The 110,904-nt window shown below is 40.1% G+C and overlaps 12 protein-coding genes, 2 long non-coding RNA genes and 1 other non-coding gene across 24 annotated transcripts; 8 read left to right on the top strand and 7 right to left on the bottom strand.

Moving 5' to 3' along the window:
* The first annotated feature begins 21,698 nt into the window (after positions 1–21,698).
* On the top strand, positions 21,699–23,515 carry LOC115736313 (NEP1-interacting protein-like 1). The gene is made up of 5 exons (XM_030667947.1): positions 21,699–21,954; positions 22,310–22,488; positions 22,684–22,767; positions 22,872–23,036; positions 23,163–23,515. The coding sequence occupies exons 1-5, from the start codon at positions 21,801–21,803 to the stop codon at positions 23,283–23,285; spliced, it is 705 nt and encodes a 234-aa protein (XP_030523807.1). The 5' UTR covers positions 21,699–21,800; the 3' UTR covers positions 23,286–23,515.
* A 6,033-nt stretch (positions 23,516–29,548) lies between these two features.
* On the top strand, positions 29,549–32,654 carry LOC115736455 (probable serine/threonine-protein kinase PBL11). The gene is made up of 7 exons (XM_030668172.2): positions 29,549–29,805; positions 30,331–30,540; positions 30,670–30,738; positions 30,911–30,979; positions 31,227–31,289; positions 31,388–31,710; positions 32,139–32,654. The coding sequence occupies exons 1-7, from the start codon at positions 29,607–29,609 to the stop codon at positions 32,547–32,549; spliced, it is 1,344 nt and encodes a 447-aa protein (XP_030524032.1). The 5' UTR covers positions 29,549–29,606; the 3' UTR covers positions 32,550–32,654.
* Positions 32,655–33,359: 705 nt separating this feature from the next.
* On the bottom strand, positions 33,360–37,318 carry LOC115736312 (probable protein phosphatase 2C 60). 3 transcript variants are annotated; one of them, XM_030667945.2, is made up of 5 exons: positions 37,006–37,318; positions 36,078–36,498; positions 35,529–35,896; positions 34,271–34,507; positions 33,360–33,853 (listed from the first exon to the last, which is right to left on the bottom strand). In XM_030667945.2, exons 2-5 carry the CDS (start codon positions 36,394–36,396, stop codon positions 33,599–33,601), a joined length of 1,179 nt encoding a protein of 392 aa, XP_030523805.1. In that variant the 5' UTR covers positions 36,397–36,498; positions 37,006–37,318; the 3' UTR covers positions 33,360–33,598. The 3 variants fall into 3 exon arrangements, with proteins under 3 accessions (XP_030523805.1, XP_030523806.1, XP_048128587.1); XM_030667946.2 differs by having other exon boundaries at positions 36,078–36,491; XM_048272630.1 differs by having other exon boundaries at positions 33,740–33,917.
* An 8,419-nt stretch (positions 37,319–45,737) lies between these two features.
* On the top strand, positions 45,738–48,573 carry LOC115736495 (CSC1-like protein At4g35870). The gene has a single exon (XM_030668223.2). The coding sequence runs from the start codon at positions 46,071–46,073 to the stop codon at positions 48,486–48,488; it is 2,418 nt and encodes an 805-aa protein (XP_030524083.1). The 5' UTR covers positions 45,738–46,070; the 3' UTR covers positions 48,489–48,573.
* Positions 48,574–49,436: 863 nt separating this feature from the next.
* LOC125312872 lies at positions 49,437–50,367 on the top strand. The gene is made up of 2 exons (XM_048272666.1): positions 49,437–49,865; positions 49,976–50,367. The coding sequence occupies exons 1-2, from the start codon at positions 49,708–49,710 to the stop codon at positions 50,232–50,234; spliced, it is 417 nt and encodes a 138-aa protein (XP_048128623.1). The 5' UTR covers positions 49,437–49,707; the 3' UTR covers positions 50,235–50,367.
* A 3,040-nt stretch (positions 50,368–53,407) lies between these two features.
* On the top strand, positions 53,408–57,516 carry LOC115736497 (aspartyl protease family protein 1-like). Its single transcript, XM_030668225.2, has 10 exons — positions 53,408–53,817; positions 53,997–54,132; positions 54,530–54,765; positions 55,091–55,315; positions 55,437–55,572; positions 55,650–55,723; positions 55,896–55,995; positions 56,062–56,119; positions 56,951–57,022; positions 57,106–57,516. The coding sequence occupies exons 1-10, from the start codon at positions 53,492–53,494 to the stop codon at positions 57,339–57,341; spliced, it is 1,599 nt and encodes a 532-aa protein (XP_030524085.1). The 5' UTR covers positions 53,408–53,491; the 3' UTR covers positions 57,342–57,516.
* Positions 57,517–58,785: 1,269 nt separating this feature from the next.
* Positions 58,786–65,424, bottom strand: LOC115736496 (ESF1 homolog). The gene is made up of 7 exons (XM_030668224.2): positions 64,709–65,424; positions 63,931–64,005; positions 63,149–63,369; positions 61,695–61,857; positions 61,348–61,476; positions 59,915–60,618; positions 58,786–59,605 (listed from the first exon to the last, which is right to left on the bottom strand). The coding sequence occupies exons 1-7, from the start codon at positions 65,258–65,260 to the stop codon at positions 59,299–59,301; spliced, it is 2,151 nt and encodes a 716-aa protein (XP_030524084.2). The 5' UTR covers positions 65,261–65,424; the 3' UTR covers positions 58,786–59,298.
* Positions 65,425–66,698: 1,274 nt separating this feature from the next.
* Positions 66,699–68,655, bottom strand: LOC125312874. Its single transcript, XR_007196936.1, has 2 exons — positions 68,479–68,655; positions 66,699–67,101 (listed from the first exon to the last, which is right to left on the bottom strand). It is a non-coding gene; the product is annotated as an uncharacterized LOC125312874 (long non-coding RNA).
* Positions 68,656–68,716: 61 nt separating this feature from the next.
* LOC115736498 (probable methyltransferase-like protein 23) lies at positions 68,717–72,003 on the bottom strand. The gene is made up of 7 exons (XM_030668226.2): positions 71,805–72,003; positions 71,592–71,696; positions 71,338–71,424; positions 70,333–70,383; positions 70,046–70,139; positions 69,829–69,913; positions 68,717–69,729 (listed from the first exon to the last, which is right to left on the bottom strand). Exons 1-7 carry the CDS (start codon positions 71,934–71,936, stop codon positions 69,576–69,578), a joined length of 708 nt encoding a protein of 235 aa, XP_030524086.1. The 5' UTR covers positions 71,937–72,003; the 3' UTR covers positions 68,717–69,575.
* A 1,245-nt stretch (positions 72,004–73,248) lies between these two features.
* Positions 73,249–76,000, top strand: LOC115736437. The gene is made up of 5 exons (XM_030668157.2): positions 73,249–73,593; positions 74,403–74,521; positions 74,912–74,969; positions 75,079–75,156; positions 75,704–76,000. Exons 1-5 carry the CDS (start codon positions 73,395–73,397, stop codon positions 75,895–75,897), a joined length of 648 nt encoding a protein of 215 aa, XP_030524017.1. The 5' UTR covers positions 73,249–73,394; the 3' UTR covers positions 75,898–76,000.
* A 2,844-nt stretch (positions 76,001–78,844) lies between these two features.
* On the top strand, positions 78,845–87,134 carry LOC115736435 (la-related protein 1C-like). Its single transcript, XM_030668153.2, has 6 exons — positions 78,845–79,999; positions 81,332–81,872; positions 81,947–82,094; positions 82,204–82,294; positions 85,898–85,969; positions 86,117–87,134. The coding sequence occupies exons 1-6, from the start codon at positions 79,532–79,534 to the stop codon at positions 86,393–86,395; spliced, it is 1,599 nt and encodes a 532-aa protein (XP_030524013.1). The 5' UTR covers positions 78,845–79,531; the 3' UTR covers positions 86,396–87,134.
* On the bottom strand, positions 84,366–84,939 carry LOC125312873. Its single transcript, XR_007196935.1, has 2 exons — positions 84,790–84,939; positions 84,366–84,754 (listed from the first exon to the last, which is right to left on the bottom strand). It is a non-coding gene; the product is annotated as an uncharacterized LOC125312873 (long non-coding RNA).
* A 1,909-nt stretch (positions 87,135–89,043) lies between the features above and the next one.
* TRNAE-UUC lies at positions 89,044–89,115 on the top strand. The gene has a single exon. It is a non-coding gene; the product is annotated as a tRNA-Glu (tRNA).
* A 622-nt stretch (positions 89,116–89,737) lies between these two features.
* On the bottom strand, positions 89,738–92,682 carry LOC115736438 (SKP1-like protein 1A). 3 transcript variants are annotated; one of them, XM_048272662.1, is made up of 3 exons: positions 92,557–92,682; positions 92,213–92,521; positions 90,417–90,659 (listed from the first exon to the last, which is right to left on the bottom strand). In XM_048272662.1, the coding sequence occupies exons 2-3, from the start codon at positions 92,513–92,515 to the stop codon at positions 90,471–90,473; spliced, it is 492 nt and encodes a 163-aa protein (XP_048128619.1). In that variant the 5' UTR covers positions 92,516–92,521; positions 92,557–92,682; the 3' UTR covers positions 90,417–90,470. The 3 variants fall into 3 exon arrangements, with proteins under 3 accessions (XP_048128620.1, XP_048128619.1, XP_048128618.1); XM_048272663.1 differs by lacking the exon at positions 90,417–90,659 and adding an exon at positions 89,738–90,167 and having other exon boundaries at positions 92,213–92,660; XM_048272661.1 differs by having other exon boundaries at positions 90,428–90,659; positions 92,213–92,661.
* Positions 92,683–93,055: 373 nt separating this feature from the next.
* Positions 93,056–99,573, bottom strand: LOC115736436 (protein MID1-COMPLEMENTING ACTIVITY 1-like). 6 transcript variants are annotated; one of them, XM_048272620.1, is made up of 9 exons: positions 99,358–99,573; positions 98,922–98,997; positions 97,936–98,748; positions 96,837–97,255; positions 96,368–96,477; positions 95,740–95,811; positions 94,112–94,224; positions 93,683–93,767; positions 93,056–93,429 (listed from the first exon to the last, which is right to left on the bottom strand). In XM_048272620.1, the coding sequence occupies exons 3-9, from the start codon at positions 98,341–98,343 to the stop codon at positions 93,377–93,379; spliced, it is 1,260 nt and encodes a 419-aa protein (XP_048128577.1). In that variant the 5' UTR covers positions 98,344–98,748; positions 98,922–98,997; positions 99,358–99,573; the 3' UTR covers positions 93,056–93,376. The 6 variants fall into 6 exon arrangements, with proteins under 6 accessions (XP_048128577.1, XP_048128576.1, XP_048128575.1 ...); XM_048272619.1 differs by having other exon boundaries at positions 93,674–93,767; positions 99,285–99,572; XM_048272618.1 differs by having other exon boundaries at positions 93,674–93,767; positions 99,337–99,572.
* Positions 99,574–110,904: the final 11,331 nt, after the last annotated feature.

Here is a 110,904-nt window from a genome sequence, read left to right as displayed (position 1 = left end):
ACTTTTTTCAGTAATGTTTACAAGCATGTGGCAAGTAGGATGCATTTTTCAAAGATTATGCAATCTCACATAAGAAGCTCTCTGTTCGCCCCAAGTTGCTCTAGCGGGAAGGGAGTAGCGAATGGTGCCGTATGGGTACAAGGGGCTGTTGGGAGTGACAGTGGGCGTGGCCGTGGTGATCTTGAGCTCCTTCTATGAGGCACGCAAGAGAGTGAAGTGAATGTTGTTTTTCGCGTTTCCTTTGTGTACCTTCCATATGTTTTAGCAGCTTAATGATGCATGCTCCATAACTCTTTGTCCACAATAATGGTCGAGGTATTACCTTTTCCAATTGGTTGGTAAATAAATATGCTGCTTTGAGTGCGGAGTTACCAATACAAATATAACCTCGGGTGTATGCGTTTTATGTGGTGCTCGCATACATAAGGGAGATCCTTAACGTTTCTTTCTCTTAGATTCTTTAATCATGATCATCCTCTTCCTCGAGTTGTTATAAATATACTTACAAGAAAGTCATGCTAAATAGTATTTTTATCTCGAGTGCTTAGTCCAATTGAAGTACATATAAAGCTTGGGCCATCCATAGGGTCCTTCTCCACCTATAACAATTTTTCGTAGGATGCAATCAGCATCGTCAATCCTTAAAGCAATATGTGAGGAGCGGTCACGAACTATAAGCGCCGTAAAGGATTCTTTTCTTTGATATGATCACGAAATATCGGATATAATAATGACGAAGAACAAGGTCGAAAAACAAGCTGAACCTCTCATAGTACATATGCAAATTCAATATCTAATAATGAATTTTGAAAAGAAGCCATTATCCATATGTCGAAGAGCTTATGAACACAAAAACTAGATATTAGGCCCTAAGAGAAAGCAAGGGATCATAATAGAGTAAGATATTTAAGTCAATTACAGCTATGTAGTTCGTCACAAATTTTACACATGAAGAGACCTAGAGTTCAGTATTTAACCGACCGTTGCAAATGAGTATAGATTTGACGACATCTTCGAACTCTGATGGAGAACGAAAAACTCGATCGAATCCTCTATCCTTCACTTTTGGATGCACTTTATGGAACTCCTTCACGTTCCGCTCGTCCCTTTTCGGTAACCTTAACATCGGAGTCACTTGTTCCCGCAACAATTCACATCTAGTATGTATTTCGCTCGCGTGCAAAGAGAAAAAGAGTACAAAAATCGCTTGATGGTCTTGGCGGGGGAGGCATTGTGCGCGATGAATTAGGAGGAGCAACAATCTGATACCGAGACCGGGAGGCTATGAGATAGACACTTCAACGAAGGACGACAGATCCGCAAGATGGAGAGGCCGCCGCAACGTCTTGGTGGAAGAAAACCACTGGTTAAGAGCCAACATGAAGAATTCATATTTGCACACTGCCTTCTCTAGATTGAACGTGGAAGAGCTTCCGTCTAAGCGCAACCGGAGATCGCGGCAATCTTCCATGTCCGACATCAATAGAAGGAAAAAGATACATAAAAATGAGGGAGATCCTTAACGCATCTTTCAAATGGAATTTGTTACTCTGCTTCTTTGCTCTTTGTTTTCTTTTGCAATAATCACTTTTTTCCGTAATGTTTTCAACCATGTGGCAAGTAGGATGCATTTTTCAGAGATTATGCAATCTCATATAAGAAGCTCTCTATTCGCCCCCAAGTTGTTTTTGTAGCAAGAGAGTAGCGAATGGTGCCATATGGGCACAAGGGGCTGTTGGGAGTAGCAATAGCTATGGGCGTGATGATCTTAAGCTCCTTCTATGAGGTGCGCAAGAAAGTGAAGCGAATGCTATTTTTCGATTTTCCTTTGTGTACCTTTCATATGTTTTAGTAGCTTAACGATGCGAGCTCCTTAACTCTTAATCCACAATAATCGTTGGGGTATTACCTTTTCTAGTTAGTTGGTAAATAAACATGCTAATTTGAGTGACGAGTTACAAATACAAGTATAACCATGGGATATGCATTTTATGTGGTGCTCGCATACATGAGGGAGATCCTTAATGTTTCTTTCTCTTAGAGCCTTTAATCATGATTATCTTCTTCCTCCAGTCGTCCTAAATATATTTACAAGAAAGTCATGCTAAATAGTATTTTTACCTCGAGTGCTTAGTCCGGTTAAAGTTCGTATAAAGTTTGGGCCATCCCTAGGGTCCTTCTCCACCTATGACGATTTTAGGTAGGACGCAATCAATATCGTCAATCCTTAAAGCGATATGTGAGGAGAGGTCACGAACTGTAAGCGTGCCAAAGGATGATTTTCTTTGATATGATCATGAAATATCGGATATAATAATGACGAAGAACAAGGTCAGAAAACAAGGTGAACCTCTCACAGTAGCATATGTGAATTCAATATCTAATGATGAATTTCGAAAGGAAACTATTATCCATATGTCGAAGAGCTTATGAACACATAAACTAGATATTAAGCCTGAAGAGAAAGCAAGGGATCATAATAGAGTAAGATATTTTAGTCAATTACAACTATGTAGCTTGTCACAAATTTTACCCATGAAGAGAGCTAGAGTTCAGCACTTAACTCATAGCTGCAAAGGAGTATAGATTTGACGGCATCTTCGAAGAGTGAAAGAGAACGAAAAACTCAATCGAATCCTCTATCCTTCTCTTTTGGATGCACTTTATGGAACTCCTTCACATTCCGCTCGTCCCTCTTTGACAATCGTAACATCAGAGTCACTTGTTCCTGCAACAATTCACATCTAGTATGTATTTCGCTTGCGTACGCAAAAAGAAAGAGTACAAAAATCGCTTGTTGGTCTTGGTAGGAGAGGCATCGTGCTCGAGGAACTCGGACGAGCAACAAACTGATGCTGGGACCGGGAGGCTGGGAGATAGACTCTTCAACGGAGGACGACAGATCCACAGGACAAAGAGGCCGCCGCAACGTCTTGGTGGAAGAAATCCACCGGTTTGAAGCATCATGAAGAATTGATACTTGCATACCGCCTTCTCTAGATTAAACGGGGAAGAGCTTCTGTCTAAGCGCAACTGGAGATCACAACAATCTTCCATGTCCGACATCAACAGAAGGAAAAAGATACATAAAAATGAGGGAGATCCTTAACGCATCCTTAAAATGCTATTTGTTACTCTGCGTTTTTGCTCCTTTGTTTTCTTTTGCAATAATCACTTTTTTCAAGAGTGTTTTCAAGCATGCGGCAGGTATGATGCATTTTTCAGAGATTATGCAATCTCATATAACAAGCTCTCTGTTCGTCCCAAGTTGTTCTTGCAGCAAGGGAGTAGCGAATGGCGCCGTGTGGGCACAAAGGGCTGTTGGGAGTAGCAGTAGCCGTGGGCGTAGTGATCTTCAGCTCCTTCTATGAGGCGCGCAAGAAAATGAAGTGAATGCTATTTTTCGATTTTCCTTTGTGTACCTTTCATATGTTTTAGCAGCTTAACGATGCATGCTCCTTAACTCTTAGTCCACAATAATCGTTGGGGTATTACCTTTTCCAGTTAGTTGGTAAATAAACATGCTGCTTTGAGTGAGGAGTTACAAATACAAGTATAACCCTGGGATATGCATTTTATGTGATGCTCGCATACATGAGGGAGATCCTTAATGTTTCTTTCTCTTAGAGCCTTTAATCATGATCATCCTCTTCCTCCAGTCGTCCTAAATATATTTACAAGAAAGTCATGCTAAATAGTATTTTTACCTCGAGTGCTTAGTCCGGTTAAAGTTCGTATAAAGTTTGGGCCATCCCTAGGGTCCTTCTCCACCTATGACGATTTTAGGTAGGACGCAATCAATATCGTCAATCCTTAAAGCGATATGTGAGGAGAGGTCACGAACCGGAAGCGCGGCAAAGGATGATTTTCTTTGATATGATCATGAAATATCGGATATAATAATGACGAAGAACAAGGTCAGAAAACAAGGTGAACCTCTCACAGTAGCATATGTGAATACAATATATAATGACGAATTTCGAAGGAAACTATTATCCATATGTCGAAGAGCTTATGAACACGTAAACTAGCTATTAAGCCTGAAGAGAAAGCAAGAGATCATAATAGAGTATGATATTTTAGTTGATTACAGCTATGTAGCTCGTCACAAATTTTGCACATGAAGAGAGCTAGAGTTCGGTACTTAACTCACAGCTGCAAAGGAGTATAGATTTGACGGCATCTTCGAAGAGTGAAGGTGAACGAAAAACTTGATCGAATCCTCTATCCTTCTCTTTTGGATGCACTTTATTGAACTCCTTCGGGTTCCGCTCGTCCCTTTTTGACAATCTTAACATCGTAGTCACTTGTTCCCGCAACAATTCACATCTAGTATGTATTTCGCTCGCGTGCACAGAGAGAAAGAGTACAAAAATCGCTTGCTGGTCTTGGCAAGAGAGGCATCGTGCGCGAGGAACTCTGACGAGCAACAAACCGATGCTGGGACCGGGAGGCTGTGAGATAGACTCTTCAACGGAGGACGACAGATCCACCGAACGCAGAGGCCGCCACAACGTCTTGGTGGAAGAAATCCACTGGTTTGGAGCCATCACGAAGAATTGATACTTGCACACTGCCTTCTCTAGATTAAATGTAGAAGAGCTTCCGTCTAAGCGCAACCGGAGATCACAACAATCTTCCATGTCCGACATCAACAGAAGGAAAAAGATACATAAAAATGAGGGAGATCCTTAACGCATCCTTAAAAAGCAATTTGCTACTCTGCTTTTTTGCTCATTTGTTTTCTTTTGCAATAATCACTTCTTTCGATAGTTTTTTCAAGCATGTGGCGGGTATGATGCATTTTTCAGAGATTATGCAATCTCGTATAACAAGCTCTCTGTTTCCCCCAAGTTGTTCTTGCAGCAAAAGATTAGCGAATGGTGCAATATGGGCACAAGGGGCTGTTGGGAGTGGCAGTAGGTGTGGTCGTGGTGATCTTGAGCTCCTTCTATGACGCGTGCAAGAAAGTGAAGTGAATGCTGTTTTTCGATTTTTCTTTGTGTACCTTCCACTTGTTTTAGCAGCTTAACGATGAATGCTCCGTAACTCTTAGTCCACAATAATCGTTGGGGCATTACCTTTTCCAGTTGGTTGGTATGTAAACTTGCTGCTTTGAGTGAGGAGTTACAAATACAAGTATAATCCCGGGCATATGCATTTTATGTGGTGCTCGCATACATGAGGGAGATCCTTAACGTTTCTTTCTCTTAGAGCCTTTAATCATGGTCATCATTTTCCTCCGGTTGTCATAAATATACTTACAAGAAAGTCATGCTAAATAGTATTTTTACCTCGAGTGCTTAGTCTATTTGAAGTGCATATACAGCTTGGGCCATCCCTAGGGTCCTTCTACACCTATTATAATTTTAGGTAGGACACAATCAGCATCGTCAATCCTTGAAGCGATGTTTGAGGAGAGGTCACGAACTATAAGCGTGGCAAAGGATGATTTTCTTTGATATGATCATGAAATATCGGATATAATAATGACGAAGAACAAGGTCAGAAAACAAGGTGAACCTCTCACAAGAGCATATGCGAATACAATATGTAATGACGAATTTCGAAAGAAAACTATTATCAATATGTCGAAGAGCTTATGAACACAGAAACTAGCTATTAAGCCCGAAAAGAAAGCAAGGGATCGTAATAGAGTAAGATATTTTAGTCAATTACAGCTATGTAGCTCGTCACAAATTTTGCACATGAAGAGAGCTAGAGTTCGGTACTTAACTCACAGCTGCAAAGGAGTATAGATTTGACGGCATCTTCGAAGAGTGAAGGAGAACGAAAAACTCGATCGAATCCTCTATCCTTCTCTTTTGGATGCACTTTATGGAACTCCTTCACGTTCCGCTCGTCCCTCTTTGACAATCTTAACATCAGAGTCACTTGTTCTTGCAACAATTCACATCTAGTATGTATTTCGCTCGCATGCACAGAGAGAAAGAGTACAAAAATCGCTTGCTGGTCTTGGCAAGAGAGGCATCGTGCGCGAGGAACTCTAACGAGCAACAAACCGATGCTGGGGTCGGGAGGCTGTGAGATAGACTCTTCAACGGAGGACGACATATCCACCGGACGGAGAGGCCGCCACAACATCTTGGTGGAAGAAATCCACTAGTTTGGAGCCATCACGAAGAATTGATACTTGCACACTACCTTCTCTAAATTAAACGTGGAAGAGCTTCCGTCTAAGCGCAACCGGAGATCACAACAATCTTCCATGTCCAACATCAACAGAAGGAAAAAGATACATAAAAATGAGGGAGATCCTTAACGCATCCTTAAAATGCAATTTGCTACTCTGCTTTTTTGCTCCTTTGTTTTCTTTTGCAATAATCACTTTTTTCAAGAGTGTTTTCAAGCATGTGGCGGGTATGATGCATTTTTCAGAGATTATGCAATCTCGTATAACAAGCTCTCTGTTTCCCCCAAGTTGTTCTTGTAGCAAAAGATTAGCGAATGGTGCGGTATGGGCACAAGGGGCTGTTGGGAGTGGCAGAAGGTGTGGTCGTGGTGATCTTGAGCTCCTTCTATGACGCGTGCAAGAAAGTGAAGTGAATGCTGTTTTTCGATTTTTCTTTGTGTACCTTCTACTTGTTTTAGCAGCTTAACGATGAATGCTCCGTAACTCTTAGTCCACAATAATCGTTTGGGCATTACCTTTTCCAGTTGGTTGGTACGTAAACATGCTGCTTTGAGTGAGGAGTTACAAATACAAGTATAATCCCGGGCATATGCATTTTATGTGGTGCTTGCATACATGAGGGAGATCCTTAACGTTTCTTTCTCTTAGAGCCTTTAATCGTGGTCATCATTTTCCTCCAGTTGTCATAAATATACTTACAAGAAAGTCATGCTAAATAGTATTTTTACCTCGAGTGCTTAGTCTAGTTGAAGTGCATATAAAGCTTGGGCCATCCCTAGGGTCCTTCTACACCTATTATAATTTTAGGTAGGACACAATCAACATCGTCAATCCTTGAAGCGATATTTGAGGAGAGGTCATGAACTATAAGCGTGGCAAAGGATGATTTTCTTTGATATGATCATGAAATATCGGATATAATAATGACGAAGAACAAGGTCAGAAAACAAGGTGAACCTCTCACAGTAGCATATGCGAATACAATATGTAATAACGAATTTCGAAAGGAAACTATTATCCATATGTCGAAGAGCTTATGAACACAGAAACTAGCTATTAAGCCTGAAAAGAAAGCAAGGGATCGTAATATAGTAAGATATTTTAGTCAATTACAGCTATGTAGCTCGTCACAAATTTTGCACATGAAGAGAGCTAGAGTTCGGTACTTAACTCACAGCTGCAAAGGAGTATAGATTTGACGGCATCTTCGAAGAGTGAAGGTGAACGAAAAACTTGATCGAATCCTCTATCCTTCTCTTTTGGATGCACTTTATTGAACTCCTTCGGGTTCCGCTCGTCCCTTTTTGACAATCTTAACATCAGAGTCACTTGTTCCCGCAACAATTCACATCTAGTATGTATTTCGCTCGCGTGTACAGAGAGAAAGAGTACAAAAATCGCTTGCTGGTCTTGGCGGGAGAGGCATCGTGCGCGAGGAACTCTGACGAGCAACAAACCGATGCTGGGACCGGGAGGCTGTGAGATAGACTCTTCAACAAAGGACAACATATCCACCGGACGGAGAGGCCGCCACAACATCTTGGTGGAAGAAATCCATTGGTTTGGAGCCATCACGAAGAATTGATACTTGCACACTACCTTCTCTAGATTAAACGTGGAAGAGCTTCCGTCTAAGCGCAACTGGAGAACACAACAATCTTCCATGTCCAAGCATCAACGAAGGAAAAAGATACATAAAAATGAGGAAGATCCTTAACGCATCCTTAAAATGTAATTTGTTACTCTGCTTTTTTGCTCCTTTGTTTTCTTTTTCAATAATTACTTCTTTCAGTAGTGTTTTCAAGCATATGGCAGATATGATGCATTTTTCAGAGATTATGCAATCTCATATAACAAGCTCTCTGTTCCCCCCAAGTTGTTCTTGCAGCAAAGGAGTAACGAATGGTGCGGTATGGGCACAAGGGGCTGTTGGGAGTGGCAGTAGGTGTGGCCGTGGTGAACTTGAGCTCCTTCTATGATGCGCGCAAGAAAGTGAAGTGAATGTTGTTTTTCGATTTTTCTTTGTGTACCTTCCACATGTTTTAGCAGCTTAACGATGAATGCTCTATAACTCTTAGTCCACAATAATTGTTGGGGCATTACCTTTTCCAGTTGGTTGATACGTAAACATGCTGCTTTGAGTGAGGAGTTACAAATACAAGTATAATCCCGGGCATATGCATTTTAAGTGGTGTTCGCATACATGAGGGAGATCCTTAATGTTTCTTTCTCTTAGAGCCTTTAATCATGATCATCCTCTTTCTCCAGTCGTCCTAAATATATTTACAAGAAAGTCATGGTAAATAGTATTTTTACCTTGAGTGCTTAGTCCCGTTAAAGTTCATATAAAGTTTGGGCCATCCCTAGGTAGGACGCAATCAATATCGTCAATCCTTAAAGCGATATGTGAGGAGAAGTCACGAACTGTAAGCGCGGCAAAGGATGATTTTCTTTGATATGATCATGAAATATCGGATATAATAATGACGAAGAACAATGTCGAAAAACAAGGTGAACCTCTCACGGTATTATATGTGAATTCAATATCTAATGATGAATTTCGAAAAGAAACCATTATCCATATGTCGAAGAGCTTATGAACACAAAAGCTAGATATTAAGCTTGAATAGAAAGCAATGGATCATAATAGAGTAAGATATTTTAGTCAATTATAGCTATGTAGCTCGGTACAAATTTTGCGTATGGAGAGAGCTAGAGTTCAAGACTTTACTGACAGCTGTAATGGAGTATAGATTTGATGACATTTTCGAAGAGTGAAGGAGAACGAAAACCTCGATCGAATCCTCTATCCTTCGCTTTTGGATGCAATTTATGGAACTCCTTCGCGTTCTGCTTATCCCTTTTTGACAACCTTAACTTCGGAGTCACTTGTTCCCGTAACAATTCACATCTAGTATGTATTTTGCTCACGTGTGCAGAGAGAAAGAGTACAAAAATCGCTTGCTGGTCTTGGTAGGAGAGGCATCGTGCGCGATGAACTCGGAGGAGTAACAATCTGATGTTGGGATCGGGAGGTTGCGAGATAGACACTTCAATGGAGGATGACAGATCCGCAAGACGGAGAGGCCGCCGCAACGTCTTGGTGGAAGAAATCCACTGGTTTGGAACCATAATGAAGAATCCATATTTGTACACTGCCTTCTCTAGATTGAACGTAGAAGAGCTTCCATCTAAGCGCAACTGGAGATTGCAGCAATCTTCCATGTCGCACATCAACAGAAGGAAAAGGATACATAAAAATGAGGGAGATACTTAACGCAACCTTAAAATGCAATTTGTTATTATGCTTCTTTGCTCCGTTGTTTTCTTTTGCAATAATCACTTTTTTCAGTAATGTTTTCAAGCATGTGGCAAGTAGGATGTATTTTTCAGGGATTATGCAATCTCACATAAGAAGCTCTCTGCTCGACCCAAGTTATTCACGCAGCAAGGGAGTAGCGAATGGTGCCGTATTGGCGCGGGGGGCTGTTACGAGTGGTTGCGGCTATGGTGATCTTGAGCTACTTCTATAAAGCGTGCAAAAAAGTGATGTGAATGCTGCTTTTCGATTTTCGTTTGTGTACCTTCCAAATGTTTTAGCAGCTTAGCGCTGCACGCTTTATAACTCATAGTCCGCAATAATAGTCGGGGCATTACCTTTTTCTTTTGGTTAGTAAGCAAACATGCTGCTTTGAGTGAGGAGTTACATATATACATGTATAACCCATGGTATATGCATTTTATGTGGTGCTCGCACACACAAGGGATATCCTCAACATTTCTTTCTCTTAGAGCCTTCAATCATGATCATCTTCATCTTCTAGTTGTCATAAATATACTGAGAAGAAAGTCATGCTAAATAGTATTCTTACCTCGAATGGTTAGTCCAGCCAAAGCATACTTGAAGCTTGGGCCATCTCTAGGGTCCTTCTCCAACTATTACAATTTTTGGAAGGATCATATCGGTATCATCAATCCTTGAAGTGACATGTGAGGAGGGGTCACGAACTATAAGAGATTTTCTTTGATATGATCATGAAATATCGGATATAATAATGACGAAGAACAAGGTCAGAAAACATGGTGAGCCTCTCACAGTAGCATATGCGAATACAATATCTAATGATGAATTTCGAAAAGAAACCATTATCCATATGTCGAAAAGCTTATGAACACAGAAACTAGATACTAAACCTGAAGAGAAAGAAAGGGATCATAATAGAGTAAGATATTTTAGTCAATTACAGCTATGTAGCTCGTCAAAAATTTTACACATGAAGAGAGCTAGAGTTCGATACTTAACCGACAGCTGCAAAGGAACATAGATTTGATGATATCTTCAAAGAGTGAAGGAGATCGAAAAACTCGATCGAATTCTCTATCCTTCGCTTTTAGATGCACTTTATGGAACTCCTTCACGTTCTGCTCGTCCCTTTTCGACAATCTTAACATCGGAGTCACTTGTTCCTGCAACAATTCACATCTAGTATGTATTTCGCTCACGTGCGCAAAGAAAAAGAGTACAAAAATCGCTTGCTGCTCTTGGCGGGAGAGGCATTGTGTGCGATGAACTCGGAGGAGCAACAATCGATCTTTGGGACCGGGAGGCTACGAGATAGACACTTCAACGGAGGACAATAGATCCGCAGGACGGAGAGGCCGCTGCAATGTCTTGGTGGAAGAAATCTATTGGTTTGGAGCCATCATGAAGAATCCATATTTGCACACCGCCTTCTCTAGATTGAACGTGGAAGAGCTTCCGTCTAAGCGCAACTGAAGATCGCAACAATCTTCCATGTCCCTCATCAATAGAAGGAAATAGATACATAAAAATGAAGGAGATCCTTAACGCATCCTTAAAATGCAATTTGCTACTTTGCTTCTTTGCTCCTTTTTTTTTTTTTTTTGTGCAACAATCACTTTTTCTAGTAATGTTTTCAACCACACGACGACGACAAAAGAACACAAAAATTATGACATGCATGTCGAATAGGCTCACGTGAAATCACATATTAAACTTGTTGCGACCTAAAATTTAGGCTAATGGATTATCAGATTAATTAGATTAACTAACCTAACTCGGACCCTCCCAAGTCCTACCAAATCGCAACTTAGGTTCAATTCATGAAAAATTATTTAATTGGAGTCGTCACTAATCATTTACGGTAAATTGATTAGAAACTTATATAAAATAGCAGGAGAACTATTTTGTTTCTGCGTACCGGAGAAAATGAGTTCGGGGACTTGGTTACGCTAATTTGAAAAATTAACGCCCTTTCGGTTCCAATTTCATGAAAAATCCTTTTCAATTGATCGACGTGAATTTGATGATTTTTGATTTAGGAAAAATATGACATAGGGACCATATATTATGCACCTAAAAGAATGATTTTGTGTGTGTTTTTTCTATGGATTTTTCGCCAATAATGAAAGAAAATAAAAGGAAAAGTAATAAAAAAATTTCAACAAAAATAAACAAAAATGCCCATAATATACTTTTAAATTTCCGGTTTTTTGGAAAAATTCACTCATCCCCAAAGATCCGGGTTAGAGAAGAATTTTTATCCGCTATATCTTCGAAGATTCGAGTCAATATGCGGATAAGGGTATAAAACAACAATGTCCCTTTTGCCAAAGGGAAAGAACACGAAATTTTATACTAAATCACCATCTCATTCCATGAGATCATGGCTAAGGCGTGTGATCTAATTTTTCCGAACAATCTAGGCACATGGGAGCATATATTATGAGCATGCTTGTTTATATAGGTGCAAATTTTATAACAAATCAAAACAAGGAAGCACAACAAAAATAAGATAAAATGAGTCCATTGAGCTTGAATTCTTGAAAATTCAAAGAGGGGTGGCCGAATATGTGAAGTGAGGGCCCACCTTTCCTCATAAAAAATCCAATTCATTTATTGAGAAAATTATCTTTAAGGTTGGAAGATTGTTTTAGATAATTTTCAAAATTTTCAGTCTTTATCCACTCAAGCTCAAACTTTATCTCTAAACAATACATATTCAGATAATCTGCAAGAGATAAGATTAGATAATGCACCCAACTAACACAAGTATTACAGATGATTATCGAAGTTAGCAAAGCTTTATCCACAACATGAAGATAAGATAGAATCAACCATGGATAATGCCTTCCACCCAATCAAAGCAAAGATCAAAGCGACGCTCGTCCACTACAATGCATTATTCGGCCATGAGATGATTGTGAAGTAGCAAAAAATATTTTTGCATCATCAATTCAATTTTTGGTGCTAGCATGAATTTGATTAAAAAAAAAGTTCAACTTTCTTTACTTTCGATTGCTAATCAAGTATGTTCAAGACATTGTAAGAACATCAATGCAAATTTCCAAGCAAATATGCATAGATTAGCAACCGTAAGTTTAGAATAATTACCTCTTCAACGTCAAATTTCCAGCACCTTTGCAAGCTACGAATCACACCCAAAACAGTCCGCCTTCAGGCCTGTTTCGCTGCCAAAATATTCCGAAAGATCTAATGCAAGTGATAGAAAGGTTAGAGCTTCAAACAACCACGAAAGGTGATCGATCAACCTCAAAACGTTGCTGGACAGCAGCAAATTGTTTCACAAAACAACCGCTAGACTTGGACCCGAACGCGATGGAGAATTGCGCTCGAACAGAGGAGAAACTAGCCACCTTTAAACCTCAAGTGCTGACCAGCAAACCTTTTAAGATGCAGGTGACATTCGCAAAGCACTGGAGAAGAGAAAACAACAAAAAAAAGGTGAGGGATTCACCCTTTTTGTCCAGTTTCCTTCACACCATGGACGATTATTAAGTACTTTTGTGGACTTGCACAAGGAATTCAGTCGCTGACCTCTCTTTGGATTGCCGAATTTTCATACCTCTCCTCCAATGCCTTGTATGACAAGCTCCTTATATAGACTTTAGCGCACCAATCCTAGTCGAGATAGGAAATAATTGTGACCATAGGTTTAATATTCCTAATGCAAGTAGGATTGCTTTTTTACCATTGGATTTTGAGTTTCCACATCTACTAAAACTCTACCCAAAGCAAGAGTCCTAATTTAATCAAATTTTTCGAAATTTGAAGAGCTCAACCTATCTAAACTTCATTAGATTTTCGTGTAAGGCATGTGATGATGGAAGTGGTCGAGCATATCCTCATTCGTGGGCTTGAGATGCGGTCTTAAGCTTGATTGGCCTTCGATTAGTTAAATGATCATCTAAAGGCGTTATAAAATAAACCAAATTAAACTTGAATCAAGGTCCAAACCTACATGTAAATTTCGGCAGCCATGTATCTATGTCCTATTTGAATTTTCCATTCCAAATCATGGGTTTGTTTTTATTTCGGGCTCAAACAAGACTCCTTCTAAATAATGGATATTAAATTGAAAACCTCAATAATCAAATCAAGCTTAAATGAATTGAATCGAGCCCAAGAACAAGTCCAACTGATTTAAGCGAATTGGCACCCCCTCTAACTGTAGGCGAAACTCTCGGACCGAGTCCCAGATCCCATCGCCCGTCAAAATTAAGTTCAATTGACTCATCACTATCTTAGATGTAAATGACATGAATGACTGGCGAAAAATATGCAATGCATGAGAAATTATTTTTGTGAGAACTATAAGTAATTCTCATTTTATGCTTAAATGAACAATTTTCCTAAAAATCAAAATTTAGGTGTCAACAAAACTCAATAGGCATGCGGAACTGCTGAGAAAGGGATCGTGAGGTTGGGATGCTAGTATCATAGGTGAGGGGTTCGACTCCCGCGCTCCGCAAAGCGGCAGAACAAAAGTTTTAGAGAGAAGAGGGTTAGAGATAAGACAAAAAAAAATCACAAATTGAAAATAAATTAATTACGCAAAAATAGATGTGGACCTAAGATACTCTTTTAGACTTGACAAGCAATCAATCGCTTTGACCCTCCCGCATGCAATTAAAAAAAGAAGTACGAATATAGAATTGGTCTTTCAATACGTAAAAAAGGAAAAAAAAAGAATTTATCTTTTATTTGAGGTTGTGTTGGATTTGGCCAGACTTGGTGTCATAAGGATTTGATTAGAAAATTAGTGAAGGTAGAAAGACTTGATTAGACAAATTAAAAATACAGAGACTCGATCAACTAAAATGCAAAAGTAAAAGGACGAATGATAGAATCTCCTAACAAATTTTATGCGAGATCACATCAACATCATTTTTGTGATTCTAGTAGAGTAATTCCAAACTTACCTTTAAGGAAAATGGCGATTTATATACTTGTCCATATCTTGAATCACATAATTTTTGTTCCATATATTATTAATACATCCCATGGGAGCTGAAAGGGAAACCCATTAAGATTAGGGTGTATTTGTTATGGGAAAAACTTCATGATAAAGGAAAATGCTTTCTAGACATTCATTTTTCAGAAAAAATGTTTTCTACTTTTCAGGTTAGGAAATTCATCTTCCTAACTGTAAGGATGCCTATTTTCTTTTTTTTACCGCAAAGAGTTTTCCATTAACTAATTATACTTTAGCAAACCAAACGCGTAAAAGTAAAAAAAAAAAAATTAATTTACGGAAAATTGAAAGGAATCACGAAACCTAGTTGCCACGACACAATCCTAGGCCTGGGCTTGATGTTGTCAATTGTCCAAAAAGGGCTTGGGCTTGTTTCATCATTTGGTTTGGATTGAGGTCCAAAAAAGGTTTGAATGGGACGCGGCTCCATCCTTCCAATGTTGGCCGGCAACAATGATTTGGTGAGCACTAGATCTATCAAATGAAGGGGTTGGATCGGGTATATTAGGTTCGGACCTAGATTGACTTATTTCAATGCAATACAAATATAGTGACTCATACCCAACCCGATTTATATTGTCAAAAAATTTCTATAGTTAACCAAATCTAGAAAAATTTATACCCAAATTGAGGTGAAAAAACATAGTGTGCGAGCACAAGAAATGAGGGCAAGAGAGAGTCATAGAGATAGGTTGGGTCTAAGTAGGTTTTGAACCCATTTAACAATCATATTATTTTGGGTTTCATCATTCTGCACTCATTTACGACGCATTTACTAAACATAACTAGCATAAATAACAATCAACCCATCAAATATGATTAATAAATGGGTCTATGACCCATTTTGATAGGTCTAGTAAGCACATGGGTCGTCCGATCCAACTAAATTCTACTTAACCGGCTCTCATGTACAGTATGTGGAACCGTATCTCTCTTGTTATTCTTGATTCAACTCTCAAAGTCGCAATACATTAGCCATAAAACAAGCAATCACTAACGGTATATCATATGTATACCGACTCTCCGCACTTGGTCTCAACCGAATGTCGTAAAATTGAAAGAAAAATCGCTTTTCATAGCATTTCAAATTTAATTACGATGAATCATTGTAAAATCCTACGCAACCATATTCCTATCGTAGAAGATTTTGACAAAATATTACTGTCCATAGTATCCCTGGCCCAAAATTTAAATTTCGAACCACTAATCATGCGATAAAAGATAGTCACAGATTGTTACGTAGTATTAATCGAGATTTGTCGAGACACCAAAATCGAGAGCTATAAAGGATCCTTGTCGGGACAAACCCGGGCGACGACTTTACCGCTGCCGCCCATTTGAGTCTAGGCAGATTCTTTTGCTTTTGCTTTGGCAACTCTTTGATCCCCTATGCCATTTGATTTCATGTACATTCAGAAAATGGTGCATGATTGGTTTCACGCACGAACATCTTCTTCTTTTTTGCATGAGACCTCTTCGTGCATCGGTTACTGTTTTCCCCTCAGATGAATTGAATTATTATGAAGGCAGTCCAAATCCAAAGTTTGGTTATTTCTTGTTCACTCCACGATTTTCTCGAGACTTCCACAATTTGGTTGACTTATATATAGAACGAGGACATCATCCACATCTTCAACTTGATTGACTCTTGTAATGTCATTGATATTAGCTTACCCGCCAGAATTAATAATGGGACAAAAGATCGAGTCAGAGCCATGATTTTGGACCGTCCCAAAGGCCAATGACCAGCCACAAAGAAGGGATTCGACTAGACCGGAGGTTTACAGCAAATCTTTTGGTTGTTATGGCAAGAGATTTGTCCTTGCTTCTAGCACTCTGGAGAGAAGACAAGGCCATACGTAATCATCGAACCTTTAGTTCCCTCCATCCTCAGGCAAATTTGTTTATCGCATGTTGCAATTGAAAATGTGCCGTTGGTTTTGATTTGGTGATAAGAGACATTACCTCTTTCAAAGGGAAAATTAAAGTATCAAACATTGACACCGAAAAGTTATAAAATAGCCTTTAGGTGTAAGGGAATTAACCATGTGCGCTAACATCTTGTATTCAATAGAATGTGAAATGACGCTCTAACTCCCCCGTCTTGCATTCAATTTCGATTGAAACTAGTATGAATAACGCAATGCCGTGAAGGATGTGGAAATTTGACTTTGATACGATATCGAGTCTCATAAAAAAAAACATATAAACTGTATATTAGGTGGATTAAAGCTTTACAATTCAGATCCATGGAAATCTCTATATTCATAGGGGGAATTACACGAAGTATACAGGTTTGTTAGGATGGCTCAACTGGGATCTTTCTGATTCCCGTAGAATGAGTAGAAGAAAAAAAGAGAGGAATACCAAAAGAGGAAAAAATGAGCTTGCAAGAATTCGAATATTAGATTTATCAATGGGGAGTGCTAATCGTCATCGCGGTTGTTTTTACTATTAGGGATATCAAGAACACCCCTTCTCACTTTTTGTTCGTTATCAAGCGCCAAAATTACATTAACCGATTCTTTCATACTGCCCCTCCCTCCCTCCGCACCCGGTCTAGAGGTTGCCTTTCGTCACGACACCGATCGTCGAACGGTGAACATGAGCACAACGTAACGCGAGTCACGCTTTAAGCATGAAGTATTGAGCTACATATGCACGCGCGCGCACAAACATGTACATATATATAGAGAGAGAGAGGGGGGGGTTTACGATTATCGGCGGCAGCGTTTTAGGGATTAGGGTTTCGTGTCGGTGTGTGGAACTTTCGAAAGGAAGGGGAATGTGATCTTTTTGTTTATGTTTCAGTAAGATGCAAAGCGATAGTTTTGAAATTAGAGGAGCGAAACCCGCAAAAGATGCAAAACTAATGAAGGCGGGTATCGTCAAATTTCCTCCTTAACTACTTACATCATCATTAAAGGCAACGTGCGACTTATGCGAAGTGATACCGCGACTTGCGAACTTATAATCATCGAGCTAATAAATGTGTTTTGGTCGAATTACTGACCGATTGATATTGTCCACGTCTCGAACCTGAAGGACTCTTCCGGTTCATGTACAAATAGTGGGAGCAAAAAAACAAGTGAAATGCCATAATCTAGAGTTCCCCGATAGGCCAAGAATTAGCCAGAAAGAAGGAGGCGATTGGACTGGAGATCAAAGCAAATCTTTTTGATTGGTATAGCAAGAGGTTTGTCTTTGCTTCTAGCACTTTGGAGAGAAACTTCTTGTCTCAATTTCCAAGAAATTTTGTATCTTCCATGTTGCAATTAAAGATATCTACTCAGCCAGTTCTTGATTTGATTTGGTCATAGGAGACATTACCTCTTGTAAGGGGAAAATTAAAGTAGAAAGCACTCGTTCGGAGGGTTTTTATAAAATAGCCATTAGGTGGAAGAAAATTCACTATTTGCATCGAAATCCTGTATTCAAAGGGAATGTGAAATGACAATTTAACAGCTCTTCTCATATGTAAATTGGACTGAAACGACATAAACGATGCAACATCGTGAAGGGTGTGGAATTTGATTCTCAAATGACGTTTAAAGTCCCATAAAAAAAACATAATTTATTAGCCGAACTGAGAGTATTCATATTAGAGCCATATAAATATCGTATTCAAATGATGTAGTACACTAAATCTACCGATCTGTTACAATGGCTAATCTGGGATCTTGCCAATTCTCGAAAAATGAGGGGAAAAGTATCGAAGAAGTCCTATACCTATTGCATTTGTGCCAATTTAGTCATAAACTTTTTTATTGTGACAATTTAGTCCTAAACTTTTTGACCTGGGGCCCATTCAATCTTTCTAGCTAATTTTGCCCGTGGACGTCGGCCGACCTATGTGGCACAGTATTTGTTGGTGTGGACATTTTGTAAATAGTACTTCAATAATTTTTTATTTTTTGATTTTTTTTTTTAAATTTTTATCTCTTTTTTTCTCCCATTTTTTGTTCTTCTCTAGTGGCCGGAATGGCAAAAAAAAATTAAAAATTAAAAATAAAAATTATTATAATATTGTATAAAAAAATCCACGCCAACGCCCGTTATGCCACGTAGGTCAACCAAAGTTCTCGTCAAGAATATCAGGCTAAAATTAGTCGGAAAGATTCAATTGGCCCCAGGTCAAAAAATTTAGGACTAAATTGGCACAATCGAAGGTTTAGAATTAAATTGGCATCAATACAATAGGTTTAGAGATTTTCTGACACTTTTCCCAAAAACGAGGGAAGGTAAAAAAAATAATACAAAATAGAGAAACCAAAGTTACAGGACATTCACTCCTTAGATTAATTGACGGCCCTAGACTGACGGATAATAATTGTCATCGTCGCTGCGATTATTGTTTTGGATCTTAGGGTTTCCATGTGATTAGAGAGTTAATAAACGTTCTGTGGAACTTTTGAAAGGAAGGGCAATTTGATCTTTCTTTCTTTCTTTTCTTTTCTTTTTTTGTGTTTATGTTTTTTTGTAAGATGCAAAGTGGTAGTTTTTAATATTAGAGGCAGACAAGTGGTAAAGAAAGATGCAAAACTAATTAACGCGGGTTTCATCAATTTTCCCTTCACCATCTTCATTATTCATTGAAGGCAAAGTGCGACTTAGATGAAGTGATAGGATTGCTCGAAGTCTCCAACCACAGCGACTCGTGAACTTATGATTAATGAGTTAATGAATGTGTTTTTTGGCATGGATTATGGCACTAAATAAACACGTTGAATTGTGTTTATGTTGCCTTGCTCGGACGCAACATGCACATCAACAAAATGCGCGTTCGACTTGACTATTTTTCCTGAATAATTCACATAGTTGATGGTGCCCCACTAACCCCCTGCTCATTTTAAGTTCCAAAATTTCAAACAAATGCGGATAATCTGATTCAATAGCATCATACATACATACATACATACATACATACATACATACATACATACATACATACATACATAGAGGGGAAAATGGGATTTCCAAAATAGATAGATTGAATATAGAGGTGTTGCCATCCAAAATAATTTGCCTGTCGACAAAAGCACCTGAAACGTGAGGGAAAGGTATTGAAGTGTAATACCAAGATATGAGAAGGTCACGCGCCCGGCACGTGAGGACTCTACAGTCATCAATCAATTGGAGAAATTAGGAAGCCTAGCGACACTAACACAGATCAATGCCATGCACCCTAGCCAACTGCACATAAAGAAGGAAGTGAAATAACCATGAATATTGGCGCCGATTATAAGCGACGCCGCCAAGATTTTGAAGTATCACGTAGAAAGTGCGCTAGAATAGACAAAAACTCACTATTCGAACATCCGGTAGAAGAATGGATATAGATAGTTACACAAGCTCTAAAACAACCTCCTGAAGACTTGGTTTGAAGCAAAGATCGTGAGCACGATTGATAGGGGCAGAAAGAGAAAAGAAGCAAACCACTACGAGCAGTTTGAAGACCATCGACAATTACATAGTGCATCACACGAGTCGAAATAACTCCCTGAGGACCTAGTCAAAAGAGCCCGTGCAGAATAATGAACGTGGAGGTTATCGATAAGGATGCGCTGGAGACTGCAACCATCAGAAGGCAGTTACTAGTTCAACCATTGTAAAAACCATCAGGTGCCCATGAAGGAGGCCCCACGAACAAATCTACAAGTTACCTTTATCTTTATTTTCTGCACTGCACTTCATTTTCTTTAGCTGTAGCTTTCGAATTCTCGTGATCAAGTCAAACTCCAATGTTTATCTTTATTTTAGATACTTTGCCGTTGAGTCAAACTTCGTCAAGGTTTGAGTATGCTCGTCCTTTTGGTAGGAATTGTACTTGCTAAGCCACACCGCCGAGTCAAACTCCAATTTGGTCTACGTTTGTGTAGTTTCTCCCAGTTTTCTATGTATCGATTCTGTAGAACCGCATTATCAGAGCCTTCTTCATTCACATTACTGTAATTTGATTGAAATCTTTGCAAAACCTACATGTTGATTTTCTAACCATCTAGATCCCTCCCGTCTAGAATCGCCACATAACCTTTTTTTACATTTAAAAGCCGAAAAGCTAATTTCGATAATAGATATTTTGTGTTGGGAGAAATTCCGAGGAAACATCTTTTCTTGCAACAAAACCATCGTACACGCGTGTAACAATCAAAAGGGAAAAGCGATGGACATGAAACATGCCAATTTTCAGATCAAATTTTGAGAAACCCTCCACTTTACTATCTTGCAAAGGCACGAGGGAAACCATTATGCAACAAAAGTTTCCATGTATTTTTTATCGAAGAAATTCCAACATTTTAGAAAATAAGTTAATTTTCAACCCAAAAAGATTATTTTATAAATCTCGAGGACGGTTCAAAGAAGATTCACGCTTCGTCTTTCCATCGTTCCGTCCCTAACACATCGAGAGTTCGAATCCCATCGCCTCCTCCTCTTTATCGACTCTAACACCATGTGATATTTACCCTTGCACTTTTCTCCTAATTCTAAAAGTTATTATTCTCGGGGACCCGGGAATCTCAAGAACGAAATTTCTTCTTCATTTTTTTTAAAATTTTATTTTGAAAATATATCCAATCACATGTTAGAGGCACATCTCGTCTACTCCCCCAACTGACCCGGGAATGGAAATAGCAATAAATTTTATGCTTTTCGGGTAATATCCATTGAATCATTGCAACCAATTCTCAGAAATATGGGTCCAACCACAGCAGGACATAAATTCACCCTCCCCCAAAAAAATATTTTTTTTTCTGATTTTTCCTATTTCCTATTTATTTATTTTTCTATCTATTTTTGGAATATCTCATCATAACTACGTTTCACTTTGGTTCGGGTCAGTTGGGCCCTCGCCGAGCAGCTCCGCAGAAGATATTTTCGTGGCAACCCCCTAGAGAGAGAGAGAGAGAGAGAGGGAGCGCGCATTGGTCGGAACTCCACGTCGGAGGCTGTCAAACGGAAGCTTCTTAGTTCTTATCTCTCTCTCTCTCCTGCCTCGTGTCTTTGACGGCGAACATTATACGACTTTTGAAACACGAAAACGAAGACAAGAAGACCTTCCTTCGAAGAATACAGGTGGAGAGAGAGAAGTTGCATGAGCCAAGGAAAGGGTAGAAGGGAAAAGGTCTTAAATGTGAGTAGGTCGATGCGGTCGCTTTTCGTTTTCTCTTAAGTAGGAAGCATTTTGCATTCCTCTCATGTCTCATCATATATACATTTGTGTGTATATATATTCATGGGTCTTCAATAACCCCCTAATTTAATTCAGGCTTTGCAATCTCTCTCTCTCTCTCTCCTCTCTCTCTCTCTCTCTCGAAGATATAGTAACCATTTGGTGACGAAGGCGAGCCATGGAGTTCTACGCGTGTCCTTCTGGGTTTCGCCCGCCTCTCGCGTCCGTGATCGGCGATTCCCTCGAAAGGGTCTGCCGACTGTGCGGCGCCGCCGTCTCCGCCGTCGTGGGCAACGTCTTCTCTGCCATCTTCACCTTCTTCTTCGCTCTGGGTTTGTTTCCTTTCTCCCTCTCTTGCTTGTGATTGGGTGCGTTTCGTGGGGTTCCTCTGGGGGATGTTGTTGGTCGGTGATTTGCTCGGGTTTTGGTTTGGTTTTGATTTGGATCCTCAATGCGGCTTCTAATTCCGCGTTGGTGCACGGTGATGGGGAATGACGGGTGACGTGTTAGGGTTTCTGCAATTTTTGCTCATGATCTTGATTTCTCGATGTTCCGACAGCTGTTCAGGCACATGCCTGAATGGCGTGATCTTTTCGCAAGATGAAATTTTGAGGCTTTCTTATTGGGAAAGAATCCTCTCTGCGTGTGCTAAAAGTGTGTAATTTAAGGCATCTTTTGGTTTTGCAGTTGGTACCCTGTTAGGAGCCATGACTGGGGCTCTGATAGGCCAAGAGACCGAGAGCGGGTTCGTGCGAGGGGCTGCTGTCGGAGCAATTTCAGGGGCAGTCTTCTCGATTGAAGTCTTCGAGTCGTCGCTCGTTCTCTGGCATTCGGATGAATCGGGGATCGGGTGTCTCCTTTACTTGGTGAGTTAGCGCACAATTCTAAACTTTTAAACACCTTTAATTGATGATCAGTGGGGCTGGAATGTTGTTGTCACATCTGTTTCTAGCAAAGTAGATCATGGTTTTGTTGTGGATCTGATCCTAAGCTCTTCGGCCAAGAAGTGTAATGCTAATCAATGGTTCTCCCAATTGACCATTTTCCCCCCAAAATTGCAGATTGATGTCATCGTGAGCCTCTTAAGTGGGAGACTTGTTCGTGAACGGATCGGGCCAGCAATGCTAAGTGCAGTGCAAAGTCAGGTACTGTTCCTCTGATTAGAATTCAACACGATGATCCTAAATGCATTATGATTGGCATTGCTCGTGATCAGTTAGTTGCTTACGTCGTTGATGCATTTTATTAGATGGGTGCCGTTGAGCCAAGCTTTGAGGAGGTTCACAACATCTTTGACACGGGCTGCGCCAAGGGCTTGCCTGGAGATTCGGTTGAAAAGATCCCAAAGATAACCATCACTAGCAATGATATGGATGCTTCTGGAGAAAGGGTCTCTTGTTCAGTGTGCCTTCAGGTACAGTTGTCGGTCGCTTCCTTTGTCCCCTTAACTCACCTTTCATGGAAGTCATCAATCTGTGGTCATCAATCTCTGGTATCAGTAGGAAACTAAGTCAAAACACCTTCCGTTCTGTGCATTCAGGACTTCCAGCTGGGAGAGACGGTGCGGAGCTTGCCTCACTGCAATCACATGTTCCATCTCCCATGCATCGATAAGTGGCTCTTCCGTCACGCATCCTGCCCATTATGCAGAAGGGATCTGTAATCCTTTTACAAAACAGATCACAGTGGGAAAAAAAAATATGTTTCTTCTTTTAATGTTTACAGAGGCGGTCACTTTTCGGGAGGCTCTTCTCTTATACAGGATTGATTTGCTGTAGACTTTTGATACATTTTTCTTTCTGTAGTTCTTAGTAAAAGCCCCTGTTCCCCGAGATGGATCAGTGTATGTACAAAAGTTTTGAGTGAATAAAGAGTTAGCCATTTCTCTCTCTACACCGCGTCTTCTTTTATCTTTCCTGTCTAAACTCTCACTCCATCAATCTTTTGCCAATGAATTGCCACTTAGGAAATGGAAAAAAAAAAGCCAAGGCGGTTGAACCGTTCTTCGTTTCGTTTTTTCCAGGTCTTTCCAGAGTCTCCAAGGCAGATCAAGTAAGTGTGGTCTGGGATATTATGCAGTTAGTCTTGAAATCTTGACTATGGGCTGTACCGCAGTGGTGTTTCACGTCACTTGTGGGTTCATACATTGCATGACCCCAAGACCTAGAGTAGCTGACCAGCTGAATTTACTGAATCCTACCTATTTATTGTTAGGAACAAAACGGGTTTCCATATGGAACCTGTGATGAATGTGCATGTGCAGGCTCTCGGCAACTCATTCGGAGGGTGGAAAATATCTCCAAGGAGTTTGGCAAGAGAAGGGTAAATACCTTGGAATTTAAAACCATTAGGAAGGGAGACAAGGAGCAGGAGAAGATTGGATAGGTGGGAAGTAGGAAGTTTGGTGGGTATGGGGTTTGGCAAAAGATCAAAACTTAAATTTCCATCTTAAGCAGAGTTCGCTAACAGAGACCGATGATGCGGAGTTGGTGCATGACTCGGACTATTCTAGGTTAAAGTCCGATGCGGATCTCTCTGCTTGAAAATTATGTTTAATCATCCGAGCGAGTGTTTCCGACCGGCAGTTTGCCAATGAAATTGCCACGGCACTCGCTTCGTTTGCGCCAGATGCATTGCCATCTCTTGAATCAACAACCGTGAGAAGCAGAGGACACGGCTTCGAATGGAAAGGAAAACGCCCCGATCAATCCTCGGTCCTCAAAAGGAAATATCCATGCGTTTGCCCTAGGGGTGAGCATGGTTCTAGGGTAGAACCGAGAACTCGGAACCGGAACCCGTAGGATCCGGTCCGGTTCCAGGTTCCAAGGTATGCACGGTAGGTTCCAGGTTCCAAAAATTGAGAAACCTGTTCCAATAGGTAGGTTCCGGGTTCCACTACCTAGAACCCGGAATCCGGAACCTGGACCCTAGATCTTGAAATAAATTTTTATATTTTTTGTATATATATTTTTGTACAATCCTACAATGTTCTATGGCATCCAATGATGAGTGTATAATCTGGAGCCAAACAAATTTTTAGGTTTCAGATTCCAAAAAATGATAAACGTGTTCAAATGGATTGGGTTCGGGTTCTAAATGTAATCCGTACGGAACCTAAAACCACTTACATCTACTTTCTCTTAGATGTTGTAGCATTTACTCTTATTTTGCTTAACTAAAAATGAAAAAATAAAATAAAATAAAATAAAATTGATAGCTTCTCGGGTACCACAGGCCCGACCCTAGAACCTGTGACGGGGTAGGTTCCAGGTTCAAGATATGACGGGTAGGTTCCAGGTTCCAAGATATGACGGGTAGGTTCCAGGTTTCAAAAAATGAAGAACCTGTTTCGACGGGTAGGTTCTAGGTTGAACCTGTAAGAAATCTGGAACCGCTCACCCCTAGTTTGCCCCAACAAAATACTTCTTAATCATGGCGAGACTGCGAAGAACTCGTACCCCGATTGTCTCCAAGCAACAGCATTACGGGTTTGGACCAAACTGGGTCGATGGGCTTCAGGTGTTGATGACAACACAAGTTGGAATATGGTTCTGGGTACAGAAGTCACAGAACCAAACTGTACATTGTGAGGGGAGAGGGGTATGGAATGCAATCAGTGCCAAAACTCGGGGTAAAACGGGGACTCCCGCTGCTCCAACATGTAGTGATAAATACTCCGGGCCTGCCAATCAACCTCTCTCAATAAATATTCTCATCCGTCGCGGCTCTTATTATGACACAAGAATCTGCAATTTGCTACGGCAGAACTCTTTCTCATGTCAGACCTTTCTGCCGCTAAAATTACACTCACAAAGTCTAAATCGATATAAAAAAAAAAAAAAAAAAGAAGGAAGGAAGGAAGGAAGGAAGGAGGCAGAATATCAAAATGCAAGACCCACATTTTTTCCAATGTTAGAAACTGCATTGAATTTCCTTTGCTAAAAGTCGCATGTCCAGCTATTAGGGGTGTGCAAAGAAATCGGGAACTACGCAGACCGTCTAGAACCAGATCGGACTGGCCCCGAATCGGTGGATCGAAAGGGAGCCAATTCAGTTCCTGGATCCAATGGATGCCGGTCCGGTTCTAGGTGTGGAACCGTCCGCCCAAAACGGACCGGTAATATATATGTAATTTAGGGGGGCAAATGGGAAAAGCTCAAACATTGAGGGGCAATTTGTAAGATCCTCAAAAGTTGACGGCCAATATGTAACTTTCCTCATGAAATGCTGATATTTTTTAATGTAACTCCTACATTATATGATATCATGTGCTTAGAAGAATTCATGTGTAGCCCGAAGCAGGGAGTTGTTTTTTTGTTGGGGGGAAAAAGAAAAGAAATTTGGTGCAATCGGTTCATGGCTTGCTGGAAAACAAGCGGTTGGAAAATACCGCCAAGAATAGAAAGAAATGGAATTAAATTTCGAGACGTGATAACACTCTTTTTATGGATTTATTTGCTCCACAACATTATTAATGATTTCTGGCAAATATCCTCCAGGATACAACAAAATCTCGTGAAAATAACAACTAGCAATTCTAATATTTCTTCAGGATCTCTCAAGGAAAATAATTGGATAAAAAGGTTGTGTTTCTTTGAGAAATATGAAAATGAAAGTTATGATTATGAACAGTATAGTAATATGTATAACTATTCAAAGAGAAGACAACTCTTTTTTCCGAAAATAACTATATTTGAACACACCTCTTCATATCCAATTGGGACACACCTATTCATATTTGAACCAGTAGTTATGTCCGAACAAACACAAACACTCCAAAGGTTATAAGATTGTCGATTTAGTAAATATGTCCGAACAGAAAAAATTAACTTCAACTCTATGTGAATAGTGACACTGTTTCGCTAGGGCTGAATAGTTATTTTATCATTATACTTTCAATAATAATAATAATTGATGCATAGAGTCAATTCTGAATAGTGCAAAGTGCTCCTAATAATCAGGCACCTGCACGCGGGTATAATGAGTTCTAACCCACTTGTCCATTTCTCTATTTTGAAATACTATAATAACCTTCTAACTAATAAAGTGTTTCACAATTTCCCTTCTGTCCTATGTAGGATGAAGGAAAGGCAATTTATTATTATTTTTTTCAAATAACTTCGACACAAGTTATTGATAGTGTGAAGCTTGATGGGACCAGTTCTATGGGCCCATCCAATAACCGGACCGGTTTCAATTTTTTGAAACCGGTCCTTAGTGGGCAATTCCCAATTTACGTAGAAACCACCCATCTTAAAACCGATCACCCCTACCAACTACTCCAGAATGATTAGCAAGTTCAATTGAAAATTTCAAAAGAAAAAATCTCAAAAACCACTTTCACCCTTTGTTTTCTCCTTTATAATCATCTGGAGTTCCCAAAGAAATTAGACAGCTAGAGAGAGGAGATGAGCAAGTGCTAAAACTACTTCATATGAACTCTGGGAACTAAAATTTCGCGGTACTCCTTGTCTTACATGAAAGAAAAATATTTGTTTGGCAATTAAGGATGTAGGACATGCGAGCACCGACACGTTAAAATAAAGAACGTATCCGTGGAGCCCGCCATCACTATATAACAAACGGACAGGCCGCGAAGTCCCCTAAGGGAGAGAAATCTCCCTTCTCGAGTGAGGTGACCCAGTTAACCTTCACCAAGGATGGAGAGGAGACCCTGATTAACTCTCTGGAATTCCCAAAGAAATTAGACAGCCAGAGAGATTCAGGGAAGCCGTAGAGAATTTGACATCCGAATGAATCTCGAGTTTCTTCGACTTGTCCAGACTTGTTCTTCTTGATGCCGATGGTTGACTATGTGCCCGGGAGACTGAAGGTTTCTATCGCACAGAAAGAAGAAGAAGAAGCAGCAGCAGCATGAGTCCTGTGAACAATTATCGTTTTCCTTTTCGAAAACTCAATTCGGCCTTATTTTTGGAAAAAGAATAATGATGGGAACTTCCCAAAAAGCATTTAGGCTTTGCTTGTATTTTTCTGAAAATGATCGCCTGTATCGCTTGATCTTTTTAGCCAATAAAAAATATTTTTATTATCAAGAACGATTCATGTCTAAATATTTTTGTGGTTAGGAAAAATTTTCTAAATCATTCATTTTTGGGGAAATAAATGGAGCCTTAGTCTCATGTTCGATTCGCATCTCTATACAATTTTGTGGGACAATAGCTTATTTGAATAATTTAACACGTACCCTCACAGATAGACCAGAGGGCTTAAAATTAAGCGTGGCAATTTATATCGAATTAGGACCTCCTACTCTTATACTTCGAAAAATTTTGTGAGATCATTTGTCAATTATTTTAAAAGCTTAACCTAAATAGATGGAGAGGATAAAACACCCCCGCCCCTCCCCACACACACACAAATACATAGAGAGAGAGAGACCTGTAGAGAAGTAATTTAAGATACTTTAATACTCCTATCATGTGCAAATCGAATTAGCAACAACACGCCTCACACATGAAATAAATTGGGGCAAAACTTGGCTTCGACATCGTGTTTTGTATGACCACTATCAATTGACTTGAAATGTTGAGATGTTAGTGGAAGGCCGTTTAGTATTTAAATACGGACCCTAACGGTGAACGCCATCACAAAATTATTTCTCGTGAAGCCCTCAGTATGGATCCAACGCCGACTTTCAAATAAATTTGGACGATTCCCTAATTCAGTTCGTCACTCAAAAGTATTTTATCAGAACTCGCGAATTTCATGGATTTGCCTTGTTCCCTTATTAGAGTCTTATTTAGCATTATGCATAATCCGAGTTACATTGAAATCAAAATTTTTATTTATGTCATTTGACAAAGCCGGATTTTATTTTATTTGAAGTTATTGGTTAGCTTTTGTTGGGACCAAGCTGTCTTATTATAACCATCTTTTTTATACTTCGGCTGCAAAATTCATGAAAATTAAACTACTTCCTCCACATCTTGTCCCCCTGGTATTCCGGAGAATCTTCCAAGCAAAAGACAACCCTCACGAAACATCCAAAAACACGACAGAACGGTCTGAACCCAAATCCTCAAAAAATTAAGTTGCGGATGGCTACTCCTCAAATTAATTCTTTCTTTCTTTCTTTTCTACCTTTTTCTTTTATGTCAATCAAGACGGTCCAAGGAGCTTATGATGATGCAAACGACGTACAAATTGTATGCTCATTTGAAAAATCATAAGGAGAATTGTCGGGGCATGTATACCTAGTCAACGTGTATATTATAATATTTAAAAAATTGTCTAAAAAGTTTTATCAATTTAGTCATAAATATTTTGATGATTTGCCAATTTAATCATAAATATTTTGATAATTTTCCAATTTAACTATAAACCTTTTGACAATTTGTCAGTACATTCATCCCGGTTAATCATCTAAATAATATGTTTAGGACTAAATAGGCAAAACTTCAAAAGGTTTAGAACTAAATTAATATAGTTAAAAGGTCGAGAACTAGATTGGCAAAGTGTCAAAATATTTAGAACTAAATTAGCATAATCGAAAGATTTGAGACTAAATTGGCCCCTATAAAATAGATTTAGGACTTTTGGACAATCATAGTATTATCATATGCTATTGAATTCTACGTCACGTTGAGCATTGCAGATCCTTATCGAGACGTCGAACAATGTCTGGCCCCGACGTCGGAAGTGGTTTTCGATTAGAATAGATTCCGAGTTTCAAAATTCGTTCATAATAAAACTTGTTCGTCTGGCCTGTTTGCCGTCCGAAGACGAAGACCAGGTCTTGCACACGCTTGTCCTGATAATGACATGATGGAAGAACGAGACATCAAGGACTATCGACAACGTTAGACACATACAGTCCCGTTTTAATTATGCTGTTGTCTCTCTCTGCCGGCAATCCATTTAAGATCACACCCTCAAGCCAAACTACAAGCTCTCGGTTTCGGTTTCGAGGAAGTATAATTAGAATCCGAGGAAGGAGTGAAGCCGGCAGCGCCACCAGGGTTGGATGGGTGGATCACCGGGTTCTTCGCCGACCCCGATGCGGGCTCAGGACAAGCCTGGGCTGAGCCACTGGACGAATGTGTTGGGAGTGATGATCATAGCCATGTCCGTTCTGCTGACGGGCGTCACCTTTTATTTCTTCTTCAGGAGGAAGCTGCTCCCCGCCATCACGCGGCGCTGCCGTCGATGGACGACAAGCAAAGGTCAGTGATTCCGTGTCACAGTCGGAAACATTCCCAAGAAGAAAACAGTGTCGACGGAGAACGGAATAAGACGAAGAAAGATAATGAAGGGCAGTGAGAAATGAATTGGAACTCTGATTTAGAAACACTTCTAAGCATGATGCTTGAAGGCTTAAAGCGTGTCGTTCCGTCGTGTCGTGTCTTGGTCCAACACAAATCAAAACATGCATTCATATTTGTCTTACCATGTTCATTTGTAAGTCTGTTCCCAACGCATTCGTGCTTCAAGCTAGAAAAGCAAACCGGAGAACAGTTTGAAATTCTCAGTGTTGTGACACTGAGACCACATGAACCCTAAAGCAAGAAGTTTAGCCTGTAGCGTCGAAAGCTTAACGTGAACAATCATATTGTAATTCCGATTCATGATTCGTAAAGCTGAAACTCACGCATCGATATGAGAAATCATTTTGCTTCAGGGTCCTTTGTTGTTCGTAATATCCTCTCATTAGTAACAAGGTCTGAGCTTCGAATGACAATACATTGCAGCTGGAAGTAACTTGGAAGACGAGAAGATATTGCTGAGAAGGTTCCAGCTCGAGGAACTCGTGAGGGCGACCAACAACTTCAGCAAGGAGTGCCTGGTCGGATCCGGAACTTTCGGGAATGTCTACAGAGGGACGTTCCACGACGAAGGAATGCTAGCCATCAAGAAACCTCATGCCGACTCCTACCAGAGCGTCGAAGAATTTAGGAATGGTAATTTAGCCTCTCGACGTATTGTGCCGAGTATAAAATATGGAAGAATTATGTGTTTTTGTTCTTGAGGTCCAATTTGAGGATTATATCTTCAGGTGGCTGATTATTCTGCAGTTTTTTCTTGAACAGAAGTGAGACTACTTTCCAAAGTTAGGCACAGGAACCTTGTCAGCTTGGTGGGTTTTTGTGAAGAACCAGGTAAAAACATGCCCTCAATTTGATATTTTCAAATTTCGAAAAAGAAAATTGAAATATCCCACGTCGCTCGGTAATGGAATTTACATACTCTTTATGTTAAATTTCCATGTTTCGACGGGCATAAGCCTCGGAAGTGAAAAAAAAAAATCTGATTGAACATGTGATTGTACAGGAGCAAGAGAAGCTAAGATGCTGGTTTATGAGTATGTGCCCAACGGTTCATTGCTTGAGTACATCATGGGTAAGTTTGAAATGATGTTATATTATAGGAAGCTACTAGCCTGACAGTTTAACAGTAGTGTCGGTTATTTCTAATCACACGATCTCCCGATCAATGAATGCTTTATGCAAAATACATGCTGATGGTGTGTGAATCTTCGATTGAGATTGTACCGTTTCCAACAGTACTATCAGAAAACATTTTCCTATATAATATATGAAAAGGGAGAAAACTGAGAATCTTTCCTTCCTTCTTTGGCCATAAATAGGGAGAAGAGGGAGGGTCTTGACATGGAGGCAGAGAGTCAACCTAGCCATTGGAGCAGCTAAAGGTAGCTTCCACTCTTCCACTCAATTCATTTTTCACATGGATAAATAAGGCATGTGAGGAGACGAGGGTTCTGTTGCTGATATGCTCCAAATTTTGCAGGCATTGCTCATTTGCACGAAGAGGTCAAGCCGAGCATCATCCACCGCGATCTGAAACCGAGCAACATCCTCATAGGAGAAGGGTTTGAAGCCAAGGTTTCGGATTTCGGGCTCGTCAAGTCGGGGCCGATCGAGGATCAGTCGCACGTCAGTAGTCAGATCAAAGGGACACCGGGATACCTCGACCCTGCATATTGTTCCAGCTTCCATTTGACTCCGTTCAGCGACGTCTACAGTTTCGGCGTGATACTTCTGCAACTGGTCGCTGCCCGGCCTGCCGTTGACACCGGAAGGAACAACTCTAGGTATCATATTATAGAATGGGTAAGGATATTAGTCTCTTCATACTGTATTATCATTATATGTCTGCCATTAAGGTGTCCGATTCGGCGATCCTATCATTCGGTCCACGCACACATGAAGTTGCTCGCATAGTGTGCGTGTCGGTCCCCTACAAGTCGAGCAAGATTTACAGTTCTCGCACATAAGAATGGACTTTCAGACATTAAATAGCCAGAATGTGTCCATGCACATCTGTGTAGCTAGGTCGGCCATTCGGCTATCGTGCTTCCGTCGCGATTCAGTCATTTTGGATGTGTGCGATTCTTGCCCCTGAATACACTGACCGATCGGTAGGACAACTTCGACACGACTTGAAGGGATTACCGGAGATTCACACGGCGCGACCTACGCTAGCTAACTGAATACATTGTCTCTTAGGGAGTTAACACCATGTCGTCGTTTGAGTGCAGGCCAGACCAAGCTTAGAAAGAGGAGACGTGACAGGAATATTGGATGCCAATCTCCTCTCACAACCGTGCAACATGGAGGTGATGTTGAAGATGGGTCAGCTTGCTCTGAGGTGCGTGGTGAAATCGCCAAAACAGCGCCCTACGATGACCCAAGTGTGGCAAGAACTAGAAGAAGGACTTCGCGTGACCGACAGCAACTCTCTTAAACCGACAGCCCGCAGCGGGCCTCGCAGATCGATGGACCGTGAGACTTCTCAGAGCTTCAGCATCGATGGGGTCGGGTATCAGATATTCCACGTGGAAATGGACAGCCTCTCATTCCAGTCCACGAGCTTGAGGTGTTTGGATGCCGACAACCTCAGCATCGACTTCGACAAATGCAGTTTAAGAGGAATAGAAGAGGAGAAGTAGTTAACGGTTGCACAATCTCGAGGACCTCTGGCCTCTCGAGTTCGAAATTACCGGATTTTACTTATGTAACAGATCTAAGGTAGGCGGCACCAAGTGTGAAGTAGATGTGGCCTTGGAAATTCATTCATTGTTCACAACACCCCTTTCAAACTTTCCACCTTCACCCGAATGACATTACTAGACAAGCAGACTGGCAATTTCCTCGCCAAGGTAGCCGCTGTCAACGGGTCTATGGAACCATCATCTTCAAGGCAATGTTGCCAAACTGGACTCCTTGTATCCACCCTTATATCACCATCAACTTCAAAAGTGCTAGGACCAGGCCAATGAGTAAGCTGGAAAATTAGGCATGCCAACAAAGGCTAGCAGTTTGCATCAGAGGCCATGTAAGTGAGATCTTGCGTTGACCCGATATGTCACGACCGGATGAAAATAAAGGTCCGATTGTGATGGATCCCGCTCGCTGGCCTAATGCCATTCGATGACTATGTTAGTCCAAATACATCGACCCTATTCACGAGACAAAAATTTCACAGGAAAGCATTGAAACCTCAGCAGAGTTCATACTTTTACACCCCACTATGACTCTTAGCATCTGCGCAGCAGAGTTCAACTACTCGACAGAAGATTCGCAATAAACATAATAGTTGGAGATGCCTTTTCTTTTGCACCCTGGTAAGCATAACTTCATTTCAGGACCGAATTTTTATACCGATCTTTATGCCGTTCGCCACTGTAAACTACTCCAAAAGTGCTTGGATTAAGGGTATTACAGAATGCAAAAATTAGATCACTAGAGGGGAGAACAGATGCAAGTCAAAAGAGTTGCCCACAAAAATCTTTGCTGTCACTTTTGAAGCTTTCCCCCCATGATTCTTCCCATCATTGTGATCAAGTAAGCTGACATAAAATACAAGTCCCGGGTAAAATGTTACATTCTACATTAAAGAATTAATAATGAGCCGCACCTTCCCAATCTCTCAGATTCAACGAGTTGATTGTTACAGTAAATCCTAGTAGCATCGGTTTAGCAGCTTCATTAGGCAACACTAAACTTCCACTGGTGTTGCACAGGGGGCCAGAGTTTTTGCAGGTATACCTCCCCCTCTCAAGGACACGGTGGGTCCTTTGGTTGAGCTGGCTCTGCTGACTAAATTCGAGTCGAGAAATACAACAATGACTGTGATGTCGTCGTGGAAATGTCTGCGGACACCACGGTCAATTTTCTTCAAGTCGGAGTACCTCATCTCTCTTTTCTTCGCCGCTTCCTGCAAGGCAGCTTTCACAAGCCTCCGAGCAATTCCCTGGATGGAAGCAAGTGGATAACAGTCACATTAGATCTATAGCATTTCAATGTTGGAGCAAGTCCTACAGGTAAAATCAAGCAGCACTCAGGTATCCAAAGTAGTGTATATTCTCCAAGACATCAAACAGGTGTTTTCCACCCACGATCCCACCACACCTATCAGTCTCAAAGTTAAAACATCGAGAAGATGCATGGGCATGGAAATTAGCAACACCAAAAATTGCATGCACTATGTAAACTGAAGCCTCACGCCTAGCATTTCAATGATCTCGATTCCCACAGAAATAGATCATGTCAAGCAGATAGGAAAGGGCATGAAACTCTTACTAGTTACTGAAAATGAAAGAGAGACAGGGAATGAGCAGGACTGGGGAGCTCACTTAAAAAGAGAAAAGTCTCTGCAGGAAAATCTTACATTACGGGGATGATTTTGAACTATATCAACTGCTTCTTGGTTGTTAAGGTGCTCCCACAGTCCATCAGAAGCAAATATCACAAACTGATCAAGAGGCTGGAGATCATGCACTGATATAGATGGATCAGAACTTAAAATTGGCCTTCTAAAAGGTTCGCGAAGGCGAAACTTGGAATATAAAGGCGCCCTGTTGAACTCAGCCTTCTTCAGATACACATCACCAATGGATCTAGAAACCTGCAGAAATAAGTTTGTCAACCTAAAATCAAGACTACATCTTTCAAGGAAGAAAGAAAAAAATGACCAGAACAATTTAATTTTGACAGTGAATTTTGGTGCAGTGGAACTTCTACAGCTTAAACAAATCATCTTGAAAGCAAAACAAATAATTTTTTTCACAATTCAAGTAGAAAAATCACAAAATTGAAATAGATCCAAGGCACAGATAGAAGGTCCCGTTACTGTACCACTTAGCATACCCATCACATGAACTACTCCTGGTAAGAAATCTTTCTAAAACCACGACCAATTGCGATCTTAAATCAAGAGCTTGTCCACACCTTTTCTTTCACTTAGCGTTGACTAGGAGAATAGGAAGAAAAACGAAATGACAAACCCCCTCGAACAACTCTAGAGTTGACAACAAAGTACAAATAAAACAATTATCATTCACGTTTCATGCTCCCAATGTCACTGATACACTATTTTCCTGGTTCCGATTTCAAAGGTAGTACTGAGGCCGTAAACGCTTTGACGGAAAATTTATAGTCTCTCTTTAATAGCTCCATTTGGGGCTATGAGCTTTTATGTCCCCTCCAAAGAGAGGAATGTCACACAAACGCACATTACATCCCACGCCAATCTTCACAATAAGTGAGAAACCTAATTACAGTTATTGAAGTATGGCAAAAAAATAAAAAATTACAGTCATTGAAGGTCAAAACATTCAGATGTATCATCATGAATCAGCAACTATTCACTTTAACTACTACTCAATTTCAGTCACGTCAAGCAGCTCACCAATTGGACAGTATAGATGTAACATTTAAACTGAAGCCATTTCTCCCATCCCACAGAGCTCAGATGACCGTTCATGCCTAATTGAACTTTCCCGCTGACCATCCCTGGATCCCAAATTCACTAACCTAATGACTTTGTAGCCCCATACAGCACCTCATCCGGAAATACCAAATCCAGAAATGGGAAAGGCAAAAATGAAGACAAATGTTTTTCACCACTTTACAGTCAATAGACGTACCTGTATGAGGCCCTTTACACGCCATACTTTATGCTTTAAGACCACGATTTGAGAGTCATCTGGATGCAAAGAATGCATCTCCTGCCGAACGGACTCTATACACACATTATGCTCTGATGAAAGCTGGATGGCGAGGACCTCGCCGGTCGCCTTTACAGCCCTACCCAGAACAGCCCGAGAATCGCCCAAGTTGGCAATGTAGAGCGTCCCACCAGAAATAACACCAACCAGGCAGCACGATCCAACAGCAGCAATCTGGGGCTTCATGGGCCATTGTTTAGTAACAAGAGAGAAGAATCCCTCTTCCGTTGCTTGGTAAGCCTTCCTAATAGCATCTACGGACATAGATTCTTGCTCAGTTGCAAACACTGCAAATCATAGACAACGCAGCTGATTAATGATGGACAAAGAACATTGTCTGAATTGAGCACCAAAGAACATAATGATCACCAATAACAAAAAGGACCAATCAAGATAATATAGAACAGACTAGGCCTCATTGGAAGATGCTTCTTAGACTGAATAGAAAAAAATTGTTTATTATCTTACTCTTCAGATTCTGGAAGAGGTGATCATTAATGAAACGCGATGTCTCAGGTCCACCATGGCCATCATACACTCCAATGAAGGTGCCATAAGGACCTGAGTCAAGAAAACTCAAGGAGCCTGACTCGATCTGGCTCTGATCTTCGAGCAAATTATTGGCCTGAACAACCGCCATTGAGAAGTCCCCATTCAAGTGCTGCCCAGTGTCTTTGTACCAAAGAAGTCCATCTTGCCGGCCCCCTAAATCCGAACCCGTGTGCACATAACGGTCCGAGGACGGCCGCCAGCAAGCCCTCAGAAAATTTAACAACCTCGATAACATCCCTCATCTCACCTAAGTGAGCCTCCGAGTCTGGCTCCACATCCAATTCGGCTGCACCACCAACTCCAAACCCAAAACTGACAACCGCCACTCACCTGCAAACTGCATAATTATTTACAAGTCATATCCACTGCTTCACAGACTCAAAATCAAATACCAAGAACATTGAATTATTCATCCTGCAGTTTTGTTGACAGTAGTCTAGTCGCAAATGATGCCTCCGCTATCTACAACTAGCAAGCAATACTCCTATATATATATAGGAAAGTTTTAGGTCTACCGTCCAAGACCAATGACTTCTGCAGCTCAAACAGAGAGAACCCACCAAGAGCCCCATGAAACAGAGACTGACATCATAAAAGATAACGAAACACACAACCGAAACACATCTGCAACTAGTCGGTCAAATCCAACCGTCCCCATTCTAATCCTCGAGCACAGCAATTTGGCGGTCCACCAGAAAATTCAGTAACTAGACCACCAGAAAGATCAGCAGCTAGACAAAGACCCGAAGCGACCGCTCCCAGAACACCGATCGCTCAAATTGCGACGACACGAGACCAAGCGAAAAACGAAAAGGGGGAAAGATAGAAAGAGGGAGCAACTCACAGTACAAATTTAGGTTTGCGGCTGAATCGACACCGGACGAAAGCGATGGAGATCTAAAAAGAGGAACAGAGACAGAGCATGTGGGCGACCGCTCGAGAGCGTTAGATCCGTAGATCCACCAAATCAAAGCGCAATCGCTTTCCGCAAGCGAATTCGATCGCTCCTTTTTCCGAAAATTTACTCTTTTTGTCCGCCGTTCCCTCTCTTTTCGCGGACGGCGGGGAGGACGGCGGTGGCGGCCGCGACCCCGACTGGCGACGGAAGAAGAAGAAGAAGATAGAAGCTACGTAAGAAAACGAAGAGAGCCCCCCCTTTTTTTGTGGGGGGAGGGGGGGAGGAGGGGTCCCTCAAGCAGTGTGATTGAACCAGCCGACGAAGCTCTCTCTCTCTACACTTTCTCTCTCTAGAGGTCGAAGGTGCGTCTCAGCAGACAAGGCCTTCTTTAATCTCGCGCTATAAAAGAGAAACGAACAAAGCGGATGGCCGGAAGCCAGCAATGCATACGGGCAGCGGTGGGGCCCCACGTATAAAAACCCCCACTCCAAAAAAGAAAAAATTAAAAATTAAAAAAGGAGAAACTGCCATGGATCGATATGATGTGGCAGAGAAATATATATAATAATACGAGAATTTTACAACTGTAATATCGGGACCCATTTTTTTCTATTTTGTTTCACGCCGTTGACGACTTCCTTTTTTGGTGGTTTTTTCCATAGAAAAAGGGGCAGAACGTCCGATCTAATAAAAATTTAAATCGATAGATGAAGGAAAATCACGGGAATACAAATAGCGTATAAGCCCAGTAGACGAGCGATGCGAGATATTTTCACGTGGGATACGGGTATTTTTCGACGGAATGCCTACAATCATTGTAGGAAACGAAGAAATCATCGAAAGTACACGATGTTAATCTATGGATACTATTGAACGTTGATATATTAATTTTCGAGAGGATATGTTTTGTCCAGATTAGCCATGGTTTCTCGTATAATAAATTGGTGCGCCTCGACTAGGAGTGAGTATGAGTTCGAGATAGAACCGAAAATCGGGCCGAATCGGCTATGGTTCTAAGTTCTAGGTTCTAATTCCCACGGTTACCGATCCGATTTTTGGATCCAAAAATAGTGAAGCCGGTGTTGTGCAATTCGATCCCAATTCCCGAGTAAGAGTGGAATTGGGAACACCCAAGAACTAAATCGGAATCGGGAAACAATGAACACCGACTACGCGTTTTGAACTTTTTATTATTTAGTTTACTTGTCCATCTTTTATGGATTGTTGCTATTGAGAGAGGGGGGTTTTAGTAGTTGTGTTCACTATCGTTTTGCTTAACTAAAAACGAAACGGAAGAGAATAAGAAAAAAAGTGAAATGAAGAAAAAGAAATTGGTCGGTTCTCAAGCGGACCACGAAATCAATTGACATGGTAAGTTCTAAGTTCCATATTACGCAGATTAGATTCCAAGTTCTAGAAACTAGAAGATTGATTTCGACGAAGGTAGGTTCCATGCTCCAGTTGAAATTTAAATTCACTCCGAATCCGATTGCCCCTAGCGTAGAGGAAAAGCAATAAGAAGAGGTCGAGTTGTTCCTCGCTGTGATAAATTAATACAATATCTTATCTCAACTTAATCGTGATCTTAAGATAATGTCATCATTTGAACGAAGTAGGCTTTTTGCAAAGTTCATCATTTTTTTTCCCTAAACTAATTACTAAAAAAGAAGAGTGGTTCCCATTAAGGCGACCCTCCACTACAGTGCATACAGAATCCCAAAAATTCATGGGGGATCTTTCCCATAAACAGTCTCAAAAAGAGAAATGAACCAATTTTTATCAAGGTTTTCATATCCTTTTGCCATGTTACTATTTAATTATAACACATTCATATATGAGGAAATATATAACATATTGGCATAATAACATAATTTAGAGTTCTTTATCTATTAGTTAGCACACAAACATTTCTCTCGTTTTCATGATACACGGAATTCCATATGACGTTTACGGATTCCTATTTTTAACCCGATTACTTATCCCGCGGTCTCATGATTTGCGATGCAATGTACAAGGCCCTGTTTAAGGTATATTTTCGTACGACAGCGCGAGCAGAATGCGCAAATAATAGATAGATCCTTTTCATCTAATTTAAATGTTTCACGCTTAATTTCGGTACAAGAAGATTCAAAGGGTTCCAAGCTGGTCTTTTTTCCATCGTCGCTCATGTTCGACCCAAATTATTGTTGGTTCCTCGAGTATATACATTTGTCTTCGCTCAATGAGGGCTCCAGATCGCCGTGTAAACAAGCGGATCACATTCAATTATCAATAGTTACGAGACGCGTCACCTTAATTAATTTATCTTATATCCCCGATCTTAGTAAGACGTGTCATTTTCCTTACTTTTTCTCCCGTATATAAGATGGAAATAGAAGTGGGGATCGTCGATCCCTAGCGGTAAAAAGAGTTAACAATTTGTACACTTAGTGCCCCTACTCTCTCTCTCTCTCTCACACACGAACGAGCAATTCAATTTAGAGTAGCCAAGCTTAACGCGTGTCAAACTTTAATTTTATGTTCGTGCCATGGTTAGGTAAAGCCAAAAAAGATGCCGACACAACTTAGGTCAATTGCCCCTATGACTACGAGTTGCGTGCCCCATTGACGTTGTGGATATCTAAATTGATACTTCTTTTGATCGTGGGATGTCATTCTCATTCGAGTGGACGGTGCTCTCGCATTGTTCTAGTTTGGTTGGGAATAGAAACTTCCGAGTGAATTGAAAAAAGACAAAGAAAAAAAGGTGATGTGACCATTATTTTTCAGAAAAGAAGAAGAAGAAGGATTTAATTACTTTTTAGAAAAAAATTTTTTAATTTGAACCATTTTCAGTATGAGTACGAAGATAATTTGCGTATGGGCTCAACTTCCAACGTAAACAGCACGTGTAAATTCTTCCTTTCCCGCTTGAACGGGGAATAGATCGTATTAACGAGGATGCCCGGCACTGATCAACCATAATTATACACATAGCGATAAATACCAAAAATCTCCTAAGTGCGTATTTTACACCCTATGTCTCGTCCCGTGTACGGTGACGCACTTCAAATTATCCGTTAGGTATTATTAAGATGCACGTATGAAACGTGTTAAAAAAATCTCACGTCGAGAATTTAGTGCAATGCAGAGCGGTTGATATATTATTATTGGTCTATAATTCACGGGCTTAAGTTTTTGAACGAAGACTCTCCATACGAAAGATATGGAGTTTTTATGTGATATCCTTAAGATTAATCACATATTTTGCACGCATGTAGTGATTGTAATTTCCAATTCGAGGGGAGTTTTACTCCACCCAACTCGAAAATAATTTTAAACGGTTAATGAAAAAAAAGATGTGGTAAAAAAACGATTTAGAGGGATTGCGTGCTAATTGAGGTGTTTGTGGGGACCACCTATTTTGAATAGGTGGAGGACCGGGCGGGGGGTGGCGAGAGATCATTTAATGTCGCACGTAGGTGTCCATTTCGGAAGCCCCGATTGGACACGTGTCTGCCCATTCCTTTAAGCAAGTGGCGACAAGTTTGTGGATCTGGTGCGTGTCGGTTCGAATACTGCAAAAATTTCATGACCCACGTGTGACAGCAATTCGTAGCATGGTCACCATCTTGCCCCAGGAAAAAAAAAAATTTAAAGGAAGAAATTATTCAACATGTCACAAAAGAGATAAAATAATTAAGGGCTTAATTTTACCAAGAACCCTCTTTTCATCCACTTCTATTGATAGATTATAACATTGCCTAAGGTATTAAAAAGCAAAAGATAAAAAACACGTCGAACATGCTCGAAGGCAATTACCATCGGTCTAGACATGTCTCCTTCGTTCGCACTTGATCGAGATCCAGCTCGATGAAAACGGTACCACGAGTTTGATTTCGCTTGGCGTGTTCCGAATAATAATCTTTCGTTTTGTATTTACTCTTTTTTTTTTTTAAATTGGAAATCAGCCTCGCAACTGGAATTCGACTTTGTTTCTTCGACATGCCAATTTGTGAGGGGCTTATAGCTCCACAATCCGATGGCCTTTGATATTAGGAAATAGCACGGTAGGCGTACGAATCGCTTTTGGCTTTCTAGTGAACCAACAACTTATGGAGCAAACCCCAAAAAAATTGGGAAAGCATAAGTTTCAAACTTGGTAACCAAGATGCCGAATGAATAAGATGACTAAAAAAAGGACCATATAAGAAAAACTCATTAATTTTATCCCACGCACGTAAAAAAAGGTTAATAGACATGCGGTCTTACTGGTAAAGAAATTGGGGGTGGAGACGTTAGTATCATAATTCATAAATGTGGGGTTCGACTCCCGAGCTATGTAAACCGACGTAGTAAAAAAAAAATTACAAAATAGAAGAAGGATTCTTCGATTCTTCGAAATCATAAAATAGCTAAATAATTAATTTGCATTGAGGTTGGGTTTTAAGTCAAAAAAATCCGGTGGCTTCGGGATCCGCATTAAGACTAAAAGAGGGCGGCCGGTCTTTTTTTTTTGTGTTTTAAATTTCCTCGGCCGACCAGCAGAGGAAGATACCCCCGCACCTTCGCTGCCGCCACGACTTCCTTGTGTCAATCTTGTATTGACTCGATTGGCTTACGTGCGAAACCCGTCAGAAGACCCATTTTGAAAAACCTTCCCCTAATTTTTTTTTTCCTTTCGTTATATTTTCTTAATATACGTTTTTTTTTTGGGCCAAATTAATATATGTTTTTTCTGAACGTCGAGCATTGTGTAAATATCAGTAGCCTCTTCGGGAAGGTCAAATTTTGCATACCTGTCCATAATTTTTCCTTCCAATTTTTTTTTTTTATAATAAAAGGAGTATCTTGGATTTCTTTTTTCGAGCTCGCATGTTGAATTATCGAAGCCCCGCGTTTCGTGTCTGTCGTGTAATGGCGACATGACATTGTCTGAAATGCTTTCATTTTTTTTTTTTTTTGGGTTTATTGAAGACACTTTTCTTCCACCGTATTCGGTAAGGGGTCGAATGTCCGAGTCATATGCAATTTTTTTTTTTAATTATGAAATATTTTTCCGAAAGTTCGGCATAGCCAAATGAATTTGACTCTTAAGAATAAGATGGGAATGGAGCTTTCCGGCGATCTGTAACTTTGATCTCTTCCCTTTTTTTCCTGGTCAACAACATGCTTAATAAAGGAAGTTTTTCAAACCACCACCACCACCCCCACACCCCCCAAAAAAAAAAAAATGCTGAAATTACATATACGTGTGTGTAATTACAAAAGGTAGAATCTAAAAAGTCAAAACGCGTTGACTTTCTAGAAATGAATGCACACATGATTTTTAGGCTCTCTTGCCTTGTCTGCCACGTACCTGTTCTCGAATGGTCAAGTAATGGCCAAACTTGACACATAGGGAGCCCCGTTCGCGTCGGGACACGGATCGAGGATGCCGACAACGAGCTTGCCTTTCCCGGAATCTCGACTCTGGAGTAGGGATTCCACGAGTAATGTATATGACTCGAACCGAACATTTTGCAGCCACAGTACATCGGTGATTATTACGAACTACGATATGCATCAAATAAATATTGCTACGGCTGACCGCCTAGCTACGCCAATCATGTAGACGTTGCCGTCGAGAGGGGGGATGGAGTAAAAGAAGAAGCCCCTAGTGGTCACCTACCTATCTTAATCTCCCAAGCTCAAAGTGGGCACTAGTATTCTGTCAATTCGTTCCATATTTAAATCGTCATCTCCACAAAAGTTTATTGGGCATTGGTGCTTGCTTAGTGTGCAAGTAAAAGAGAGTCATGGTGGACGAAAAAGAGAGCAAAGTTCATTAAAGAAAAATGGGAAAAAAAATTATTTGAGCTGAAGGAGATTGTGTCTGTATTTGACTTTTGCTTAACCGCAAAGTTTTATGCATCACTTTCGTGGTCTAGACCCCGTTGGAGGTGGTCAACAACGTGTCGGTAACATAAAAAAAACACGGGGAATTTCAAAAGATTTTGGTCTGTGTGTGTTTTAGGTCCCAAGGTTTGGTCCTGCCGGTCGGTCGGTCGGTCGAGCCTTTCAGAGGCTGCAGTCTCTCTTGGAGTTTATTCCTTGATAGGCCGCGCCCCCGGTCGGCCTCTTTAGCGAGGCTTTGAGCCGCGAGTGACAAGATTGAAAATGTCTGGCTACAACAGTGGTGTGTCTCTCGAATCCTTAAACTGACCACACACGTTGAGATCAGAAAATTCACGTGAAATTGCTTCCTTGTCACGCGGCAATAACATTGCCGGTGAAATTTTATGGAATTAATGACTCTTTCCGACAAATGCTTCCAATGGTTATGAAGTGCATGTACCGCGGTCCATATGCTACTGTTGATACTTGATAAAACTGGAACCTCAACGAATTCCTCCAAGCTGTGGTTTGGGCTTTTAGCTTGTTTGTTATGGCCCAAAGAAGAAGAAACGTGGGGTGGGGATGGGGGAGAAGTGTCAAAAAAGTCTTAAACCTATTGTATTAGTACCAATTCAGTCCTAAACCTTTTTTTGATGCCAATTTAGTCTTAAACCTTTTGTATTTGTGCCAATTAAGTCCTAAACCTTTTATTGGTGTTAATTTAGTCATAAACCTTTTGTATTGTTGCCAATTTAGTCCTAAATCTTTTATATGTATACCAATTGAGTTAATCCGGTCAATTTTGACCGAAAATCGCTGACGTGGATATCGATTGTCCTCCATGGTACGGCTAACGCTAACTTGGATATTTTTTAATATTATTTTAATATTTTAAATAATATTTTAAGCATTTTTTTTTGTTTTTTTCAAAATTATTTTTAAAAATTATTTAAAATATCAAAAAAATATTAAAAAAATATCCACGTTAGCGCCAACTGTGCCACGTAGGATAATTGACGTCCATACCAGTGATTTCCAATCAAAATTGGCCGAATTGACTCAATTGGCAAAAATGTAAAATTTTTAGGACTAAATTGGCACTATTGTAAAAGGTTTAGGACCGAATTGACACTAATAAAAGGTTTAGGACTTAATTGGCATCAATATAAAAGGTTTAGGACTAAATTGGCATCAAAAAAAGATTTATGACTGAATTAGTATTAATACAATAGGTTTATGACTTTTTTGACACTTTTCTTGTGGGGATGGGGATTTGAGGCCCAATGATTATTTTAGCCCCAACTTTTTTTTGTTCTACAAAAAATCATCTAACTTTAACTTGAGTCTCCTCCATTGAAACTATTAGTTATGCAACATGACAATTCTACGTCATCAATATATCCACATGGCTTACCGACGTGGATTTAAGATACTATTCATCATCTTCTTAATAAGGAATCTGAAGTTATTTATCCGCTTCAACTTGGTCACGGGTTGAAGGACAACTGTTTTGAAACTTCAGGGAGGTTGGGCTCGTTATAAAAAAGGCTCTAGTTATGAACTTGACGAATCTCGTCCATGGCATCTCTCCATGGGTGGTAATACACATCTTTGGATTCCAGTGAAACCGTGAAATGAAGGAGGCGACGAACAACTTAACCATCGTCCTTCAAGCCGTGATCAAGGTGAAGCGGATGAACAATTTCGAATTCAGTGCTAAAAAGTTTGTGAATAGTGCCTTAAATCCATATTAGCAAGCTACATGGATTTATTGATGACGTGAAATTGCCACGTTAGACAATTAACGGTTCCCAATTAAGTAGGGCCAGATTTGATACTCGAATCACAGTTGGTGAATTTTTTACGAGACAAAAAAGTCCAGGTCAGAAGTCGGTCCTTTTCCAAGGAATTAGCCCCGATTACATTATGCCCGAGACTAGGGGTGAACGGTTTCAAGTTCCGGATAGGTTCCACCTAGAACTTGGAACCTACCCGCTAGTATAAGTTCCTCATTTTTTGGAGCCTACAACCTACCCTATGCACCCTAGAACCTGAAACCTACCCTATCACAAGTTATAGGGTATGATTCCAGGGTACCCGGGAACCCGTAATTTTACTAAAAACACTTAAGAAAAGTAGCTCCAACATCTACATAATCATTTTTAATCAAAGAGAGGGATTAGCAGTTGATAAAAAAAAGCCAGTACATTACCAAAGTGCAAGATTGTGAATTATAAAACATGAGACTTAGAGAATTCAAAGTATTTGCAATATACTAGCATGTCACATGTACAATACCTTTTTGAAATTTTCTCAAGCTCAAGTTTTCAATTTTTTTAGCTTGTTCTTATAAACTTGTTTCGCGTTTAGCTTGGCCTTTCTTTTCCTCCACCAACTTCAGAGCACTTCGCTCCCTCTTCAGTTTAGTTTGTTAAAAAAGTTCGAGTGGTTTCAAGATCACATTCCTAATTTCTATGACACATATACAAAACGCCGATTCCGGTTCCGCTTCTTGTTCCAATTCCGGTTCCATAGAGAATAGGGAATCGGAAGCGGTTCCTCAAAATACGGAATCGGGAATCGGACCCTATTTCACTAGAACCTGGAACCGGACTGGAATCATAGGTTTGGTTCTCGGTTCTACCTTGAAACCATACTCGTCCCTACCCAAGACGACGACGATGACAAGAACGCGTCGAGTCTAGGGGTGTAAATGAAAACTTTCCTTAAACTCCGTCTCCAAAGCGTAATTATCCGAACCTTCCCGCGAGAAGATAGCAACAAACAATGCGTCGAGGCCGGGGGGCGTAAATGAAAATTTTCTTTGAACTCCGTAGCGAACACGTAATTATGCGAATCTTCCCTGGGGGTTCCCTCTTCTCGGTCGTCTTCCTTGTCGCACGGGGCCAACACCAGCACACGAGCTCTCCTCCTATTCACTTCTCAGCGTCTCCATCTTCTCCTTCAATTTCCACTCCAAAAGCCCTAAAATTCCTCAATATCCAACTCTCCCAACCCATCACATGAATCGAGGACTTCACCATCTCTGTTCGTACCGCGAAAGCCCTAGATTTGCCGGACTCGCCTTCCCCTCCAAGCCCTAATTCGCCCAAGACTCGGTGGGCCCACCTCTCCTCCCATTGGCGACGCCCCCGATGGCCGATATGCTGGCCCCTCCACCGTCTCCATCCGCCTCCGGCGACGGCGAGGGGGCGGACGCGTGGTACGGAAGCATCCAGTACCTGCTCAATATCTCCGCCATCGGCGCATTCTGCTGCGTGTTCATCTTCCTCTTCCTCAAGCTCCGCAGCGACCACCGCCGCATGCCCGGCCCTGCGGCGCTCGCCACGAAGCTCCTCGCGGTGTGGCACGCCACGGGCCGCGAGATTGCGCGGCACTGCGGGGCTGACGCCGCGCAGTTCCTGATCATCGAAGGCGGGAGCTGCAGCCTTCTGCTATTAATCGCCATCCTGTCGGTCTTTGTACTTTTGCCGATTAATCTCTACTGCGGAGACGCGGTGTTGAATGATCAGTTCTCAAAGATGACGATCAGCCACATCACGAAAGGTTCGGGATTGCTTTGGGTGCACTTCTTCTTTGTGGTCATTGTTGTCGTTTTGGTGCATTTCGGTATTAATGCAATTGAGGGAAGATTGAGGGTTACTAGATTTAGGGATGGAAATGGGAACCCGAGTTATCCGGGCACGAGTTCGAGTGCTATATTTACCGTTATGGTGCAAGGTTTGCCAAAGACCCTGGGGGTTGATAGCCAAGAATTGCAGGAATATTTTCAGCACAAGTATCCGGGGAAGCTTTATAAGTTAATATTACCTATGGATTTGTCTGCATTGGATGATTTGGCCTTGGAACTGGTTAGAGTAAGGGATGAGATTTCTTGGTTGGTTGCGAGGATGGACTCAAGGCTTTTACCTGGAGATGGTGAAGATTTGGAACATGGGGGTGATTTTTGGGAGGGAGTGAGGGTTAGGGCTGTTTGGATGTGGAAGCACGTAAAGCATGGTTGGGATCAGGTGGCTGATAGATTAGGTTACACGGATGAGGATAAGTTGAGAAGGTTGCAGGAATTGAGAGCTGAACTGGAGACTGACCTTGCAGCTTATAAAGAAGGGCGTGCACCCGGTGCTGGTGTTGCATTTGTGATGTTTAAGGATGTGTACACAGCAAATAAGGCTGTTCAGGATTTCAGAAGCGAGAAGAAGAGGAGAATTGGGAAGTTCTTTTCAGTCATGGAGTTGCGCCTGCAGAGGAACCAGTGGAAAGTTGAGCGAGCACCGTTGGCTACGGACATATATTGGAATCACTTGGGGTTGACAAAGTTCTCTCTGAGACTGCGGAGGGTACTTGTGAATACGTGCTTGCTCTTGATGTTAGTGTTCTTCAGTTCCCCTCTAGCTGTCATCAGTGCCATAAACAGTGCTGGGCGAATCATCAATGCGGAAGCCATGGATAATGCTCAGTCATGGTTGGCCTGGGTGCAGAGCTCGAGCTGGCTTGCTTCAGTTGTTTTTCAGTTCTTGCCGAATGTCATCATCTTTGTGAGTATGTACATAATTATACCATCTGTGCTTTCTCATCTCTCCAAGTTTGAGAGGCATCTCACCATGTCTGGAGAGCAGAAAGCAGCCCTTCTGAAGATGGTGTGCTTCTTCCTTGTTAATCTCATCCTCTTGAGGGGTCTGGTGGAATCGTCACTAGAAAGTGCTCTCCTTCGCATGGGCAGGTGCTATCTGGACGGAGAAGACTGTAAGAGGATTGAGCAGTACCTTAGCGCATCTTTTTTATCAAGATCATGCCTATCCTCTCTAGCATTTCTTATCGCCAGCACATTCTTGGGAATATCTTACGATTTGTTGGCTCCTATCCCTTGGATAAAGAAGAAGATTCAGAAGCTTCGGAAGAATGACATGCTTCAGCTGGTTCCTGAGCAAAGTGAGGATCGTCCCCTCGAACAGCAGGAAACAAATAGTCTTCGGAGACCCCTCGTCTCTGAAACTGTTTATGACACCCCTAGATTCAGTGCTGTCGACCTACCCGGCCAGGATCTTACTGAATATCCGACCAATGGAGCCTCACCGGTGCCAAAGCAGACGTTCGACTTTGCTCAGTATTATGCATTTAATTTGACGATATTTGCCCTGACCATGATATATTCCTCATTCGCTCCTCTCGTGGTCCCTGTCGGTGCGATCTATTTCGGGTACAGATATGTGGTTGACAAGTACAACTTTCTATTTGTTTATAGAGTTCGGGGGTTTCCTGCTGGCAACGACGGGAGGTTAATGGACTCCGTGTTGAGCATCATGCGACTTTGTGTCGATCTCTTTCTCCTTGCAATGCTCTTGTACTTTTCAGTCCAAGGAGACTCCACAAAGCTGCAAGCCATATTTACGCTTGGAATGTTAGTAGTGTATAAGTTGTTGCCGTCCGATGGCGATAATTTTCAGCCAGCCCTGTTGGAAGGCATACAATCTATTGACAGTGTCATAGATGGGCCTATCGATTACGAGGTGTTCTCATGTCCCAAATTTGATTGGGATACTTATTATAGATAAGGCCGTTCTCCAATGCTGTTCATTAGCTCATTAACTTATTTGCACGCTCCCTATTCGCAATTTCTAACTTGCCGTTTTTGCTGCATTGCTTGGTCCCCGGTTTTACTTGTGTCTATACATATCTTGTTGATCTCATGTAGGTTTGTCCCTCCCTGGTATAAAGGTGCGTATGTTGTGACTCGTTTGGTTTACCAAATTGTCTGTAATGCCTGTTATGATTTGGTGGGAGTGATCTATCTGTCTGGTTCTTTTATCCCTTGAAGTGGGTCTTCTGTGGCAAGTAATGGGTAGGAATATTGTATACTTAACTGCATGGTGGTACAATTTTTGCGACTTCTAGTTCTCAAGGTAAACCATCTCCGGATGTTCGATCGAAGACTAGTTTGTCAGGAATGGACCATTTGTCTTCATGAAAGGAGACAAGGAATTCATGGTTTTACTTTCCTTCAATGATTGAGATAACTGATGAATGGTTTACTATGAATGGTAATGATATACAGACGCTCTACAATTTGCACGTCGCAGACGGTTCTTATCTCGCAATATGAGAAGTACAGGTATGGATGGTGATGAAATAAGATCGCCATTGAATTTGCAATTTTCGTGCCACACAAAGGTTTCGAGCGCTGACGGCTCTCATCAATCTGCGGTGAAGAAGAAGATGTGTCTCCTTAAATAGAAGAGGTCCGGCTCTAAAGTTACTCCCGAAGATAACCATAAACACTTTCTCAAGTCACGAGAATTGAACATTCTTCTGCTTTCAAAATGGTCTCCTTTAGATTACGTTTCTTCTATGTGGAAAGTTTTTTAACTTTTTTTTTTTAACCCTCTTTCAAGAGCAGGGAAGATTGAGCACGTTTTTGTTCACCTGAACTTCCTTCAAATTTACTCTCGTGTCACCTTATGAGCATGAGAATTTGCTAGGACCAAATTGAAAGTAGGCCAACACGAGGCGGAGAGAATTCGTAGGATCTCATGTTTCAACTGGGTCAAAAGTGAAAAAGACCAATCCCTATGTTAACTCGTAGCCAAGCAGACTGGCTATCTTCTTCACTTGAACTGGGTCTAACGTCCAATGTGGCTTCACCATAATCTCTCTCTCTCTCTCTCAGGTGTTTGTAACATGTGATTGATATCAATAAATAGGAGAAGTTCTAATCAGCCCCATACCCACAACTCCTAACACAAATTCAGTTCTGGATTCGATTTCGAGACAACAATGCACCATTTAGCGTTGGAGGTTGGTCTGGTCGATCCCACTGTGGAGATGAGAACTCGTGAGCTCGAGAACATGAAGCGGCCGATCTGTCCGAAGCCCCGACGGCTCCGGTCGGCGACGCCGGACCTCCTCAAGTCCCTTAGATGCAGCAAACACTGGTTCGGCACCCTTGCATTGTCCTCTAGGCTGTGAAAACTTCAAAAGGGGGTTGATTCAACCGCTCACTTCCAATTCTTTCCTGTTACGATTCTTGTTTTTCCGCCTGCAGCCAGCAGAATGGCGACGCAAGAAGTGCGACGGCGGACCCGGTTGGAGACAAGGTTGGCCTCGTTATCCAGACGGGTGACGAGGATGAAAGCCCGGGCGCCGGGTGTTCCCCACCGTGTGGCGTGGGGTCGCCGCCCACAAGAACTGATAATCCGCTGGTTCACGACGTCCGGTTCATCCGCCAGATGGAGCTTCTCTCGCCATTCCCGCCCACCAAGCTCTCCGACAAATTCAATTTTCCCTCGGCCTCTCCGGTTTGAGACTCCAACGTAGCTACCATGGCTCTAGCCCCATTTTCTTTTTTTATTTATTTATCATTATCGTTTTGGACAACTCATGAGAATTTTTCTTTTTTTCGTTTTCGGCTTCTTTTTCTTTTGTAAATATATGGAGATGCATGTAAGCTGGACAAACCGGAAATTGTGAGATCGTAGCCTTGTAAAGTTTTTTTATTTTATTTTTATAACTGAGGTTTTCCACGTGTAATGAACTATTCCTCGGAGTGGTGGAGGTTTGCCAATGCCACCAGGTAAATGCCCCAAGACGTAATTGTTGGGAGTCGAACTTGTGACCTCATCGGTTTAACTTTATAAAGCCCAAGAAGCTCAACCAACTCGTCCAACGCCGCATTGGACATGTGATTTATGCCCAACTCATTAGGGTTGGATTTTGACTAAGTTTGAAACTCAAATCCAAATTAGAGTAGGTTTTCTATTTTTAGTACTTGTCTTTGTTTATGATAAACGTCCCAATCGTGTCTTGTAAGCTTTTTACTTCCCCTACACGCTTCATTGATTTCCATTAAGAAGTTCATGTCCAATTCCAGTTATGGGGCAAGCATGGCATCCAAGAGTGGAGATCATCCGTTCCAATTCAAGAGTGTTCCTCGCAAGTGCATGCGTCGAGGGCGACATCGCTTGGGCAGGGCAAGGGGTTGCCTCGTGAGATTTGGTGAAGGCGGCCTCGCCCAATGCTCGCTGGTGGCCAACCATCACTTGAGATCGGCCACCAGCGAGAAGGAAGATAAATAAATAAAATAAGGAAAATAGAAAAGAAAAATGGGGAAATCAAAAAAAATGTAAATGTCGAAAATACCCTTCGCCAGGCCATTCTTTGAAATAACGAGGACGCTTTGCATGCTTATTTGAAACAAGGTCTACTTCAAACATTTATTTGAGAAAATGATAGTACTTTAGACCTTTATTTGGAATTTTTCCTTAAAACAATTGCATTTTGGCAACCACAACTTGATAAAAAGACATATAACACATACCCACACGATTAGTCTCCTACCAATCCGGACAATAAATCGACTTGGTTTATTCTGGTAAAACAATGGCAGATAGACATGTATATGAGTGGTGAAAATACATTGTAGAGAAAAAACCAAAATTAAGACTGCATTTGGTTGGGCTTTTACAAGAAGTTTTTGGGTGAAATGCAAAGAATTTTAGGCTAAAGGGGTTTCTCGTAATGTAAATATTTGGTGAAGCGTAATTAAAGAATGCATGGGGAAGCAACTTTGCGTTAAATAGTGTTTGGAAAAATCATGAGTGTAAAGGACTTTTGCTCTCTCTCTCCCTCCAACCTCAGGTGACTCGCAGTGAGGCTTCCATGGTCTCGCAGATCATTTGTAAGAATTCTGGCATTTCCAATTAGGAGGTGATTCTGCGACAACCGGCGCCCATCTTGTAGATCATTCGACGGAGCTTCTCCGGCGAACCACGTCCACGACTCGGAGAAGATGAATAATTCTTATTAGGGAAAAATCGGAAAATGAAAATATAGGTGATGTTAGTTTTGGGGGAAAAAAAATGATCAATCCTGAGAAGTGCCCTTTTGAAAATGTTGAAAAATCCAAGGCGGTCCCCAAGATGGTCACAAATTATTTTTTTTCCAAACGCCCGAATTATTCCCCAAGGAATTTTAGAGGTCCAAAACCCCTTTGCAAAGTGGTTCCCAAACGCACCCCAAGTACAAAAAGATGCTACTAGCACAATACTCTAGCAAAAGCATACGCCCAAAATTCGTCATGCAAACCAATTTTCCCATCGATTTTGGTACGTCACGACGCGTGGAGAAGTTAAATTAGGTTAATTAGAAGAGTCTGCTCACTAAGTCCCCTTGATTTGATTTAATGACGGAGAATTGAAGCCCCTTTCGACCCTAGTCACGCATTTCGCCTCTTTGAATGGTAAGCATCCGATTTAGTCAATTTCGTGCAATTAATTACTAGGTCTCGTTCTAGGAAGCTTCCTCGGTGACTTAACCCGCACGTTACGTTGGGCGGATATTTAGCCTGTTGACTCGACTCGACTCGACTCGAGTCTTCTTCAATTTTCCCAATTGATGAACGAACTTAGTACTTACCATAAGAACCTAAATTGGGCAAATACACTATCACGATAAATCTCGAAAACCCTAATTAGCCCCTGCCACTTGGCATCCTTAGACATATATCGGCTTTCGAATTCGAGATGCTTGCCGAAAAATTAAAATCATCGAGTAAAAATAAACCGTACCTGCACATCAGCATGATAAATTTTCCCTTCGAATGTCTAATTACCTCTTGATATAGCAAGTAAAAGTAGAACGCTCTGCGAGTAATGCCACACGGATTACGATTTTCCCCTTCCATAAAGCATGCTCTTTTAATTTTGAGAAAGTGAATCCCCCCCGCCGCACATCTGCTTTTTAACTTTTCTCGTCCTTTTTGACTTTAAATGTTCGATCAAGCATTAAAAACCGCGAGGCCTTTTCCATGTTTCTTCCGGAAATTGCGCTATGGCAAATTGGTCAATCATTCATGGCGTCTCCTCGGACTAGTTGGAGGAGGAAAATTGATGTCCAATTCTCAGCTTGACCTAGTATATGCATGGCCACAATTTTATAAAGCTGTGTCCGAAAAATTCTTAGACTTTTAGACGTGTCTCGAATATTATATGACGAGATATTTGACGAGGCTTTTGAATTAGCACGGCGCGTTTTAAAAATAATGAGAATACGAGCAAGTGATGATATATAGAGAGTGGAGATATCGGATTTTCAGATCGGGTAACCTTAAACTAGAGAGCTCGACCGTTTCTCGAAAGAGCATATGGGCACGGGCACGAGGGAGCTACGAAACTAAAAAAATAGCCACACACACACACACAAAAAAAACACGAACACCACGTCACTCGGTATAAGTAATGACGTGGGCCCATTCCTCGGCACGTCGTCGTTTTTGGGGCGAACAATTTCCCACCTGCTCTCGTTTCTCGCAAATGAGAAAACGACAGACAGCACTTCCGCTGCTCAAATTGACTTTGAACCCCCCTCCCTCTCTCTCTCTCTCTCTCTCTAACCGGAAACTGTCGTGTCCGAAAAGACCCGTCGTCCCCACCCTTCGACTCTCTTCTTCTCCATCTCCCCTCCGACTGACAAATTCCGCAGAATATCTTACGCCCCGCCCGCCTCCCCCACGAAACCCCGCGCGCTCTCTCTCTGTGCTTCGCGGCCTCGCGGCTCTGAATTCATGGCTTGTGCCACCCGCGGCCGCGTCTTCTTCTTGGCCGACTTGGTCTTCTGTTGCCTGACCGTGGCCTGTCTGTGCGTACGCAGCTGCGGCGGGGCCGGAACTTTCGGCTTCGACATCCACCACCGGTCCTCCGATCGGGTCAAGGCCATGCTGGCCGTCGCCGGTGAGGACGAGCTGCCCGAGAGGGGGAGCCCGGAGTACTACGCCGCCATGGCCCACCGCGACCGGCTAGTCCACGGCCGTCGCCTCGCTGCGGCGGGCGATCGGGCGGCGATCACTTTCGACGGCGGGAACGAGACGTACCGGCTCAAATCGTTCGGCTAGTACGTGCCTTCGTTCTTGATTTATCTAAAGTGGGATTCTCCCGATTTCACTGGGAGAAGGTTTTCCTCCTTCTGTTCTTATAGCTACCAGCCTAGGAGGGGATGCTGATGTTTAAAGTCTTTTGAGTTTTGGGTATTAGCTGCGAATTGTTGATTTCTGTGCTTTACTCCATTTTCAGTTTGCACTACGCAAATGTCTCTGTTGGGACCCCAAGTTTGTCATTTTTGGTGGCACTCGACACTGGGAGTGATCTGTTCTGGATACCCTGTGATTGTATTAGCTGCGTGCGGGGAGTGAAGTTGCCGACTGGACAGGTATCTGCCGTTACGTCCTGTTCATTTTGGCGCTACAAATTTTTGTTGGAGGTTTCTTTTACTTTCCTTTTCTGAATCTTGATGTCTTCTAGGATACTATTTTTGGCTTGCAATGTTACTTTTGAATTAGTAGTTTTTGATCCCTCGGATCCCGTTCTTGATCCAATTTATTTTTCAAGTTTGCTATCATTTTGCTGTTTGCATCAATTTGTTCTATACATAGTCCTTCAAAAGATTGTCATCCTTGATTTCAAGCAATTATGTGTACTAAACTTTCCTGGCTGAAAATCATGCCATAGGAGGTGTTCGAATGCTAAATGAAGTAGAACTTTCAGAAGGTACTGATACATTGATTCGAGCAAGAATTGCTTAAAAAAAATATTTTTTTGTCATGCAGGTGATATATTTCAATATCTACAGCCCCAATGCATCATCATCAAGTACGATAGTTCCCTGCAGTGGCGGGCTTTGCAGGCACCAATTCAGATGCTCTGCCACTCTCGACCGATGTCCTTATCAAGTTGTTTATGTCTCTAATGGTACTTCATCTACGGGGTTTTTGGTTGAAGATGTGTTGCATATGACCACAGACGACAATCAATCAAAAGTAGTTCCTGCTCAGATAACGTTTGGGTAGGTATTTGCTAGCTCTTTGGTATAACATGGCTGTATTCTAGAGCTTAACCACGCAATATCCAGATTTGAAGGTTAAGAGTGAAGTCTTAGACTCTCAGTTCCCAACTTTTTGTGCTACTTAAACTTTTCAAATAAATAATGTAGCTTGACCTTTTGACAAAAACAAGAGATGAGAAGATGAGTATTTGCTGGTTTCTAAGCGCTAATACAGTTTCTGAACGCAGTACTAAATTGAATTAATTTATGCATGTGTGTACCCGAAGTTCTTTGGCTGGTTATCTTCTATACAATGTCGCTGATCAAGTAATGCTGTCCCTTGCAGATGTGGTCAAATTCAAACTGGTTCCTTTTTGGAAGGTGGTGCACCCAATGGTCTATTTGGTCTTGGCATGAACAACATATCAGTTCCTAGCATTTTAGCTAAAGATGGGCTTGCAGCAAATTCATTTTCTATGTGCTTTGGGCGTGACGGCTATGGTAGAATTAGTTTTGGAGACAAAGACAGCTCAAACCAAGGGGAAACACCATTTATTGTTAGTCAGTTACAGTAAGAATCATGCTTTTCACTGCATGAAGCTAGTGGCACAATTGCTACATTTTGCAGGGGGAATTTCTATATTCTGGTTTCTCGACTGTGACCCTAAATACTTTGCTTTTACTTTTGCCAGTCCAGCTTACAATATTACTGTCACGCAAGTCATCGTGGGAGACGAAATTCATGATCTTGAATTTAGTGCTATTTTTGACTCCGGGACCTCATTTACATACTTGAATGACCCAGCTTACACTCTCATTTCCAAGACTGTAAGTTAACGGAGATATATCTGATGTTTAATTCGAACATCTAAATTCTTTGCTTTAATGCTTGAGTTTATCTGCAGTTTGACTCCAGTGTCCAAGAGAAAAGGCATTCTTCAGATCCCAATATTCCTTTTGAATATTGTTATGACATAAGGTTATCCTCTCCAGGAGCTTGAAGTTGAATTTTTCCTGTTCTTTTTTTATAAACAGCAAAAAATTTTCACAGAAACACCAAGGCAGGAGACCTCTACATGCTCCATAAGATTATGGTTCTCTCCAATTACATCTCTTGTATGTGCTGAGTCTTGATATTTATATGTATACAGCTCAAATCGAAGCCTCTCTCATATTTCTGTGTTGAACCTGACCATGAAAGGTGGAGATAGCTTTGGTGTAATTCAACCAGTAGAGTTGATCCCTGTGCTGGTAAGGCTTTTTTATCATTGCCCGTTTGCTGGCAGCATGGTGCTAATTACTTCCTTTCTTTTACAGGGCGGATTTGTCTATTGCCTGGCTGTGGTGAAAAGCGGCAATGTAAATATAATTGGACGTGAGTATTCACGACATAAATAATACTGATACTGCTTTTTAGGGAAGCTGCGTTTACCGACATTTTACTAGCGTTTCCTTTCAGCTTTATTGTTCGCCAGTTATTAAGGACCTAGAGTTCTTGAAATTCAATGCCATAAAAGAAAATTTCTCCATGCATGATAAAAAAGTTGGTACTTCCAACTTTTGTTTACTAAGTAGGCTACTCTTCTGGTAGTTGACATAGGCACTATGACGGTCATCTTGAAACATACATGAAGACGACATTATACCAATTACTGATTTAATCACTCTCTCAGAAATCTACTCTTGCTTTTGAGACTTAGGACTTGATGGGTACAGTGAAGTCAAGGCAGCTTTTGGCTCCATCTGTTCGTTACTTACTGCAGTGCCATGAACCTCAGTTGTGTATTTTTCCCATTTAGATGGAACTTTGACCATGTTAGAATTTAATCCCAATGCAATGTAAGGTTGTGGGAAAGCAAGGGTGTGATAGTAAAATATCTTCTTTGAGTCTTCTGCACGATGGACCATGTTCATATGGATGGCAACATTAGTGAAAGTTCTTCCTCAGATATTTCCTGGATGAATAAGCAAGCAAGCAGCCAATGTGCATGCACACAGAGGACCTTTTGTGCGTCTTCCTTTTTGGTAGTAACCGTAAGTTTATGGAGTGACGGGTTAAATAAACCTCAGCAGTTGTGCTTGAACTCTGATCTGGTTCCTACGTTAACTTGAAACGTACTGTTCCAATACTTTTTAATAGCTGCATCATGAGGTTGTTGTTCCGCATTGAGCTATTCTGGCACTAACAATTCTGTTCACTTTTCAGAAAATTTCATGACTGGCTATCGTGTAGTTTTTGATCGCGAAAGGATGGTACTTGGTTGGAAGCCCTCCAACTGTGAGTAACTCCGCTTGACCTTATGAAAACATTCAATCATACATCTTGTTGACAATTTGGAATTTTAACAATTCTTTTTCCAGGCTACGATGTGAACGGCACATCCACGTTGCCTGTCAACCAGAAAAACACCAGTGCAATTCCTCCTGTTGCCTTCAATCCAGAAGCCACTTCAAGTAGCGGTGGCAACAACAATCATGATTCAGCGGTGTCGCCGCCTCTGTCAAGTTACTCCTGGCGTTTGCATCCTTTTACATGTGTACTAATGACTCTCGTATATCCATTTTTGGCCATTTTTTTTATTCTTTTACATTGTTGAGGCCTTACCCGATAGCCGGACGATACTTATTAAGAGGCATACATCCTTAGGTAGAAACAGCAAATCTGAGTAAACTATATCGACTTCCACTTCTAGGATCCGATAGCAGAGTTGTAGTTATGAGCAAGATGAGATTGTCGCAGCGTCGTGATTGAGAATTGCTGTTGTTGATTCAGGTTTTGGGTGAGATGACTTGTTATCTAAACGGTGTGATACTCAGGAATGTTGCTGAGACATGCTTTCTGGGTCATCATCCTATTCTACTGTGGCTTTAAGAGATTCGTTTTCATTATCTAATCTCATGACAGAATTACTAATGAACTGAAAGTATGTATTTTTAATATGCGGAATGTTTCTAGTCTCAGTAAAAATAACGCTATAGTGTGTGTCGAGCACCGTCCCGCCACTATCATGTCAGTGATTTCGGCCAAATTTATGACTGAATTAATAAAAGTGAGATAAGTTTAGGACTTTTTAGATAATTTTTTTCGTTTTTTGGTCAATTTTCGCCAAGTAAATTTGGTTTTTGGCAAAATATATCCGATCCAAGATTATCTTCTCCACCAAAAAGGAATGTAAAATCAAGTAAGAACAGTGCATGATATAGGAAAATTTCGTAGCGTTTATTTAGACCAGGAAAAGAGTCATCTGCCCATAAACTTTTAAAGCATTTTTCTCTAGGCAACCAACCCGTGTAAAAAGTGAAGACAATTTTCAAAAATTCCCTTTTTAACAGATCAATGGCCTTATAAAAGATCTGGCAAAACCATTGACTGGTTCATTGGATTGGCCAGTTGAACTAGATCAACGTCGGATTTGCCCAGTTCTTGGGCAATCCAGGCTATAGAGAAAACTCAGATAGGACCGTGCTTCGATTCCGGCCGACCGTTTGAACCAGCCAATTCAAGATTTCTTGTTCAAAAACACTGATCAAGAGCGTTACATGAGTAAAATTCTGATTGTACCGGCCCATCAGGTCAATCAGAGAAATGCATCCTTAAAATTGTTAAGGGATGCACGAAAGCTAGCTCGAATATTCTCTGATCGCCAAAAAAAAAAAAAAAGAGGGAACAAGGCCATATGAAGTATTATACTAGCATATTTAATTTCTTAATACAAATAACATGTGAAGAAATTGCTAATACCAAGTCGAAGTTATTATTCCTCTAACAATGTTTCTAACCACATCAAAATATCACATGCCAGTATCACATGGTCACCACTTTATAGAGAATTCGTCAGTTTGAACGAGGAAGATGACTTCCACATGATTTTATACAGAAAAGATAAGTACACTTTAATTAGTTGCTAATTTTTATTACAACAAGATGGTCAAGTTGGCAAACAGAAAACTAAGCTTCTTCTTTTCGATCCATGAAAAAAAAAATTTTGGATCGATTAGTTTTCCATCATCTAAATATTGAAAAATCGAAAAATAATTCCAAAAACAATTCTCCCTCGAATAAATGAATCTTAAATGTAGTATAACAAAGAAGATGTCCCACAATCAAATCAAAACTGGGGATGCTGATTCTCTTATTAATTAAGAGGGGACAGTCAAAGAAAAAGACAAAAAGAAAAATGAAAACGAAAAAGAAAAAGAAAAAGAAAAAAGAAACAGAAGAGACAATTTGGAACACGAAATATGGAATACGACTTCCTTTCGACGATGACCCTGTAGGGTCGACCAGAGTACATTGACGATGCTGAGAATGATACAAGAATGTGTGGCCAAAGACATGAAAACCAGAAATAACACAAACCATTTTATCTTTCTGCACATTTACCGCACAAGATTGACAGAAATTCCTCCAAAGCTCGATAAGCGCAGCATAGAACCATGTTTCTATGCAGTAGAGCTTGCAGCAGACTGTCGTTTGGAAAACTCATCTCTCTATGTTGATTTCCATCAGAAACTCATTCCTTCTCTGTTGATTGACAGTAGTAATGTTGATACTCAATGTTCACCTTTTCTTTCATGTCTTCTAGACCGAACTTTGTCTACTTTCTTTGATGACTTGCTGTTGGAAGGCAACGGAACTCGCTTGGATTTCATCTTGAGTGATCTCACTAATGAAGACAACTCATGTTTCTCTTTCCTTGCGGCCAAGACATCCGATTTCGGAAGCCCACCTTTCCCACTCTCCAGGTCATTAGGTGGTAAGTCTATCTTGGCTGCAATTTTCTTAGCATCGTTCTCCACAGACTCTGGACGATCGCCCTTATGCTGTCTCTGTGCTACCTGCCGTGCATAAGCAGCACTCCTGCAACAAGCAAAACAGAAACTATGAACACCTATAGAAGCTATTAATTAATCAAGCCGCTCATACCAGTTGAAGATCTGTTTTCAACAACTATAACTAGCTAAGACTACATGTAACATAGAGCTACATTATCATCGAGATATCTACGTCAATCATGAATAGTCCCGCATGCATGAATTCATTATCCCCAAGGTACAGCAATAAAACAACAGCCTATTTTAGCAAGATCCAACTTCAAAACAAGCCTATCCTTGCCTTCTACACAACTGAATCCTGTTCTATGTAATCTTTGCTTTATGATGGAGATACCTCTTGAATTGTGGATCGGTGGGGTCCAAAGCAAAGAGTGGGGAAGTGAAAAGAGCAGAAAACCGGGAATCACTATAATCAACGGTTGGTATTTTGTCATCATCTGGCATTTGATCTCCCTTCTTCCCTTTGGTCTTTTTAGCTTTGATTTTATACCCCTTGGGTCCAGTATCAGCTCCATTCTCATCAGCAAGCAACAACTCAAGCTCAGCTCTGCTTGCTTCTCCTTCCCCATCTACATCTTGGTGCTCGTTCTCTGCTTTACTATTCTTCCGACGAGTTCCCTTTTTACTTCTCTTAACTGAAGGCTCTTCCACAAAAAAGTCGTCCTCTTGCTCAACTCTGTCCTCAACAGTGTCACTGCTCTCATCATCTGATGAATCCTTGGCCTTGTTCTTCCGAGCATTCTTCTTCTCACGTTGTTTTCTGAGCTGCGCGTCCCAAACTGTTTCAGATTTCTTATCTTTCTTCTCTAATATGCGTTTGCTTAAATCTTCTAAGCCAGTATTAAAAGTTATTTCCATATCCCTATTCTCGTCCTCCCCATCTCCATCAGAGCCATTACCTCCCTCGAGTAAAGCACGGTACATATCACGTTTCCTCCCCTTCTTATCTGGTTGATCATCCAAAACACCCTCCTCACGATCATAATCATATTCACTCTCATCGGAAGCCAAAAACTCTCTCAGTTCAAGATCAGCTAGCTGTATAAAACAGAAAACATGGAAATGCAAGCATTATATTCACATGCACCAATTATCAATTAGAAGGATACACAAAGGCGTTATAAGTAGATAATGATTACGCATAAACTACGCAGGCAGGAACAATGGATATGGAGTACCAATAAAACTAAAAGCACACCCCCATAAGTGCACAGACAGGCAGATTTTCCTCGAATGGCAAGAGCCACTGTTGCCTCTCTGTACACATAAGATCACTTTTATGCAAATTCGCAATGCCGCTTCAAATTAAACATTCCCAAGATGCATGGATACGCATAAACTGACACAATATGTTCGTGAGTAGACTTATGTTGACATTGAATATACTATAAGCATATCTGTTGGATGCACAGTCAGATTCATACATTAGAAGAGAACATCTCAAAATGATGACCTCCCTGCACTGTCTGTACTGATCTGATGCTTGATGAGAAAAGAAAGCTTCTTCTGTTAAAAACAGATCTATTACATCCTTCAGCTTAGAAGTATAAAAATAAAGAAAAACGGAATGTTATTCCGCGATGTATAACCTAAGTAAGAAGAAAATAGCAGCAGGCAGCGGATCCTGCCTACGCATTCGTCCCTTCACCACCAACTACGAAAAGAGAACATGCCCATTCACAGAAATGCCTATCAAAGGCCAAAATAATATCAAAAGGGAAAAGACCTATTGCATACACAACAAGATACATAACAAGGCATAAATACCTGATCAGCATTGAACTTTCGTTTCAGGGTCTTCACACGATCAGGCTCATCTTCATCCCATGTTAGATGGATTTTACTTTGCTGCAGAGCTCGAGTTTGGAAATCTACAGCCTCATAGTTTACAGGTGCCTGCAGTGAACCATGTTATTTTAAAATTCAAGACATGGCTGTCAGAAGCTATCACCTAACTAGTACCTCTGATTATTGAAAAAGAATGACCATCAGTCAGAATAAGATCGATCAATTTCTTCCTAATTCTGTAGCTTGGTTGATGAAGAGCAATGACTTAATCTGATTCCCATTTAATTGTCAGTGTCTTCAGCCGCCACTATGACTGAGGAACATACCTCTGTTGCAACATCACGAGGTGCGTGCTTAAACTCCATTGAGTCAGGAATGAATCTCAAATCAAGCATATTTGATGATCTTTCAACTTCAAGCCCATCGCAAGCATTGTAAAGGTAATCAGCTGTAGCACTCGAATCACATTCTACTACACCATAATAGTACCTGAATAGACAATAAGCACTCAACATCTGATAAGGGGAAAGGAAAACGAGTAAAATGTAATATCCTGCAATAGAAAACTAGAAACTTTAGTACTCAACAATAGTAAACTGTGGAAGTCTCTACACAAGTTCGCTATAATTTCCCTCCAACAAGTTCAAAAGACAGAGCTCAGTTTATTTGACATCCGCACAAGGAGGAATATCCAGAAAACATGTTAACATGGGAGCAGCCTGAGGCACAATATACATGCCAGGGTTCCTGGTCTCAAAATCACAAAAAGAGACTGCAGGAAACTCTGAAGTAAAGTCACTTGAACATCCAATCACTGCTAACAAAAAAAGGGTCATGCAGACAAACCCTTGGGCTTGAAATGATAAAAAAGACGTCTCTATATACTAAAAGCTAAATATACGAGCTACCAAGAGCGATTCTTCATCTCTTGAGATTGCCTTAGATAGATTCCCATACGGACAATCTTGTTTGTGCATTTGACGTTAAAGCAAACTAAGCTCATTGGAGAAGAATGCAGAAACCAGCAGCAAAGCTGAATGACTGAGCAAGAAATGGTACCAAAGCAATACATGATTAAGAAAAAATATGTACCCCAATGAATAGTGAAGTCCTTTGACTTGAAAGAAAAACTAAATACCCAGTCAGTTTGAGGTGCCCCTCTTATTCCTCTTACTTCAGGTACCATTTATAGTGAATATTCATGCATTACGCTTCCAGGATGACAAAGCCAGGAAGAAACAAAAAAACCGTGGAATATATCTCTTTCATAGGCATCAGCACAGACTTGTTGGCCCTGATATACAGTGGCACACTACTGGATATTCCAATATCAACTATGCTGATTTCTTTACTTTAGGTACAACCTACCATGTTGACTTCTTGACAGTCATTCCAATGAATAGGACAAATAGAAATTTCAGCGCATAGGCCATTAAGGACTGCCAAATCCTCATAATCAGCTTTTACTGACAAAAAAAAAATCCTCAGAGTCAGCATACTCGAGTCTAAAAGGAAAGGCTGTTGCACTAATTCATCAAGCAACAAGTGGAACAATGTTCTGCATCCAAGAAAACCCTTTTTCCTTCTGTTTTTAGAGAAACCCGCTTGACTATTCAAATATTATCTCCTATGAATATGGACGATTGTCCTTTGCAACACATGCTACCTAAAAGTTGTGGGCAACCAAAAGAACAAGAGAGACAGCATGAATAAGCTCAATGTCAATGCAAGAAACAGAGAATTGATAAGCAAGAAACGCAAAGTGTGATAAAATTATCACCTCAGTCTACTTTTCTCATATGCACGCAGTTTCTCGTCATTAATCTCACCATCGTCCTCATCCTCATTCCTATTGTCATCATCGTCAAAGAGCCCAACAGGGCCATGAATTTCTTCGTCTTTCATACGCTGGATCCCAAATTCAGATGGGTAGACAGCCACAGACAAAATTTGACCACCTTTGGGAAGGAAAGAGCTTAGAAGGACAAACAAGTCGACAGCCTGCAGTGGAGAAAAATGACACAATCTAAAGGCAAACCAGGACATTGCAAAGCCATGTAAATGACCGTTAGTAAAACTAGCCAAAGGAATCCAACCATTTAAGGACAACTATGACCAAACCGTCAATTGTCAGGCCACTGCTCTCGCTATCAAACCAATCTAAAGGCTTTATTTATTTCCATATGTAGGAAATTCAACTTGTATAAGCCACAATATTTAATCGTTACAGATGTAAGCTGCTTCCCTTTTTAACAGGGATAGTTCTCATTCAAAAGGGTCAAAAATGTGTGAAACAGTCATTCCATTACAGAGGTAACCTTCTATTTTCTTTTAACAAAGATAGTTCTCATTTGTGAATCAAACACTTCAATAGGGTAAAAACGTCTAGAACAATCATTTCATTACAGATGTAAACTACCCTTTATGTACAAAGATAGTTCTCATTCGTGAACCAAATGCTTCAACACGGTAAAAAATGTCTGAAATGGTCATTTGACATTTAAAATAGAAAAGTACCATCAGGCGTCGGTGAATGGAGAATACCAAACTCAAATACAGTACCTTGACATGTCTCCAGTCCATATTAAGAACAGCAAGCCTACGAGTTTCCTTGTCAATAGTTGGTATGTTTTCCTCCTGTTCCGCAGAATGATTGCAGTTAGATGTGAAAAGGTAATCCACAGAGAAACCAAAAACAAATAAGGACAGCACAGAAAAAGGAATAAGTTTTGCACGCTATTATCTGTCATATTACTGGGATCCCCAATAAACTAATTGTTCATGCCTCTCCCTTGGCAGTAAATCAACTATTTTACATAGAAGTGACAACAAAAAGCGTTTCTTTTGTGCTCATAAGTAAGTAGTGAGAGATTTTGTAAAGGACCATTCCCTTTCCTTCCATTGTCTGTTTGAGTAGATTATACAATAAAAATGTCAATCAATATCAATCTCATTCATAGTGTATAAAACATCAAAAAGCGTTAGGAAAAGAAAATCGAAAAGGCATACAATATGTACAACCAGCACCATCAGATAGTCTTCTCTTCTTGAGACAGCACTGCATCCTAACTTTTCTCATGTATTCACTAGACAAACTAGCCGCATCAGTTAACTGTTTATTCAAGAAACTGGATTTCCGGAAGTCGCAATCTTGGAGTTGCAAATTCCATCGTGAGCAGCATTTCCTTGTCACTGCAACCTATTGAGTATCGGCACCATCAACATCTTTATCCCAATGACATCAAAGTGCTTATTTTTTGCGTAGAGGGAGAACACCAGAACACGTGTACAAGAACGAAGCTACTCAAAATTCAGCCAGCAAGGAAGAACACAACGTTACCTGCACTTCAACGCCTTCTTCCTCATAAACATCCTCATCTCCTCCTTCATCAGTATCAGTAGTGGACTCCGACTCACCACCACCCTCCAGCTCAACCTCCGATCCCGATTCCAATTCATCCGCCGACTCTTCACTCAACTCAGCTCTCTTCGCCACACTCTCTCTCTGCTCCTCCACCTCCTCCTCTTCCTCCTCTTCATCAGCCTCCTCTTCTCTGCCCCCGTCTTCCTCGATCCGATAGTAATGGCGAAGCGAGTTCCGGGAGCTCTGCTTCTTAGGCCTGCCCCTCTTATCCAACGGAGCGGCGGACGAGGAGAAGCTCTTGTCGGAGAACATGCGGTTGAACCGCGAGTCGATGGCGACCTTGGCTTTGTGCTTCGGGACTCTCTGGAACCGCGGGTCCGAGTGTACGGAGGCGAACCTCGAGTCGGTGATGATCTTGGCGCCGCCGACAGAGCAGCCGCCGGCGGATTCATGGTCGTCGACCTTCGACTCGAGATTGGAAGGTTCGGTTTTTCGCTTGTTGTGCTTGTCCTTCCTTTTGGAGCCCATTTCCTCTTGGAGAGGAGGCTTGCGGAGAGGACGGCGGAGGCTGAATTAGGGTTTATGAGCGGAGGGCGAGGATTTACGAAAGAGACGACCGAGACATTCTCGTCGGGCCGAAGTGCGTCCCCCGCCTGCGACGGTTCAACCCGAAAGGAGGAAAGAGTAAAATTGCTGCGCGAGAGGGTCCTTATTGGTTATTGCAAATTGCAATTTCCAAGAAGTATTAATTTTTGCACGGCAGCATTTCCATCCCATTTTAACTAACACACTCATTTTTTTTTTCAATTAACTTATCGAAATACCAATCTCCCTCAAATTTATTAAGTTATTTTATCATGCTAACAAACAAACTGTCAATATTTTTAATCATCTCTCTCGTAAATTTCATCATATGGATGGTAAATTTCATCATATGGATGGCCGATTATATTCAACAAAAATTAGGTTGTTATATCTAATTTATGTTATCATACTTTTAGAAACAAAAGTTACATAAAAAATTATAAATATCTATGACAGCCATGACGGCCTATAAACACCAGAATAATTAGTTATTATTCAACAATCGATTTGATCAAAAATTTATTTCGTAGTAACAAATTGAAATTTAATTTATTTAATTCTAGCCCATATTGACCTTGTGAGTGTTCTTCCGAAAGAAGGTTGTAGGTTTCTAAAATCAAATATCGCTTATTTTATGCTTCTTTTTTCGCATTTTAATTTGAATTGCAAAATAGGAGTTGAAAATATTATTACACTTTCAAATTCACAACAAATTATTTCGGAAGAAAATTTTGAGCATATTTTAAACTTTTGATTTATTTACTCTGACATTGAATCGACAGTCATATGGGTTACTTTCTTCGAGGCAAGAGTAGAACATCAAGAAGATCCCTCTCTCCTTTTTCTTCACTTCTTGCGCTTACCTATTGTTACTATTTACGTATGTCTAAACATAAAAGTGTTGACCATTAGATCATGCTTCTAACGAATTAACCTTTTTTCAGATTTTGATCAAATTCACTTTTCCACTTTTAATTAAGATAGGCAGGATAATTAAATTGAATTTTTTAACTTTGAAATATAGTCATAAACAATTTGATGAAAAAATTTGAAAAAATAGGTAATTGAGTGTTCCTAACTCATCATAAATAGAAATTTATAATCCTTTGTGTAGCTTTTATGATTAGAAATATGAGGTCATAAATTAAAATGAATAACATTCTCTAGACAAAGGTAGTTTTGTTGGTTAGCCTAGCAAAAAAATAAAGAAAAAATGAAGAGAGAGAGTATATTAGTCACTTTAATTGAAAAGAATGAGTGCCCTAATCAAAATAATCAAAATAGAAGTAGATATAGCGCCGCCCAAGGTGTTCCGCTTTAAATTATTTTTCATATTTTGTCTGGTCTACCTGTGTACCGAGTTTCCTTTACCAACAATACAATGAAAGATATTAGATTGATATGCCGTCATCTACACGTTTAATTTTTCTACAAGATCATATATGCCTAGTGCAGTGATAAATCATAGGAAAACACGGCATCATATGCTGTCTGAGAAGCAAGTTCGATGAGAAAATCCTGGAGCCGTTGTCCTCTTGACAGAGCATTACAAGCTAAAGAAGCACAACAACCCTGCAAAGTTAAGTACCAAGAGATCCGCCTAGCAGAGAAAATACAGCATTAATTCCATGTTTTGGTCTTCAACCTCAGCGCCGCCATGAATACACATGTCCTTGCAGATGAAAAGTCAAATTCCCGTCAATACTTACAGGAGATCACACTGAAGAAGCCGCTTGTGCTGTTTTTGGGTCTGTTGGGAGCTTCACACCGACTATCAAGAGTCGCTTAGGCTGCGTATGGTAACGTTCCGGAAAAAGTATTTATGTTCCTAAAGTGTTCTCAGAACACTTTGGGAACAGAAATGCGTATGGTAAAAAAATGTTCCCAAAGTGTTCCGGGAAAATTTTTGAAAAACAGAAACACTTTTGGAGCAAAAACAAAAAACAAAAAACAAGAAAAACTTATTTACGTGCTCCGGGAACACTTTTGAGAAACACATTTGGAACATTTTTTAGAAACAATTGGGAACAATTTTGTTTTTGAACATACTTTTTTCTCTTTTGTTCTTGCACGATGTTGACACTTGATTTTTAATCATTTTATTTTAAAAAATTAATTAAAAATACCAAAACAATTCATAAAATTATAAAATCAACCTTGGAAGCTTTGGCAATCAACTTTGAACAAAAAATATTTTTCGTAATTTTTGATATTTTGCAGATTTATTTTAATTATAAAAAGAGCCGAAAATACGGAAAAATAGTATTCGTGGTCAGAAAAATGAGCAAAAATAGTCCATATTCTTATTTTAATTCCCTTTTCATTTTGGTCTCTTAAATTTAAAAAAATTCAGTTTGGGACCACATGCCTCTGCATTGAACATAATCCTAAATTGACTAAAAAATTTCATTTTAAATCATTTTAGCCAAAATTTTTACTTTTAGAGTGATGACATGAGATTTTGATACCTTGCATCTCATTTCAGTCCTCATGTTTGGAAAAATTGCATAATTGGACTAAAAGGATCTAAATGCACAAATATTTTTCATTTTAGTCCCCGATTTCACTCAAAGTGTAATTAATATTTTTCTAGGGTCCTCATTTAAAGGTAATCATATTTTTAACTACTTGGAAACATTTACGTATAACTCATAATTGTGATTTTTCCTATCTATAGAAAACATATTTGATGTTCTCGTTGTCTAATTCCAATTCGTCTTCTCGTTCAGTTTTTTTTTTTTTTATAGTTGATCCGTCTATATCATCATTTGATAAATCATGCATAAATTACTTATACATATATTGGTCCAATTTGATTTAGTAAATTGAACAAATGTGATTTAATTTGATTTAGTAAGTTAAAAAGATAAAGACATTTTAATTTTAATATATATAGTCCCCTTATTTAAATGAAAAAAATTAGGAATAATTTTTTTGTAGTTATCAAACATGTTTCTTTTCTTCTTCTTCTTTGTTCCGGAACATAAACTTTATACAGTTACCAAACGTGTTTCTGTTCTTTTTTTGTTCCGGGAACAGATTTTTTTTTGCAGTTACCAAACGCGTTTTTGTTCCCAAAAATCGTTGCTGGGAACAGAAATAGAAAAAAATGTTTCTATTCTAAAAGTTGTTCCGGGAACAAAAAAGTTACCATACGCAACCTTATTCACCATTAGAATGATTCACCATCAGAACAAGATGATGCTCCGGAATCCGAACTGGCTAAAGGAACTTCTCTCACATTTAACGATAAAGATCTTGAAGTTCATGCCAGCACTTTCTGCAGCATCTGATGTCAAAGGACGCTCTCTCCAATTACAGTATCGAATGGAGATCTGAACCACAACGAAAACAAAACAGTCAAACGGTTTTATGAATAAGCCCTAATCGAGTCTGAACAAATAGAAATGTCTGCGGTAGATATAATATGAAGCCAAGGTCTAGACCATTACAAACCAAGAGCCGGAACAAACTTGGGTTGGCTTACATTACGAGAACAGAAACTCACTGCAAATGAGCCTCAAAACTTATGGCAGAGGAGGAATGAAGAATATATATCTCAGACAATACAAGACGAAATGATGCTTAAGGGACCTAACTTCAGGAAAAAGGCTTATAAAAATCAGGCAAAATTGAACCAAGTCTCCTCCTAAACGTTTGGACCAATATGCCATCAAGTCTTAAACATTTGAAAAAGTGCAATTGAATCCGTTTGGTGATCACTCAGCCAATTCTGCTGACATGGCACGCCAGTAACTGATGCAGCATTAAATCTCTCCAACATGATTGCACATTGGGCCAATTTGACAACTGCTTGGGACTTTCTCAATCCCTTTTTACTGCTGGACATATTTTCTCAAAAGCTGTATATCAAATCTCTCATCTTATATACCACATCAAGCTCCATATCTTCGCACTTATGCTTTTCGTCCATCGGAGAGAAAGAAGACATCAACGAAAAGACTCGACATGCAATATGATCATGCTCCAATCATAAGCCCACTGCTGTTCTTTGCTAGAATCTAACGGCTTACAAGCATTTTATGGGGAAAATAATGAGCAGCACTTTCTTGCCAAGAGAAGTCGATGATACCTAGAGACCAAAAGCTCCAACCATGATTATGTTGGAGGAGAGGATGGAAGCCAGAGCAGCAATGTGTAGATACATCCGGAAACATATGAGATGCTGTCAGGAAACTCATTCTGCTCATTCTCCAGTCTCTTCCAAGAATCATGCTTAGTTGATAACACCGGTTGCCTATGCCTTATCCATATTCAAGGCTATCTCCGCCAACTGGATGCTGCCACTAATTTTAGATGCTTTGCTGGATGGCATGATTGAAAAGCCATCAAGCAGTTTTCTGCACTTCAACCCCCATTTTACCATCAAGAACTCGATGAGATGATGCCCGCTGAAGACCATGGAAACATAAACATTACTTTCCTTCTTTTTCCTTTTTCTTTTGGGTAGACAGAACTGGATAACGGAGCATGATTAAAGGGATCGGTACCTTCGATTATGATAAGTAGTAATGAAGACTGACCCTGGAGAATTTTGGAGAAGGAACGAAACCGTAGCAAAGAGATCGTCGAAAGCTTGGGAAAGAATAATACGCATGGACAAAAGCAGAAAAGCAGATAACAGGAGTGTCAAATTTGTAACTCCTAGTCTATTCCATTAAAAAAGCAAATAAGATGGTATCAAATGATCAATGTACCAGTACCTACCACTTGTCTCATACAAAACATCTGCTCCGAGTATAAACTGAGGGTATAAACTGAAGATGGGTTCATCCCAAACTCCCCAACTGAGCCCCATCACCTGCAGAAGATATGAAATTACATAAAAGTAACTGAGACGGGATGAAGAGGTAAATTGTTGCAGGATTCAAACTTTATACTAACAAGGTGTGCACCAAGAAGGCTACTCGTAATCACCACTAAACGTTCAAAGCCAACAATAAATTAACTCCTAGTTTCTTCCTCAACAGCAGTATAGAATAGCAGGAACTTACTTTACAACTTAAGTTGTTCAGTTGAGATACTTTTTTCATGTTGTCCAGCACCTGAAAGTTTTAAAGAAGAGGACAACAGATGATAACCCACTTAACTCTTATTTAAGACCAACAGTAAGTTAGATGTGTACAGCAAGTCAACCATCTGCAATGTTTGAAAAACAGATAAGATAAAACTCCACTTCAATTAGGACATACCTATAACAGGTAAGAATCCTAGTCCCAACTTATGCCTCACAGAATAACATTTTCATGAACATCTTGTCCTGTGTTTGGCAACAAAGCTAGCAAATTTTACCATTCCTTTTATATATCAGCATTTCGAAGGTACTGAATTTGTTAGTTAATGAAGCTACCAATTCACATTATCTAATATTTTTGGCTTTTACATATCACCAAAACTTTAGTTATATTGCTCCATGTGTGTGCCACCATCCTTTAGAATAATGCTCCTGTGTGTACGCAAGTGCGTGCATGCGAGCGGGTGTTAGTACATGCATGGGCGAGAGCAAAGGGGGAATCAAAACAATCATATGTAGCCAAATCCGAGAAGCACGCGATGTACAAAATCAACCGCACTACTATAAATTTGTAGGTCCATCTATCATCTGGTAGCAGTCCACGTATGTAAGTGAGAGTTTCACCTCAACAGCTCTCACTCAAATCTTCGAAATGATTGGGTGCTTTACCTTCATTGAGAATCTCACCCCTGTTCCACCCATTCACAACTACTTGCTTCGATCCTATCCCAAAGAGAAGAGTAGCTAGAACCAGCGTAGTTATGTTACCATCTTCCCATTATTTTCTGATTGTCCTCGCAGGAGGAGGTTCTTCTTCGTTAAAAACATCTGTGGATACAGTCATAATTTGACCTTTTCTAGACACGCGATTGCTTTGGTCTAGTATTACATAATACAGCCCTTGAACTTCACCACGGAGAAATGAAAATCAACCACAAAATGAACACATAGAACAACAAAAACAGTAGCTACTCATGCATGTTACCTCCAATCTGATGGCATCATCTGTAAGCGTAACATCGCAACCCAATCTCGCAGCAACCAACCCAGGCAGAGAAGTTCCAGCACCAAGCTAAAAAACAGGAATCGCAGAGACAAGACAACATGCACAGAGTAATTAATCCGCACCCCACGTTACCTTATCGAGATTAATCGAGCTGCTTCAACTCAAACACAGGCCAGTGCTTCGACAGGGAAGAAAAACTACAAAAACAAAAGATGAACTATGGAGAGGCGTACCTCGACAACGTTGGCTCCAACGAATCGCGATCTCTGTTGCCAGACGTACTCGGCGAGAACGACACTGCACGGCCATACGAATAGTCCGTAGTCTTCTTTCATGTTCTAATACAATCAGCAAAGAAGAAGAAGAAGAAGAACATGACTGACAGGCCTGAGCGTGTTTATTCCCCATACAGTTCTCTGTTGAACAGGTAAAAAGAGTGGAGGAACCTCGATAATCGAGATGGAGAAGGCCGGTTCGTCAGGTCCGTCGCCGAAGAAATGCCGAGACACAGTCTTCATGGACGTGGTTTTGTCCACCGATTCGCCATCGTCGTCGCCGTCGCCGTCGCCGTCCGCCATGTCGATTCGGCGAGTCTGAAGATTCTCTTTAGACCAGCAAAGAATGAGTAGAAGCGTTTGTGAGTGAACCCATGAAGCGCGTAGTATGTACAGCAATGTGCCTGCTGGGAAGATTGGGCTTGATTCCACCGGTTTAATCCGACCCGGACCTTTGACCCAAAAACCGACCCGGACCCTACCAACAAAGAGAGCACACCGAAGCAATTTCAGAATACGTTTTCCAATGAAAGAGACACTTCATTTTTTGCCATTCTCTTATTTTCTACACAAATGTGTTTGATAAGTGGAAATTATGTTTGTGGCTAATGCCTAATCTTATATATCACTGGAAAACTGAAATTGATATTATATTTTGAACTTTTCAAAATGAAATTAGAAATGTGAAAAAATATAATTAGCAAATATTTTTTTATAAGTTTCCATTTCTCTCGCTTTTTCATGTTATAGTATAGTTACATATATTTTTTCTCTCCATAATCACATCACTTTCATTGTAGAATTCTACTAGTAAATGATGTCAATCATTGTGCCAAACAAAGGTAAATTTATCATCGCAAATTAAATGCATAATGTAAGGTCAAATGGCATCCCTCAACTTCGGAATTTCCTTCCGATATTTTTTTAAATTACTTTGAGATATAATACTGCAATTGATTGAATTTGACATTTGATTTGATGAAGTTAGCCTAGAAAACATGTATTGCAAAGAACAATAATAAATGTTCAAGGGACGGTGAATATGTGGATTGATTTGACATAGTTCGAAATTATAAAGTTAGCCATTTTCATTATAAACAGATGAAATAATGAGAAAGAAATTTTAGAATATTTTAGGGCTTCATTTATTTCTAACTTAAAAGAAATCACTTTTTTCTTTACGTCCTATAAATGATTTCATAGGAAAATTAAATAACTCGACGTACTAATATTTAGATATATTGAAATGCTTTGATTAAGGATTCTGTATTTTTTAAGCAACTGAAATGTGAAAATAATACAATCTTTAATGTATTAATTTGTCTTGTGATAGATATTTTCACTAAAATAGAAGCAAAGGGATTTAAAAACTTGAAAAATTCTGAATCCATCATTGCTACTTTTTTTCTCTTTTGCCGCTTGCCCCACTTTCACTATCGGATAAGGGACCAGCTTAATCTACGCCCGGCTTGTCTACGTGTGGCACGTGTACGACCAAGAGACGACCAGCCCTCATCAGATAGCGATCAACGGTCCACGGTGCGAAGCCCAGTGGGCCACACCTAGACCGAGCCCATACAATCACCATCGCTTCACCTTTTTGGGGCCCAGTGGTTCCCGGGTTCGCTGTTCATTTCTCGTTCTCTCTCTGTTTCTCTTGAACTCTCTCGAGACAAACACCTCGTCATCGAAGCTCGCTCTCTCGAAGCTCAGCTCGCTCAGCTCAATCTCACCCTCAATCGGTCGCGCCGCCGCCTTCCCATGGCCCTCGCCAACCACTTCCTCGCAGCTCCCGCCGAAACCTCATTCTTCCCCAGGTTTTCACTGCCCACTCCGTCTCCTTCTTGTTCCGATGCGGATTCTCCGTCGTCTGCTCGCATTTCGCCCACTCGCTCGTCTTCGATGAATCGGAGGATTTCTCTGTGCAGAAGCTCCAGACTGCGCAGAGATAAAGAAATAGGTAATCGCAGGGTTCTCCTTGAGTAGTCCTGCCTTCCATCTGTTTGTTATTATTATTGTTACTATTTGTTCCCTCGGCCTCGGCAATAATTTCCTCGAGTCCTTCGAATCATGAGTTGATGATGCGGTGACCTTGCGTCCTGAAAGACGTAAGATGATGGGTTGGGGGTGTTTTGTGAACTACCTGCCTGAGTTATTTGTTTTTGGCATTCGTAGATGAGAAATAATGCACCAGCAACACAGAGTCAGTGTCGAAGACTTCTCTTTAATTCGCTTGTAGGATTTAACGGTGTATCGCTTGGGTTATCTGAGGTGACACTGAAGTTTCGTTGAATTCATGCGGTTTTCTCCACGGCAGCTACTCTTCTTTTTTTTCCTCACAATTGAGATGAATGAGTTCAATTACTTCTTGTGTATGTATAATGTAACATGATATATTGAGGCCATTATATCTCCTGTAGATGAATATCGCATTCGTCATGATTAGCAAAATGAAAATTAGTATTGACCCATACGATAGTTATACATGGTTAGTGATCCAAATAAATGATTGGAATAGTACTGCATCTGAAATTGTGGAACCAGATAAATCTCCCATTTATAAACCGCTTAGTTGACTAGAGGAGTGTTGCATTCAGGCCCATTTGCACGAGCCATAACATGCTGTGATATGAATCTAGTTAGGTGTGATATATTACGTTGCAAACAAGTTCTCATTGCTTTTTTGCATTTCACGCGTTGTTTAGGTTGCTTCAATGCATTGACTGATGAGTGTGAAGTAACCTGGTTTGCATTTTGCATTGATATCAGTTAAGGCCGCGCCTCAGGAATCTGAAGTTAGTACGGCTGCAGAAGCCTTCAACAATTTCAAGCACCTACTTCTGCCAATAACAGATCGAAATCCTTACCTTTCTGAAGGATCTAGACAGGTGACCACACTTCAAGGCACCTACTTATTGCAACTGCACTTAGACAACTATATTATATGGGTGTTTACCTGTTGAGCATCAATCCAGATAAGTATTGCTCCTGTCGAAGCCATGTTATTTATCAAGTTGGTAAATTTTCTTGCTACTGGACTACATGATTGATTATGCATGACCAAATTTCTCCATGGGAATCAAAGTTAATGTATCCTGTATCCTGGACCTGCTCGTGGTGTCTTGTTTCGTGTTTTCTGAAATTTCTATGATGCGTCAAGCATTAATGTATCTTCGGTGGCATTTTGTTGACTCCTTTTTAACTGTCCTTATGACTTGCAGTCACTGTGCACCACATTCCAATTCATGTGAATATGCACTTTTGCTCTGAATTGACAGGCTGTAGCAACTACTGCAGCTTTGGCAAAGAAGTATGGAGCTGATATCACTGTTGTTGGTACGGGGACTTGCTCTTTATTCTTCTTTTAGCACCGTACCAATGGGTTTTGGTTCTACAATTCGAGCTTCTAATGCAAGGTTGAAGAAATTTAGACCTTATTGTGCAGTTATTGACGAAAAGCAGAAGGAAACACTGCCAGAGCATGAGACCCAACTATCTAGCATCCGTTGGCATCTGTCGGAAGGTGTGCATCTGCATCATCCTACTTCCTGGATATTAGTCATTTGACGCTATTAAATCATCTTGGAAAGATATATAAAAATAGGACATGTAGCGTGTTAGGCCTTCTTTAGGTTTTGAACGAACGTAGAAGGAATTGAAGATGCAATAAGGTTTATTTGAGGTTTTTACGATACAAAATTTGTGCTTGTTTGTGAACTTAGATCAGTACATCACCTGGATATAAGACTAGGAGATTTAAGAAATTTTTTGTCAACTTGGTACCATGAAATTGAGCAAAGCTTAAGAAGATGAGAGGAGAATTGAAGGTAACGAATGGTCAAGCTTGGAATGACGAATTGAGTTTTTCTGTCTGTCGCTCGTTTAGAAGACCAAGTGAGGGGCTAGAAGTTCATGGACACTTTAATTTTCGATCGCAGCTGAAGAAAGTTTTAATATCTTTGGAATTCTGGAAGTGGTGATCTTTATGAAATTCCACATCCACTAATTAAAAATTTATTGTTATCAGTTTGTTGATGATTGTTCCTCATCATCCACAACCTTTTTTACAGGTGGATTCCAAGAATATAAGTTGTTAGAACGTCTTGGAGAAGGGAACAAACCAACGGCTATTATTGGCGAGGTCGCTGATGATCTAAATTTGGATTTGGTCATTCTCAGTATGGAAGCTATCCATTCTAAGCACGTGGATGCAAACTTGTTAGCAGAGTTTATTCCATGTCCCGTCATTCTTTTACCATTGTAAATTTGTCACTTTGCAAAGAACAGCAAGATAGTGTAACTTTATCCTCAAGCGACACTTTTGACCAGATGAGGGGTTTCTCCATTGATTTTGCTTCTACTCTTTATATTGTCACAGGTTTATTGTCTTTCCTCCACTGTCAGCCCTTTTGACTGAGTTTTCCTGAGGACATAGCTAATTGTTCTGAGGTCAGAATTGGTGAATTGCACCATTTTTCCCAGGGTGGACTGGCATTTTAGGTTGAGCTGGGAATTTCGGGTTGCAAGGTACTAGTTTGTTTGGACCGTCTGGTTGGGGGCAACGAAAATGTTTTCGATTGCTTCCATTGCCTTGGAGTTCCCGGTATGTGAACGATGGTTTTGTTAAGGCTGGATAGTGATTATTAATAGGCTAACAGAAATCGGGGACGGTAGTGGAGTCCGGGGCCGCCCGTCTCTCTTAGCAGGGCGAACAAGATCCTGGCTCTACTATGAGTTGGTCCCTGGTATTGAGATGGGGCGTTGCATTTCTGGAAGATGTAACGTGGAAATGCAGCTGGAAGAATTCACACTCACCGGCTTTCTCAATCACATCTACCGACAATAACAGGACCTAAGAAAAGGGTGAAGTAAAGAGATCGGAAGTACCCAAGACGGTTTGTGGCGCTCCCGAAGTCGCACATCCTAGCTGCCCGCAGCCAACTTCCATGTTGATGATCTCTGAAACCAGCTCTGTCGGCCACTGACACTCTCCTTTTATTACAGGCCTGTTGCTCATAAATTCATGTTGACTTCGTGAGTTTTTCTAGTCAAAGCATTCGATTGAAGCTCTAGAACCGTATGAGAAGTGGGCTCTGCATTTTCTATGTTGAACGTCTTGATTTTTGGACTTACAGATTCCAAGACTTGTTTTTTGTTTCACTGCCCAGAATTTGGACTTCAGACTTGAGGGCGTGGATTCCACGTCAACGACTTGACCTTTTACTATTAGAAATCCGTCAAAGAAAGTTAACGATGCTAGTCAAAATTAACCTATGTATCATCGGCCACTAGTTATAAAAAAAGAGGCTACAGGAAGATAATCAGCTTTTCAGCTGTGTCGCGACGCTTCGCAAGAAGGATATAAGCTTTGCGTAATGCTACGGTTCACTCCTAAAAGTATGTAATTGTGGTCTATAATGTCGCCTTTTCTTTGTGCGGCGCCGACTCGGTGATCGAACCGTGAAGTCGAATATGTCGAATCACGATTTTGGCTAAGTTTAACTGATTGATGAACATTGAGACTGTCAATCGTGTGCAGAACAACACGATGCTTCCGAAAGAGGGCATCAAGGCGGGAAGAACAGAATACCATCCATAAATCCTTATCCCAATGGATCTAGTTCACTGGCCCACCACATTCGCCTAGAGTGCGTAGGTATGCAAGAAAAAAAGCCCATTAATTAACAACTGATGAGAGTGGTATCACTTTCTAATTTTCGATCAATTTACCCGGGCGAGCTAATTTTTTTATCGAAAATAAATTACCCCGGAAACAGTTTAAGTTTTTTTGAACGATTGACACTGATCCTATTGAATTTCTCATAGTATTAGAATAGGAGATCCCGACTTCAACTCGGTATTGAAGACAATGTGGAGTGTTCTAAGATCGGTACGATTTCTTTCAAGCGTGACATCAAATCTAAGTGCTTTTGTTTTGTAGGTATGCCAAACTTAAGTCTCCCCTATAGCCTGTTGTACTAACACAAGGGTACACACGTAAGCGACTGCACAAATTGTTTTTTCTTTTTAATTTATTGCAGATAATTGACAAAAAAAATTATTATATTTAGGTGTGGCACCAAATTCAAAGTTGTGTTTATTTAATGAAAAACAAATTATTCGAAAAATTTAGCCTTAAGAATGAACACTTCTATCGTTTATAGAAATGCATGAATAAAAAATATTTTCATAACTCGCTAAAATATTCGGACATAAATTGTTATCGATGATAAAAATATTTTTTATCGACGAATTGATTCAAGCGATTATATTTAGGAAAATATTTTTCGATTTTTTTTTTTTTACGAAACAAACGGAGCCTAAGACCGACAAGTCTAGTGTGCGTACATATACGCATACATAGAAGAATAAAAAAAGAGTACACATGTATCCGTATGACACAAAAGCAAAAAAGATTAATGCGTGCAAAGAGATAAATATCAGAGAATTCATTTACAATTCGGAAAGAAACTCAAACCAACGGTTAAGATGAGAGAGATTTACTCCATTTCATGAAAATTAAGATAACTTATAATATAAGTTTGTGTGAAGTTGATTGTTTGAACTACAATTGAGTGTACGAGGGGCAATTTGAATAATCAAAAGATAGTAGAGACTTGCATTTGACTTTTGGAAAGTAAGATTTACCGAATCGATTAACGATTATCTTGATCCATCTTTTTTTTTTATAATGTCATTCGTTGTTATGTCGTTTAAATCTGTACCATCGATTACATTAAAACCCAAAAGATAAGATTTATCAGATTGATTAACGATTATCTCAACCACCTTTAATTTCATTCGTCTGTTACATCGTTTAAATATGCATCATCGGTTACATTAAAACTCGATAGCCACTTCAACATCAAATAATTACGAAAGTATTTGTGGAAAATTCGTTCTATAGTGGAAAAAGGCATGACCCTACACAGTAAGGATGAACGAAATTGTTATTTGAAATCAAGATAATTGGTAAATGATCAGTGAATCTTTTACCTTCTTTAATTTTCTTCGTACAAATCTTCATCTTTCCTTAGATGGCCATCGAATGAAATCACGATAAAGAATACCAAATATTATTCTAAAATTACCATTTTACCAACCCTCTGGCAGTATAATTACCCTTGCGAGGGGCTCTAACGTGGGAGGGTATTTTTGTAAATAGCCACCCTGTCCCTGTCAAACAAAACCTTCTCGCCGAAGAATTTCTTAGCTAAAACGAAGCTCTACAGCCAGAACGGAGAGACGAGGAAGGGGCGAAAAACACCAGACACCAGACGCCAGACTCGCCAGACTCACCAGACTCAGTGAGCTGGAGACGAGTGGAGCTCGATTCGACAACACCGCCAACTCGGAGTTTTCACCGTCGCGAACGATCGAAACTCTAAATCTCTGATCATCTTGGTTTCTGATCAGTCGTCCCTCGCTTCCTCGTCGACAATCTGTTCGACGAATTTTCCCTGAGAGGCACGCACTGCAGAGGAAGGATCGAGCCCTAAGTACATCAATCGATCGCTCTCTGTTCGCGCGATCATCACTATCCGTTTGATTTCTTTTCGATTCCGCTTCGTTGTTGATCAGCTGATCGGCAAATTTTCCCTGAGAAGCACACGCACTTTGGAGGCAGGTTCGCAACCCTAATCTATCGATCAAGCGCTCTCTGTTTCCGCAATTTTCCTCATCGTCCGTTGTTTTTTCGCTTCGATAGTTCGTCGATGAGCTGATTCTAGGAAGTGTCCAAATCCAAACCCTAGTTCATTTATCAATCGATCGGCGCTCTGTTTCATCTGTTATTCGTCCTCTTTTGTCTGATTTCTCTCCTTTTTCCTCGTCTATCCTCATCGGCGAACGCGCTTTTACCTTAGAAGATAAACATAATCTCTCTCTCTCTCTCTCTCATGGCTATCGTTACGGATACGACTAACGCTAACTCCATAGAAGCTAACAATCACTCTCCTCGCAATTCTGCTGGTGCTGTTAATAGTCCTCGATTAGGCAGACCGATGAGGACGACGGTCTCGCCACCATGGAATGAGATCGTCCGTGGAGAATCGGATATGACCGAGTCTGTTGATTTGTTGAGCAAGCTGGCGATTGCTGTTGCTCCAGAGGTTGTTCCATCTTCTTCTTCGTCGTCTCTGTCTTCGATTGCAGAGGAGGGGAACTCTGAGAACGGCAATGTGGGCAAGAAGACTGCATGGAAGCTGCCGTCAGATAGCCCTGGGCCCACTGCTGCTGAGTTCGGCCCAGTCATGGGGGCTGATTCGTGGCCTGCTTTGTCCGAGTCAACTAGATCATCAACGAAGTCGACCTCGGTGCCTGTGAAAGGTTTATCTGATGGATCATCATCTGTGCCTGTGACAGAGGTATGGTTTTTGCATTTTGGATGTTGTTTTTGTAAGAATGGGCGATTATATATTTTTCTCGTGGTTTGGCTTGGCTTGATTGTGGATTAAGTGTAGAGCGCGGAGGAAAAACAGTTTGGGCTATTTGGTTTTTGCTTATTCGGTCATACGAGATTTTGGAACCTAAGATAAGTGGTTATGCTTTCGGGTTGTTACTTGTTCTGTGTAATGAGACGTGTAAAGATTTTGAAATGACAATAAAGTTACATTTACTAGTGGGTTTTCATAATTGGAGTGCTGGAGCACATCGGAATCAGAGTAATTATCTTTTAGAGGGGAGCTCAATCTTTTTTGGACGTTTGAATAGTAACTAGAAGGCTTTTTAGCTCAGAGAACTATCATCTAAATGCTCTACTACATCTTCAAAAAAGCACCTTCAAAATATGTTGCAATAGCCAGGTCAATTAAGAGTTTTTTTACCCCCATTGAGCAGGTTTAGCTGAAAATACAAACAAAAGCAAGTTCCCCTTCTGTCTTTAGGGCTTTCTCAAGGGGTTTAATTCGGTGCTTCTTAGGATATGGCTCAGTCAGGCTAAAAGAGCATGAGAATTGAGCCTTCTAGTTTATACTTTGTCTCTTTTTTGTTCTCTTACTAGCTAGCTGTCTATGGAAATTATATCTGGTGAAGTGACCTTTGCCTTTAAAATATGTCAAGAACACATATAGCTCCCTCAAGTGGGGTTTCCTTTTAAAATTGAGATGGACTTAAAGCAGGAATATATATATATATATATATATATATATATATATATATATATATATATATATATATATTACGAGCACTTCACACATGATACTCAGGTGAAAGTAGAACTGGAAAGTTCCCTTTCTTTCTTAGAAACAAGATGACTGGCTTTGTTTTGAATAGAAGAGTTGGTGCTTTTCAGTTTCTTGTACTTGAGACAGGGGATGGTGCATTTGTTTGGTGCTTCTATTCGTTGATAATTGGAGACATCAAAATGACTAAATAGTCTGTGAAACCCAAAGACACAGATTTAATTGATTTGGGTGTTTATGATGTACAGAAAATAGACGACTAACTCTGTGTTCTTGCATATGCAATTTTTTTCTTCTTTGCATTCTTTACTCTTTTGTTTGTTTCTGTGATTTTCTGGATGGAACAGCGGAACAAATGGGATTCGTCTTTCTCCCCTATCTTTCGGTTTTTCAGTTTGGCAAATATGTTTTGCTGGGTGTTGCAAATGAAAGAGAATCTTTTGCCTCGAGCTGTGTCATTTCATTCTTCCATTGCATACATAATTCTCTGACCCTTAAAAATTGTTCATGTTGAAGGGAAACGGAAATGCCTCGTCCGTTTTGCAGAAGCAACTCACTGATAATAAGGATGCAAATTTAGCAACAAGCTCCTCCATTCCTGCACGTCCGAGATCAAGGAAGCAAAGTGGATCTACATCTTCTAGTGGCGGAGTCGCTCAGACATCAGCAATTGTAGCCCCTACAGTTGACCTTAGATCAAATAATCCTTCTGCCAGGGATCATAACCACAGGAGTGGACCTGTGTCGCATTCCCAAAATGGCAACGAGCACCCTCAACAGCAGCGCAGTTCCTTCAGGAGTAGAAATGGGGGTAATTATTCACGTGGGGATGGTTCTTACCAGCACAACTACGGGGTTAGGCGTGATCAGGAACGTGGTAATCAAGAACTAAGTGGTCACAGAAATTTCAACAATAACAGAGATTCTCACATGCCTCAGCAAAGAGCTATGCCGAGGTTTGGCAGGCCTGCAGCACCGCCGCCTATCTCACCTGCCACTGCTGCATATATTTCACCTGCTTCAGTTAGGCCTTTTGGTGGCCCTGTAGTTTTTCCTGGTAAGGCAGACGAAGTTAACTGTTGAAACTTATCATCTGAAAGATTTGCTTTGATGTCCTTTATTTTTTTTCAGATACTCCAGTGTATTATGTCCCCATTCCACCCATGGATCTACGGAATGTTCCTTATTATCAGCCAATACAGCCTCATATGGTTTATTATCCACCTCCTAATCAATTCTTGCATGCTCAAATAGTTAAGCAGATAGACTATTATTTCAGGTACTTTTGCCGTTTTTTCTTCCCTTTAAATAAATCACTCTTATTTCTCAAACATGTTGCAAGTTTTCATAACTTGACTGGAATCATCCTCCATATTTGGCTAGTGCAGTAACGAGAATCTTGTGAAGGATATATATTTGCGGCGGCAAATGGATAAAGAGGGCTGGGTTTCTATAGCTGTAATTGCAGGGTTTAAAAAAGTAAGTTTTCCTTGAATATCTCTGCAGTTTGCACTCTTGAACTTAATTTAGTTTTGTCTTGCACAATGCAGGAAAGTTACAAGCTGCATTATACTTTGGTTTTTTACCATTTAGTTCCATCTTGTATCAAGTCATGCTTTGTTGGCTGATTGATTAGAGTATTATTTCACCCAGATTCAAAATGACGTCAATTCTATTACCATTCTTCCAGAAGAAGATTTCGTGGCGTGTTAATTTATACTCTACTTGCAGACAATTGTACTCTATTCAGTCTTTTCTTCTTTTGTTGTATTACTTCTTAAATTTTGAATGCGGGAACCTTTAGCATCTGACTATTGATGCTATCTTGGCCTCAAAAGTGTTGGGTCCTTGGTCCCGTGCTTATAATTTAGCTAATTGGTTTCTTGTTGTCTTTTTGGTGAGGCCCATTGTAGCATTTATGTCTGGCTACCATTAATTGATTGTGTTATAGGAATGCTTTCAAGTTTTGCGATTGATATAGTTCTTATTTGGCTTTGAGATTGATAGTCCTTTTTGTCTTGAGCTAATTATAGACAGGTGTCTTAAACGATCGGGGGTCTCCTGTGACTTTTGCTATGCACTTGGATGGTATTATTTTGAATGAAGTTGGTGTACTTGCAAAAATGAAGATATATTTTTTTATACTGTACCACTTATAAAGACCATGCACTTCGAGGTCTGGAAGTCAACCATTCAACATTGCTTTTGATGAGTTATATGTTTTCGGCCTAAGTGAACGTGGTTGCAATTGCAAATGCACTGGAGATGGAAGTCCTCTTTCATTTCTGGACGGGTTTTCTGTTATGGCAAAGATTGGCTCCTCCAATCTTTCGACTTCCACACATGTAGTTTTGAAGATGGTGAGAATTTGCAAGTAATATTGTTTTTCCCCAAATCTTGCTTTTTGCATATCACATTAAGTGGGTATGGCTCTATGGAATGGGTTGGACCATCTTTGAGTTTTTTTTTTTTTTTAATGTTCAAAGAATTTAAGAAGAGAACAAAAAGAACTAGGGAAAAAAGGCTTGAGGCCTTGTGAATGAGTGTTGCAGGCCTTCTGACAGCAATGATGGAGGGAAATTTTGATGGTGGCAGAGTGCTACACTGTCCTTTCTGATGATTGATGGTCACTTCATTGCTCTTTTATTTCAATTATTTTATTGTCTGAGTTTTTATATATTTCACTACCTGCTGACATAAGCGTGCGACTGAACTCTGTGTTATATTGGCAAGTGGCAAGAGCACGTTAGCACCAAGCTTAAAAGTGTTCAGGTTTTGGTCAAACTGCATCAATTGCAAAGATACAGAGGTTTTCGTGCATTTGGTGTCGAATGAAAGTTCACTAATCTGATTGCAAAGTGCACCATAGTTCAGTGACCACCAGTGAAATTTTCCATCTTAAGTTTATTTCTGATGAAAGTGCTCTGGTAGTCCTTAAAGTTTCAAATTGCTTTGTCATTATTCGCTCCCATAATTCCAATACATCAATCAACATATCTTGTTTTGATGTCATGGTAGATGAGTAAAGCAATGATTAGAAATATCATGGCTGTATCCTTTTTCTTGGTGACCATGTTGCTATGCCTCGATCTGTTTAATTTCAAATGGAAAACTTGCACCAGGTAACTAGAATTTGACTCTGCTGTCAACTTATGACTTACTGGCTGCACACTTGGATATATTCACAATGGATTATAGGTGATTACAGTGTTGTTAAATCGAGGTCCCAATCCTAAATCATAAATCTCATTTTTTGAAAAGGTTTGGTAAAAAGGAATGCCATTTGCTTGCTAGAACATAGCCATTAGTTGCAAGAGCACATAAAAAAGCATGATATGGTAAATATTGGGGAGAAAATTTAGCTCTTTCGTTTTGGGACCTCGTTGACATAGTATAAACTTCAATTCGCATTTCTTGGGGAACTCTATGCAAACAGGAAGTCAGAGACTCATAACTGATACTACTCTGTTTGTTCCATACCCAAGTCAACTTGTAATGTCAAAAGAAATCGCTTTTTTAACTAGGATATTGGAGAGGCCTCCACAAAATTGAATCATAAGATCGAATTATTAAATGGTAAGCTTTTACAGAGCTTTTAAAATAGCGCAAAGGACATAATGTGTTTGATGCATACTATAACAAATGATAGTAACAAGCAAATTGATCTAGTACATTAGACTGACCGCACGAAATAGAGAAATATGGTTACAATTAGGATTATCTAGGAGAAAATTCGCGTACTACAAAAAACTTCGAAGCTTTATTATTTTGTGTTGCTGAATGGTCAAAGGTGATGGGGTGGTGATGAAGCTTTTGTGATGGTTGCTTGGTGATGAAGGGGATTTTTATGGCTGCTTCGTTGAATCAAGAGAGAGCTTGCTGTATTGTTCTGAATTGGGCATGAGGGAATTATTTTTCTTTATTTTATTTAGTTATTTTCTTTTCTTTTATGATTTGTGCTGATGAAACGAAACATTTCACTGAAACGTCGATATGTCCTGCATTGTTTTATTTGCTGTTGGGCCAAAAAGAAGCCCACATTTCCCAAGAAAGTGAGCTTGTGCTAATAAGCTCAAGGATTCTCACCTAGTTGACTCGCAATTTTGGCGATTTTGCCGAGTCAACTCATGGTTTTACTCCGACTTCACTCAGTACCAGATTTTGCGGCGAGTTAGCTCTATTTCCATTATTTGGCTCGTTACTGATCTGCAAGCTAAATCGCGCTATTTTAACTATATTTGCATTGCTTTCTACTGAAGCATGCAAAAGTGACGAGACTATTCTTACACACATGAGCTGTGAGTTTGTCTATGCTTATGGTTTATACAAGCTAAAGAGGTAGGTCAGAGGTGTCAGAATAGAGGAGGTTCAGATGACTGTCAAGCCCAAGTCAGAGGTGTTGAGAAGTTGAGCCTTCTCAAGAGTCCTCTGAGGCTCGACGGCTGGAGTTGGAGGCTATGACTGCTGGTCGAATCTTTGAAATGAATCATTTGATTTGGACCATGAATTCGAGTATTTCTACAACTCGGCTGGTTCACATAGTTATCTGCTATTATATAAATTTTGACCAAAAGGTGCCATTCCCTTTTCCCCAAAAGCCTTTTTCTGAGGGAAGATGCAGACTCTGCCTTTTACTGTGTGTGTTGGCTGGTTGACTGAACAAGGTTAATCAAAAGATTTTCCTACTCCATTTGTTGCTTTTATTTTTGTTTTGATAGCTTTGCATGATCCTTCTTTGAGATCTCCTGTACTGGTGGTTGATGATTTCACCTATAATGATTTGCTCCTGTTGGCATCTTTTGGTATTTAGTGACACCCCATGCTTTGATACGTATTGCACTATCTTTTTGAGACGAGAAAAACTAGTTAATTAGGAAATTATGCTACTATTTATCCTGGTCCTCCTTTGTTAGTTTAGGTCTTCCACACAGACACAGGATTTTTGCCAGGTTTACATGTACCATGCAAGGCAAAGATACTGTAGCTTATGTGGATGCCAGTCATTCTTGTTATTCATATATATATATATATATATTTTTTTTTTTAACTTCGTGTTCACTGCAAATGTTGCTTTGGATCCAGGTCATGGAGTTGACTACTGATGTACAGCTCATATTGGATGCTGTGCGAACTTCAGCTTTTGTGGAAGTGCAGGTATCTTTTTCGAGCAGTTCAGTAGGATTCACTCCACTTGTCTGTTAGTGTGGTGCTACAGAATTTTCTGTATAATTGCTTAACCAGATTTGATTCTCTTTTTCTCGGACTTATTGTCATTTTTATGCCTTATGTTATGAGCCACAGGGTGAGAAAGTCAGGAAGCGCACTGATTGGCCGAAATGGGTCTTGTCAACTTCTGCTCATTCTTCAGGCGTCGCAAGCCCTCGGTTCCCCGATTCTCTAAGTCATGACACTCTTGCATCTGGAATTGAATCGGTCTCTCTCAATGTCAGGGATACGAGATTTGACAATGTGGTCGGTCATGCCGATGCCCATGCGGCTATGTCTAGGAGGTTAGAGGAGCTCAATCGTATTGGTGAAAAAGGCCAGACTAGCACTGCAGCTACAGGAACAAGCACTTGAAGTACATGCTTTCGCATGTTTTACCAAGAAGGGATCATGGAGGATTTGTTATGACTGATATTATGCTTGCTTAGTAGTCTTACAGTGGCCTACAAATCCAGAGTAAAGGAAAGAAAAGGAGCAGAAGATACAATACTGTGAAAGGGTAGAAGAGCGTGCGGTTGAAGTCCTTGAGTTGAGCTGATTGCATGAGTATAATGGTTTATTCATGTGGTTTTGTGGAGATTTTCCGTAGATATTTATGGTCTAAATGCTGATGACATGATGAGGGGATTTTTGTCGCGTGTCCCTTTACTGCCCCTTAGTTCCTTTTTTCATTCTTTGGGGTCAGATTACATTTTCTTTCCGTGTGAAGAATGTTTCCGATGGCGGGAAGTTACCGATGGTGGACATCATATTGCTTGCGGCGACAATGGAGGGGGTTGGTGTACCGGTTGCGGAAGGTGTGCCGAAAGTCTTGGGTCCTTACTCATGTGCGACTTTCGAAGTTAGTGCTCATCTCATTTGTTAAATACGAAAATGTTTTTTTAACTGCACTTTCTTCCGGACCTCGAAGAATTTTTTGGTGTGTGGATTATATTCCTGAAACTTACTGATCTGATGCTTTCGGTGGTGTGTGGATCAGAGATCGGAAACTGTAGAAACGATTCTTTTTTCCTGGAACCAGTTGTGAATGTTATATTTGTACTCTTTTACATTGAGGAAGCAACTGACGGGGACCTTTCTTTTCATTACCAAAGAAGAAGAGAGACATGGACGTTTTTTCCCTTAGTATTTGCACATGTATTCACGTACGAAGCTCTACTCGGCCTTTTCTGTTCTCGTGAACTTCCGAGTAGGGCGGCAGGCAGTGTTTCCCATAGTGTCAAGAAAATGGTGGGGGAGATGTATTATTGTGAACTCTTTCTTGTCCCTGCTTGGAGGAAACTCCGTTTTCGAAATGCCAGTGGTAGGTAGGCGGGGGTGGTGAGACCCCGGAATTTGCCGATGCATTGGGAAGTTACCCAAGCTAGCCTGCAGTGTCGAGTTCACAGGATTCCTGATTCTTGAATTGCATTCCCGTGTGTAGGATTCGACCGCTTAATTGTCAAATAAAAAGATGTGAAAAATCGTGAATGGATGGATTGGATTGCAAATCAGTTGGCTCTCTGGTTGCGCGAACTATGTTAGAGTTGGAGGTGAATCTGGCATCGGAATGGTGAACCTGTTCGGGAGTTGTTCCGTTTAGACTGGATGGTTTCCTTGTTTGGTTGATAACACTTCTTCAAATAGGAGATGCTCTAGGGCTGGGGAAGCTTTTTGAGTAGGTGCACTAAGGGTGTGTTTGGTTTGGTTTTCGAGATGAGCTCTAGGCCTTCAAAGTCCCTCGGAAATTTTTTTTGAGCATTTGGCAAACTGTTTTGGGACCTCCTTGGTCAAAAACTGGCCTTGGCAAAACAGAAAGCTCAAGGCAGGCCTCTTTTTATTTTTTATTTTTATATGTATATTTTTTTTAAATAAAACTAATTGCAAACATTTTACTATTTTTTTTTTTTTTGTCTACGTTTAGGTAGATGAGACGAGTTTTCTTTAAGTTAGAATCAGCCTCGGGAGAAAGCATACAGTGAATGTGCCATCATACAATAAGTAACACTGTAAAGAATGAGAAAAGTTTTTGTTGAATTGCTTTATTTAGTGACCATTTAATCTAAATCTCAGATTTTATCATTTTCCATAGAATTTCTCCTTTTTCTTTCCCTCCGTCAGCTTTGCTCTTTCAATATCTACGAATATGCTGGGCCTAAAGTAATTAACCAAGTACGAACATGCCACTTCTGAGCATTTTATAGCTAATTATTCTCTTTATCTTCAGTAGTTTGAGCCTATCTACCAAGTAAACAAAGATGCTTGGTTCTTTCCCATGTCTAAAGGAGAATGGTTTTCTTGTTTTTTTCCCCAAAAAAATATGAAAATTTGATGAAAGGAGAAATAAATGAAAAACACCTAGAAAATAATTGAGAAAAATGACATCGAACATGCCAAATTCAAGGAAACGCAGAAAGAAGATATTATATCTTGCAAAGCTTGATCCTAAAACCGAATAAGACAGGCATGCAACCATCGAGATTAATCTGTCAAAAATTGAGACTCGATAAAAATCAGGGAAAATCGCAATTCAAAAGGAAAGAAAGGTAAAGAAGAAGAAGAAGAAGCATAAGCATATCTTAACACATTTATTTAAAAAGCTCATGATCTTATTTTCGAATAAATAAAAATTCACGAACAATCTTGAATTGACTTAGTTCCCTACGAAAGAACAAGGATTACTTGATATTTTGTGATGGTCAGTTGGACTCTTTTATTTATTTATTTATTTATTTATTTGGTCAGATATAGGTTGAATTGCCGTGCGGCATTATGACATCAACTAAATACATCTCTGCTAGAAGCAATTTGAGAAATCAAGCAAAGCTAAAATAGAAATTATCCTTAGATGATCGCTCTATAGACGAAAAGATCGTGGACTATCAATTTGTGGCTGATTGGCACATGGTATAGAAGCGACAATCTTACACGACGTGGTTATCTCTTTTATTTTTTCAGTTTATCTTTTTGAAGAAAACTATTTTTATATTTAAATATATTATTGCAGACCACGTTAGCATGAGTCCGTTGTCGTCCAGCGGTTAGGATATCTGGCTTTCACCCAGGAGACCCGGGTTCGATTCCCGGCAACGGAATTTTTTTTTTTTTTTTTGGGTTTTACCTTTCCACTTTCATCTGAACAAAAGAGACTCCCTCTCTTCCACCAAATTCCCGTTTGAACTCTCTCTCTCTCTCATGCGCTTCAGTTTCCTCTTTCTCTGTTTGGACAATTTCTTATGAGTACTCAATATTCGAAGAAGTCCAAAATTATTGAATATATCATCTCAAGTTACTTGAAAAGGCGTCTTCAGAAAATATTTTCTCAAGTAATTTGGAAAGACTTACTTAGAAACCAATGTAACGACAGAACCGATGAACAACTCAATCAACTGCTTAAATCTGTAATACTCAGTAACTCGAGGGTCAAATTGAATTCTTTCTTCAGACTTCTTTAGAATCCCCAACCGATGAACAACTCAATCAATTCTTACATCTGTAATAGTCAGTAACTCGCATGAAATCGATGTGAAAAAGAAAATGTCTGGCGATAATCTTGCAGACAGCAGTCAATGTCCCACCCCTGGCAATATGGACATGAATTCTGCAGCTTGATGCCAATCCCTGAACCACCATGGACGGTATTATGGTATTTGTTTGACCATATTCCATCCGGCGGGTCATTCAACACATGCGCAAACACGGTCAATAAACCGATTCAAGGTTCAAATGCACACATTATCATAATCAAATCAATAGGGCCATCAGACTGGATAATCTTAGTGGACATTGAAAGCAAACTGGAGTCCGAGACAGGCTCCCAACAACCAATAATTCCCGCCATAAAGAACCACTATCTACATTCAGGAGCGAAGCAAGTCACATACTGGATGTTCCAACGACTATAAAAGACTGACAGGGCAAAATGAACAGAAATCATCTCCATTGGCTCAAGAGGACACTTAAAAGAGATAAATCATTCAAACGCCCACTGGTTCTCCCGCCGCACCTCCTCCTCCTCCTCTGGTGTGAAGTCATTCTTGATGTTGAAGGTCTTGCGTATCTCCTCAGGGGTCTTGCCTTTGATCATGTCAGCCACTGTCTGGCACGTGAGGTCCAACAAGCTCTTGATGTTCAGGTAGTTTGCAGCCTGATTAAACACTCATTCTTACATGCATCAGATCAAGTAACAACTAATTGGATCAGCTTATGAGCAAAAAAGCCGGCGATGTGCCACCCACTCTGTTAGACAGACAAGCACTAGTTCTCTATTAGCTATGCTAAATGTGAAATTTAGCCATTCATTCCTCACTGGAAAAAGATTGCCTTTGATCATGTCAGCCACTGTCTGGCACGTCAGGTCCAACAAGCTCTTGATGTTCAGGTAGTTTGCAGCCTGATTAAACACTCATTCTTACATGCATCAGATCAAGTAACAACTAATTGGATCAGCTTATGAGCAAAAAAGCCGGCGATGTGCCACCCACTCTGTTAGACAGACAAGCACTAGTTCTCTATTAGCTATGCTAAATGTGAAATTTAGCCATTCATTCCTCACTGGAAAAAGATTGCCTTTGATCATGTCAGCCACTGTCTGGCACGTGAGGTCCAACAAGCTCTTGATGTTCAGGTAGTTTGCAGCCTGATTAAACACTCATTCTTACATGCATCAGATCAAGTAACAACTAATTGGATCAGCTTATGAGCAAAAAAGCCGGCGATGTGCCACCCACTCTGTTAGACAGACAAGCACTAGTTCTCTATTAGCTATGCTAAATGTGAAATTTAACCATTCATTCCTCACTGGAAAAAGATTGAACACGGTTTCCTTTTCCCAATTGTTTGCATGATTTATGACTCAATAACATAGTTCTAGTGGATGTAGGAACATCAAACCATATGATAACTAATCACACAAAAAGTTCCATACTCCTGCCTCAAAGGCTAACACGACAACAACAAAAAAATTAGCAACACTTAGCACAAGGTGCAGGTAAGGCATGGTCAACTACATCACCAATATCTGAAGCTAAATTTATGAGAGAAAAAAAATTAACAAATCTACACCGAGAGAGGCACTTCATATCAATGTTGCCACTTGAAGTCTCAGCATGTCATTTAAAGGAGCATACACATGACTCATAATCTGAACATGCTCCTAGAAGCTTATTCATTGAAAAGTAAATTATATTGTCGGTTAGAAGGTAGAAGTGTTTCCATAAAGGAAAAAAAGAGGATATGTGGAAGTGCTTCTCACAGTAAGTTTCCAACCCACTTGAATAAAGCAATTAAACAACTTCCTTTATATATCACATGAGCCATAAGAGAGATTAACAAAATAAGCAATTAAAGAAACATGGATTTAATTAATCTACATTGCATGCCAAAAGAGCCATTAATCCACGCATGGATTTATACGATGGGATGTATATTTATTTTTTGAGGGGGGAGAACAGGGAATTGCCCCTGCTACTTGAAGCCATTAATCAACATTAGTTCTTTGTATCTTCAAAATTAGCAATATAAAATGCAAAATTCGATATACAAACAAAATTTGCGCAGCTACTCTCACTTTTTAGACAATCAACTCTTCTACCCAAAACGCAAAAGGGTTTCCTATTGTACATAGACCGGTCCGTATACAGATGCTACCATGGATGCACATATCGTGATGCCTATGAATTGAAAAGAAAGTATCCAATTCCAGTCCTTGTGTACCGTTCAATCCCTTTAGCATGACGTTCTGTAGCTAACTAATCTTATTTGCCAGGCACAAAAGGGGAAAAAAAAGGAAAAACAAAAGAGAACAAGAACACATGATATAAATATCTATCAACAAATCAAACTTCACACACACACAGGCCGCACACCGAGCAAGATCAAACTGGAATTCCGTCCCCAGTCCTCTTCAGCCACCCACATTCAACAAATTTAACCGAGATCCCCCAATCCCTCATCAAGACCTGTCAATAACTACCCAATCTTATAAAAGAAAACCCTAATCTCCGATCAAACAGAACAAGCGAAAACCCTAATCTCCGATTTCCAAAACCTAGCCTCAACCAAATCCCCATCAAAATAGCCTACAAAACCTAATTCGAAACCAACACAACAATCTCCTGCCAACAGAGGCCCGAATAAAATAAAATAAAATAACCAAAACCAAAACGAGAAGGAAAGAGAAGAATCACCGACCAGGATGAGATCAAACAGGGTGGCCTGATCAACCTGATCCACCTTGATGAACGCGGCGTCCCAGGCCTTGAGATCCTCGTCGTTGACGCGATCCTCGGCCTTGGAGGCATCGACGTGCTTCTTGCAGTACTCGATCACCTTGGCCAGGATCTTGCTGGTCACGTTCGGCAGCGGGATCGCGTTGTCGGCGCAGTCGTCCTCGATCATGTGCTTGATCGTCTGCGACTCCACCGCCACCGCCTCCTCCACCTCGAACGACTCCCCGTCGGAGCTCCTCAGCGTTATCTTCCTCGACGACGCCATCGCTTCAGAAGGATCCTTGGAAGCGAAAGATCCTCTCTCTCTCTCTCTGTGAAGAATCTGCGAGACGGATTTCGCTCGTGCCTTGTCGTTTCTCTCTTTGGCCTTTTCGGAGTCAAAACTACGATCAATCGCGTCAGGTCAGAGGGCGAAGTAAAGGAATACGTATATATACAGAGAGCTTACGCGATCACGTGTGGCGCTCAGTAGGCCAACGTTTCGCTCAGGCCAGCGGGACGCCGACACGTGTAGACACGCCAACCGATGCGAAAGGGATACGCGAAATGTCATATCCAGAAATCAAATCGATTCGATTCGGATCTTTTCGAAATTTAGTTTCCGTTTTATTTGCTGTCATGAATCTCGCAATTTAGATTTTTAGATGCGTTTCACCTGTTGATAATCTTTGTGTAATCTTTTGATAGATTTTCCTTACTGCGCAAGTAGAATTTTTTACCCCAAAAAAAAGAAAGTTAATGGCAAGAATTCGATCCACGAAAAAAAAATTAAAATTAAAAAAAGTTGATAGCAAGAATGGTCATCTTGATCCAGAAGAACACAAGAACATAAATTGAAGGATCTCAATCACCCCACTGGGGTCACAAACTTTTGGGTATGAACAGACAGCGAAAACCGAATTAACAACACGGCAGGCCGGCCGGCGCCGGGGACTGTTCTATGATACACCAGCTATCGAGTTTCGAGAGAGATTTTGAAAGGAACTTGCTTTACAAATGTGTACATGTTGCCACCCCGAGAAGTTCCTGGAGGTGACTAGATGCCGCCCTCTATGTCGATGTTTCCCCCCCGAGGCATCCGATCCATGTCCGGCGGACGCCCTTTTGCTCGCGAGCGGCGGCGCTTTTAAGATTCCATGTATTGCGAGGGAGGAGGGCTTGTTCTCATCTTCTCAGGACCTGCGAGTCGGTAACATTAGGCTCACGCCATGTAAAAGCCTCTCCTTTCCAGTTTCAAGAACCCGTCATGATTCGAAATGCAAGTTAAAAAAAAAAAAAAAAACATGCAACAAGAACAGAGCACAAGAACAGGGCATTGCCACATAGAGATGGTTTCAAAGATTACTTCAGTTATCGTCTCGAACACTGCCGCTGCTCGGGCAAGACATGAGAGTTTGCGGACGAGGGAAGTCGAAGAACTTACCGCAGAGACCTCGGACCTCCACTTCTCTCCATTCTTGGACGAGGGCACAGCAGCAGCACATCAAATGGGAGAGGAAATCGTCAAACCAACCTCCCTGCCGAAATTAGACGAAGAAAAATTGAAGAATACAACATGATTGAGTGATTCTCTTTTCCTTTTCTTTCTTGGGATCCATTCTTCCATCACAAAACAAAATAAATCTATGGAAATTAGCATCAATTTCACACTATGAAAACTTTCAACTTTCAACTTAGTAAGCCCGAAATCCTGTAGAATCTGGCTGGAGGTTTTATGGAGCCACACCCACTATCTGGATTCTGCGGGACAGTTTGAAGATTTCGAAAGAAATTGAGATTGTTTCACGGAGACGAACAGGATCAAGTGGCAAGATAATACATTCGGCTTTTGTCATCGCTTGGTTCAGTAAATATGACGCACAATTACCCTTATGTTCAGCATCTTGCGGAGTTTCCTTCGAACGCAGCATGTGTAGCAACAGCACGACAGTATGAGTGAATATGCCAAAAGATCATTGCATGCTTCTCCAGGACCTGGTGAACAAGTGGAAATTTTTTCAATAGCATTCGTGAAATACAAGGAAGCACAGAGTTCTCGAGATTCTGCAGAGTGGACAAAATTATATCTGAAGAGGAAGGCTATGTCATATATCTACATGCTTAACTACAATCATGTGATTCCCCAGATTCACATTCAGACACATAAGCAGCACAGAGCATACCATACACGTTTTGAAAAGATGTACTCCAAACTCAAATTTCAACATCTGAAAGGCATCTTGTTACATGCACTAATTCTACAAGTTTATCTTCAGCAAATTCATCAAGCACATACAAAAAATGAAGAGCATTTGTTATCAGTTCGCTGTTGGTCAAGTTCAGGAAATCGCGATAAAATACCAAACGATTCGTGAGAAATTAGAGAGAAGGTAAAACTGCAATATTATAATTAACTTACCACTGCAGAATAGACAACTCAAAAGAAAAATTATATGTAAACAAATCGAGCTAAAATTGACAACAAAGGATGGGAGCAAGGAAGGATGCTAGCTTCTGAAGCATGAGCATAGGAGATTTTTCCAATGTTCTCGTGGTACAGTTCGGTCCAACATCACTAGAACATTCGATGTTTGCTTTTGCTGAAGTGAAGTTGTTAAAAGAGGCTATAATTGTGAAATGAGAAATATCTTGGTCTATCAAATACTAGGTGATTCCAGCTCATATGAATTAGACCGAGTATCAGGATACTGGAATTTCCATGCAGATTACCAACAAACCTCGACGCTAGTAAGCATTCAGTGTGTCTTTTTGGCGTGAGAGAATATTGAAGCTCTTCTAAAGTGGAAAGGGAATAGGCACTGGAAAATCTGAAACTAAAAGTTGTTCCACTTAGCACATGCCATAGTAAACCTGCAATTTGCAAGTTGGCAGTTTCAATGTAGGAACAAACTTAGCGTTCCTTGGGAGCACTCACCAATAAGGTAGCCATATGAGCCATACTAGGACTAATGGGTGGCAAGCCGACTCAGCTGACGGTCAATGTATATGACTATGAGCAAAAAAAAAAAAAAAAACTAAGCCAGGAGCAAGAGTGCCTCTGGAAATTGCTTCCACTTAAATGAAGTCTCCAAATGCATGGATCTTGTATGTTATTTGCCTTTTCAAGAAGTGAAACACTATATGTATAAATGAATCTCGACAGAATTTTGCACTTCAATTCATACACCTTTTCAAATAAGTCATGTATATGTGCCTCATATGATAGACAATTCCGTGGTAGATGGATCATCCATCATCTCATCAGGGAGTTGTCACTTGGGCCACTTACCAGACTGCTTTCTCCATCTCTCGATTCTCTCTTTTTCCTACGTTTCTTCTCTTTTTTATTTGCTTTGGGGGGGTTGTCTATCAAGTCTAATGCTAAATGACCGCACGACAGTTCACATACAATATGGACATGAAACATACGGTCAGCCATCTAACCGATTTTATAATCCATTACTGCTTATAAAGGAAGATAAATTAGTATATGACATGATATTTGCTTACTCATATGTCTCTTAGTTGCCACAGTAGCAATCTTTGAAAATGTGTCGCAAGGGCAGAAGAATGTTTTAATGCCTGCAAATCCAGATGAGTTGTCAGAATGCAGGGCATATTACACATAATTCAAGAACACATACTGAACAGTAACACAATCAGTATCGATATAGATAGCTAACTATTCCCCCTTAAATAGAAAAGTGTTGTCTGCATGTCTGGATCATACACAGTAAAGGACCACTGTGTGAGGAACAATAGACCACTCCAAGGGAAGGGAACTCGATCGCTTTTCCAAAAACCCCTGCTTAAAACTTCACTAAGGGAAGAAGGGATTGCTATAGTGGATAGAGGGATCGAGCCTCCTATGCCATCATTACCATATAAAAGGTCGCGATGATGGAGCCAATGTCATAAACACAGAACTCATAGGATCTGTGAATAAAGGAACACTGGGCAGAAGGGAATAAAGATTAATGGCTTTGGGGAGGCCAATGACAGGGAGATGTCGAATCATTGGGTTGAACTCACTGAGGTTTACTAATTTCTCACAGGTAAAAGTAGAGATGTCAAAATTTATGGTAGTCTCAAAAGAAATTGCACAGCAGGTCACTAGATTTTGCAGGAGGGAACTTACATAGAAGTGGCTCTGAGCAACAGCCCAGTAAATCAGTGTGCCATTCATAATGCCCATATGAACCTTTAGATGGGATCAGATCATGGTCCAAGGAGACTGATGATGTATTTCTGTCCAGCAAAAGAAGAAACAAATTCTCAAAGATCTTTCCAACTCCTCAAGCTGGACACCGAGCAATAAAATACGTGAAGCCTATTTGTAGGAACACCTCAGGCACTAAGGCACTTCGATGATAAGAACGGTTAAACAAGATAAAACCGGTCATTTATCAGTTTAAGTCAATGAAGTGATATGATGAAGAAGCAAAATTATCCCAACCAATGTCAGTTTGATGTTTGCAAGTGATCAGTCTTAAACTTAACAGACTTTAAGTTCATTAGCCTGACAGGAGTCCATCAAGGAGCCGATTACTGAAGGCAACAGCGGTGATGGTAATACATATAGGAGTTTCACTTCAAAGAAGACTGACCTCGAAGTTTTGCTCGTAGAACTTTTCTTAGGATATGTTTCACCAGCAGAATGTTCTCTATCACTATCAGCATCAGAGGTACTGTTCTCCTTTTTCTTGGATTCTTTGACAGGTGAACCATCATCAAGGAGTGAATTTGAGGCAACAGTTTCTGTGACTTCAAGTAAGCGCTGGATTACTTCACACTGACTCAAATCCAAATTTGCATGTGACCGTTGAAGTTCCAGTTGAAGCTTCTCGTTCTCCTTCTTCAGAGCCTCATTGAAACAAAGGTTTGGATAGGAACAGGACAGAGTTTTCTTCAACATCATGGTTTCATTTCTCGAAGGTTCATGCGTTAAGATTACACTTTGCACCTTCTGATCCTCATCGTCCAATGTGTATTCTCGTTGATCCAGCTCAATAACTTCCAACCTTTCCTGTAAATTAATGACAAAAAGAAGTAAAGCCCTCGATGCTAGTGTTTTTAATTTGCTTCTCAGTATAGTGAGAAAAATCCACCATGTCAAGCAAAACTTTCTTTCCCGAATGTGGACTTGGGGATATAGCAAGATCCTTGGAGGATTTACAGACAAGAGACGTATCAATTTTCGGATGGACCACCTGGAATTTCCTTCCAAATACCACTTCTCCCTCGCAGACTCAAGGGAGATAATGCATGCCAGTGATTGCAAGGCGCAATGGAATATGTCATATTCCTAAACAACCAATTCAAGGATTCAAAATCAACTTCTGTCTATTGCAGGACTTCTCCAACTACAACCACACACAACATTTTGACCAGAAGACCTGTTTCATGTATTTTAATGTCCAAGCAAAATTAAAGTGATATGAACCCTACTCCACAGGACTTGTACCTGGTAAGATAACCAAAGTCAAAACAAAATTTTGTCTGAGATCCATCATCAGTTGGCCAACTTGACCTGACTATAACTTCATTGCAATCAAGTCATCACTCAGAATGCTATTGAGAAAATTCAGTAACCTTGTTAATTGACACATATCATCAGCAATCTATGGACATAACCTTTTGATTAAAGACAGAGAATTTTTTCTAACCAACATATGCGAAGAAGCCAAGAGCAAAGAAAATCCTTACCCGAACTCGAGCATTGTCCACAAGAGTAATGAGGGGAACGAGCTTCAAGTACCGGTCGATCTCGTTCTGAGCCCTCCTGAACTGATACACGATGTTCCACCCCATGGCCAACAGATAGAGGTAACTCCTGTCCTGGCAACTGTTGACCAAGATGTAAGATCTCCGCAGCGCGTCCTCCAGCTGCTCCAGAGGCTCCCTCGTCTCCGGGTACTTCTTGAGCTCGGAGATCTTGAGCTGCTCCAGCAAGTTGCCGATCAGCTTCAGATGCTGAGCAAACTGCCTGCAATTCTTCTTGTGCATCCGCGCGGTGTTGGCGGCCTTCACGATCATCCCGATCAGCCGGACGGCGTCGAGGCCGGTGAGCTGGGCCACATTCGCAAGCTCTCCGAAATGTTCCCAAGAAGCCATGTTGACTACTCAGTACGAAGAATTGACTCAGTTGGACACGACCCAAGAATTCTACAAGCCCACCATAGGATCTCCGATTTGATGTGCTCGTTAAACTCTTCCGCTAAAAGAAGTCGAGAAGGTGCCAATACTTGTGTGGATAGATCGAAATCCACACTCAGAGACAGCAATTCCGATCCCAATTCACCGCATGCAAAGCCGAATCGAAGCTTCAAACCCCCTTCTTTTGCGTCTTTACTGCGAAAAATTTCGAAGTTCTCCGAAGATCATGTCGTTCTGGTCAGCCCAAAGGATTACAGAGTGGGACCAGAAGCCACTCTGCGAGATCTTCAGATAAACGACGTCGCAATGCACGATTTTTTCCTTTTTTCTGGATTCGAATCCGTGGTTGCTCGGGAAGTTCACCTGCAGCGAAATGGAGCGGACTGAGAAAGCTTCGTCCAACGGATTATGATCATGCGTTACGCTCGCTGACCAGCTTTTCCAACGGTGAAAAAGAAAACATATTCAGAAAGCAACGAATTGCTCGGCTCATTCTCGTCGAGGCGAAGCGGCGACATAATTAAAGAGAAACCGACCCGCGAATCATCACGAACAGCGCTTCCTCACTCGCCATCGCCACGACCTCGCTCTTCAGCCCAGAGCTCCCAGGACCTACACAGAGAAGTGGGGACGTGAAAACCCCCCCGCAAGATCGAAACCGGAAGTTCGGTGGCTCCAGCAAAAATGCACGTGAAGCCGTCGCTCATCCAGAACTCCGAGCTAATCGATGCGAAGCACAGCTCTCGCGAAATGCACATGGAAAAATTACCACTCTCTCCCTCTCTCTCGTGCAGAAAAAGCTTCTGGGTCCTAGTAAATTTTTCGTTTTTCCAGTTAAATAATGCTTAGCTTGAGCTTTTCAGGTGAAACAGACCTCCATGCAAGAAAAAGAAAAGGACAGAGAAAAGAAGAGTGCAGAGCAGAGAGCATTGGAGTGCGGGAGCGACAGACATTGCTTTGCGTAAAAGAGACCTTCCTGATCTGCTGACGATTTCTGCTCCTTCTTCTTCTCCTTCTCCTTCTTCTTCTTCTTCACCTGTCAAGGATGTGTGTACGCTTGTGCATTTTTTGGAGGATACGAGCAGAGCAAGAGACAGGGAAGAGCTTGAGGAGGTTGTCCAATCCTTAATGGCTCAGAGCATCGGTGTCCCCTCTCTCTCTCTCTCTCCCTCTGGCTGCAAGCGCAAGTGCACCACCCACTCCGGACAAAGCGAAACCGAAAGACACTGATTCTTCAGTTGCCGCTGGTGGATCCACGATTACCTCTGTGCCCCTGGTAGGTCGCTCTTATTACGGTGAATGCCACCAGTGAAAAAGGTTGGGCAGGACGTAACGAACACGGGCGTTGACTATGACAATAAGGTAGAACGATACAAATGGTCTCCCGATTTTGATCATGTGATTCTCGAATTTTTAATTCATCTAATGTAATCTTTGAAATTAGCTTAACATGAAATGTCATTTTTAAATTTCTAATTTATTCAATATAGTCTTTAAACTTTTTTTATGAATGTTCAATTCGATCTATGACTGTGTGAAAATATTTAATATTATCTCCAAACTTGAATTATCGTAAGCATATCATTAAATATTTTCATACGATCCATAGATTAAACTAAACATAGAGTAATGGTGTTTTTCAAAAATTTTAGAGATCACATAAAATTAAAATTTAAGGATCACGTTTGACGTCGTAAGATTTTCAAATTGGGATTTTGATAACGTGGAAGCGGCCAAGACTTTCACTTCTTGCAAGGGATCCGATCGCGGCGGTAAATGATTAGGTCGAAGTTTTGAGAAAAATCTCTACTTATCACGACGGCTTAGAATCGAGACGTGTTGATCATGAAAATCGACTTCACAATGTTCTACAATCGCCGGCTCCATATGAGTAGAGACTTAGAAGTGACATGGATGCCGAAGGTAGCGTTAGTGCACTTAGTAATCATTTCCTAAAAATCAATGTAACTCCATGCGAGAGGAATCAATTAATTGGTTTATGAGGCTAATTTGATTTTCTATGAGTTAATTGAGTCTCTATGTATAAAAAAAAAAAATAACGTTTGTCGAGATATTATTGCCTATGTCGAAGAGATGGACCGTAATTTCATGCTCATAAATTAGCAGAGAAAATAGCCCAAATGGATGACAAAAAATAAGGCAATTTTTTTTAACTTGCCTTAATAGATTAGGCTATATAAATTAAAATGGGCTCTAATTTTTGTTTACTCATATACATTTTGTGTGCGCAAAATCGATACGTGTAATGTTATAGTGCTCTCTTCGATGTCCATTCTAACTAATTAAACTAGTTATGTGGTCAGCACTTTGTGCGAGCGTATTGTGATAAACGTACTTTTACATGTATTTATTCCTCCTTTTCGTCATTAGGTGTCGGTAATTCTCGCATGTATATCTTTTGGGAGTGCCACCCACTCGGTGTAGAAGATACCAAAGAAAAGAATTTGTAAGATGGACATATAAAATGTAGCTCGAAAGTATAAACTCGAATTTTTTGCTAAATAGATGTATCGTACAAAAAGTTAGGAAAGAAGAGTTTGGAATATTGCTATCTTCTTTGCAAATTCAAACTTGCTGCCAATTGGTCAACTCTATCGCGGTACGTGAAAGTCAAACCCCATCATTAACTAGCATGTGCAGTAAATTCACTAGCTGGTTAGCTCCCTCGTTCATCGGCTTTAGTAAAATAAATTAAATTTGATTGCATTTACATGTCACACGTGTGTGTATATATAAATTTGTCCAATACCACCTCAATTAGTTTTGATGATATATTGAACTAATGGTATGTTTATTTTGCAGAAAATAAATGCTTCGGAATATATTTTCAAAAAAAATTGTTTGTATCACTTAAAATAAATAATTGATAAAAGAAATTTATGTTAAAAAATATTCTTAAAAAAATTTCAAGAACGATAAGAATATTTTTTTTCATTCATTGATTATATCAAGCGATGCAATTGATAGTTCTTTGAAAAAAAAAAATTCCAAATTGTTCAATTACCGCGGAAGAAATGATACCTAAATCTCTCTCCTCAAGCAAGTCGTTGAAGCCCATATTATGACATGTACCGTAGAATTATTTTTCCTTGTGATGGGAAAAAGTGTTAGAAGAGTTATAAACCTATTATAGTTATGACAATTTAGTTATAAACATTTTCACCTAAAGGTAATTCAGTTCTTCCCGCTAATTTTGACTAGATATTACTAACTTAGATACCGGACAGCTTACGTGGTGATCAACGCTGCCGTGGAAATTGTTTAATTTAATGCTTTTTATTATTATTTTATTATTTATGTCTTTTTTTTTTCTCTTTCCTCCTATGGCCGGCGAGGGTGAAGGCCGGTCGTCGTCTAGGCGAGGGTCTTGCCAACGTTCGCCCTCCTCGCTCGGGTAAGGCCAACCATCGCCGGCTACTGGAGGAAAGAGGGACAAAAAAAGAAAGGCACAAATAAAATAAAGAAAAAATAATATTTAAAAAATGTCCACATCAACGTCGGTCGTGCCACATAGGCTATCCAACGTCCACAAAGCAACATCCGGCGAAAATTAGCCAAAAGGATTGTACTGGCTTTAGGTCAAAAAGCTTAGAAATAAATTGGTGTCATTAAAATGTTTAAGACTAAATTGGAATCAATACAATAGGTTTATAAATTTTTTTATACTTTTCGCTCTTGCGATGTGATTGCCGAAGATTATATCGGGCAAGAATAAGACCAAGGCAATATTCTTAGTATCCTTTCGACAAAAAAATTCACTCATTTTTACCACCTTGTTGATCTTTACTTGGTAGGGTTGGCGCAACAATTCTATCCAAAATTAAACAAATTATATATATACATACACACGACAATCAATATAATATCGTTAACAGTATTATTAAAGGGTTAATATCACGAAAAATCCTAAATTGGTATCCCAGTGACAAATTTACCAAAAATTATTTGTTTTACCACAAAAAACTCCAAACTGGTAATACTTGTAACAAATTTACCCCAAACAGAAATACTTGTGATAAATTTACCATCCGTTAGTTTTTATTAAATATAACCGTCAAATTGCTAAGTTGAATGGCATGTGGCGGTTTACGAGTATACCAGTTTAGAATTTTTACCCTCTGTTTGTCACGCATTTATCAATTTGATATTTTTCGTTGTATTAATCGGGAAAATTACTAAAAAAGTCATAAATCTATTGTAATTGTACCAATTTAGTCATTTTTTTTTTCCGATTCAGTCCTAAACTTTTTGCAATTGTGCCAATTCAGTCAATTCGGTGAATTTTGGCCGGCCGGCGCTAACGTGGACATCGGCCGGCCGGCGACCTAATATTTTAATAATTTTTTTGGATTTCTTTTCTTTTCTTTTCCTTTTCTTTTTTTTTCTTCTTCCTCTTTCCTTCCCTTCCTTGTTCCTTGGCTTCAACTTCTTCTTCGCCTGTTCCTGGGTTTCATTCTTTGCCAGTTCCTAGGTTTCAACTTCACTGAAGAAGAAGAAGGACCCGAACCAACTGAACTAGACCCCACGCTCAACAAGACGAACTCGAACCTAAACCCCATCGTCTCCGCCTTCGCCCTGCCCCTGTACCTCCTCGTTGTAGTTGCCGCTGTGCCCCCATCGTAGGTCTACATGTCAAAGGCCGCCACGCTGATCCACATCATACACAGCTGCGTGTTTGCGGGAACTCGACGAGGCTCTCGTCGGCCTCGCTATGGCCGGGCAAGGCGACGCCGAGCCTTGCCGGACTAGATCTAGCGAGGCTCGACCTCTTTAGATTCGGGTTGGCGAGGTTAGCTGTTGTCCGGCCATGACGAGGCTAGGCCTCGCCCGATTTGACCATGGAGAGGCCAGTCGCCTGCTATTGGAAGTAGAATGGGAAAAGGGAAGGGGGAGGTAGAACATGGAAGGGGAAGAAAAAAAATTGAAAAAAGGGAAAAAAAAATTCATTAGAAATCAAAAATTTATTAAAATATTAGGTAGCCGGCCGGCTAAAATTCACCGGATGGACTGAATTGGCACAATTGCAAAATGTTTAGGACTAATCAGCCAAAAAAAAATTAGAGCGAAATTGGCACAATTGCAATAGATTTAGGACTTTTTTGGTAATTTTTCAATTTAACGGAGGCTAAATTTATCACAAGTATGTCAATTTAGGATTTTTCTTGGTAAAAAAAATAGTTTAAAATAAATTTATCAGAGATACACTAGTTTAGGGTTTTTTGTGGTCAAAAAAATAATTTTGAATAAATTTGTCACAAGTATGCCAGTTTGGGATTTTTCGTGGTAAAAAAAGTAGTTTGAGATAAATTTGTTATATATGTATCAGTTTGGGGTTTTCCATAATATTACTCCATTATTAAATTACTATTTTTAATTTTTTTACCTTTAAATGGGAGATGAAATGAGCACACGCGACGGAACAGGCTTTTAAGATTCAAACCGTCGACCTAATTACAGAAGCAGGGGCATATACGTCAATCGGTGGACCGGCATGGCACCAAGTGGGGGGATGGCATTCCAATCACGTGCCACGTGTCCAACATCTTGTTCTGTCCATGGAGCCCGTAGTCCCTCTCAAATCATTCTGTCCCTTACGATATAAGCCAAACTGAAATTTGACAAACCAACAACCTTATATTTTTCATGGATGACGAGAACATTTTCATTCCCTATTTTTTTTGTAAACTTTATAAGCGATCAGTTTTAGGGAAATATTTTCCTCACCGTTCAATTTTTCACGGAAAACGGAGCCTTAAATTTTGAAAGGAAATGAATGAAAAGGCAAAAGAAAAAAGGACTATGAAAAATTATATATCAAGTATGTTCACTAACAATTCTTACTTTGATAGACATTAGGCATCAACCCCATCACATAGGCGACCAAAAAAAAAAGAAAAAGAAGATAAATAGTTAAAGGAGAGAGAAATCGATAGAGTCAAAAACACGGGGAAAATGCCAAAAAAGGGCCCCAAAGTGCACTTATTTTCTCAACTAAGGGCCCGAAGTGCAGCTTGTGTCAAAGAAGGGCTCGAAGTGCCATTTTTTTATTCAAACAAGGGCTCGAACGAGGACACTTTTGCCTTTTTACATTTTGTGATTGTTTTCCTTTTTTTCTTTCTTGTTTCCTTTTGTTCTCCTCCTCGTCGCCCGTGGCCGTGGGCCGAGTGGCCAGAAGTTGCAGACCTTGCCGGTCCGGTGCCGGACCTGTCGGAGCACCTTCCCCGAGTCAACGTACCCGATCACCGTCACCTTGCTCTGCTTGGGGTCGACCTTCGCTTGAGTCACCCCCTTCATTCTTTCCACCGACTTCTGCACCCTCCTCTCGCACCCCTCATAGTCCATCTTCACCTTTATCTCCACCGTGTAGAACGAAAGAGAGAAACAAAAGACCCCATCTCAGATTAACTAGTTGCGAAAAAGAGGGCGAAGCTAAAATAAAAAAATGGGAGACATGGGCGGGACGAGGGCTGCCCTCACCGGCGTTCGCGAGGCCGGTCCTCGCCTAGGCGTAGCGAGGTGAGCCGTCGCGGCCGTTCCCCTAGCCGGCGGCCACAGGGCGAGCCCGCGCCCGGGTAGAGTAAGGGCTTACCTCAAGCAATCTGGCGAGGGCTCCCCTCGCCGGCAGCCGCAAAGTAGGCCCTCGCGTGTGGTCGGCGAGGCCACGCGGCTCACGACCGCCAGGTGGTGCAAGGGGAAGAAGAAAGAAAAAAAAGGGGAAAAAATAGAAGAAAAAAAAGGAAAACAATCACAAAATGTAAAAAGACAAAAGTGTCCCCTGTTCGGGCCTTTGTTTGAATAAAAAAAGGCACTTCAGGCCATTCTTTGACACAAGTTGCACTTCGGGTCCTTAATTGAGAAAACAAGTATACTTGGAGCCCTTTTTTGGCATTTTCCCAAAAACACGTGATGTTGCATTTGGTACGATGGAAAGGGATGCTATGGAATTAGGATTGATAATTTGGAAAACAGAACAGACGACATAATATACCGACAACAAAATAGTGAAAAGCGTATGGGAATTCAAACGTAGAATGGACAACTGGTATTACAATCAGAAGGTGTCCACAGTCGAGTCACTCGTTAAATTAAATTTTAGCCGGCGATCGAATTTCTCGAGGAAAAGAAAAGAAAATGAAGGGACATGACTCGATTCAAGGATTTGAATGGAAAAACCTAACGAGATAGCCACAGCTCTGTCACTGATATGGTGGAGCCGCCGACGGCAGTGAGCAATTCGAAACGCTTCCAACGCTGCCCCAGATAACACCTTCCACTAATCTTCCTTTCTTCCATATTGTTTTCATACTAACCTCGAATAAAATATTCCGAAAACCACCTAATTATTTATTTTTGTTATATATATATATATATATATATATATATTTTAGGGGGAGGAAAAGAACAAGGAGGGACCAAATCCCAATTACAATTTCAAGCGTTAAAGAAAAGTCCGAATCGTCAGTTTACGTAGGTTGGAGATCACACAAATTGTCGGTTTTATACTATGTTTCGGAGTTTTCGATGCGATTCCTGATTTCCTATAGACGTTAATTTACCACTTCTTTGTGCATGTCCTTTTCTGAGACGAGAGTTGTCTGTTTCCCCCACCAGCTTTATAATTTCTTCTTCTTTTTTTTATACTTCCGTTAGATAATAATAATAACAATAATAAATATTATTATTATTTGGGTTTTCTGAAAAACGTAATTTTGTGACTTTCACGAGTCATCTTATTAAGGAAAATTTTCAAAAAAAGGCCGCAAGTGCCTCATTTTATCAAATAAGAATATGAAATAGACCTTATTTCAAATAAGGGTCCGAAGTACTCTCAAGGCACGTATGGTAACGATTCCGGTTCTCTAATTCTATTCCCCGAAACAAAAAAAGGATGAGAATCATGTTTGGTAACGTAAATGATTCCGATTCTGATTTTGCTCTTAGGATTAGTTTTGGAGCAAAAACAAGAAAAAAAAATAGTCGATTTTGAAAAAAGAATCAATTTTGAGAATCACAAAACAGAACACATCTCTCACTTTTTCCTTTTAATTCTTTTATCACTTTTCACACAACCTAAAACGTAAGGATATCTCATTTTCAAAGAAAAATATATAAGATAATAAAAAAATTAAAAATTAAAAAAATCCAAAAGATCAAAAAAATTTCAAAAAATTCCTAAAAATAGAAGAAGCTTAGATTATGCTATTTTGACCTCATTTTCATAAATTTGAGCCTAGATTCCCTAGATTTCATATATTTTATTCTTTTTTACGAAAATCATAAACACTTTTGAAATTAAATCCGAACTACATTTATCTAAGCCCTTAGGGTTTCATTAGGATTTTATGATGCAATTTATTAATTTGATGACTCATTGATTACGCACGTGATTCCATTGCTCATGATTTGCCTATGTTTAAGTACTTTAGACTTAGTCTAGTTTTAGAAAAATTGAAAAAAGACAAAAAAATCTGCATGAACACTTAGAATTGGCTTACCTCATTAGTTAAAAATAAATTAAAATTTTGAATGAAACACGTTTAGAAAATACTTAACTTCGGTGTGAAAAGGGTGTCGGTGAAAACACCGACGTAACCAAGTCCCCGAACCCTAAATTTCTTTGATTGCGTAAAATCATATGGCTTCTTCCGACCATTCAATAAGGTTCTCAATTTACCTTCCTCAAAAACTGGTGGCGACTCTATTTGCATGTACACATACACATGTCATTGATCACACTATGATCGAATTTGATATTCCTTTGTTGTGATTTGGTATAGACCTGCGAGGGTTTGAGCAAATACGAAATCACACACTAACCTAACATGTTATATCCTTCTTCAAGCTTAAAATGACTTGTTATGGCATGATAATTAGACAGAATAGCACGAAAAAAAATATTATATGTAATATGCAATATGTTATATAAGAGAATAAATTAATATTCAATTAATTCGAAATGTTAGATGAAAATTCGCGAAGTAACTACGTAATTATTTGACTTAAATGACAAAAATTGGGAAGAGGGATTCTTTTCGGGAACAAAAATCTTGTGCAATTATCAACCGCGTTTTTGTTTCAGGAACAAAAATTTTGTGTAGTTACCAAACACGTTCTGATTCTCTAAAACTCATCCAGGAAACAAAATCATAAAAAAAAATTCTAATCAGAATTACTTTTTAGAATCAAAATCATTGTCATGCAAGCCCCCATTATCTCGTAGAAGGGCCCGAGTGCACATATTTCAAATAAAGGCCTGAAGTGACTATATTAGTCTAAAAAAAGGGCCTGAGTTACTTTAGTTAGGAGCATTTTGGTAATCTACTATTTTATTTTTCCTTTTTTTTTTAAGATATTTGAAAAAAACCGAAAAAAAATAAAACAAAGAACACAAACGGGAGGTCTACCGACCTCCCATTTGCAGCAGTTGCCTCGCCACCGGTGGGCCGGGGGCTATGGCTGCGCACTGTAAACATTTTATTCCGGAAAACCGATTCCGATTAAAATGACTTTTTCTAATTCCGTTCCTGGATGAGTTTAGAGAATCAGAACGCGTTTGATAACTGCCCAAAATTTATGTTCCCGGAATAGAAACGCATTTGATAACTGCATAAAATTTCGTTTCAAAAAACTATTTCTCTTTCTATTTTTTTTTTCATTTAAGTCAAATAACTATGTAGTTACTTTGTAAAATTTCATCCTAAATTGAAGACTAATTTCCAATGCACGCTAAAATAATTTAAAATACATTATTTTTTTAGCATCTCATAAATGAAACACAAATTTTAATACATTACGTTTGAAATTCGATTGAAGCATGGGACTGTTTTCATATTAAGAACTCATTTTTTCTTTAAATATTGCGTTGTCCAAAATACATACAAACACAGCATCTGAATAATCAAATTATCCACTGACAAAAAAAAAAAAATTTCTCCTTGATACGAAGTACAAGTCCTTCACTATCATTTTGCAATTTCTGTCCTAAATTCAAGTGGGCGTTTAGTTTCAACTCCACGTTCAGATGTTTTCATTTTGTGATGCACGGTTATGAGTATAACATGTTGGATGCCATCATCTTCTGTGACATTTTTTGTAGAATAGTGAAATCTATGAAATCTTGGAAATTTAGGTCCAAATTTATGAAAATGAGGTCAAACTAGCCTACTATAAGCTTATTCTATTTTTAGGGATTTTCTAAATTTTTTGTGAATTTTTAAAAAATTTCCATTTTTTTAATTTTTTTAATTTATTTTTATTAGGTTGAAGGAAAGTGATGAGAGAATTGAAAGGGAAAAGTGACAAATGTGAAACTTCATTTTATTTTTTGATTTTGAAAAGTGATTCTTTTTTCTAGAAACAACTTTTTTTTTGTTTTTGATTTTGCTCTAAAACCGATTCTGATTCTTTAAAACCGATTTTGGGAACAAAATCAAAATCAAAATTATTTGTGTTACCAAATGCGATTCTCATCTTTTTTTGTTCTCAAAATCAGAATCAGAGAATGAGAATAGTTACTATGCAGACCCTATGCTCGTCGGGGTCGCCGGCCCTTGCCGGAGCCGAGAGAGTCTCGGCAGCCTTTGTCAAGATACATTGGTCCAGTTTATGGAGTTATAATTTTTCATTGAAAAAGTCGCAATCGCTAATCTAAAAGTCACAAGTGTTTAAATTTAGTAATCACTTCATTTTGTAACGAAAAGCCACATTTTTCATACCATACGACTCAAAATTTTCTGTTTCGCTTTTTACTAGTTTTGTCGTACCGATCAAGTTCTAGGAGTTAAATAACTTTTCAATCTAAAAACCATGGCTTTTAATGATCGCACTCATCTAAAACTCCATTTGTTTCACAAAATATAACTTTTATGAACAAGTTTTTTTAAATTTTTTTACGTTTAATTCATGGAAGATGAACTAATCAGTGAAAACATTTTCCGTCACTGGAAAAAAATACTTTTACAGGTGGGGAAAATGATTCTCTCTTTTTGAAAAGAAAAAATAATTTTCGCTCCTCTTTCTTTCACCAGACGAAGCAGGTTCTCCTCCATTCACTTCTTTGGATAATTTTTTATTTTTTTTTCTTTTAAAATTCTTGAACTTTGAATTATTTTTAGGGTTAATACCATGAAAAATCCCAAACTGGTACACTTATGACAAATTTATCTCAAACTATTTTTTTTATCATGAAAAAAAACCCCAAACTGGTACACCCGTAACAAATTTACCCCAAATTATTTTGTTGACCGTAAAAAAGCTAAACCGGTATACTTGTGATAAATTTACCATAAACTAATTTTTTTACCATGAAAAATTCAAATTGGTACGCCCGTGACAAATTTACCTTTCGTTAAATTAGGCTAATACCATAAAAATTCCAACTTGATACACCCATGTTAAATAGAGGGTAAGAACCCTAAACTGATACACCCATGAACCGTCACGTGTCATTTAATTCAGCAGTTTGACAGTTAAATTTAACGAAAACTAACGGAGAGTAAATTTATCACAGGCGTACCAGTTTAGGGTAAATTTATCATAAGTGTATCGGTTTAAAGTTTTTCATGGCATTAACCCTTATTTTTGTTTGTATTGTTTATTTTTGTTCTTTTCTTTCTTTTTCTTTTTCTTTTTCCTTCTTCGGCCGGCGAGCTCGAGTCTTGCTAGATGCTGGTGAGGTCCGAGGCTTCGCCATGGCGAACTCACACTTACCCATGGCCGGGCACTGGCGGCCACCGTTAATTTTTTTTTTTGTACCAAATAGTTAAAAAAAAAATTTGCTCTTTTTAAACAACGGGAGTTGCTATTAGTTCGTTGCTTATTATATGTGGCTTTCTTTCTCTGTCTGAATTTCCGTCCCTTTCAACTGCAACTCAAGAAATCCTTATGGTCTTAATCCACTATCATTATCTTTATCTCAATTATTTTTATTTTTATTTTTATTTTTATTTTTATTTTTTAAAGTGTAATGATCGGTACCAGAACCGACCTTCCACCGGATAGATGTTCCTCAGTGCTTGTCCTCGTCCTTCCTCTGTTGTCTTGCAGGGTCATTCTTAATCAATTAATTATAATTAATTTCGAGGTTAATTATCATAATCAGAGTCTGGTGGAGCTCTAAATTGAGAGGAAGAAAGAAAAAGAAAGAAAAGTGGGGCAATGATTAACGTCACGGGGGGCGACAATCGACCGTGGTATCTAAGACACCCTGTGACACTAGATTCCGCACGTTCGTGTACACAGGCATTGTTGATTATATTATATTTGCTCATACTCCTTTTTTTTTTTTCTGAATCTGAAAAGGCCACTATAAAAAATTTAAACTATGCCAGTTTTTTGGCCATTGTGACACAATTATTTTAAACTTTTTTTTGTGACAAAAAACCCCGAATGTGTACCTATGCGATATATTTACCATCCGTTGAAATTCCGTCATATGATTTTTTAATTTAAACGATACCGTTTTTTATTTCACTTAAACCACATGGGTGCCATAATACT

The sequence above is a fragment of the Rhodamnia argentea genome, chromosome 11 (genome assembly GCF_020921035.1).
Source record: "Rhodamnia argentea isolate NSW1041297 chromosome 11, ASM2092103v1, whole genome shotgun sequence".
NCBI classification, from domain to species: domain Eukaryota; kingdom Viridiplantae; phylum Streptophyta; class Magnoliopsida; order Myrtales; family Myrtaceae; genus Rhodamnia; species Rhodamnia argentea.
This window is presented reverse-complemented; position numbering and strand designations above follow the sequence as displayed.

Bases quoted from the DNA above. Each gene is read 5' to 3' on its own strand.
- LOC115736313 (XM_030667947.1), top strand. From the start codon at position 21,801: ATGGAGTTCTACGCGTGTCCTTCTGGGTTTCGCCCGCCTCTCGCGTCC. The intron at 21,955-22,309 runs GTTTGTTTCCTT...TTGGTTTTGCAG, and splicing joins CACCTTCTTCTTCGCTCTGG to TTGGTACCCTGTTAGGAGCC. The intron at 23,037-23,162 runs GTACAGTTGTCG...CTGTGCATTCAG, and splicing joins CTTGTTCAGTGTGCCTTCAG to GACTTCCAGCTGGGAGAGAC.
- LOC115736455 (XM_030668172.2), top strand. From the start codon at position 29,607: ATGGGTGGATCACCGGGTTCTTCGCCGACCCCGATGCGGGCTCAGGAC. The intron at 30,541-30,669 runs GTAATTTAGCCT...TTTCTTGAACAG, and splicing joins CGTCGAAGAATTTAGGAATG to AAGTGAGACTACTTTCCAAA. The intron at 30,739-30,910 runs GTAAAAACATGC...GTGATTGTACAG, and splicing joins GGGTTTTTGTGAAGAACCAG to GAGCAAGAGAAGCTAAGATG.
- LOC115736312 (XM_030667945.2), bottom strand. From the start codon at position 36,396: ATGTTATCGAGGTTGTTAAATTTTCTGAGGGCTTGCTGGCGGCCGTCC. The intron at 35,897-36,077 runs GTAAGATAATAA...TATGATTTGCAG, and splicing joins CCTCTTCCAGAATCTGAAGA to TGTTTGCAACTGAGCAAGAA. The intron at 34,508-35,528 runs GTACGTCTATTG...TTATTTCTGCAG, and splicing joins GTGTAAAGGGCCTCATACAG to GTTTCTAGATCCATTGGTGA.
- LOC115736495 (XM_030668223.2), top strand. From the start codon at position 46,071: ATGGCCGATATGCTGGCCCCTCCACCGTCTCCATCCGCCTCCGGCGAC.
- LOC125312872 (XM_048272666.1), top strand. From the start codon at position 49,708: ATGCACCATTTAGCGTTGGAGGTTGGTCTGGTCGATCCCACTGTGGAG. The intron at 49,866-49,975 runs GTTCGGCACCCT...TTCCGCCTGCAG, and splicing joins CTTAGATGCAGCAAACACTG to CCAGCAGAATGGCGACGCAA.
- LOC115736497 (XM_030668225.2), top strand. From the start codon at position 53,492: ATGGCTTGTGCCACCCGCGGCCGCGTCTTCTTCTTGGCCGACTTGGTC. The intron at 55,316-55,436 runs GTAAGAATCATG...TACTTTTGCCAG, and splicing joins TTTATTGTTAGTCAGTTACA to TCCAGCTTACAATATTACTG. The intron at 56,120-56,950 runs GTGAGTATTCAC...TTCACTTTTCAG, and splicing joins CAATGTAAATATAATTGGAC to AAAATTTCATGACTGGCTAT.
- LOC115736496 (XM_030668224.2), bottom strand. From the start codon at position 65,260: ATGGGCTCCAAAAGGAAGGACAAGCACAACAAGCGAAAAACCGAACCT. The intron at 61,858-63,148 runs GTGATAATTTTA...TTGTCTATTCAG, and splicing joins TATGAGAAAAGTAGACTGAG to GTACTATTATGGTGTAGTAG. The intron at 60,619-61,347 runs GTATTTATGCCT...TGTTTTATACAG, and splicing joins GAAAGTTCAATGCTGATCAG to CTAGCTGATCTTGAACTGAG.
- LOC115736498 (XM_030668226.2), bottom strand. From the start codon at position 71,936: ATGGCGGACGGCGACGGCGACGGCGACGACGATGGCGAATCGGTGGAC. The intron at 69,914-70,045 runs GTAGGTACTGGT...TTCTTTCCCAAG, and splicing joins TGTTTTGTATGAGACAAGTG to CTTTCGACGATCTCTTTGCT. The intron at 69,730-69,828 runs GTACCGATCCCT...CATGGTCTTCAG, and splicing joins ACTACTTATCATAATCGAAG to CGGGCATCATCTCATCGAGT.
- LOC115736437 (XM_030668157.2), top strand. From the start codon at position 73,395: ATGGCCCTCGCCAACCACTTCCTCGCAGCTCCCGCCGAAACCTCATTC. The intron at 73,594-74,402 runs GTAATCGCAGGG...CATTGATATCAG, and splicing joins GCGCAGAGATAAAGAAATAG to TTAAGGCCGCGCCTCAGGAA. The intron at 74,522-74,911 runs GTGACCACACTT...CTGAATTGACAG, and splicing joins TTTCTGAAGGATCTAGACAG to GCTGTAGCAACTACTGCAGC.
- LOC115736435 (XM_030668153.2), top strand. From the start codon at position 79,532: ATGGCTATCGTTACGGATACGACTAACGCTAACTCCATAGAAGCTAAC. The intron at 82,095-82,203 runs GTACTTTTGCCG...TGGCTAGTGCAG, and splicing joins CAGATAGACTATTATTTCAG to TAACGAGAATCTTGTGAAGG. The intron at 85,970-86,116 runs GTATCTTTTTCG...TATGAGCCACAG, and splicing joins CAGCTTTTGTGGAAGTGCAG to GGTGAGAAAGTCAGGAAGCG.
- LOC115736438 (XM_048272662.1), bottom strand. From the start codon at position 92,515: ATGGCGTCGTCGAGGAAGATAACGCTGAGGAGCTCCGACGGGGAGTCG. The intron at 90,660-92,212 runs GTCGGTGATTCT...GTGTTTAATCAG, and splicing joins CCCTGTTTGATCTCATCCTG to GCTGCAAACTACCTGAACAT.
- LOC115736436 (XM_048272619.1), bottom strand. From the start codon at position 98,343: ATGGCTTCTTGGGAACATTTCGGAGAGCTTGCGAATGTGGCCCAGCTC. The intron at 97,256-97,935 runs GTAAGGATTTTC...ATTAATTTACAG, and splicing joins TGGACAATGCTCGAGTTCGG to GAAAGGTTGGAAGTTATTGA. The intron at 93,768-94,111 runs GTGCGTCATATT...TAATTTCGGCAG, and splicing joins TGCTGAACATAAGGGTAATT to GGAGGTTGGTTTGACGATTT.